The sequence below is a fragment of the Juglans regia genome, chromosome 14 (genome assembly GCF_001411555.2).
Source record: "Juglans regia cultivar Chandler chromosome 14, Walnut 2.0, whole genome shotgun sequence".
NCBI classification, from domain to species: Eukaryota; Viridiplantae; Streptophyta; class Magnoliopsida; order Fagales; family Juglandaceae; genus Juglans; species Juglans regia.
Genome location: NC_049914.1, coordinates 24,917,532 through 25,039,090, shown reverse-complemented (window position 1 = coordinate 25,039,090; position 121,559 = coordinate 24,917,532). Strand labels below are relative to the sequence as shown.

General features: G+C 36.4%; 7 protein-coding genes and 1 non-coding gene across 18 annotated transcripts; 4 read left to right on the top strand and 4 right to left on the bottom strand.

Moving 5' to 3' along the window:
- The first annotated feature begins 452 nt into the window (after positions 1–452).
- LOC109015196 (protein RETICULATA-RELATED 4, chloroplastic-like) lies at positions 453–15,593 on the top strand. 7 transcript variants are annotated; one of them, XR_004798300.1, is made up of 12 exons: positions 453–1,088; positions 1,186–1,680; positions 3,349–3,461; positions 3,568–3,621; positions 10,977–11,077; positions 11,208–11,223; positions 11,816–11,907; positions 12,077–12,136; positions 12,337–12,452; positions 13,472–13,556; positions 15,197–15,290; positions 15,480–15,593. XR_004798300.1 is itself a non-coding variant. In XM_035685181.1 (8 exons), the coding sequence occupies exons 4-8, from the start codon at positions 11,884–11,886 to the stop codon at positions 15,508–15,510; spliced, it is 294 nt and encodes a 97-aa protein (XP_035541074.1). In that variant the 5' UTR covers positions 10,594–10,809; positions 10,977–11,077; positions 11,208–11,223; positions 11,816–11,883; the 3' UTR covers positions 15,511–15,593. The 7 variants fall into 7 exon arrangements, 4 of the variants coding, with proteins under 4 accessions (XP_035541072.1, XP_018853221.1, XP_035541074.1 ...); XR_004798299.1 differs by lacking the exon at positions 1,186–1,680 and having other exon boundaries at positions 455–1,088; positions 12,021–12,136; XR_004798298.1 differs by lacking the exon at positions 1,186–1,680 and having other exon boundaries at positions 458–1,088.
- LOC118344491 (NAC domain-containing protein JA2-like) lies at positions 13,565–15,647 on the bottom strand. 2 transcript variants are annotated; one of them, XM_035685178.1, is made up of 2 exons: positions 15,419–15,647; positions 13,565–14,900 (listed from the first exon to the last, which is right to left on the bottom strand). In XM_035685178.1, the coding sequence occupies exons 1-2, from the start codon at positions 15,624–15,626 to the stop codon at positions 14,593–14,595; spliced, it is 516 nt and encodes a 171-aa protein (XP_035541071.1). In that variant the 5' UTR covers positions 15,627–15,647; the 3' UTR covers positions 13,565–14,592. The 2 variants fall into 2 exon arrangements, with proteins under 2 accessions (XP_035541071.1, XP_035541070.1); XM_035685177.1 differs by having other exon boundaries at positions 15,419–15,505.
- A 5,237-nt stretch (positions 15,648–20,884) lies between these two features.
- LOC108994586 (NAD(H) kinase 1-like) lies at positions 20,885–28,889 on the bottom strand. 4 transcript variants are annotated; one of them, XR_001996717.2, is made up of 5 exons: positions 27,930–28,889; positions 25,555–25,721; positions 25,077–25,190; positions 22,946–23,039; positions 20,885–22,349 (listed from the first exon to the last, which is right to left on the bottom strand). XR_001996717.2 is itself a non-coding variant. In XM_018969856.2 (4 exons), exons 1-4 carry the CDS (start codon positions 27,969–27,971, stop codon positions 22,305–22,307), a joined length of 348 nt encoding a protein of 115 aa, XP_018825401.1. In that variant the 5' UTR covers positions 27,972–28,889; the 3' UTR covers positions 20,885–22,304. The 4 variants fall into 4 exon arrangements, 3 of the variants coding, with proteins under 3 accessions (XP_018825401.1, XP_018825402.1, XP_035541271.1); XM_018969856.2 differs by lacking the exon at positions 25,077–25,190; XM_018969857.2 differs by lacking the exon at positions 25,077–25,190 and having other exon boundaries at positions 28,813–28,889.
- Positions 28,890–32,643: 3,754 nt separating this feature from the next.
- On the top strand, positions 32,644–41,150 carry LOC108994585 (protein TRAUCO-like). Its single transcript, XM_018969853.2, is given in 4 exon segments — positions 32,644–32,990; positions 32,992–33,087; positions 33,089–33,377; positions 40,531–41,150. Coding segments are annotated over 4 exon segments (936 nt in total). The 5' UTR covers positions 32,644–32,705; the 3' UTR covers positions 40,797–41,150.
- A 2,845-nt stretch (positions 41,151–43,995) lies between these two features.
- LOC108994568 (NAC domain-containing protein JA2-like) lies at positions 43,996–45,029 on the bottom strand. The gene is made up of 2 exons (XM_035685620.1): positions 44,822–45,029; positions 43,996–44,303 (listed from the first exon to the last, which is right to left on the bottom strand). The coding sequence occupies exons 1-2, from the start codon at positions 45,027–45,029 to the stop codon at positions 43,996–43,998; spliced, it is 516 nt and encodes a 171-aa protein (XP_035541513.1).
- A 12,024-nt stretch (positions 45,030–57,053) lies between these two features.
- LOC108994566 lies at positions 57,054–57,605 on the top strand. Its single transcript, XM_018969817.1, has one exon. It carries the CDS (start codon positions 57,054–57,056, stop codon positions 57,603–57,605), a length of 552 nt encoding a protein of 183 aa, XP_018825362.1.
- Positions 57,606–83,315: 25,710 nt separating this feature from the next.
- Positions 83,316–83,422, bottom strand: LOC118344638. The gene has a single exon (XR_004798417.1). It is a non-coding gene; the product is annotated as a small nucleolar RNA Z152/R70/R12 (small nucleolar RNA).
- A 31,971-nt stretch (positions 83,423–115,393) lies between these two features.
- On the top strand, positions 115,394–116,571 carry LOC118344584 (disease resistance protein RGA2-like). The gene is made up of 2 exons (XM_035685619.1): positions 115,394–115,696; positions 115,957–116,571. The coding sequence occupies exons 1-2, from the start codon at positions 115,394–115,396 to the stop codon at positions 116,569–116,571; spliced, it is 918 nt and encodes a 305-aa protein (XP_035541512.1).
- Positions 116,572–121,559: the final 4,988 nt, after the last annotated feature.

Genomic DNA, 121,559 nt, shown 5'->3' with positions numbered 1-121,559 from the left:
GTAAGGATGAGATAATATTTTCCATTTTCACGAATTGATAAACCCAATACCAAGGAAAGACTGGTTCTGGATACCACTTGTAACACACCTGATTGGTAGAATTTGGATGACAAGAAAATATGAGAAAAAATGTAAGAAAATAGGTCAAATTTGAGGTTGACCTGCATCCAAGAAAAATAGAGAAAAGAGAAGAAGAAAATATTTTTATTAATGATTTTGAATGTCTATACAATTTCATAATTCTACTACATATACTAATTTTCTAACCAAAGTCCCGCACATAAAGCAACAATTATAACTAAGACCAAAATACCAAACAGACAACAAGTAAATGGGTCATGACCCTTCTTCAACAGAATTCCTATAAATAAAAGAGATGATGACTTTGGGTTTTAGGCTCAGCCAACTACTAAACATCTATTATCCAACTCAAACCCATTATGAATTTGGGCCCTATCATCGCGGCCAGAGACGGGTGACAGACAGATAGAGCCAGAGTGCAACGCGAAGAAGCTGAGCTGAGCAGAGCAGAGCTGAGCAATGGCAATCGCCTTCTGCTTCAACCCTTCCTTCTCTCTTTCTCCACTCTCCGAACTCGATCCCTACCGTCCACTCGCTTCCTCCTCGTTGTCGCCGCCTCCCTTCCTCTCCAGCTCCGCCTCAATATATCACCTGCTCCCGCCCTTCGAATTCTCACACCCTTGTACGTCCCTAAAGACGCCATTTTGGTTGGCGGAAACGATGGAGACGACGAAAATAGCAACAACAACAAGTACGGGAACAACCGAGGAAACAGCAGCGGAGAAGGAGGGGGAAGAGCGGGGAACGCGGGGGACAAGAACAGGGAGGAGGCGATGGTGGTGCTGGCGGAGGCGGGGTGACTCTTGGAGAGCATGTCAAATGATCTGAGGGCGGCGGTCGAGGCCGGGAGTATCCCGGGATCGGTGATCGACCGGTTCTTAGAGCTCGAGAAGTCGGGGCTGTTTTGCTGGTTGATGCAATTCGGCGGCTTCAAGGAGCGCCTTTTAGCCGACGACCCATTCCACGCCGTGGTCGGAATCGAGTACTGCGTCGGAATGTTCACCATGGTACGGATTTTTGTATATAAACTGTGATTCATTTTACGAGAACTTGTATATATGCTTTTCATGATAGGAGAAATTCGTACCTACGTGTGTAATGTAGGTGATCCTTGAGTAATCATCAATGAAAGATATAAAGTACGATGCACCTCCGCATGATTTAGTGCGAGACAAGCCCCATAAATCCGAGTGAATGCAGTCAAGTATGCCTTTACCCGTGTGACTCCCGGCCTTGAAGCTTTGCTTATGATGCTTCCCATAGACACAATACTCACAAAATCCCTTGTCACTAAGCACATCTTGGGAATAAGTTCCCTTTTCATCAAGATCTCCATACCTTATTCACTGATGTGACACAATCTTCTATATCTTCTATGCTATAACGCACTGGAAATTCATCACGTTCTATCACCATTTGTGCACCAACAACCGTGCTTCCAAGCAATTTATACAAGTTTCCAACCCCTTTCATGACAACCAAAATACCTTTTCAGACTGTAATAACTTCAGCTTGCCCAGTGTATATGTAGCCACGAGAATCGAGCTCTGAAATTAAAACCATGGATATTTGGGAAAAAGAATGATGGAAGGGTTTTAGGTAATTAATTTTATTTGATGATATATGAACAAACTTTTTTCTAATTCATCGGAAGTTGATTCAAAATTTCAGCTAAATGAGGAAGGATTTAGTATTTACATGTGGTTTTTATTACATTGAAAGAATATGTAATGCAGTGTGCGGACATAGAATTTAATTTTTAGGTATTCTGGAAATATCAAGTTGGCTGATGATTAACATTGAAAAATATATATATGGACTGGGGCAAAACTTGGCCTGTTGAATCAATGGGGAACATGAGTGAACCATAATCTCATCTTATCATCATGGCAAACCAGGAAGAGTTCTTTTGCTGGACACCTAGTTATGCTCTTCTGTTGGAAAACAGGTCTAGAGAATTTTTTCAAAGAGCTTGAAATTGTTTTTGCAGATCGATGTGGTATGGATCATTCCATCAAATATATGCTCCATTAATTTGCGTCTACCCCAATTGTTATTTACGCCAAGTCTTTTGCCTATGTTGTCGACGCTTGTGATTTATCTCATAGTGGCTTCTTGTAATTTAATATCACCGTAGGTTTGGCCTTACATCATTAAATGCAACTGGGTATGATCTAGAAGAGGTGCCCTGGTGTATGTTCCTTTGTGTACAAGAAATTATATGTTATCTTCATGCAATATGTTCGTTCAGATTCCTCTCTTTTGTCATAAATGTACTTAGATCCATAAAAATGGTTTAGTTTAATATATAGTTGCACCATTTGGTATAAAACATACGATTCCCTACTGAGGTGCGTCATTTGCTTAGATTGTCTTTTATAAGAGTTTTTTGGCCATCGTTTCAATTGATTGGTACTGCATGTGTAAGGGGAGTGGTGAGCCCATTGATCATCTTTTACTCTTTTGTGAGATTGCTTGTGTGGAGTGACTTCTTTAGATAGGTTGGTTTGGCTCAAGTCCTATCCATAGAATTGTAGGCTATTTTATTCTTGAGAGGGTTAAGTGGCAGTACGCAAGTTGCATCAGTGTGAAAATGGTTTCAATTTGTCTCATATGATTTATTTTCAAATAAAGGAATGATAGAATGTTTGAAGACTGAAGAGGAGCTCAAACCATTATTTTTCAGCATTCTCCTCCTTTAGACTGCTTCAAAAGACTTTAATGGGCTTAACTTTCATAGTTTTCTTGTATCTGTTTTATCCTTCTAGTGGAGTTCTCTCTTGTATACATCCAGTGTATTCGTGTTCACCTTTTACGCTTTTTAATAAAGGTTTCTTGCTTATAAAAGTTTCTTTTGGCCTTTCACAACCTAGATTGGTTGAGTGGTTTCATTTGTTTCAGATTGTTTCGTTTTCAAGAACTAAACTATTAAAGAGTGAATTGAAACGAATAGTTTGGTAAAATCATCCATGCCATGGGAATTGAGGGCTCTTTTGGTCAAACCCGCATCCTTTATACCTTGCTGCATGGATGATAAAATCTGAACTGTTTAATTAAGAATAACTGCTATGATTTTTACTACACCATCTAAGTAATCAAAAGCGCTTACGTATAACTATTCAGAGGAATATTTCTTATAAAAAAAAAAAAAAAAAACTATGTTGAAGAATATTGCATCCTACAGATTATCTTTTGCAGTAATCCTTGTCTTATTTTGAATATGTACTTTCTGTCATTACCTTTCATGGGTAATGGCAATAATTGCAGATTCCGTGCTCGTTTCTTTTCCTGCCCCTACTGTTTCTCTCCGACCACCACTTGCAACTAGTGCTGGAACAATTGCCAAGTTCTTCCATAACTGCCCTGATAATGCATTCCAGGTTATATTTTTTGCCCTCTAGACTAATGCAGCAACTTGCATGTTGCCAAGCTTATTTGAATTGAAGATACACATTTTATTACATTGTCCTCAAAATCTGTCCACAGGTTGCTCTTGCCGGAACCTCAAATTCTTTTCTACAGAGATTAGGGGCTGTGGTGGTGAGCAAACGGCTTCCATATTTGCCTGCTTAAATGGATCCCAAAATTTGGGTTTGAAGTTAACAATGAAATCGCATGTTTTACATTTGCTGGTTTTGTTTGTGTAACGTAATGGGACAAAGCTTTTTGCAGTTGGCACAGCTTCATCACTTGTTAGTAGTTTGCAATCAATGTATATTTTTTTTCCTGGTTTGTTCTTGAGATCAAGATGTTGAGGATTTTTGCATATAGTGGCATATGTAGTTAAGGCTTTAGACTTAGACAAGGTTGGTTGGGTTTAGGTGCAACCCATGTCCAAACTCAAGGAATGAATGATTACCCATGAAAGGATTGCCTGACCATTCCTGTCTTGATTTCTAAGTGTTGGACCTAACCTCAAGTTATGGTAAGATAATTAATTTATGCAAAAAAGATAATTTGGACGTGGGTAATCATTCATATTAATGAAACTTACTTTTACAGATAAAAAAAAAGATAATTGATTTATTATGACTCGCGGAGTGGTTATCTTCATAGTTTCAGTGTGCTTTGTCAAGTTTCCCCATTGTAGTTTTGCTCTTTATGTTATCTGTAGTCGCTAAAATGAAATGATTTTTCATCTGAGATATAACCCAAAGCTGCCCCCAATCCTCGACTGAAAACTTGACCGATTGAGGTATACTAAAAGAAAGGATTAACTCTGGTTCTAGAAATTTTCCATACGATTCTACATGATCTCAATAAAATAGCTGGGGAAATAATGTATATGGATTACTAAAGCATGCACTTCCTTTTCAGATTTGACTAATATTGATCACTCTTTCTCTAACTTTTGTTGCAAAGGTTTTTTATCATCATTTTTCTTAAGAAAATGTTATGCAAGTTGGAGCACCATTAATGCAAAATGCTGGAGTTTAATGTGTTTTGCTTAGTTAAAGTTGGGACAGCAGTTATGAATGCATTGATCAATGCAAGGAAAGCTGTTGATAAGTCTTATCCGGTTGAAGTGGAAAACGTGCCCATACTATCCACAAGCGCAGCTTATGCTGTCTAGCACTTACAATGAAACCTTTCTAGTTTATCCTGTGAAAAAAACATGTCCTGCCTGATTAGAGTGTCAACCATTCTTAGTGTCGAGGAAAATAAATAAAAAGTTCAACCTTCTCTCTCTCTCTCTCTCTCTCTCTCTCTCTCTTGCGTTCTGTTTATTTTGATGGGTAGACCTTTGAATATAAATATATCAAAAATATTATCATACCTTCTTTTCAATAGAAAACAATGTTTATAATGTGCTTTTTCAGCTTCATTTTTTTTTTTTTGATAAGTAAGATATAAACTTTATTGATGTGAATGAAATAGGCATATACCTAGTACACCGGAAGTATACATTTGAACACCTAGATACATTCTACGAGTGTTAAACTAAAGATAGGAATTCATGTATATCATCCCCATTTAATACAATAGCTGAAAACCAAAGCAATAAAGTGTGCATAAAATAATTCTTCAGCTCCAACATTGTTCGTTCCTTGTCTTCGAAGCAGCGCATATTCCGTTCCGTCCAAATACACCACATGATACACAACGGAATCATTCTCCAAACTGCTGCCACTTGATGACTGCCCTGCAATTTTCTCCAACAACCCATGAGCTCCACCACTCTCCTAGGCATTACCCAAGCCACCCCGACCCGTCGAAAAATCTCATCCCATAGCCCTCTTGCTACATCACAATGTAGTAAAAGATGATCTACCGATTCTCCATTCTTCCTACACATGTAGGACCAATCCAATACAACACATCCTCTTTTCCTCAAGTTATCCGTGGTTAAGATCTTCCCAAGGGCAGCATTCCAAACAAAAAAAGCAACTCTAGAAGGCACTCGAGACCTCCAAATGTTCCTCCATGGGAATGAGGTGTGATCCTGAGAAATCAGAATTTTATAATACGCTTTTACTGAGAATTTCTTATGATCCTGGAGCCTCCATTTCAAGCTGTCTTGTTGTGCCATAGTAGACCCAAAAGAATGTAACAAGCTGAAAAAATCTGAAACCATAGATAATTCCCAATCATGAATATCTCTATTAAACAGAATATTCCACTGATGCGAGCCATGTGCAAATAATCGCACTTCCGCCACAGACACGTCCTTGTTAACTGCAATACGATATAAAGCTGGAAACACCCTTTCCAATGCGTGCTCTCCACACCACACATCTCGCCAAAAACTGATTCGGTTACCCTCGCCTGCGACAAAACGGATATGATTTACGAAAATAATCCACCCCTTTCTTATAAACTTCCATAGCCCCACTCCATGCCCCCCTCTCACTTCTTTAGAACACCAACCACCCCAATCAACTCCATGTTTAGCATCTATTATTTCCCTCCACAAAGAACCCTCTTCCATATGATATCTCCAAAGCCATTTCCCCAACAACACTTTATTAAAAGTTCTCAAATTACACACACCCAACCCCCCATACTCAACTGGAGAACATACTGACTTCCAATTAACCAAATGAACTTTCTTCTCCTCCCCTAAGCCTCCCCATAAAAATGCCTTGAATAGTTTCTCGATTCTATTCACCACCCCAACAGGCATAGGAAAAAGGGATAAAAAATAAGTGGGAAGATTTGTAAGGGTACTCTTGATAAGAGTGAGACGACCCCCTTTCGAAAGATACACCCTTTTCCATCCAGCCAACCTTTTTTCTATCTTTTCGACCACCCCATCCCACATAGCTCTACTCTTGAAAGTAGCACCTAGCGGAAGGCCCAGGTATTTCATTGGGAGCGAGGACACCCTGCAACCCAAAAGACTAGCTAGATTGCGTATATTAGGGACCACCCCCACCGGTACCATCTCAGACTTGTCAAGATTCACCTTGAGTCCTGATACTGCTTCAAAACAAAGTAATAATGCACGCAAAGTTTGGACCTGACTCCTATCCGCTTCACAAAACAACAGAGTGTCGTCTGCGAAAAGAAGATGTGAAATGATACAAGAGCTACCAGAGCCATTTCCCACCTGAAAACCAGATAAGAAACCCCCACTAACAGTAGCCTGCAACATCTTGCTCAGCGCCTCCATAACTATGACAAAAAGAAAGGGAGATAAAGGATCACCCTGTCTCAAACCCCTCGAACTATAAAAAAAACCTGCAGGAGTGCCATTAACTAACACTGAAAACCGGGCTGTTGAAATGCAAAAACGCATCCAGGAAATCCACCTATCTCCAAAGCCACACCTCTTCAATAAATACAAAAGGAAATCCCAGTTCACATGGTCATAAGCCTTCTCCATGTCTAGCTTGCAAAGAATACCTGGACTTCCCTCCCTCAACCTAGCATCCAAACACTCATTTGCAATGAGCACCGAATCAAGTATATATCTCCCATGAATAAAAGCATTCTAGGGCTTGGAGATAATATTTTCCAGCACTAGACTGAGCCGGTTAGCAAGGACCTTTGAAATAATCTTATAGACACTGCTAATCAAACTTATTGGACGAAAATCCTCAATATTCGACGCCCCACTTTTCTTTGGAATGAGTGCGATAAAAGTCGCATTAAGTGATTTTTCAAGCTTTTGATAAGCATGAAATTCACTGAACACCCGCAAGACATCACCTTTCACCACATCCCAACAAGTTTGAAAGAAACCCATTGAAAAACCATCCGGGCCCGGCGCTTTGTCCTTAACCATACCAGATATGACCTTGAAGATCTCATCTTCCACAAAAGGTCTCTCCAATACATTAACCAGCTGTGAATCAATTGTCTCAAACGGTAAGTCATCAAGCTTCGGCCTCCAAGTTGCTGGTTCGGTAAGTAGAGTCTCATAATAATGTGCAATGTGACTTTCTAGATCAGCCGAAGAAGATAGCTCCTGTGTACCTGAATGTAACAACTCAATCGCATTATTGCGTCGATGAGAATTAGCCATTTTGTGGAAAAACTTCGTACACCTATCACCCTCTTTCAACCAGAGGGCTCTGGATTTTTGACGCCATGAAGTCTCTTCTAGCAGCAAAACCCTTTCCAATTCTGCCACAACCGTCACTTTTCTCAATAACTCCTCCTCCGAGGCCCTTCCCAATAATTCCTTACCCTCCAACTCCTCCAACTCCTCCAACAAAATAGACTTCTGATTGTCAATATGACCAAAAACTTCCAAGTTCCATTTCTTTAGGTCTTGCTTTAGAGCCTTCATCTTACCTGCAAGAATAAAACTCGGAGTGCCACTAAACTGGTATGAAGTCCACCAATTTCTCACCATCTCTACAAACCCGTTTACCTTAAGCCACATATTCTCAAACTTGAAGTACCGGCGACCCCCTTGAATACCACCACAATCTAAAAGGATGGGAAAATGGTCTGAACTGACTCTAGCTAACCTTTTCTGGCTAACTTCTGGGTAGTGTGCTTCCCATAATGGCGAGACAAGAAATCTATCCAATTTCGACCAAACACGGCCATTAGACCAAGTAAACTCACCACCCACCAAGGGGAGGTCCATAAGATCCATATCAAAGATGAACTCAGAGAATTCCGCCATGGCCAAAGTGTGTCGATGATGCCCCGATCGTTCACTGGGAAAGCGAATAATGTTAAAATCACCCCCCATACACCACGGCACATCCCATAAAGAGTGTATTCCCGCCAACTCCTCCCACAACCGTCTTCTATCACTATCTATGTTAGGACCATAAGACCCTGCAAAAGCCCAAATCCACCCATCACTCACATTTTTAAACAACACCGAAACCGAAAACTCTCCAACACATTCCTCAATCTCCTCAATCACTCTTTTATCCCACATTAATAATACTCCACCTGATGCTCCCTGAGAGGCTAAATAAGACCAACCCAAATAAGGGCATCCCCAAATACTACGCACAATACTTCTATCAATAAGACCCAACTTTGTTTCTTGCAAGCATATCACATCTCCCTTCCATAGTCTCAATAGAGCTTTGATCCGAAGGCGTTTTTCCCTATTATTGAGACCCCTTACATTCCAAGAAACGAGCTTAGGCTTCATTAAAACTTAACTTACCCCTCCCTTTTGATCTAACCCTTCCACTACTCCCCTCCTTGACATCGTAATTGATGGAGCATGTTAGGCGTTTAAGTTCCCTATCTTGCTTAGAGGCTGATTTTGAACGGCTAGCTTCAATAGCCACTAAAAGGGCCATAAATTGTTCCTCATAACCTCCAAAAGAAACCCCGAATATTTTCTGTAACTCCTCTACCTTTTTAAAAATCCAATGCGTCGAATAACTCCTATAATCACTGGGAGGGAGTGTACATAAAGGAGTAGGAGTCCCCTCTTCCCCAATACTGTTCTTGGGAATCACCGAAACCATCAGTTTATTTGTTTCACCATTTACACCCATATTATTAATAAGAGAATCAACCCCATCAACTAACTCATCAGAACTGCTCCTCACCAAAAGTGGAAGACCACTCTGAATCACGTTGCTGTCCCGCGAAAGCATCTCCCCACAACGATGCAGCTCTCTATCCCTCAACCCAGACTGCTCATGCCCTTCTTCTGGAGCTTCGTCCACCACACAAAATTCCGAGAATACATTTCCCAACAATAGCTCTGAAGACAAAGACGCAGACGCACTCTCTAACGCCAGAAACTCCCCCTCCTCTGTCTCTTCCCGTCGGACCTCCTTCGCCGCCTCACCTGAATAGTCGTCCGAGTGTGTCGGCAGCTTCTGTGCCGGCAGGGTTGCCGATAATCCATTTATCGGCTCCACAGAAGCATCCTGGCTCTGGTCCGAAATCTCGGATCCGAGGCGGATCTCGTTTCCCATCTCGCCAGAGGGGTCGACCGAGGTTGTCGGCCACTTCTGTGCCGGCATGGTTGCCGGTAATGAGGTTATCGGCGGCACTCTCTTTCCCTGGTCCGATATCACGGATCCGAGACCCTTCCCCGACCCGGCTTTCTCCACTGCCCTCCAGACCTTCACAGGGCCTGAAGTCTGACCCTTGCCCAGGCCCATTGTTCTGCTCAGCCCCATACCAGGCCCACCAATTCGGCCCATCACCTCCTTGCCTTTAACACAGCGTTTTAGATGATTTATTTCATCTAGCACAATGCCGATCTTCTCCTCCAATCCCGTTAACATCTTCAAAATACTTCCCTCATTTAGCCCCGCCAAACTGCTTTCTGCCACACCATTCCGCTGCACGTCCTCAGGTATGGTTACACCTGACACCACTACCGCATCCTGATACGGTAACTTCTTCAACACTTCACTGTACGTCCTTGCCCCACCTGCCAACGATGATGGAACACCTCCCTCACCATTGTTCTTCTTTGCAGCAACTATCTGAAAATCAGCCATCTCCATTAAAATGTCAGCAAGCTTTTTCCATCCCTCCCCCTTCCTTCCTTCCGGAATCACTAGCAAGCCTCTTCTCTTATCACGACCAAATTCTGAAATGGAAATAAAACTACCATTAAAGTTATGTCCCTTCCTCACTATTATCACAGTGTCTCCTTTTCTACGAGTTTGCAGAAACTCCTGAGAACCCACTGTTACTGTACAATCCTTCACCATAGAACCCAGCCAGCCTAGAGTTTCCCCGTCCACTGAAATGTACTTCACCCCACGATGACTACTTTCTATAATCCTCCACCACTTTGCATTCTCCTTTTTGAGCTCGAACAATTTCTGATCAATGAATACCTCCTTGCACAACCCCATCTAAAACCAACCCACAGCCAATGCAAACCTAATGATTCAGAGGAATACACTAGACTACATGCTAATCACCACTGGACTACATGATAATCACCATAAGAAAGTACCAACACAGCAGCAATGCACAAGAAAACTAAGAGAAGAAAATATTGTACGGAGAGAAAATTTTTAGGAGAGAGAAATAGTTGCATTACACACACACACACTTTTTTCAGCTTCATTTTCCATACTATGGGAAACTTTTTGTTTTTATTTTTATTTTAATTTTTTGTATAAAATTTATCAACCAATTACATATTTGAAACTGGAATCATTGAGAAAGAATGGGGAAGGCATGTTAACATATCATTCAAGAATTATGTTGTGGTCCTCATCTCATCTGAACATATATGGGCAAAGAGATTATGTTGCTGAGCTATAAAGACGCCATTACAAAAGAGGCCCCAAAAGCTTTCTTAGGAGATACAATGGAATGACTGATTCTGTGAGACATGTAAAAGTTTCCTTTGTTTTTCGTTTTTAATTAGAATATTTAAATTCTTCCTTAACTTGGTCTAAGTAATATTCTTGCCTGTTACTGTGAAATAGAGCAAAGGAGTACGCTCTTTGTTGAATGCAAAGTATTTATCACAGATGTAATTCTGTTGACAGGTATCGAGTCTTAGTTGGTGTTATTGAACAGTAGATTCTGAATACTTTGCTACACCATCGCAAACTTATGCTGAGTGCCATTTACTCTGCTGCTCAGACAGGTAACACATTCTTGGGTTCATTATTGTGGAACTTCTCTCTCCCCTCAGATGTCCTTTAAATATTCGTTTATCCTCCCTCGATGACTCACTCTTTTTATTGTTGTTGCATTTGGTGGACTTTCTTCCTCAGTTACCTGCTGGTTAAGGTACGAATGGAGGTTTTCTTCAGTTTTTGTATTTTCTTCTTCTTCTTTCTTATTCTCTCATCTTTGGGTCTAATCTGTGAGTTAGGGAGGTTGAAGTTTCTGTGAATAGATGGCTTAGATTTAGGGTTGTGTTTTGGTCAATTAAAATTGGGGGTTTATTGTATTGGGTTTAATTTGTTGACAAATCATTGAATCGAGAAATGAACCAACATCACTTTTTAAGTTCATATTAGTGCGAAAGTGTCTTGAATCTCTTGAGATGTTATCAAAGGTCGTTACCAATGATACCATGTGTTGTTTTGTTGTCGAGGAAAAAAAAAACATCACTTTCTCTTCTTCTCCATTGCTGAGATAATCTATTGAACTGTATCCTTATATGCTTTTGCGAATGTGACTGGCACAAGTATTAATACTATCAAAGGATAACTTTAATTCTAATTTTTATAATTACTATCATGACTTTGAAAGATTTGATACATCCATTAAGTTTTTGGTGGATTTTTTCTTTCTTTCTTGTACTTCCTTTTTTGTTTTTCTTGGAATATCTTGTTATAATTTTTAAATTCTCATACTATTGTAATTCTTGTTGCAGCAAAGTTCCTTCTTGGCTTACTACTTTTGCACCAGCAGATGCTCTCACCATGAAAGAGGAAGCCTGGAATGCATTCCCAGAATGCAAATCAGGTTTGCCCAGCCACTAACAGTTGACGGCTAAAGAAAAGTTCAAGAGAAATTTCATTTTTTCCCTTCTTCAATTAGATCATTATTTGCTTATCTTTGTCTATTTTTTGTTGTAGTTGAAGTTGTCCTGTCATGAAAATCTGTTGGCTGAATTAGACATTGTATTTGATAGGTTACCAGTCTAAAATTTGTTGCTCGAGGTGATTTTTTGTTAACTGTCTCAGCAGACAAGGTAAGCATTTGGTTTCCAAATTTGTAGTTATGAATCATGAATGTTGACATGCACGGGTTGTTCTTAAGAAAAGGAAACTTTTTTTTTTTCAGAAATTTATTGTTATGTTATTTTGGACAATAATGTTTCCTTGACCATTAGATTAAGTGTGTACGGGTGATTTTGTAAATCTTCTTGACCATTTGATTAAATATATGTAGCGAACCTGAATTGCAAATATTAATCTGGGTGCAACCCAGAGGAAATCATTAGGTACTGGTTTAAGCTCTGATGGCATTTTAAGCTGCAAGTGAAGATTTAAGCATTATTATCAGAGGTAAGTACTCTATGTCTAACACAGTTGTATCAAATCTTTGATCCAATCCAAAACTATTTACAATAAGAAATTACGCTAGACACACCATAAACTCCTGCAGCTAAATACGGTGAAACTCTAATAAGATGGAACTCTAATTAAAATTCATATACATAATAGAAACACTACCTGGTGATGTGATTCCATGGAAGTTGAAATCACCCACGAGTTTCCATAAGTTAACCTCCTAAACCAAGAAATACAATTATATTTAAACAAGAAGGGAGGTCATAACCATGAAAAGAGCATGAATCCTACATTACTTAGAAATGCTAAGAGATATCACCTCTCATGATGGCTTGTCATTTGTCGTTGGCATGATCACACTCAACCAGCCATAATAGTTAATTGGACTCTAATTTTTCCTTTGGGTTAGTTTCCTTTCTTTTTTTTTTTCCACGAAAGTGAAATCTCCATTTATTATTGGCTTTAAATATGTAGCAGCATGCTTTTTGGCTGAAATTTCTGACAAACAGAAAAGTTGATGCACTCAATCTAATATCTAAAAAAGAATACCTTATTTCTGTTTTGATGCCTTTGCAGGTATATGAACACATAACATTTGAAATGAGAAACATATATCCCTTGGGTGTTTTTGTTAACCAGCCTCCATCAGTAAAAAAATGTTATAATTTTTATTATTTTGCTATCCTCTATTCAGAGTGTTTTTGTTAAGAACTCGATAAACTTGGGTGGCTTTTGCAAACCATTTTAGATTGTAAAGACCCATGGCCCTTTAACTTTAACTTTAAAATTATGAACATATGTTCTCTACCTTGCTTTTTCCCGTGGATTATGTCTAGATCCCCGTTCCTAATTTCTATTTGTTGTGGAGAATTTGATATTTGCTTCTTCTTAAATCACTTGATCTAAAATACTGTATAGCTCATATTTTTCTTGGAATTTTTATAATGTGTCCTTTTTTCTTCATAGTCTCTATTTGTCAGTAGTTAACATTCATTAGCTTTTATGTGTGCTAGAGCTATATTGGCAGAGTATTCTGGTCCTGTTCTTGGAGTATTGTCTGCAATATTATATGGATGGAGAGGCCGTGTCTGGAAGAAGGTATTTCTCTCTAATATGCTTGGTTGTCATTGATTTTAGGGTGTATGATGTTTGAATAATGCTGATCATATCAGTTAAAGATCATAATCTTAGAGCATGTAAGCTTTGGTTTTGTTTCTGACATGTTTTTCTTTTTTCTGTTTTCATCCAATGCTTAACATGAATGCAAGAGTTTTGCAACACATAGGGTAAATGACAATATCAATCGAAGTTTTATTAGGAATTAATAAAAACCATCTACATGAATCCGGTAGAAAATGTCATTTAAATACATAAATTTAGCTGCCAAAACTAGCTAGATCATCATCCTATATAAAGGTCAAGTCCAGTAATAATACTAAAGTTCCCTCATCAAGTTAAAGATCAGTCGTTAGACTCTTCACTGCCATTAATATCATCAGGATTATTATTTGGGACACTATCCACATACGACTCTTGGTAAAAGCTATAACTACTAGGATCCAATTGAGATGGCAAACTCATCCACAGATCCTCTTGGAATTCACTCGGTTCATTTAGATAGTTAGACCCAAAGACTGTCTGATCCGGGGAATTATCAGCCCAGTTGGGCCATCCAATTGGTGGAACCATCGTGGCAGGAAGATCAAGAGGACTTGCATAATTGAAGTAGTCATTGAAAGTAGCCCCAGTATCATGAGCATGAGCGTTACTGCATTGAGCAGCAGATTCTGGCTGCTGGAACCCATTTTGGTAGGTACTGGCCGTGGTGATCTGCATATTATCCCGGGCACCTATTATTGGTACTTCAACATCAGCAATGGCGGCAGCTTCGAGATTTCCACAATTCATCTTATCTATATGCTCATCATCTCCCCCATGATAATCATCTAGCATAGAAGTTGAACCAACCATCGCAGGAACATTATCTTCAATTTGAATTTTGATTGATTTAACGGGTTTTTTATAAATCCTGCATAAGACCCAGTCATCCAACTGCATGGTACAAGATTTAGTGCTGATGATGGTCAGTTTTTGAGAATAGAATTAAGAGCCTTAAAACGAACATATATGTTAATTAGTAAAAGGATGAAAAACTACATACCCTCATGCCATTTGAGCCTCTTCCGCTACAGGGTGAATCCTCGACTCTAAATTCGTGCATAATCCAGTTGGTCTTTTTACCCTTTGGAGCCTTTCCTATATAAAAAACCAATGCCTTCCTATACCCAACTACGGTTCCCTTGGATTTGATTTTCCTGTCAGCTCCCGTGGCTTTCCAATATCCATCACCAGCAGCTCGATTTGGCCGTCTTCCATTTCGATACTTTCGATCTCTTGGGGTGAAAATGTATAATTGATCTTCTTGATAATCCTTGTATTTTGCTTTTAATGGAAGAAATTCAAGTGTTACTTTCTAGTTCAACTTTTGATCTTTAATATGAAATAGTCTTAATTTAAGCTCAAAGTATGGAATGTCATGACTGTATGCACCACATGCAATATGCACTCACAAGCAAGATAATTAGTTCTACTTGATTAATTGCACATGATTCAGTCAAACGAAATGAAGCACTGTCAAACGCAATGAATTAAACAAAATTTAAGCTGAACATGAGTCAGAGTTAGCAAGTTGAGTACCATGAATATTTGTTTAATTTCATATATTTATTCTCTTCTAGTTTTGCTAAGTGCATTCGACATGGAAAGAAGAAGAAGATGGTTGATATCAGGAATGTTAGTTCCAAGAAAAACAAGCACATCAAGAAAATTAAGGTATCTGCACAATATCTACCATGATTCTCACATTCAGATTATAAATAATTAGCAAGAAACAAACTTTATATCATGCAAAGTTATGTTCAAACCTCCACGATCAGTACAATAAAATCAGTACTACCTACCTGCAAGAAAATCTGGATTATGTGCATATAGGTTAACTTCCACTATGTTGTTAATTGGCAGGGGCTGGTTCCATGCTTTCTTCTCCAAGTAAAAGACGATGAGCTCTTCGTCTGTTGGGAGGAATCTGTACCCGGGAGGTTTGTTAAAAAATCCAGCTTGTTCCTTAGTCTTGTTGTTGCTATTGAAATTGCCGCTCTCAACCTCCATGGCACGAAGTAATTGCAGCAGACTCTTCACTCTGTTTTTAATAGAGTGGTGGTAGCGCCAATAGTGTATAATTCTTCTTTTTAAATATTTGAATCAATAGTCCACTTCTACCGATTTTTGAGTCTTCAGACTTATCCTTCGGTTTGGATTGTTTTTCCTTTATTTTTGGATACTTCCAGGATTTATCTCAAGAATATAACTGATCCATACTTCAAAAATTATATAATGATAAGTGACGACCTTGAGTATGTGCCCATTTATAATTTTTTAAATGGTCCCTTATTCTGTTATTAACTACAATAAAATTAGATATAGAAAAAAGAAGATAAAACAGTGAAGAGTGCAGAATATGTTCAAATTATCATCAAGATAATGTCAATGTACAACGATTAATTCAATTTAACTTAAATTATTATTATCTTTTATCTGTAGATATATAATGATTTGGATTCAAAAGTCCTCTCAACTAATTTCATCTAATCATTACAATTTTTTTAAATTTTAATATAATAATAATAATAATAAAATATAATATTTTATTTAATTTTTAATTTTTATCTCAACTAACTATCCAAATTTCCTAAATTTTGGTTGGAAAAGAAAATTAAAATAAAATTATATATCTTGCGAATCAATGATTATTAAATATATTAACATTTTTAAAATTTTTGCATTCTTATATATATATATATATACAAACATAATTATTGGTATTACTTTACATAATAAATTATAGATTATGTAAAAAAAATGAATGAATAAAATATACTTTATTAGCATAATATTAATTCGGAACGTAAGATATGTGCATATATTCTTTTGATCAGACTTTGACCAAATTATGACATTTAGTCTTATGATGCAATACTTGCGCATTTTATTATTGTAAAAAAGGCTGGTTGAAGGAAGAGCGCCATTGGCTCGAACCGTAATGCCAAAAGGTCGAGATTTGTTAAGTATTGGTGGATGAGTTTTGCTATGTACAAGCAAATTTGCGTACTAATCTGAGTACTAATGTTGTTACTATGCACTATTGTCAATAAAATTTATTTTCTGACCAATCATATTGAATGAATATGCGTATTAGTGCGCAAAATTACTTACAATTAGATTTTTCCTTGGTGGATACGACATGGCACAAACTGATAAAGCGATAACCATCGACTCATTCATTGATTAGCAAGATTGAACATCACCCAGAGCAATCTTTTTGGTTTGGTCAAATCTATTTCTAAAATTTAATCAATATCATACTTCTTTATATTTATCTCTTCTATTTAAATTCAATCTCCATATTGAATTATCCATTCACTCTTTATATAATAATAAATTATTATTAATTTAATAATTTTTTTAAATTTATTTTTATTACATTTTGTAGTTCTATCAATTAAATGTTAATAATAATTATATTATAATTAAATTAATATTAAAAAACTATATTTTCAAAAGTCATTTAATATTAATAACTAAAAATATTTGATTAAACTCATTTAAATTTCTATTTAAATTTTTTAATTACAAATCAAATAATATTTTTTATTGGAGTGAAAAATTAATATTTTAATATTTGATAAATCAACAATAGTCTTTTATCTTTAACCCAACATTATAACTGAAATCTAAATTATTTTAAATATACTCAATTTATGAGATTTTTTAATATAGATTATCTAAATTTTGATTATCATTTTCATTTGTCGAAGTCAACGAGTACTTTTAGTGGAACCCAATAAATCATGAGAGGCCGGGACAGCTGCACTTTCAAATGCGCGGGTTAAGATGCAACAAACAAACCTGATATCCTTCAAGATATCCTTTAGGTTGTCAATCTCAACCATCTAACTAACCTCTTGACTTCCTTTTTCATTTCTTGTTTTTTTTAGGGATGTGTTTTGTAATAGAGGATTGTTATAGTCGTAAAAAAATTTATATAAAAATAATTTTATAAATTGATATAATTTCATATGATCTATTAGATATATTTTACGATAAAAATAATTTTTTAATTTAATAAATTATATGAAAATACATTAATTTATAAAATTATTTTTATATAATAGTATTTTTTTTACGATAATGCATGCAAGATTATGTGCTCTTGAATATTCAAATTAGACGCCTCTGGAATGATTCTCCAATAACAAAAATTAGACGCCTCTGTAATACAGCTTTTTCTATTTACCCTTTTCGTATAAATAGGATTGAAATAGTCACTATATTCTATCAATGAAAATTTGAAATATACTCCGTAATGAAATATTACTCGATGAGGAATTTCTTTTGGGTAATGATAGATTTGCAATACGTAGTGATAGGGTTCTTACTTTTTTTACAATTCATTTATAATTTATAGTGTATTTATTTTTTTATTATTTTCTTTAAATATTTTTTAACATCCTTAATTATAAGAAAAAATTAAAATATATATATAATTTTACTAATAGTCACTTCTTTAAATATATACAGTTTGGATTGGAGCTTTGTCTAATATAAGTAATTATTGAAGGGGATTCCCTACTTGTTAGTAAAAGATATTCTTTCTAATTATGATCATATTGTAACGTAGGAGGACCACCCTCCTTGTATCCCTTTGGTTTGATTGAATGGAAATGAGTTATTAAAAAAAAAATATATCTATACATTTTGTCATATCTATAAAGAATTAAAGAGCGATATTACCTCCCTCTATATATATATAAGTCATATTTATATATTTTAAAAAAGAATAAATATAGATAGAATTCACTATTGAGAGCATCCATTTTGCATACATGATGTGGCATCTTCTAGACCACACATCTCCCCAAATGAGTGTTGGGAACAATCAATTAGAAGCAGCCACGCAGTGAGTACAAAGTGTACACTGCTATAGTGGCTTATCTCTAACATTACTCTTTAAAAAATTCTATTATTCCATAGCTCATATCCCACAATTTATAAACATCATCCCAACATCTTATAAAAAAATTATAAATTTAAAATATAAAAATAAATAATGATTGATACGATATATTTTTTCTTAAAAATGTAAACGAAGCATCTTCAAACTGTACACGGGCAACTTTACGTGCCTGTAAATCCAAGCTGATGTTCTGTAAATTGATCATTAATGTCCTTTATTACTATACAAGAGTAGTGCTCCATTTGCAGGATGGGAAAGAAATCAAAATGGCTAATTAGTGCTGGACCTATGTTCACTTCGCCATAAACATGTCGTGCAAGCAAACCTACGTCACCAAAGTAGAGTCAATAAATATTAGAGCAATATTATATATAGTCGTGGAGTGTACAAGTGTCGTGCAGTCGCTTTAAAAAAAAGTGGAGTCCACTATTAAAAAATTAATTTCTTTTTCATGTGGATCCCATATTTATTTACTTTTTTCAAAGCAACTGCACGACGTTTACATACTCACGACTGCAAGTATCATTTCTCTAAACAAATTTTGTTTCCGTTCTGTTCAGTTACGGCCCTGCCACGGGTGATAATAGTGGCATACGACCCAACCACTGGTTACAATAGTGGATACGGCCTAACCACGGTTATAATAGTGGATACGGCCCAACCACGGGTAATAATAGTGGATACGGCCCAATCACGAGTAATAATGGTGGATACGGCCCTGCCACGGGTTATAGTAGTGGTCTTTGTTTTGAGTGCACACCTTGATGACAGAGTGTTTTATGTTCTGCTTGGCTATCCGCAGATGCACAACCCTACCACGGGGGTTATACATGGCCTCTGTTCTGATATGATGTTCTGATGATGATGATGATCATTTATGCTATGCCAAAGAATATTTTGAATGAAATTATTTCTAAATCTTCGCTCTGATATTTTTGATAACATGCTTTGCTTCCGTACTCTGAAAATGAAAATATTTTGTTCTGCATTCTGATTTCTGTAAATGCTCATGTTTATACACTGGTATATGTTCTCTGCTTACTGAGTTGTTGATAACTCACCCCTTATCTCCAATTATTTTTTTCAGATGATTTTTGAATAAACCAGCTAAGGATCAAAATTATGGAGCAGCGGTGAGATGATTAGTTAAGCATAGTGGATTACTCATAGAAGATTTCTGAAAAGTAGCAGATTTTATTAAGAGACTTTGTAGTATTCTGATGACGTTATATTTTGGAGTCTATAAATATATTGATGAATCGTGAGTTTTAAGTTATAGGGAGTAACTCTTCGATCCCTGCGGGATCGGGGCGTTACAGGGCTAGGGGTACGGTGCTGAGTATGCTGACGGAAGGAGAACCACGATGTAGAAGCTGTGAGGGCTACACGATGGTGGTTTCTGTGATCAAAGTAGTGGTATATCTAGCGGATGCTGAAAACCCTAGTGGGAAGATCACGTACGTGCATGAGATATGGAAGTGAAAACTGCTTCCTGGTTGCAACGGCTTGGGCTTACTGGTCCACTCCATGTATTTGGGCTCATGGGTAAGGTACGATAAATGGGCTGGGACCCAAAAGAAACTAAAAGACACTTAAACAGGCCCAGTCCGAAAAATAGAAAAGTCCAACAAAAGAAAAAATGCACAATAAAAATAAATAAGAACCAATTAAAAAACATTGCAACTCAAAATTAATAAAATAAAATAATTAAAGTCCAATAATAAAATTATTCATTAAAGCAAAGAGCAATTTAAATGTAAGCACTAATTAATATCAAGAAAGCACATCAAAATAAATTTCACAACTTAAGAATTATAAAATAAATTCAACGAAAAATCCGATAAATTTTAAAACAAGAAAAATAATATTTAAATTAATTAAAATAATCCTTCACTAAAAAAAAAATACACTAAAAATATGAGATATTACAGTCATACTACAGATATCAACTTAGGAGATATTATATAATAATGTCATTCATAAAAATAAACGAAAACCATTACACCGTTGCTGGCTTTTTCCCCTCTCCTCGTATTAGTTAGATTCATTTTTCTTTTTGGGTTTGGCTTCATGTTGGTAGTACAATCATTTTCTTGATGAAAAATCACATTTAGAGCATTTGTGCTTGGATTGTAAAACATTTTCCCAGAGCAAGTACACATACTATCACACAATTAACATGCTTTCAATGCTAATTAAACAGCTGCCAGATATTTGTATGTTTCAAGCATCTCGAACATCACACTTATTACAGTGAAAGCATAATAACTACACACATTATGTGTGCACTACTAGCAGTCAAAATTTAAACTACTTAAACTATAAGCTCGAGACATTTCACATCCAATCACTATAGGCTTTCCACTTGCAAGATTACACAAGGCAAATTCAATGTAGCCTTCAATTATAAGATATTCTAACTCAAATATCTTTCTGGATAATAAGCATGAATTATCCTATAAAACCCAAAGAAATAAATTTCCTTGTAACATTGCATGCCTAAATTATATAACACTGATCTTATTGTAAGATATGGAGGCAACAAATGTGGATGGACCATTGATCCTCCAGCCGCCAACGAATATGCAGTACTGCTAGAGGTTGTAGATAAAATTAAACCATCCCCTTGGACAGAAGTGACAAAGGGGAGTCGTCACAATAGCATTCCAAATTTGTAAGGTATGATCATGATATTCCACGATCAATTGTAACCTCTTTCAAAACAAGTATTGGTTCTTCACTATCATACTCATTTTTAGCCACATCCCTAATAACTTGACACTGCAAACGGTGCCGTAATGTGATACTAATTGGACCCTGAAAAACAGAGTCAAGGCATTCTCTGTAATTTTCAGAGTCTGAAGAATATTAAGGACCAACTTGCAGTCAGATAGGAGAAAGCCAACAATTATGTGAAAGATGTCATAAAAAGGTGTGGGTTGTATAAAGTGGTGTCATTAAATTATCAAATTGTTAGAGAAACAAACGCCTTTAAACAAGGAGGAGGATTCGGAAAGCCAAGAGACCCTAAAGAAAATGGGACGATGGGAGGAACTGGTCCTTTGAACATGGATCCTGCCTAAAAATCAGTTGATAATAATTGCCAAGTACAGTCTGAAAGCAAAAGAATCTGAAAGAAATAGATATCATTGTGTAGCATGAAATTCAGTTGATGCAGATTCCAGGGTTTTAGACTTCATTTCCAAGAATAAACCCACTCTTACACTGAATTAGACAAGCATTATGCATATTACCTTAGAGATAATTAATGAAAAAATGATCATATTTAGAAAAGCTTACTTGCAATGATTGTAAAATCTGGAAAACCAAAAAGTAAAGAAAATCAGGAAAAACCAAAAAATGCAGTATTCTCTTCAGAGTTGACAAGTATACTTCTATGAATCTTAAGCACCCCTAGAGATTTTAAATACAAGATTATAGAAAAATCCCATGGTTCCTTAGTTTTCTATACGTGTTAACCATCCACTGATCTAGGCCATTCATTTTTTTTGGGTAAGTTACCTGGTGTTAACATTAAATACCACACATACATGGAGTGCCACCAAATGGAACAATCTAATTTCAAAGTGCATTGCAAATATTTTTGGCTAACATATTGGAAAACTAATGCTTCACGTTTATCATATACTATGTTAATACATTTTTATAAGTGCCCTAAATTAATATTTTAATTCTATAACACGTTCTAATTCATTCAATACAGCTAAAAGTAAATGCACAAACCCAAAGGACTGTTCCATCCCAACCAAGAGTTACCACAAGGTCAACTTTTGTATGCAGGAGCAAAATTTCCTTCTCTGAAAAAAATAAGAAAGTCATATATATAGGGTAAGATTATAAGCATGCAGCAAACGCAATTACAACTAGAAGGAAATAATATCATACAGGAAAACTAATTGGATACTGTATAATTTTCAAGTGACATTCATATGTTGCACAATTATCAAAACAGATTTGACTTTTATATCCATGAAAAATTTCCACTTAATTATCAGTGGTGGTCAAAACCACAAGCATAGGATAAACCATCCACTTAATTTGGGGGCTAAAACTTGTTATCAGGCCCCTTTATTGGAACATAAGCAATATTAAACATTGACTTTCACAGATATATATATATATATAAGAACATATAAACTTACACAGATATACAAACATGCGGATGGGTGCATTTATGTATGTATGATAATAATCAGTGTGTGTGTGTGTATTGTATTGCGCTTAAAGTTGGGTACACCATCAACAGATGTGACAATTATGACAATAATCAGAAGAGCTGTGCGAAAAGGTTTTAATTATCTATGGTATGCAAGGTTTTTCTATACATTGAAACAAGGAATAAACAAAGTTCCATGTTTTATAACAGCTGGTAAAGAAATGTTCCACTGCTCACCATCTTTCCATGTTTGTACAAAACTGAAGTAAGAAGTTCAACTCGCACACGTGGCTCAACATATATGTCCAATTTTTTCTGTTCCCTCAACCATCTGGGAAAGAAGAAAAATAATATAATTTGAATCGAGATGTTTTTTAGAAAGGCAGATCTAAAATTAGACACCAAAATGATACAATAAAGTCTTTTAGCTTATCGAGAGAGAGAGAGAGAGAGAGAGAGAGAGAGAGAGAGAGAGAGAGAGAGAGAGAGAGAGAGAGATAGCAATAGAAAGACCGATGACATAACCCACCGGTCGCATGTCAGTTATATGTTAAATTATTTTCAGTGTGTGCTTGATGTTGATCACGTCATTAAATTATTTTCAGTGTGTGCTTGATGTTCATCACATCATTAGCTCGTTTGACTAAGAGGTCTTTAGTTACAATCGTGAAACTCCCATTCGGTGATTTCTTCTGTTCTGCACGTACAAAGACCAATTCATAATTACTGGGCATGCTTGTGCATGGGTGTGTGTTTGATACACTTGCTGATAGCTCAAGCTTTTCGAATTTAAGGCGCCTAACACAAATTTATGCTAGTTAGATGCATTCAAATGGTCAACAAAGGATTAACAAAAGAAATTACATAACTGAAAGTTTATATGGATGGAAGCCAATCAGATTGACATTTGTTCCAAAAACACATTTAGCTTATTAACATGGAGCACATTTAGAAAAATTCTACAACATCACTGAGTTGTGATTGCTGCCAAAGAATATATGGAGTTTTTAAATAACAATGTCTAAATATGTTTCTGGAGAGAGAGTGGGGCCTGGGGGACAACATCCTCATTGCCATCTAATTTTCAGTCAGTCCCTTTAAGAGCTTATGTAATGCGTAGAATCTTATCCAGTTCTTTACTCTTCTTTTTCTTAATAAATGAATAGTACAACAAGTCTCCTCGAAGTTCATTAAATTACCTTTTTAGTAGCAATTTTAGAGATTAAAGAGAAGAACGCATACAGTAGCAGTTACAAAACAGAACTTGTAGCAGTTGTGAGATGAGGGTATCTGTTTTTTTTCTTTTTTAATGGCACCGGGTGTCCGAGAACAAAGTCCTGACTAATCCTGGAGGTGCACGGGCCCTTGGCAATGAGTTTTCCGCAAGTGCACTTCGAGTAATTCAAGGGTATCTGGTTTAATATAAACTCAATCCTAAACTAGTATAATGCCTGCAGGCATTTTACAAAGCTCAAATCTGATTGCTCTACCACTACATTTACCTATTAAAAAATATTGCAAATAAAGAAATTGCAGAAAAAATAGCCCTTAGAAAAAAATATATATGAGATCATAGTTTTGTATTCACAACTGACCATTTCTGCACATACAACTTGGACAGAAATTGAATTTGGTTTGGTCAAAATAAGCACGGTTTGTGGGTGTGATTCCCACCTCAAAGAGATCTGAAATAAAAATGAGGTTTCAATTAGAAAAAGATGAACGACCCCAAAATTCTGTTCATATTAGTATGTTCATTTATGCCAATTACTGGAAGCCAACACACCCCATGAGGCTTTGATTAGACAATAGATGACAGACTAAAAATTGTGTTACAACACCCCAAAAAAAAAAAATCAGTCTCATATATCACGCTAGGTATCCTCCATATTTTTTTATATTGGTAAGTATCCTCCATCTTTTTAAGGTAAGACAAATCAATCTATAAAATATTGTTAACTTGAGTGTACAATTTTTATAAATTTACTAATTGCTTGATACAAAAATAGGTATATAATGAAACTTATATGCTATAATAAAATGGGTGGGGTCGAGGCTTTACTTTTCCTAATGGTGGGGACAGGAACCCCTTGTTATCCCCAAGCAAAAATAAGGCAGTTATAGGCATGGTTCAACTTCACAGGGAAGGGATCTTTAGACCCGGCCCTGCCACGCATTATTCCCACTTCTATGAACTATTATAACAGTCACTCAAAGAGTGCCATGCAGAGTTGAGAAAAGAGTGTAAAGGTGAGCAAATAGATAGATCAGTGGCAAAAGCCACTGCTTTGACATGTTAAATTAGTGGTAGAACCACAGCCTCTTACATACAGAACCACAGCCTCTTACATACAGAATAGCTGTGTACCTGCTTACTGCTTCGTTCTGCAGTTGTTATATTCCCTCTTTCAAAGGAGACAATGTCATGTTTGTGCTGATCACTTTGTTGGCCTTTGCAGCACTATGAAAGTTTAAATGAAGCCTGTCTCAGAAACATAATTATATTATAGTTCAATACTGAGATTGGAGGCGTTAGTTGTGCTGCAATATTGTTGATTACAATCAAATCATTTTTACATTTATATGACCATGGAATAAGGGAGAGAAAATGAATAACTAAATTAACTCTAATAAATAAGAACAAAAACATAAATATTATTACCACCATGAAAAAGTATATTAGGTTAAACATTCTCCAGAGAGTCCACAGAGCTTAAGGCACATTGAGAAATAGTAAAAAATAATAACTGGACTAACAGATATCAGAATAAAATTATGCATTCCAAAACAAACGGTATTTTATAAAAAGCCAGGACTCATTAGCTGGGGAAGTACTGAGAAACTACCTTTCTGACCATCTTAGAATCAAAATCAGTTTCCCCATCTCGAAGAACTTCATGCGAGCAAAGTCCATTCCTGCAGCACTTTTCAAATTGCTCATTTGCTTCACTGCACCACACTGGTTGGTTGACCAAGTTCCCCATTCTTGCATCATCAACATCACTACCATGCTCTGTAGCACAAGCCAGAAAATTCCTTGAATAAGGAGAGAGGTTATAAATTTAACCAAAATGTGATGAAAAAATCAGTACATCAAAAAGTATCCAGTGAACTAGACACAGAGAAAGAGAGGGAAATTTTTACTTTTTTTATAAGTAAGAAGTAATTGTATTGATAAAGATAGGCATAGCCCAAGTACATTGGAGGTATACATAAGAGGTATACATCCAAGTTTTCACTAATTGGTTAGGTACAATAGAAGAATCAAGATGCCAAAGGCCTAAAAAATTCTCTTCAGCACAAAAGAGAATTCAACTTTCTCTAAGCAGGATAAATTCTCCAAATGAAACAGAACAAGAAAGGAGCATTTCCAGAAAATCTTAATGAAGGATAATAATGTGTGGGAAAAAGGAGAAAAAAAAAACTCTCCTCAACAACTCTGGATAAGAAAGATCTCCTACACTAATTGAGAAATTAGTTTCCATATAATTCCGAGAATAGTACAGGACTGGCAAATTTGGCAAAACAAGAAACGTTTGGAAGATATAACTCGGATATGATAAAGATACATATAGGCATATGATAGCCTAAATTACATAGGAAGAATAAATGGAAAGGCAAAACTTAATACGATACAAGGAAAGAAATTTGGAACTGGAATGATGTCTGGTGCATTAAAGATGATAGCCTGAGTCGGAGAAAGGGATGGAAAAATAAGCTATATATGGACATTATGTTTGGGATGATTTTATTGAGTCCAAGGGGCAAAGTTTTTTGTCTATAAGTGAGTCTAAATGGAATAGTCTAATTTACGGTTCTAAATCAGAAATGTATTTACTTTCTTCTGTCCCATTAAGGCTTGCAAGTACATTTATAACAATTGCATTAGTTTGGATAATTTGATTACATAAAAAGAAGGCAAAAATAAGAAAAATATATGCAGCATAAACAGACCAGAAAGCAACATTTCAGAGATGAAAAGAAAATTAACCATATTATATCAACAAATATGATGTCAAAGTTTTCATTTTCCTTCGAGTTCTCTCAAAATTTTTCTTGAACTGGAGTGGGAAGTTCTTTAATTATCTTTTATCCCATTGCAAGATTGCTAATGCTTTGTGAAGTGAAAAATTCGAGTTGGTTCCGCTTGTGCTTTGTGGAGTGCGCCATATATCCCTAAATTGATAGATATATGAATAACATATTTTGTTTGCTTGAATTATAAACATTAGTGTTATATATAAGCAGCCTATTATAATACCACTATACTAGTTCTCCCCAAGCCTTTCTATTTGACATATATTACAATGGAGTTAATTAAGCATGTTACAGGAATTAGAATGTCCAAAGTGAATCTGTCTGTTGCCAATGTGGCACTAGTTCATCGGTCTACGGTGAAGATAAATGGTAAAGCTAAAAGCATAGAGAGATGATTTTGAATTAAAAGGGAACATTAGCAGGTTAAGGCAATATGCAACCAGTGAAGATTTCATAATAATAAAATAGATAGTATAGAAATTTGAAGACCAAAGATTTCCCTTTGTCATCTTAGATCAATGATGACAACAATAAAAATAAAAACGAGTTAAATTAACAGGATGATCAAGAATTTTCTTTCATTGGATGAGTACTAAGTTAAGCAATTTTGAAACGTATCTGTTTAATACAGCGAGTGTAAGGCTTGAAAATTATATGGTGCCAAAATTTTCAAACCTGAAGACACATAATGCCCATTAAAAGGAAGATGAATACACAAAAAATAAAGGATAGGATAAGTGATAGATGTAATTCCAATAAGATAAAGGTGGCATGAATTATTAAATGGAGCCAACCATGCTGACGGTACATTGATGACTGACATCTATGATACTGTAGAGAAGTGATACAGTATTCATGAACTATCTACAAGCAAAGGAAATAGTTTATAATGAATTTTCTGTGGAACAGTAGTGGCAAGATGGAAATGTGAACAAAAAAAAAAAAAAAACTTTACTTATAGAAAAAAAGGATGGAAATTTGAACAAAAGAACGGCCTGGCCTTGAATAGCACTGAATCATGGATAAGGACTGCAGTAGCCATCTCCAGATAATTTAGGACAAAGGCTTCTTCTTTAATTTGAGTATGACTAGCAATTCCTAATTTTAAAGACCTTTTCTTTACATATTAAAAACAACACAAGAATATGTAATTAAATGCTGCTATTGCTCAACATTAGAAAACCTTTGCACTCCATTTGCAGATTTCGTGCTCTCTCCAGTTCATATTTACGCTTCCATTCAGCTGCCTCAGCTTGAGCAGAAGCCTTTCCTTCAGCAATAATCTGCCTGATTATTTTGATTGTTGCTATCTTAAACGATCGCCACACAAAATTACTCCTGTACAGGTCCAACAGGGCTGCATGCAAGCCACATTATCAACAGGCAGATTTGAACCCCCCGCACTAGCAGAGAGCTTCCGCTGTGTACAGGCATAAATATTAATTACCCTAGCGCTTCTGGATAAGGACGTGATCCGGCCGCCTTTCAACAAATTTTGCATGAAGTCGTCACTGTTAAGACTGAACAGTGCTTCTGATGTAAGTCAATCCAATCCTTCTCTTTGTATTTTTAGAATTCTCATCGGATAAATTATATATCAAGATACAAATTAAGATAACGCGATTTTTCAAAATATTTGTGCGAAAAAAAAAAAACCAACAACCACCAAAATTGTGTGAACTATCGATCCTAAAGTATATTTCACCCTCAACCCGGAATTCAACACATGAAATCCGTACTTCCACAAACTGAATCCATCCCACATTCAAAAACTAGGCAACACAAAATCTTAAAAATTACAGCTTGCACAAACTGAACGCACTTTTGACCATCAAACTTTTTTCCCACTGCTTCATTATCACAAAGAGGCAAGGAATATACTACCAACCCAGCAACCCACAGTCAGAGGAGCTCCATGTTCAACAAGTACTGAAAAAATCTAAATGCCAAGAACGCAATCAATCCAAGCTTTAGTGGACACCATAGAAGAATAGACACAATCAACATCTGAGAATCCAAAAGAAGAAGCACAGATAATATACAGAAAAGGAGAGAGTTTTGGTTACAGTGGAGTCGAACTTGCTGGGAGACATGGCTGGCGAATCTGTCCAACACCGAAAGAGTAAATTAGATTCCCTTTCTTTCAAACCTCACGAGAACTGTGTGATCTCGAGCAAATTAGGCATTTAAAGGGGGAAACGGGGTTGGAGAAAGACAAAAGATTTGAATTCAAAACCTACGGTAAATTCATCTCAATTTATTTCATCTTATTATTATATTTTTTTAAATTTTTATATAAAATATAATAAATAATTCAATTTTTTTAAATTCTAAAATAATTTTTTTAAATTTCTACATAAAATATAATAAATAATTCAATTTTTATTCTATAATTTATAAATTATTTCAATTCATTTCAACTCATCTCTAAATCGAAACATCGAAGGTTCGGACCCACAAACAACCGCGTGGCGTAGTCATGGTTAATTAAGGCAACTACAGCAAGCTTTTATCACATGGTGCGTACAGGTCAAACCATCCAACCGCCCAAAGCAAAACGCAAGGCGTCAGTCAGATTTGTTGGACTTTGGCCCCCTCCGGCTTGGGTGTAACGGTCTTCTCAGGTTCTTCTTTTGGACTAGAAGCATGGAAGTTCGGATTCAGCCGTTACTAATTTACTGATCGTCAGGTATTACTGCAGTACAATGTAATACGTCTACCTCTGCCCGGTGATTGAAGATCCCCTTACCTTGCCAATGTTCTGATGATATACTGGGCGTGTCGAATGCTTAACCAGCGTACTAGCATTGAATTATGAATAATGATAGATTACTATCTTACTATTACTTATTTATTATTTTTTTTATATTTAATTTTTTTTATTTTACTTAACGATTAAGAAAATAAGTATTAATAAAATTATATATTTTTTTAATTTTTTCTTAGTGATTAAAGATATTAAAAATATACTTAAAATAAAATGATAAAAAAAAAAAACTTATAATACACTTGAGTAGTTGATGGATAGTAATAAAATAGTAAACCTATCACAACCCTTGAATTATTTATTTGCATGTACATGTATATATTTGTATAATATGATTTTAAATTGGGTTGCATTGAATTTTATTCATATTTAAAAATTTACATAGTTATGAATATTATTTCTACAAATTTAAAAATGCAATGCTTACTTTTCAAATTTTATTTTATTACTTTTTTTCTCTCTCCTCTCCCTCGCTCTCCACCAACAAATAGAATTTTAGAAAAAAAATTCTAATGAGTATTAAATGATAGAATTTGCAATGTGCTAATTACAAAATATATAAAAAAAATAGGAAAAATATAAATAATAATATTTTTTTATTATTTGGCTCAAAAATATATAATCAAATGTGAGAGTTTTTCTTGATATATAAAATTAATCTTCAAAAAATATGATTTTGCATATGTATATAAAGAAACCAATGTCAAATGCTCCAATGTGACCTATTCGTAAAGATTACACTTCCTTCTTTGTCATTGGGTACTGTTGATATAAAAATAAAAAATTATATTCTTAAATCCAATCATTTTAAATCTTATAAATTAAATTTTATCACATTAATAATATGCATTAGCATTATATACTTTCCACACGACTTGTAAATAAAAATTTTGTCATTTTACAATTTAAATAATATTAAAAATTATTTATTTAAACAATTGCTTTAGGACAACTACATGTGTTATATTAGGAAAGAATAAACTCACAATTATAATTTATAAACAACCTCTAAAATAGTTCAACAATTATAAGGGAAAAGGATTGTGTAACAACTCAATAAAAGCTGTTAAGTCTATAATACTATAAACAAACAAATAAATGTTATAACTGAAGTTGTTAAAATTATTATAAAGGCTATTAACTTCTTCCTTCCAAATGATATAAATTCTCATTCATTAAGTTCATATTTATTACCCTCCAAATTAATTGCAATATCATTCATAATTATTTGAGGAAAAGATTGGTCATGATTATTAATGAAATTATTTATTAGAATTTCTCTCTACTTAGACAATATATGATCTCGCATGCATGCATGCCAAGTCCTAGTTCTTTTTTTTTTTTTTTGATGAAGAGCCGAGAATCACCTGTCCACGAGTGATCCCGTCCCGATTATATTAATAAATCCTCACTTATGGTAGAAGAAAATCGTGGTTACATACCAATACCTGGCGTTACATCAAGTCCTAGTTCATATTTCATCATCCTTTCATATATCACAAGAGCATTCTTGTTCTATTCCTGCCATGCTATATTACTGTATGCTATATTACTTTTCAACTTTATCTATCAATTTTTACAAATTATATTATAATACTTATTTTTAAAAAGTATGTCTATACAATTTTTTCTCTTTTATTTTTCAAATTACCAAAATTCTTAATTATTTTCAAAACCCTAAGGGGTTCGGCTAAGTGTCGAGGTCTTAGTTTTGGGATATCACTCTCTTTGAAGTTTAAAGTTCAACATCTCATAGATTCAAACAATTATTTACAGTCACATTTCCTAATAAAAAATCAACGATTTAACCATATTCGTGTAGAAAATCCTAACTTACATCTCAACTATCACAATTTATAGCATCAATTTATATTTGACCATTATAATGGATAAATAATATTTTTACTAGCGGCACAATCACTATAAATTGTCAAAAGTGGTAATTTGAGGGATCCAAAATATGAAAAGAACGTAAAAGAGAGAAGTAAATTTATAAATTATTATAATTTAATATAATATATTAAATTTATTTTATAATAAAAATAATTTTATAATTTAATTTATTACATCAAATTATATTAGTTTATAAATTTACTTTTTATAAAATTTGTTTGTGAATAAAAATAAAGAAACTTGCATTAATTTAGTCCCACGAGTGAAACATAAGTCACAATTTACTTCAGCCTTTTAGATTTATTAATTAAAATAGATTTAAAAAATAAGTGAAATGACATAATTTTATATATCTCAAATGAAGAGACAGTTTATAAAAGAAGGGATCGTACTACAGCCCCCCGCTGGGGGCTGTAGTATATATTGTATGTTTTTTTTTTTTAAGTTATTTTTTATATAATTTTTTTTAATATTTTTTAATATTTTTTTAAAAATAAAATAAATTTAGAACATCATTAAAAACACTTTCTTAATCAAGAAGTAAAAAAAAAGTTATTAAAAAATACTTCTTTAATCACGAAGTAAAATAAAAAATTATAAAAAATATTTTATATTTTACTTCGTAATTAAGCAAGTATTATTAATAATATTATAAATTTTTTTATTTTTTAAAAATATTTAAAATTATTAAAAACATATATATAAAAAAAGAATTAAAAAATACACATAAAAAAATACACTAAAACTCCAGCGGGAGCCCCAACGGGAGCTCCAGCATTTTCCTAAAAGAAGTGGTAGTTTGAGGCGTAAAGGAATAATTTAACAGCTTAAAGGTCATATTATTGAATGAGTACTACTTTAGGAGAGTAGTGTAATTATTTTTGGGATTTCCGCTAGTGAAATATCAACTAATTTTTTTAATGAAGAGGGTTACGGTCATAAAAATTTTTTATAAAATATCATATTAAATCACTTCAATTTATGAGTTCATTTTGTGAAATCTTTTTATAAATAGAGCATTTCTCTTTTTCAATTTGCAACATAGATATCTATATTTCTCAATTTATTTCAATTATGAAAATTACAAAAATATATGAGAAATAATTGAAAATTTTAATATCTTATTATGGAAAGTAAAGAAAAGACGGCAGATTATGAATTTACTTGGTAAAGGAAAAAAGCTTGGAACAATCTCTATAAGAAATAACTAAAAAAAGAAACTAATAGAGAGCTGAAAACGCCCAATAGGCCTGAACCCACCCGCCATGGACTCCTTTCAAGCCACCTACAGAGAGGAAGATGACGAAGTGGACGAGTCCGTACATCCCACCACCAACAACTGGGACGACCGTGAAGAAATCTAAGAAGAAGAACTATAACGTGTGGGTTACAAAGTCGACTCGCAAAAGCAAGAAGAAGAATAAGTCGAATAACCACCACAACACCCCGGCTGAGGAAACCGTCCTCATTACCCCGATCCAGAAGTTCCCGGACAAGTCAGACGACACCCAGGACATGAAAATCTGCCTCTGGAAGCTTTACAAGGCCGAGAAAGTCGAACTGAGCGACGACAGATTGAGCGCCCGGGAGCACCAAAGGGTACAGGATGGTTAGAGCGACTAGAGGGGTCGTGGAGGGCGCGTGGTACTTCGAGATTAAAGTTGTGAGATTGGGAGAGGCGGGGCCACACGCGCCTCGGGTGGTCCACTGAGAAAGGGGACCTCCAGGCGCCTGTTGGGTATGACGGGAACAGTTTCGGGTACAGAGACATTGATGGGAGCAAGGTGCACAAGACGTTGAGGGAGAAGTATGGGGAAGAGGGGTATAAGGAAGGTGATGTTATTGGGTTCTACATTAGTTTGCCGGAGGAAGGTTTGTGCGCGCCGAAGCCCCCACATTTGGTTTTGTATAAGGGGCAGAGGTATGCATGCGCGCCGGATGCCAAGGAGGAGGCCCCAAAAGTGGTGCCTGGTAAGCGGTTCTTCGCCTTGTAACGTGTACTATATAAATTTCTGGAAAAACTATACTTGTAAGCCGCTGCGGAGGCCACGCTCTCCACAGCTGACATGATAATATTTGATTCGCAAGAAATCCCTGTTTCTAGCTATTGTTGGTGAGTATATATGTGCATTCAGAAAGATTTCTACTTCATTTTGATAATATTTGTTGGCTGTTTCTTGGTTATGCTGTTGTCAAGTCGTGTTGATTGGCCATATCTGGGAGATCAAGGCTATAGCTTTGCCATTGATTGCCAAAATCTTCAATTCGAATGTATTGCATCATGCTAAGAGCTGAATCGAGCTCGAGATCAAGCAAATAGAACATGGCATAGTTTTAATCATGTTAAAGTTGGGCAAGAGGAGCCTGTTGATGCGGCATGGGAAAAGGGTGGTCATTAGGCGTATATTGTAGTTTTGGCACTTGATTGTTTGATGTCGGTATTTCATTGAGTACTCTATTAAATGAAGCCTCAAACGCCAATCAATTGGAATTGGCTACATCAGTGTATATCTTCTGGTTCTTTCTAGGCATGCACTCGGGCTGTATATATTCCGAGCTATCAAATATTGCCTTCATCTAAAGCATTCTGCACTAATGTTAAGGAATATCTTACTGGAAGCCAAGTCGCAGCTCGTAGACCTGCAAAACAAGATAGAGTGGTTAATTAGGAAGGAGATGGGGACTTATAATATGGGTTTAAATGGAGTGATACATTCGGGAGCTGAGATGGGTCTAAAGCCCGGGTTTCAACCAAGTGGGCAAGAGCCCAGTCCTCCAATGGTTTACGGGCAAGAAATGGGCCCTAGAGGAAGTGGGCCTTGTAAGCCCGCTCCAGGAGCAAACAAGAGTTGGAGGATCCGGATGGAGAAGGACCCGAGACCAAGTTCCATCGGTAACTCGACTCGCGCACCGATACCACCATCGGAAGCCGAGACCACCACGGCGGGACCTTCGCCAGTGGACCAGACAGCGCCGACGAAGGTGGTGGAGCAGTTTCCCCCTTTGAGCGAAACGGAAAAAGTGACTCAGAAGATGGGTTTGGAAAATCGAGAGTCGAGACCAATATCGGATGATGCGAGGTTCACGGTGGGTCCTTCCTCAGTGGCTCAGACAGCGCCGATGATGGTGGTGGAGCAAATTCTTCCCTCGCGTGATCCGGAAAAAGTAACGCAACCAGTTGGTTTTTTCCCAGATGTACCTATCGATACACAGAACCTGCCGATAGAGTCTTTGGACATTTTGGCTAATGGGAAGGACCTTCACAGTGCCGAAATACTCTCACAGCGCTCTACAGAGCCCAGTGAGAAGACTCTGGAAGGAGGGGCTGAGAGGATTGTAGAACTTGGGGATGACAGTGTAGAACTCACGGAGACTAATGTGGACATAATAATGGTTCCTGAAACTCAGGTGAGCTCTTTCCCTACAGTAAATGAGGTGGTCAGTTTGGTGAATGAGGGCGAATGGGAAGGTCAGAATTTGTTGGGAGGGGAGGGAGAATCAGGGGTTAGAGAGCCATTTCCGTTAACTTGCTTGTTTCCTAATGAGTTTGAAATCTCGGAATGGGTATTCAAAATGGTCAAGGATATTCAACATGTGGTGGGAATGGAGAGCGTGGGGTATGAAGAACAGTTTATGGCCCTTCTCACTGCCATTGAGGTAGGCCATTCTCATTCCAAGAAATCTGGTTCCAAGAAGCAGAGGGAACTTAACAGACTAAAATGGTCATTGAATGAGGGGAGCTCAAGTCGCGATAGGAGCAAAGGGAAGGGTACACATGTTTCCTTATGAAGCCAAAAATTGTGTCTTGGAATGTACGCGGGTTGAATGAGATTAATAAACGCCATCTTATAAAGAATTTGCTTAGGGATTGGAAAGCGGATATCGTGTGTCTACAAGAAACCAAGCTGAAATTGGTGTCTAGGAAGATAGTGAGAAGTTTGTGGTGCTGTCCATATGCGGATTGGGTATATTTGGCTTCAAATGGGGCATCGGGTGGGATACTAGTGATGTGGGATAAAAGGGTGGTGGAAAAAATGGAGGAGTTTGTCGGAGAATACACAGTGGCTTGTTCGTTTAAAATGGTGGAGGATAATTTTTTATGGGCATTTGCAGGTATATATGGACCAAATGATGACACTACCAGACAATGTTTGTGGGAAGAACTTGCGGGAGTGTACAGTTGGTGGGACCTCCCCTGGTGCATAGGTGGTGATTTTAATGTGGTAAGATTTCCTAGTGAGAGGTCTGGTAATAGTCGGATTTGTCCTGCCATGACAGAATTCTCAGAGTGCATCTTTGATTTGAATTTGGTGGATATCCCACTGATAGGTGGGCCTTTTACTTGGTCGAATAGTCAGACGTGGTCTCGTCTAGATAGATTCTTATTATCGCCGGATTGGGAAATTCATTATCCGGAGGTATGTCAGAAGAGACTATCGCGACTATTTTCGGATCATTTTCCCATTTTATTGGATGGAGGTGGTATCCAAGGAGGCCGTAGATATTTCAAGTTTGAAAACATGTGGCTCAATAGTGAAGGTTTTGTGGAAATGGTTAGACAGTGGTGGTCATCTTATCAGTTCTTTGGTACACCCTCTCATATTTTTGCAGGCAAATTAAAAGCTCTAAAAAATGATTTAAAGCTTTGGAACCTTCAATCTTTTGGAGATATAAGGGTACAAAAGAGAGCCAAGATGGAGGAATTACAGAACATTGAGAAGATCACTGAAGATAGAACGCTCACAGTAGAGGAAGTCTCACGTAAGGCAGAACTTGTCTCAGAGTTGGAAAGAGTATTATCCTTGGAGGAAATCTCATGGCGTCAGAAGTCTAGGGCACTTTGGTTGAAAGAAGGGGACAGAAGTACAAAATTTTTCCATAGAGTGGCTAACTCTCATAGGAGAAATAATACCATTGAAATGCTTAAAATCAATGGTATTGAAAGCACGGAGGCTTCAGAGATCCGGGAACATGTGGTGACTTTTTATGAAACTTTATTTAGAGAAGGTGAGGGGTGGAGGCCAAAATTAGATGGACTTGATTTTGATTCAATTGAGTCACAGACATCGTCATGGTTGGAAAGACCCTTTGAGGAAGAGGAGGTGTATAAAGTGGTCAGAGGATTGGCGAAGGATAAAGCACCAGGTCCAGACGGTTTCTCACTCGGTTTCTACCAAACCTGTTGGGAGGTTGTGAAAGATGATATTATGAATATATTCCAGGAATTCTTTATGGCGGGGAAATTCAAGAAAAGCCTGAATGCTACATTTCTCGTTCTGATTCCAAAGAAGACTGGAACATCGGAAGTGAAGGACTTTAGACCAATTAGCCTTATTAATGGGGTATACAAAATAATCTCCAAGGTGCTTGCAAACAGGCTAGGGATGGCCATTGGCAAGATAATCTCAAAGCCACAGAACGCTTTTGTAAGGGGTCGCCAAATTTTAGATTCTGTCTTAATCGCCAATGAATGTCTGGATAGTAGGTTAAAGTCTGGTGTTGCAGGGATTATCTGTAAACTAGATATGGAGAAGGCATATGATCATGTGAACTGGGACTTCCTCTTGTATTTATTGGAGAGATGCGGCTTTGGGGAGAAGTGGTGTAGGTGGATCAGATGGTGTATTTCAACAGCAAGATTTTCAGTTTTAATCAATGGCAATCCAGAGGGCTTCTTCAACAGCTCACGAGGCTTAAGACAGGGAGATCCCCTATCCCCTCTATTATTTGTTATCATCATGGAGGCTCTGAGTAGGATGTTAGAGGCGGTAGCCAGTCATGGGTTTTTGTCAGGATTTCTAGTGGGTGATTCGAACAGGGGTTTGATCTCGGTATCTCATCTATTATTTGCAGATGACACACTAATCTTTTGTGAAGCAGAGCAAGACCAACTTCGGGCTTTGAAGGCGCTTCTTTTTTGTTTTGAAGCAGCGTCAGGGCTGAGAGTAAATTTTGATAAGTCAGAATTAGTGGCTGTTGGGAATGTCAGTAATTCTCGGCATCTGGCTAACATTCTAGGGTGCAAGGTCGCTTCTTTACCTATGACATATTTGGGGTTACCGTTGGGGGCTGTATCACGGGCATTAGGTATATGGGATACCGTGATTGAGAAAATAGAACGAAGATTAGCAGGGTGGAAGAGAATGTATCTATCGAAAGGAGGCCGGGTGACCCTTATCAAGAGCACTCTTTCTAACTTACCAACATATTTTCTGTTTTTATTTCCAATTCTAGCTTGTGTGGCGGCGAGAATTGAAAAACTATATCATGACTTTCTATGGAGTGGATTGGGAGAGGAACTCAAGTTCCACCTGGTCAGTTGGGATAAGGTGTGCAAACCAATTTCCACAGGTGGGTTGGGGATAAAGAATTTGCGAATATTTAACCGGGCACTTCTTGGGAAATGGCTTTGGAGGTACACTATGGAATCGGAAGCTCTCTGGAAAATTATGGTGGATTGCAAATATGGCAGGGTATGGGGGGGCTGGTGCTCTAGTGAAGGGAATGGGTCTCAGGGTGTGGGGATATGGAAACACATAAGACGAGGGTGGGGGGTCTTTTCTCGATATACTAAATTTAGGGTGGGGGAAGGTACTCGTATAAAATTTTGGAGGGATATTTGGTGTGGGGAAGAGGCACTCATGGACTCTTTTCCTATGGTTTTCCGAGTGGCAAGTGACCAAGAAGCTTCGGTGGCGAACCTCATGGATAGTTCAGGGGATCAAATTCATTGGAATATACTCTTTAATAGAGCAGCTCAAGACTGGGAAATAGACAGTTTTGAAGTTTTTTTCAGAGTAATGTATAATATGAAGCCGAATGGAAGATGTGGTGATAAGCTGTGGTGGACACCAGCAGGTAAGGGAATATTCTCGGTGCATTCCTTTTATAAAGCCCTTACCGCACTTCCGAACACCCATTTCCCTTGGAAAAAACTGTGGAGGAATAAGGCACCCCCTAAGGCACTTTTCTTCACTTGGACAGCGGCTCTGGGTAAGATTTTGACTACTGACAATTTAAGAAAGCGTAGGGTCATTATTCAGGATTGGTGTTGTATGTGCAAGAAAGCGGGGGAGACAGTGGATCATCTTTTGTTACATTGTGAGACAGCTAGTGCCGTGTGGAGTGAAGTGTTCAGTCGTATAGGTTTAAATTGGGTGATGCCGGCTACTGTGGTGGAATTATTGGCTAGTTGGGTAATACCAGATGGACCCCCACAAATCAAAGCTGTATGGAAGATGGTTCCTAGCTGCATAATGTGGAGTATATGGCGAGAGCATAATGAACGGACATTCGAAGATAAGGAGCGGTCCCTAGAGGAGCTTCGAGTCTTATTTTTTCGTACTTTACTGCTTTGGGCTATAGCTGTAGACTTTAATGGTCTAAATGTACATGATTTTCTTGTTTCTTTTACAGCAACTTAGATAGGCCTGTACTCTAGTATAACTCCTTGTGTACTTGGGCTATGCCTATTCTTATTTATACTATCGTTTACTTATCAAAAAAAAAATGTTAAGGAATTTTGACAGTAAATATAAACTAAGAGGAAAAGGTAGGACATAACCTTGGAATTTTTTAGACTGAACTAATCTAATGGTTTTGGAATAACATAATTTTTTTTAATTGGCACCGTGTGTCCAAGAACAAAGTCTATGAATCCCAAGACTGCATTGGCCCTCGGCGAGGAGTTTTCCGCAAGTGCACCTCGGGTAATTCTAAGTTCGATGGCCCCTAGAAATTATTTGCACTCAAGAGGATTTGAACTTTAAACCTGGAGGGATCATACCACCAAGACTAAGGCCTTTACCACTTGAGCCAATCCCTAGGAGTTGGAATAACATAATTCAGAACCGAATTGACCTTTTATCAGATATGAAATCAAAGAAAATACAGAAAAGTATTTCTGCTGCAAATTTGAAGTCTGAGGATGGAATGTATACTTTGTTTGACAACAAATGTAAAAATCATTATAGCGATGGATTGCATCTAACCACGATTTAGCTATGTGGACAACGCCATGCATATTCTTTGTAGAGAGAGTTTATTTTTGGCTGTTTCTGTCCTTAAGTGCTGCTTGTTTCATACATATTTTACGTACTGCCTTCCACTTCCTTTCCTTGTCCCTCTTAGTTTTGTATGTGTACCTTCTACATGTTCTCAAAATGAGTGCTTGAATATATGGTCTTTATTATGGAGCTTTATTTATTTTACTTTTACATGGTGAAGATTTGCTAGAGTCTTGTAATATAGTTTTCTCCCGATTGATTTAAATATTTAGTTGTGTGATTAATTTTTGAGAGAGAAGATGTCAGCTTGATTCATAGATGGTTTTCACATATCATGGAACACATATGTTCCGCTTATACTGGAAACACAGGGTCAGGTAAGCGGTTGACTGGAAATTGCTTTAATGGCTGCTTTTGTGGTGGACTGATTGTGGCTGGAAATAATCCACAGGTTGACTGCCCCTACTTGTTGGTTTGCACTTGTTATTTTGCTATACTGAACAAAATCTACATGTTGATTGCCCATATGGTTCATTCAATCCTAGGCAAATTTCCTGTTCCCTTTTTCTTGCAAACCTGGAACCATAAGGCTTGCAGTAAGAATGAGTGGAGAAAAGAACTATGGTTTTCAACATGAGCCTCTCTCAGTAACTGAGAGAGCCCTCTATGCGCTACAAGAGTCCAAACATGCTGCAAACTTTCGAAATTCAATTTTGGTTTTAATCTAATTAGGTTGTTAGAAATAAATAGTACTTAAACTTTCGGCATCAGTGGAAACTAGAGCTTTGCATTACTGTTGAGAATCTGGTGGCAAAGATGCTCAAATCTAATCCAAGTAACTGGCTTTGGTCAGTGGCAATTGAAAAAACCCAACTTTAGTTGAGTGTGAGCACCTCTGGCTAAGAGACTTTTTCATAAGCAAAATTGCTGCCTTCTTGACTGACTATTACATTAAATATTATTTCAAATTTGTTCAGCATTGTTTTAACTTTGTGACACAATAAGCATGTTTGATTTTTTTTTCTTTGTTAAACTGAGGATGTTAATATCTTAACTATATTTAATCATCGGAACAGTCTGTATTCACTTTGCATGAAAACATTGTCTCTTCTCTGCAGGAAGTGAGATATCTTTCTTCAAGAATGGGATCTGTCAAGGAGTTGCTTTCAAGGATCTATGTGGTGGTCGCTACTACCCTGCTGCTTCAATGTACACTCTTCCAAATCAGCCAAATTGTGTAGTCAACTTCAACTTTGGCCCTGATTTTGAATTCTTTCCGGCAGATTTTAACGAACGTCCTGTGCCTAGGCCCATGGTTGAAGTTCCTTATCGTGGGTTTGAGAACCGAGTTGAAAATGGAGTGTCAACTGAGAAGAAACATTAGCCAGCAAGCGGCACGTTTCAACCGTAACACTTGCAGAGCTGGGAGTTGGATCTGAGTTTAACATTCTGTTGTAAATTATTTTCTGTTAAATTACGACTGAAAAAATTATTCAATGACATTGTAAACTCGACCTTTCAATGGAAGAGAGAAAACCCGCATGTGAAATATAGTAATGATATTGCTTGAGCCCAATGACATTTTGATAGTTTTATCGTAGTTCTAGTGGGAGATTCTGGTTTTTCATTGTTGTGATGCCGCACTGTAAAAGCATGTTATAATTAATATTATTGTTGTAGTTCCTTATGGACAGATTGGGTTGATTGCTCAGAGTTCTAAGTGGTGGAAATCCTTCTGTTTCACACATTAAGGTACGAATGGAGGTTTTCTTCAGTTTTTGTATTTTCTTCTTCTTCTTTCTTATTCTCTCATCTTTGGGTCTAATCTGTGAGTTAAGGTGGTTGAAGTTTCTGTGAATAGATGGCTTAGATTTAGGGTTGTGTTTTGGTCAATTAAAATTGGGGGTTTATTGTATTGGTTTTAATTTGTTGACAAATCATTGAATCGAGAAATGAACCAACATCACTTTTTAAGTTCATATTAATGCGAAAGTGTCTTGAATCTCTTGAGATGTTATCAAAGGTCGTTACCAATGATACCATGTGTTGTTTTGTTGTCGAGGAAAAAAAAAATCACTTTCTCTTCTTCTCCATTGTTGAGATAATCTATTGAACTGTATCCTTATATGCTTTTGTGAATGTGACTGGCACAAGTATTAATACTATCAAAGGATAACTCTTTTTTTTTCCAGAAATTTATTGTTATGTTTTTTTGGACAATAATGTTTCCTTGACCATTAGATTAAGTGTGTACGGGTGATTTTGTAAATCTTCTTGACCATTTGATTAAATATATGTAGAGAACCTGAATTGCAAATATTAATCTTGGTGCAACCCAGAGGAAATCATTAGGTATTGGTTTAAGTGCTGATGGCATTTTAAGCTGCAAGTGAAGATTTAAGCATTATTATCAGAGGTAAGTACTCTATTTCTAACACAGTTGTATCAAATCTTTGATCCAATCTAAAATTATTTACAATAAGAAATTACGCTAGACACACCATAAACTCCTGCAGCTAAATACAGTGAAACTCTAATAAGATGGAATTGTAATTAAAATTCGTATACATAATAGAAACACCTAGTGCTGTGATTCCATGGAAGTTGAAATCACCCACGAGTTTCCATAAGTTAACCTCCTAAACCAAGAAATACAATTGTTTTTAAACAAGAAGGGAGGTCATAACCATGAAAAGAGCATGAATCCTACGTTACTTAGAAATGTGAGGAGATATCACCTCTCATGGTGGCTTGTCATTTTTGTCTATGGCATGATCACACTCAACCAGCCATAATAGTTAATTGGACTCTAATTTTTCCTTTGGGTTAGTTTCCTTTTTTTTTTCATGCAAAGTGAAATCTCCATTTATTATTGGCTTTAAATATGTGTAGTAGCATGCTTTTTGGCTGAAATTTCTGACAAACAGAAAAGTTGATGCACTTAATCTAATATCTAAAAAAGAATACCTTATTTCTGTTTTGATGCCTTTGCTGGTATATGAACACATAACATTTGAAATGAGAAACATATATCCCTTTGGTGTTTTTGTTAACCAGCCTCCATCAGTAAAAAAATGTTATAATAATTTTTATTATTTTGCTATTCTCTATTCCGAGTGTTTTTGTTAAGAACTCGAGAAACTTGAGTGGCTTTTGCAAACCATTTTGCATGGTAAAGACCCAAGGAGTTTTAACTTTAAAATTATGAACATATGTTCTCTACCTTGCTTTTTCCCGTGGATTATGTCTAGATCCCCTTTCCTAATTTCTATTTGTTGTGGAGAATTTGATATTTGCTTCTTCTTAAATCACTTGATCTAAAATACTGTATAACTCATATTTTCCTTGGAATTTTTATAATGTGTCCTTTTTTCTTCATAGTCTCTATTTGTCAGTAGTTAACATTCATTAGCTTTTTATGTGTGCTAGAGCTATATTGGCAGAGTATTCTGGTCCTGTTCTTGGAGTATTGTCTGCAGTGTTATATGGATGGAGAGGCTGTGTCTGGAAGAAGGTAGCTCTCTCTAATATGCTTGGTTGTAATTGATTTTAGGGTGTATGATGTTTGAATAATGCTCATCATATCAGTCAAAGATCATAATCTTAGAGCATGTAAGCTTTGGTTTTATTTCTGACATGTTTTTCTTTTTTTTGTTTTCATCCAATGCTTAACATGAATGCAAGAGTTTTGCAACACATAGGGTTAATGACAATATCAATCGAAGTTTTATTAGGAATTAATAAAAACCATCTACATGAATCCGGTAGAAAATGTCAAGCAAATACATAAATTAAGCTGCCAAAACTAGCTAGATCATCATCCTATATAAACATCAGTCCAGTAATAATACTTAAGTTCCCTCATCAAGTTAAAGATCAGTCGTCAGACTCTTCATTGCCATCATTATCATCAGGATTATTATTTGGGACACTTATCAGGATTATTATTTGGGACACTATCGGGAAGATGCACATACGACTCTTGGTAAAAGCTATAACTACTAGGATCCAATTGAGATGGACAACTCATCCACAGATCCTCTTGGAATTCACTCGGTTCATTTAGATAGTTAGACCCAAAGACTGTCTGATCTGTGGAATTATCCGCCCAGTTGGGCCATCCAATTGGTGGAACCATCGTGGCAGGAAGATCAAGAGGACTTGCATAATTGAAGTAGTCATTGAAAGTAGCCCCAGTATCAAGAGCATGAGCGTTACTGCATTGAGCAGCAGATTCTGGCTGCTGGAACCCATTTTGGAAGGTACTGGCCGTGGTGATCTGCATATTATCCCAGGCACCTATTATTGGTACTTCAACATCAGCAATGGCGGCAGCTTCGAGATTTCCACAATTGATCTTATCTATATGCTCATCATCTCCCCTATCATAATCATCTAGCATAGAAGTTGAACCAACCATCGCAGGAACATTATCTTCAATTTGAATTTTGATTGATTTAACGGGTTTTTTATAAATCCTGCATAAGACCCAGTCATCCAACTGCATGGTACAAGATTTAGTGCTGATGATGGTCAGTTTTTGAGAATAGAATTAAGAGCCTTAAAATGAACATATATATTAATTAGTAAAAGGATGAAAAACTACATACCCTCATGCCATTTGAGCCTCTTTCGCTACAGGGTGAATCCTCGACTCTAAATTCGTGCATAATCCAGTTGGTTTTTTTACCCTTTGGAGCCTTTCCTATATAAAAAACCAATGCCTTCCTATACCCAACTACGGTTCCCTTGGATTTGATTTTCCTATCAGCTCCGGTGGCTTTCCAATATCCATCACCAGCAGCTCGATTTGGCCGTCTTCCATTTCGATACTTTCGATCTCTTGGGGTGAAAATGTATAATTGATCTTCTTGATAATCCTTGTATTTTGCTTTTAATGGAAGAAATTCAAGTGTTACTTTCTAGTTCAACTTTTGATCTTTAATATGAAATAGTCTTAATTTAAGCTCAAAGTATGGAATGTCATGACTGTATGCACCACATGCAATATGCACTCACAAGCAAGATAATTAGTTCTACTTGATTAATTGCACATGATTCAGTCAAACAAAATGAAGCACTGTCAAACGCAATGAATTAAACAAAATTGAAGCGGAACATGAGTCAGAGTTAGCAAGTTGAGTACCATGAATATTTGTTTAATTTCATATATTTATTCTCTTCTAGTTTTGCTAAGTGCATTCGACATGGAAAGAAGAAGAAGATGGTTGATATCAGGAATGTTAGTTCCAAGAAAAACAAGCACATCAAGAAAATTAAGGTATCTGCACGATATCTACCATGATTCTCACATTCAGATTATAAATAATTAGCAAGAAACAAACTTTATATCATGCAAAGATATGTTCAAACCTCCACGATCAGTACAATAAAATCAGTACTACCTACCTGCAAGAAAATCTGGATTATGTGCATATAGATTAACCTCCACTATTTTGTTAATTGGAAGGGGCTGGTTCCATACTTTTTTCTCCAAGTAAAAGACGATGAGCTCTTCGTCTGTTGGGAAGAATCTGTACCCGGGAGGTTTGTTAAAAAATCCAGCTTGTTCCTTAGTCTTGTTGTTGCTATTGAAATTGCCGTTCTCAACCTCCATGGCACGAAGTAATTGCAGCAGACTCTTCTCTCTGTTTTTAATAGAGTGGTGGTAGCGCCAATAGTGTATAATTCTTCTTTTTAAATATTTGAATCAATAGTCCACTTCTACCGATTTTTGAGTCTTCAGACTTATCCTTCGGTTTGGATTGTTTTTCCTTTTTTTTTGGATACTTCCAGGATTTATCTCAAGAATATAACTGATCCATACTTCAAAAATTATATAATGATCAGTGACGACCTTGAGTATGTGCCCATATATAATTTTTTAAATGGTGCCTTATTCAGTTATTTTTTTTTTTTTTTGATAAACACCTTATTCAGTTATTAACTACAATAAAATTAGATGCAGATAAAACAGTAGAGAGTGCAGAATATGCTCAAATTATCATCGAGATAATGTCAACGTACAACGATTAATTCAATTTAACTTAAATTATTATTATCTTTCGTCTGTAGATATATGTTACATTATTTCTATCTGTAGATATAACATAAAACTTTTTGTATCAAGTTAATAATGTGTATAAGTATGATAAGAATTTATCCCTTGATTTAGCAGTACTCTTCCTTCGTGATAACAATCAATCCCTTAATTTAATTACTTAATAATCATGAAGTTAATCATGATTTTGTTCATAATTCGACAAATCCAAATCAAAGGCAATCTTAGCAATGTTAATCAATCTTATATGTATTTTTAAACTAGAAAAAAGAACTTATAGAAAAATAAATAAATATACACTACTAATTCAAATATTTAAAATTATTAAAAAATAATTATAAACATTATAGAATTATAGTCTATATAGAGTGCATTTTTATGTTGTCATATACTAGTATAACAGTGTTTCACTTCAAAATAGTAACCCGTAAATGGTTATGCAAAAGATGTGATTTCGTATATGTATATGCATAGATCAATACTAATGCTCTAAGTGGTTAATGTACCATGTTCTTATAGCTATATTATATTGATTTTTACGTCGCCATTATAAGTGATTTGTTAACACACCTATTTATGTGTAACAAAACTCTTTACATACATATGGAAAATGATTAACGTACTATCTTCTTATAGCTATATTAATTGAAGTGTAATTTTATAAAATTAAAATTTATTTTTAATAAAATTTTATAATATAATAAAAAATTTAATTTTTTTAAATCTCAAAAAAATAATAATATTAAAAAATAATATTTTATTCAAATTTTAACTTTTATCTCTACTCACATCATCTTAACTCACTATCCAAACCTTAAGTTGTGGTTGAAAAAGAAAAAAATTAAAATTATATATCTTGCGAATCAATAATTGTTAAATAGATAAACATTTTTAAAAATAATATTATACTTTATTAGCATAATATTAATTCGGAATGTAATATATGTGCATATATATTCTTTTGATCAGACTTTGACCAAATTATGATATTTAGTCATAGGAAGCAATACTTGCGCATTTTATTATTGCAAAAAGGTTGGTTGAAGTAAGCGCGCCGATGGCTCGAACCGAAAGGCAAAAAGGCCGGGATTTCTTATGTATTGAACATCTCCCGGAGCATCTTTATTAGTTTGGTCAAATTTATTTTTAAAATTTAACTAATATCATGCTTCTTTATATTTATCTCTTTCATTTAAATTTAATCTCCACATCTAACTAACCTCTTGACTTCCCTTTTCATTTTTTTTTTTAGGGATGTGTTTTGTAAAAGACTATTATACTCACAAAAAAAATTATATAAAAAGAATTTTATAAATTGATATAGTTTCATATAATCTATTAAATCTATTTTACTATAAAAATAATTTTTTAATTTGACAAATTATATAAAAATACGTTAATTTATGAGATTATTTTTATATAATCTTGTTCATAAATCTGCATCGATATTCCTTATTTGGAATAGAGTAGTAGATCGTCCTTATCGAGAGGAAATTTTTAGAACTTGGATCAGGACTGAGCACACCTCATAAAGGCTGAGCTCAATTGTCATATCCAACACTCAACGAGGGTTGGGTGACCTATGTGTTTGCTGTTTTTTTTTTTTTTAGGAAAAATAAATTTATAAACTAAAATGAATTTATAACATATTTATAATGTAGCTACCGTGAACTTTTAAATTAACTTTTTTATCGTACCGTTACTCTGCAAAATAATGCTACCTATAGTAGTAAGAATATGCAAATGATATACAATCGTTTTAAAAAATAAAATAAAATTTATTATTAAAAAATTAATTTAATTTTATATAAATATCGTATTTTTCTGCACAACACTACTCACTCCCTGATAAGGGAATGGATGTTGCTGGACATGATCAACATCATGCCGAACAAACTATGAAGGAAAAAACCACACAGCTACAGCAAGAAGCCTCTGGAATGATTCTCCAATAACAAAAATATTCGTGTGCTTCCCAAGTCTTAGCATTAATATTGGATTCATATTTTTATCTTTAAAATTTGATGAAAAATACATATTTTTCATAAATCTAAAACTTCTTTATCCATAATCTTATATTGGATTAGCTATTGGATTAATCAAAATAATAATATAATATTATTTTATTAATAATAATATTTTAATTTATTTTTTTTTATATTTTATAATCATATTAATTATATATTAATTAATAATTTAATTTGATACTTAAATTATTATTCGTGTGCTTCCCAAGTCTGTAATACAACTTTTTTTCTTTACCCTTTTCATATAAATAGGACTGAAATAGTCACTGTATTCTAACAATGAAAATTTGAAATATACTCCGTAATGAAATATTACTCGATGAGGAATTTCTTTTGGGTAATGATAGATTTGCAATATGTAGTGATAGGGTTCAGAGCATTAGCATTGTATTGACTATTATATTTTTCAAATTTTGATTAATACGTAACTTTTTTATTTTTTTACTAATCATTCAAAATTTAAAGTCTACATTAGATTATTCATTACTCTCTATAATAATAAAATTTTATTATTTTTTATTATTTATATTTTTTTAATTAATTTATATTTTATTTTCATAATCTTCAATGACTCAACAATTATATTTGTTTTCATTTTCATAATCTAACAATCTATAATATAATAATCTCATATGTATATAGATGGTAAAATTTCATATGAATAAAAATACCAAATTTATAATATAATAATCTCAAAAAATACTTTTAGACTTTCTATAGTTCTTTTCATATTTGAAAAGAAGAATAGATTTACTGTAACTTATATTTTGGATGAAAACAATTTAACTAATTCAATGTGGAGCAAATATATATGATATTTACTAAATTTGAAGATGAAAAGGCATTTGGCTAATCCAATGACAATTTATAGTGTATTTATTTTTTAAAATATTTTTTTAACATCCTTAATTATAAAAAAAATTAAAAAAATCTATATAATTTTATTAATAGTTACTTCTTTAACCATTAAATAAAATTAAAAATTAAAAAAATCAAATATCTCCAATTTTCCATTTACAATTCTTTTATTACTATTTTATTACTCTTAATGTATTTTTTTTTTCGTTTCAGTATTTTTTTTAAAATTTTTAATTATTTAAAAATTTTAAAAAATATATAATTTTATTAATGATCACTTTCTTGTCCATTCAATAAAATTTCTTAACTATTTAATAAAAAAAATTAATAAAAGAGCAGTAGAAAAATTGACTTCAAACATCTCGTCTGCATCACTGCACCTTTCCCTTTCAACGACTGCATCACTGCATTTCACTTTGGGTAGTGATAGACTTCCTATCCATTTATTATTTATGATGTTTTTATTTTTTTATTATTTTATTTTTAATATTTTTAATTATTAAAAAAAATTAAAAAAAATATATAAACTTATTACTAGTCACTTTTTTAACCATTAAATAAAATAAAAAATTAAAAAAATCAAATACAAAAAAATAATAAAAAAATAATAAGAAGATAATAACCTATTATTTTTTTTTCTTATAGGTTGGTAACGAATGAGTGTGCCGTTTCTTGAAAAAAAAACATTAATCTTTTCATTAAATTTGTCCTTTTAATTCATCATTCGTTGCACTATTACCGAGTCTATCTTTTTTCATGAATGAATGTGCCGGCTCTTAGTGTATTTCGAATCGTTTAAATTTGGATCACTACAAGAAAATTACTTATTTGCGATCAGTTAATTCCAGCGAAATGACTATTTACAATTAAAATTAGTTGCAAAAAATCTTTTAATCGCAATAAATTGATCGCAAAAGCCCCTTTTTCTTGTAGTCAATGGAGGTCGGCGTCTGTCTATAGTCTATTATTATTATTTTTAGTGTGGTGTTGTTTTATCTGTACAATATAGAAAAAATCTCTAGAGAGATTAAAAAGAGGATTCTGCCTAGATAATTTTGAGACTATTTTTAGATAAAATAGAGGTGTTTTTTTTATTGGAGTTTTGAGCTCAACCACTTGTGCAGAGTTGGTTCAGATTATAAGACGATCAGTTGAACTGTTGTATCTTAGAGGAATCAAGTTAAGATAAGTTCTGCTGCACCGATTAATTTGAGAATTTATACACCGCAGATAACTTGAATCTCCTTAAAGATAGCGATATTTTCGTGCCTCAGTCCAAACTGGATTCGTTTTAATTTTAATTTAATTGTAATTTTTATTATATTATTGTGTATTTAACCAACAAATTTCATTAAAATTTATTTGAATATAAAATATAAGTTGAGATATTTGTTTAAATATATATAATAGGTTGATATGAATTTTAAACTTTTATTAGGAGTTGAAAAAATAATCAATCTCATCAAAAATTTAGTATTAATATACGTTGGGATAAGATCAAAATAACTATTTCCATAAAAAAAAAAACCAAAATAACAAAAGTAGGCGAAGATAGATATTGTCATTAGGGCTGCAACCCAATACCATCTGTAACACTCCGCTCATTCCTTCTAACGTACATTCTTTTTTTCTGATGTAAGATTCCTTCCTTCTTACATAAGCAAGTGTTGAGGACGGAAATTATGTAAACCGCCCGCCCCTTCTCTCTAATGCCCAGTGTTTTAAATGTACTGGAAATATTCATAAAGAGTATTTCCAGTGTTATTGAACTTAACTTGATTTTAAATACGACAATCATAATATTCTTGAAGAGCTCCAAAAATATTATAATTGTCAGAAATCATTTTAATATCATTATTAAAATGATTTCAACTATTTAAGATATTCTGAGATTTAAATTATGTTGAAAGTTTTTATTAATTAAATAGTTTTATTCTCTTTAATATGTTAAGTGAGACTTCATTTTATTAATGATGAAGGAATATTATTTTATAAACTAAAGTTAGTTTAAAATAATATTCTACCTTACTTCCTCTAAACACTTTTAATTAAGTTAATAGTTAATGCATTTTAAATCAGTGTTTGAGATCCATTGTTAGATCATTATGTGGATCCCCAGACGAAGGGACTGGGTTAAATACCCAGACCCCCTCTCTTTCTCCTCACTTTTCTCAGCTCTCTCTCTCTCCTCCCTCAGCTCACGCGTACAACGTACGCCTCCCCTCTCTCTCGCCGATTGCTCCACCCCTCAGCCCGACTCCGCCGTGCGTCGGTAGACCTCACTGCCGCCACCACTGGCACCACCTCCCTCCGGTGAGTCCTCCCATGCCGATATCTCTCTCTCTGCTAGCCGTGCACAGCCCGAACGGGCTTAGTGCTTATCGCGCCACCGTGCGCCGTCTTCCGACGCCACCACCTCCACTACAGCTTCCCCTCCCACCGACCATCCTTCTCCACCGAAGTTGGCCTCCACCGTGCAGCCCACCCTCTCCCCTCACGGTAAGTAGCCGAAATGGGTCTTTAACCCATTTCCCCACCGTGTGCTGTCGTACACGGCCACCCACGGCCACCAAGCACCGCCATGGATCTCCCCTCCCCTCCCCTCCCCCTTCCTCCTCCACGTGACCCATGGCCAGAAGCCTCTCTCCACCGCACGGGCTCTATCCCTCCTTCACGCACGGATTTCCCCTTTTCCACTGCCGTGCACCACCCACGGTGAGTGACCACCCTCTCTAGCATCCTCAGGCCACCACCGACCCATCCCGACCACCCTTGGCACCAATCTGCCACCCATGCACGCACACTCTCTCTCACTCTCCCACGACTTCTCCTCCGTCGTGCGGCCAGATCCACAGCCGTGAGTCACCATGGCGCCACCTCGACGCTACCACGAGTTCCACCGCACCTCCCTTAGCTGAACCCTAGGTCCAAACCACCACTTTGAGTGATGGGTAGTCACTACACGTGATGGATAGCCACTGTGCGTGGCTGATCGCCACTGTACACGGATAGATCCGTCGTGTTACGCTCCTTGCCACCATCACAATGCCACCACGAGCCATTCGAAGACCACACCTAGCTATCCAAAAGCCTAAACAGTCATCGTACGCGGTTTAGCCACCATGTACGACCCTTCCGACGTCTTCGACCGTGATGGTCAACGAGCAACGCACGGGTTATCCCGTCGATGGTATAACTCTCTATCCCTCGTCTTTATGTTAGATATTGATTAGTTGATTGGTTGTAGACCGTACTGTTAGTATTTGTGGAGTTGTGGTATTGTGATGTGCTATGTAATGAAGTGTTGGGCAATCTATGTAGTGTGCTGTGAAGTGTTGGGCGTAATTGAGAAGTGTGTTGTGTAGTGTTGTAGACTGTATTGTAATTGTGGCATGGTGTATGTGGAATGGAAAGAGTACACACTAAGTGTACTTCGCGTGGCGTGATGTGTATGAAGGGAATACATTTGGAATGTACTCCGTATGGCGGAGTAATGCACCATGTGGCGGATATGCCATAATAGTGATGTGGCATGTGGAACGGGAAGAGTACACGCTAAGTGTACTCTGTGTGGCGTATGATATATGAAGGGAGTACATATGGAATGTACTCCATGTGGCGGAGTGATGCATCATATGGCATGTATGTCATAATGGTGATGTGGCGTGATATGTATGAGGGAGTACGCATGGAGTGTACTCCATGAGGTGTAGCAATAAGCCGTGTGGCGTGTCGCAGTGATAGGGATGGTTGTGTGATTGATGGGAGTAGAACATAGTGAATAGTGTCAGGAACTATGGAATAGTGTCCCGGAGTAATTGTGAAGTGATCTGTAGTCTAAGATGACGGGTGTCATCGTGTTGGAATTATGGCTAAGAATATGGATGAAGTAACGGAATAAGTGTGAGAGTACGCAGCGGAAGCATGATTGGGCAACGTTACTTCGTGATGTGGTTACTGATAGTCGTGCTTGCGATGGTTGAAGTGATAGGGTATGAATGGCGTAACGGAAACGTGACGAGATGTCACGATGTGTCGGGAGTACGTGAGGAACCGTACTCATGATGAGTTAGGAATTGACGTGGCAGGATATTGGGTGACGCAACATGGTCACGGTGTAGTTTCGGAATAGTCTCGAGCTGTATGACGTGACATAAGACGTGGTTATGAATGAAGTCTTGTCGTGTTAAGTGTTGGGATGAACTATCGAAAGGGACGGGTAGTATGAAGAGTCATGCTAGCAGGGTTAAGAGAAGGTTGGTATCGGAGTATGGCCCTTGTCCCTCCAAGCTGGTAATCAACGTGTTATATATGTTGATCTTAGGCGATAAGGGGTAAAATACATGTGTAATATGGTGAGACACATGTGCCAGACGGATTTACCATATGTAATGGGTAATCCGCCCTGAGTATAATTGCACGTTGCTTAAGCCTCAGAGTTGGCTTAGAGATGTGTGATTTGTATGAATGAGAATGAGGATTAGTATGGGCTAAGATACATGAAGATAGTGACGGGTGGACTGTCTAAGGAAGGGATGCGTGACTTAGTCGGTCCGAGTCATGTATCGAGATGAGTTCAATAAGGAGAGTAAGACAAAGGTCTTAGTGTCTTAATCCTAAGGTGAATCATGGGTTCAATTTAGTGGATGAGCACGCGAGGCAAGACTTGAGTTGGAAGATGTGGTGACCGTAATGGGTCCCCAAAGGTTTTAACATATTAAGGAACACGTAAGAACATGAGATAGAAGGAGAGTATTCTAAGTGAAGTGTAGCTTATGTTTCCTAAGTTTAAGTTGCTTATGCATTAGATAGAGAATGACGTTAAGGTTATGTGTATGCATGTAGGTTGCCATCTGACAAACACATGAATGGACTGCATGATATGCAAGTAGCATGGAGTCCAGGTAAGCGTTACGTTCATACTCTTCTAGAGTTTTCCAATATACAAGAAACGCCTTTCCTTTAAAATGTTTTAAGAAAAGAACGAAAGACATTTTAAGAAAGAAAATGCTAAGTGTTCAAATGTATAAGTATGTACGGCCCCTCCTTGGCAGCCCCTCTTTACGCACCCAAAGTATTAATTGCACGCATGTGAATGAATGACTATACGGTGTATCTATTGTATGCATTTTCTAAGAAAATAAACGAACCGATGTTTTATGATCATAAAACGATTTTTCTTATGAAACGATGTTTTCCTACGAAAAAGAATGTTTTATCACGAAAGGCAAAGAAAGGCATGAAAATAGATGCTTTCATGGATCCTACGAACTGACGCTCTCATGGACGCCATGAGGTAATGCTTGTGGACACCATGAGAGACGATATTGAAGGTGATGCTTGTGGATGCCATGAAGGCCGACATTTTAAATGTTCTACGATGCCACGAACGGACGTTTTACGAATGCCATGAAAAGATGACTTTATGCACCTGCTTTTAAAAGAACGATACTTTCTCACGAAAATGAATGTTTTCTCATGAAAGGACATGTTACATGAAAGATAAGAAAAGAATGAAAACTCTAGCTCTTTAGAGCTAGTATGAATGAAAGAAATGAAAGGATTGAATAAACTGAATGTTTAATGTATGAAAATATGTAACGGCCACATGAATGTATGAAAAATGGGTACCCAATGAATGAATGGGCAGATTGGAATGCCGGGCAGTAGTGCTGGTAGTGCAGCCAGTGCTGCAACCTAACGGATGAGATTCCAACCCGCGGCCACGGGCGAATCCATTGGCCATAGGGCCTCTAACCCTAACACACGGGGCGTAACAGTGTGCACCGGCCTATGAAAGTCATAAGAAAGAATGTATGCATGCATGAATGTATGAATGCAAGAATGCACGAGAGCACGACTCTTTAAGAAATGAAGGTACTGAAGGGAGAAACGTTTTATGAAAAGAAAGACTATTAAAGAAAAACCCCGTCCAGTGACGTTTTCAAAAGAACGCACGTATGACATGTATGCATGCATGTAATAGTATGTACGAATGATGAATACATGAATGAAAACCTATGTTATGATATTTTAACTATATGAAGTAATGCTTACGAGTTTTCGACTTATTTTAGTTTTATGTATGCCCCTCCCCCCACTGTAATTGAAAGGCCAGGACGGACATGGCCCATGGGGAAGAGCACGGAAGTCTAGGCATGCGTTTTAAATGTATGAGAGGCTTTTTTATTATTAAGATTGATGTTTTCTGCTGTAATCCTCTTTCATTGTTAAAGCACTTTTTATTTTATAAACCTGAAGTCTTGCACCCTAGGTATGTAAGTGAAAAGTTTTAAATGGAACGGTAATTTCCATCGTCCTTTCAAAAATATTTTACAAAAAGTCCCACCACAAGGACAGACATTACACCATCCAACCGGGTCTGGACCCAGCCCGATCCAAACCGATGCTGTTTGCGCACCAAACCGGTTCGACCCGACCCGTACTGTACGGGTTTGGTCAGGTTTTCAGTTTTTCCCTTTTTATTTTAAAAACGTTGTGACCTGTCTTCATTTGATTTTTCTCTGCAACCTGTTTTTTTATTTTGAGAATGAAGAAGGAAGGACGCTGATAATAACCCAAGAAATCCCAACGATGTATATAAAGAATCAAAGAACAACATAAGAGAAGATGAAGGAAGTGAAGGGCTGCGCTTCATTTCTCAAACCCCATCGTTAATCAAGGATTATGGTTCATCGTCAGTGAGTTGTCATTAATTTTTGTTGTGTGATTGTGTGTTCTCTATTTTTGCTTAAATTTTTAGGATAAGATCGATCTACAATTTGACAAGCCATGGAAAGCCACAGTCGAGCGTTACCCAGATTGATCCCTCCACCCCTTTTGAAAATCCTCTCAAAGGATTCAGCAGTAGATGATAGGAAAATATCACTGTTTATCCAAGTGATTTTGGTCGCATTTTGTCAGACCCAAGCAGAAAACTTAAATCTTACTGTGAGAGTGAGAGAGAGAGAGAGAGAGAGAGAGAGAGAGAACGCACCTCTGCGACCGGAGATGGATAACGGCGACAATGACTAGGGTTTCTGCAGTGGAGAGAAGAGTGTTTTCGTCTTCAGTTCTGTGTGTTTTCGTCTTCAGCGTCATTAGTTCAGTGTGTTTTCGTCCATCTTCAGCGTCTTCAGTTCATAATCGGTTTCGACGGGTTGTTTTATCTAAAACCTGTTATCATACATTTGACTCGATGAACCCGTCTTTCATGGGTTGGGGAAGTCGGTTTTTTCGGACGGATTGGGCTTACAGGCCATTCTGCATAGCCCTAATTGTCATGATCAATGCAACATCAATGCATATTTTGCTAGCCAACACGTTTCCCATGCATAATTTATATATAAACTAATAGATGAAAAAAACAAAAAAGGTTGTTATCTGTAAGTGGCTTACAATTTCTTATACGCCAGTCATCTGATTCACGTTTTGTCTTTTGGTTGACAACAAGACTTTGCATGTGATGTTTTTCTTCAATTTTTTAGTGATTTTTGTATCGCATGCACTATGCAACTCTGCACGAGCCCTTTTGAGCGCTTTTCTAAGAAGAATATTATTACTTGTGCAACACGATTTGTTTTTATCTTCTCATTATTTTATAAAATGATATATTAATAAGAGCACTCCATTTGACCGCTAGGTCATTTTTATCTTCTTCTTTTTTCTTTTTCTTCTTTTTTTTTTATCTTTTCATATTTTTTTATTTAAATATTTTTAAAAAATATAAAAAAATACATCAATACATTAAAAATTACTTTTTTAATCATTAAGAAAAAAAAATTAAATACACAAGTGGTCAAAATGAGTAGGCAAAGTGAGAGCAAACTAGCATTTTCTTATTAATAATGGATACTGTAAAGATCAGCACAATTAATAAGAAAAATAAAATATTAATTTCTTGTTTGGATTCAGAAAATGTTTCATCTCATCTCATCATTATAAATTTCTTAAATTACTGCACAAAATATAATAAACAATTCAACTTTTTCAAATCTCAATTCAACTTTTTCAAATCCCAAAACATTAATAATATTAAAAAAAACTATTTTAAAAATATTTTGTTAAATTTTTATTTTTCATCTAAAGTCATCTTATCTCATATCTGAATCCAAACCAACCCTAAATGTAGTGAAGAAAAATTTACAAAAAAAATTATTTCTCTACCTGTTAGTTATTGATAGGCTAAAAATATCAAATTTAAAATTCAAAATTTGAATTTCAAAAGAAAGCTAACAAAATGAGTTTTGTAAGTAAAAATATAAGTACATGTATCTCTACTCAACTTATAATTAGAACAATATTAATTTTTCCTTATATTGTACTTTGGTTTGGATTTATACACATTTCTTCCTAATAATTTATGCTTTTCGATCGGATTGAGAGGGAGTGAGGTTGCGTTGTTAGGTTGCTTTGTGTTTATCAGTATACTGTATATCCCATTTTAATGACACTTTGAAAAAGTATAGGAGTGATTGCTATTTAGCATTTGATTTTGAATAAAATTTTGTTGTAAAATATGGAAAAAATAAATTTAGGGTTTCAAGAAAGAAACACATAAAATAAATCTTAAATATTTATTAATGTATGTGAAATTTTTAAAAAATATCAAATGCACAATAAATTATATAGGATTTACTTCTTATATTTATTTTCTTTCCTCTAAATTTTTTAGTGTAGATAATTGGATAAAAGTATGAATGTGCATGCGATCTGGGTATGTACTGCTGCTGCAGACGTGTGGGGAGGGGAAAATAGCATTTTCAGCAAATGGAGGAGACATTTTTCTGATTTTCAGCTTTTATGGACAGAGTTGGTTACTATTCTTAATAAGGAGAGTATTGAATTGACCTCATTCGTAATGTATCACCTGTGGGCCAGGAGGAATGCTTTCATCTTCCAAAATCAATTTTCGCAGCCAGTCACAGTCACAACAAGGGCTCAGTCGGAGCTCTCTTTGTTTAGAGAGTTCAATACAGCCAACAGGAGTCGAGCTGAAGGCAGTACGACTAGCAGTTTGCTTGGAACCTGGAAGCCTCCTAATCAGCCTTTTGTTAAAGTTAATTTTGATGCAGCATTTATTGAGGGCAATGACAGAATGGGGATGGGGATAATTATTAGAGACCATGCAAGAAGTTTAAAAGCCTGTTTGCATGCCTCAAGGGACCACATTCACTCAGTATTCCAAGCTGAAGGAGTTGCTCTTCATAGAGCTATGGTTTTAGGCCTCGAAAAGTTCGACCGATAAGGTGTAAATATATATATATATATATATATATATTATTTTTTCTTCTTTTTCTGTAATCATATTTTATAGATCTTTAAACATTTTTAAAAAATTAAAAAAAAATACCAATTTACAATATTCACTTTCTTAACTATTAAATAAAAAAAAGTTAAAAATTAAAAATTCAATTGATCACTTTTATCGATTCAACTATTATTTTACTTGAAAAAAAAAAAAAAAAGTACCGGAAGCCACTTGAGACTCCCACCTTTTTATAATGAGTGCTGCATTTTCTTTAAATAAAAAACTTGAAAAGACCTGTATGTAGTAGTATTATTCAGTACTCAAAATATATTTGATAATTATTATTATGTAATGTCTCTTTTTCTATTTTTGAAGGTGCGTGAGTATGACATGCATGCCACCTCACGTGCAAGTGAGTCTCGCATAACCATCTATTTTTAATGGATACTTGAGTAATGAATACTTGCATATTGTTAAGGAAAAAGAATTACTTAATAGATCACTTGAATGCGACACCAAATTAAGAAACCAATATTAGACTTGATTGTACTTGCTATTGAAGAAAGAAGTGTCTAATGATTACAACTTTTTGTTTTTATAGTTCATCTTATCTAATCATTACAATTTTTTTAAATTTTCACACAAAATAAAATAAACAATTCAATTTTTTCAAATATCAAAATAAACATAATAGTAAAAATATATTCTAATAATATTTTATTTAACTTTCAACTTTTACCTCATCTCATCTCATCTCAAAGTGTAAGCAATCTCCCATATATTCCATTTCTAATTGGATATTACGTTCATATAATGCAGGCCTGCACCACTATATATGCACTAAAATAAATCATATATAGATTCCATTCTCTCTCCCTCTCTCTCTCTACCTCTCAAACAAGGTTTAAAAGCAATGCAACTTGTTAAGAGTTTAGCTCCACCTCTGACCATGTGGATTTATTCCTACAAATTTAGAGGGATTTTAAACCTAAAGAATGTTAGAAAATTGAATTACTAAGAACAAGCAAACCAAAACGTACGTATTCTTATTGTTAAGTAGCTCTTGTTGGATTGGTGGGTTCGTAGTTGTTGCTAACTCATAATAAAAGGGTAGAGGGTTGTGGGTTGGCTGTGACGAAAACTGTTTTGTCAATAAAGAGATTTTACAAAAGAAAATCTTATAAACTTATAGTGTTTGATATGGAATGTTAGATTATAAAATATTTTTTGTTGTAAAATAGATCCAAAATATCATATCAAAATACATCATTTTATAAACTTATTTTTATAAGATTTCTTCGTAAATATAGCACTTCTTATTATGAAAACACGAGTGGGAAACTCAACTTTATGTGAATATGTTGATATTGAAAATTACTTTTCGCTGACAAAGGATCGGTAAGGGGTTAGAGGGTATCCAACTTATCCTTAATTTCCTCCGGTTGAGACTTATAGCTGTTGACTAAAATCTTTAAAATATCATGGAATATCCAAAAAGGAAAATAATAGTATGATGGTCAAATATGTCTACCAAATGTGTCCACTCATATATATATATATATATATATATATTTTAACTGTTAAAGAAGTTACTATTAGTGAATTTAGATTTTTTTTTAATCTTTTTCTTAATGGTTATGGATGTTTAAAGAAAAATAAAAGAAAAATAAAAAAACTCATTTGCACTAGTGTGTGAAGAAATTTATGGGCCTAACTCATCTCTTAAAACTGGTTCAATAAGAAATGATTGTTCATTCCTTATAAACAAGCCCAAGACCTTGTCTACTAGCAATGTGAGATTATTACTCAACACCTTTGCAGGCCAGTATTTCTCTTGGTCCTTGTCATGGGGTAAGTAGTGTGGACCCCTATTCGTCCTGTGGCAGGCTCTGATACCATGAAGAAATTCATAAGTCTAACTCATCTCATAAAATCAGCTCAACAAGAGATGATTGTTCATTCCTTATAAATATGCCCAAGACCTTGTCCACAGGTAATTTATGATTATTCCTCAACAATGTACACATTTAGTGGGTACATTTGGTAGGCACCCTAGAATTGTTCATTAAAAAAATGTTTGAACTTCAACAACATTCATGTTTGAAGCCAAATGTTTACCCATTTGGCTTCAAACATGAAGATTCTCCTCCTTTTATTGTGTTGAAGATTCTTCCTATTCATTGTTGGCAGAATAGGTCTATGATATGATCTTATTGCTTCCAAGATTTCCACTTGGTACTCATAAAACATATTAGTCTACTGAGTGTTGGTCACTGCTCGATCTAACCTTTATTTGGTAAAGTTAGAGCCTTCATGCTTATTACTCCATGTGAATTTGTCATCTTTCCATCCTTAGTCATACAAGTTATTACACTCCATCACTTGTCTAAACTTCTTCATTTGTTTTTCAGGCCTTGGTCTTCCTCCTTGCTTTTCCATTTCAGATAATATCATTAAAATCTCCAATAACACACCAAGTCTTATCAAAACTAGGTTTTAGTAAGGATGACAAGGCTCATGTTTCACTTCTTCTACTTGTTTTAGGATGCCCATAAAAACAAGTGAGAAACCACTAGACTTTATCTTCCTAATCAGTAATTTGAGCATGAATATGATGTTGGGAATAATTCACATTCTCCACAGCAAATTCATTATTCCATAGCATAGCCAGACCCCTTTTTCTCCTCCATAGAATCAACTACAAAACAAGAGTCAAATCCCAATATTCTTTTAATAGGCTCAAATCTTATGTTTCTTAGTTTTGCGTCCATGAAAAAAACTAAGGTGTGTTTCTTTTCTTTGACTAAAAGATAGAGATCATGAATTGTTATCCAGATGACTAACACAAGAGGAGGTAAATTGAGTTGTATTTAAAAAATTCGCAATTATAAACCAAATATACAATATAAAATATGAATAATATACGATGCTACAGTAAAAAAAAAGAGTAAGGGTAAGAGGAAGCAAACTTAGTATTTTAATGAGATTCAACCCCACTGCCTACGTCTTCACCTCAAGCTACCCCTTGAGGATTCCCAAATTCACTATCCAATCTCTTTCAGGTGGAGATAGAAACCTATTACATCTTTGAGCTATATTGCTACAAAGAATCCATGTAGAACACCCTCTACACTTGCAATCACCTTACACTTGTTGATTTTCAAAGACAACATCATTCACTTTTGAGAAGTTTCAAACAAAACATGCACATATGAAATATGACAATCAATCATATTTCAAAATTTCAAAGTTCAAACTTTTAATCATCAAATATTTCATGCACATGTGAAAAATGCAATTTGATGTTTTATGAGAAAATATAAATTTTGAGTCTTACTCCAATTTTGAATTTTATCAAGAGATGTACAAAATTATTCTAAGAGTTTTATTTGTAAGCTTGTTCCCTTTCTTGCTCATGCTTGATTTGTTGATATGTTTGACTCCATTGTGTAGACAACTTGAGCTAGAGATTCCTTTATACTTGAATTAATTTGTTATCATCAAAATCTATACGTAGATATATAATTATATGAAGGTTGAAACCTTGGGTTCAACATGAACTGTCAAGGAGTTTCCAAGCTCCTGGCAATTCCAACTTAAGTGTTTCATAGTAATTGGCAGGGCTGACTAGTGGCCTCGGCCACTAACTTATCCAAATTACACCCATTAACTTCTTCATACCTTCTATCTATTTTCAAAGTTCCTTGGTTTACACTGTCACCATTGTCCTCATCCATATTACATTTTTTTCCCAACAAAATATTGAAACAGACAGATTGTGTACCTTGAATTCTTGCTCGCCTTTTCCAGCTTCTCTGATTCTTCCTCTTGGTGCCACTCCCAGTCTGAGTGTCATTTTCAATGTGATCACCAATGTTGTGCATTGACATGGGCCTTTCTACTTGCATTTCTGAACTCACCATCTTGTGCTCATTGTTCTTAGAGCAATTTTACATACAACTGTAAAATACGTAAACGCTGCGTAATCGTTTTGAAAAAGAGTGTGGTCCACTATTAAAAAATTAATTTTTTTCATGTGGGTCCCATGTTTTATTCATTTTTTTCAAAACAATTACGCGACGGTTACACAACTCATGGTTGCAAATATCTTTTCTCTTGTTCTTAAACCCATCATCCTGATCCAATAACTGTTTCAATCCAGGATTAGAACCACTACCACTGCCTTCATGCTCAATATTTATTGGTTTGCACTACGTACAATCCACAAATTGGCCTCCTTTGCAGTCCTAATAAAGGAATAGACAAAATTGTCCCCATTTTTATCATAAAATTAACCAAAACACCCTTATTTCTAAATAAAGAGCAAGCCAAAAATTTGAAACATTTGGATTTCCCTCTCCCTCTCTGTACCGTGCATCTAGCCATCTAGGTCCACTGCCAATCACCCCACTGCCATGCATCTGTAAACTACCCCACTGTCGCGGCAATCTTCTCCTCCACAAAAAGGTCTAATTTTATCAACACATAGGAGAGCGCCAGATATATAAGCTAAAGCTCATGACTAATTTAGCTCTACTGATAGAATGCCGAGATCATTTCAGAGCAAGCCTCAATATTCAATATAACTTGTAGTAAGCAGATAGTCAGACTTATGCGTATCATGCATAAGTAGAGTAGACAATAGCCATTTATTTGGCCAAAAGAATAAATCCATGATCTGTGCAAGATAATTTTTGACGATATATTTATCGCCGCAATAAGCTTATATGAGGAAAAAATTATTTCGGGCAAACTGTACTCGTTGGAAATGACGTTTTAGAAAATAACAAAAAACTGCACAAAACAGAATAATGCAAAAGACCAATTTTATATTTGCGGTGAATATGTTCGTCGCAAAAAGTGGAAAAATCGTCTCAAAAGACAAGTTTCAAAATTTTAATTAAAAAGATCAAGGCGATGTAAAAATTCCTGCAATTAAGGATTTTTGCAGCAATTTTATTTCCAACGGACATTAAATTCCCGCAAAAAAAATTATTTCTTGTTGTGAGTAAGTGAAATGTAATTATAAAATAATGAATAGTAATAGAGTAGAATACTCTACAACCCAAACAAGTCCTTATTGTCATTAGAAATGATTATTCATTTGAGTCGATATGAAAGAACTACATTGCATCTCAAAAATAACTCGTAGAACATGGTAGGTGATAATATCGAAATTATGCGGAAGCAAGACCTAAATAAAAAACTAATGCAACCACACACAATGACCAAAATAATCGAAGTAGTATATAACTCAACACAAAATTTTTGGTGAGAAGGTGAAACCCTCTAAAGAACTTATCAATGGAACTTATACGTAAAACCATCTATCTTTAGCAAATCAAGAGACTCAATCCACTAGAAGAATTCGGTTATAAAAATTCCGCTTCCAACCTCCTATAAAGAACTCTCTTCACCTCCTATAAAGAAGTCTCTTCTATATAAGACAATCAGCATGCTAATTGCCACTTGTTATAGGGGCTCCAAAACCTCTGAACATTTCATCTATCTTGACTTCCTCTTCCGAAACTATTGTGGATTTTGCATAGAACTTGAGTGTAGCCTAAGAAAATGATGGCCTTATGCTCTATTTAGTTTTGTGCATATTTTGGCAATTAGTGATCTCTTGATATTGAAGATGGGTAAATAAATTAAAATAATAAAATGGTAAAAGAATTAAAAAAAAATTAAAAAATTTTGGCATTATCTTTAATTTTGGAATCAGAAAGAAGTCTATCTATGATTGATCTTCTTCTTGTCATCCTCTCTACTAATAACATTTGCCTCAGGTACCAAAAAAAAAAAAAAAAAAAGAATCATCTCTCTTCCTACTCTGACTCCTTTCTCTACACGGTGTTCCTTTTCAATTTCCATCCCTTTTCAATTTCCAATTCAAGAGATCTTATGCATGTCGTTGAAAAATTAAAAAAAAAAAAGGCTATTTTCTTTCTTATAGGAACACATAAGATTTATCACTATATAAGAAGAATAATGGTAACCACACTAGTAACTACTTCAATTGTGAATTTTATAGTAATATAAATATATCTCCAACTATGTTAATATTTCTGAAGTAAACTTATCTGCTCTTTGATTTGGTGAAAAATACAAGCTGACCTTCCAACTATGTTGCATACAAAAAAAGACAACAAAACTAAACCATACTACAAGGAGGACAAAAGGTGATAGCTCAATCAAATCAGAGACTAAGAAGCAATGTTAATAAAAACAAAAAGTAAACTGATACAACCACGCAAACACTCCATGTAAGTAATCTCTAACTAACCTCTTATTTATTGGTGGGCAAAAGGCTGGTTAGCCTATTAAATGATAAAATTACAAGAAGGAATTGCGGTATTGAACATATGATTTCCTCTAAAAACAAGGAAATGGCTATAAGATATTTGAAGCAAACAGAACTGAAAAAATAATATGTAAAGCAAGAAAGGAAATGGATGGAAAATGGAGACAGATGTATGGCTAAAAACTTACGTTGTTCCAAACAGAGCAATCTTCTGTACTTTTGTGATATCAAAGCCAGAATGGTTATCCTCAATAAATATTGTCAAGCTGATCCAAAATTTAGAATACATCAATGCTAATTTTTAATATAATGCAAATAAAAGAAGATAAAAACAGGGCTCACCAAAACATCATTGGCATTGCTGCCATTATCATCATGAAGTACAGTCATAAGTTAATTGGAGCGCATGAAAGACTCTGCCTGGGTCTTGTGATTGCATCGTTCGGGTTCGCGGGGCTGCATGGCTGCTGATGTAGAGGTAGGTCGACGTCCTTACATTGATCTGGTTTCTACAGTACCTCAACCAATTCCAGAGATTTCTGTGACTTATCAGGGACCAAAATATGTAGATGGAGAACTATGTTTTCAATTCTCTAAGGAGGAGATTGTCCGATTCTCTGAGCCTTTTTGTTTCTCCATTGTTCCAAAGTTCTTACGGCAGAGGCCGTCTTTGGATGCCATCAGGCTTTACATTCACAACCGTTGGGGTTTTTCTTCTCTACCAGTGGTTTCAACTATGAGGCGTCCAAGAAACGTGTTTGTACGTATGTCAAATGAAGCAGATTTTCAGAAAGCACTTTCACGTGAAGTCTGTGAAGTGAATGGAATACATTACAGAGTGTTTCATTGGAAGCCCGATTTTAACGAAGATGAAGAACCATCTTTGTTTCCTGTTTGGATCTCTTTCCCTGGGCTCCCGCCCAATTTTTATCAAGAATCATTCTTGAAAATATTCACGGCGCCGATAGGCCGGTATATTCGTAGAGATAATCCAACGGTCTGTGTAACTCGCACAGATGGGGCTCGTCTATGCCTGGAGATGGACGTTTCGAAGGAGCCAATCGCGTATTTTTGGATAGGGCTACCGGGTAGTGGTCGCAAACAGGATGTGATCTATGAGACATTGCCAACTTTCTATTCTCGGTGTAAAATTCAAGGTCATAATGTACGTACCTGTAAAATGAAGATTCTACAGCATGGAGAAAAAGTCTGGGAAAGGAAGAAGGAAGCAGAAACGGAAATTGCAAAAACAGTCCAAGATGAGAAGGTGTTGGATGATATTGATAAAGGCAAGGGTGCGATGGTTAATTCTGAATATGATGGGGGTAATACGAGTAATACTTTGCAACTCTAGGTTGGGGATGTGGTTACAAATCAATCGGTGAATGAATCTATCGGTGTGGAGGATAATAATGTGGCTAACGAATCAGTAGAGGGTGAGGGTTTGGTAGAGAGGGTGGTAAATATGCAGGAGGATGTGGGAGAGGTTAGGTTGCCACTAGATGATGATGATGCTATGCCTGGGGTTGATGATGATGCCATGCCTGGGGATGATGATGATGCCGTGCCTGGGGATGATTTTTTTATATTGGAGGACTGTTTCTGAACCTGATCCGGAACTTGAGACTGAAATATTTGATACTCGTAAAGACTGCCATAGAGAATGAAGAGGAGGAACCAAAAAACAAGAAATTGTTTGCGGAAAACTTTTGGTAAGGTTCGGAGATCATCTCGGGTTTTAGCCAAACCCAATAAATTTTCTTTATGATTGGCCCAATTTTGACATGGAATATCTGAGGTCTACGTACCTCGAAAGGGCGTTTAAAGAAGTTTGTTGGTAAGATGAAACCTCAAATTATTGTTTTGATGGAACCTTTTGCGTCATTTGATAAAGCTCAGGGTATGATGAATATTTTACATATGGATATTTTATTTCAAATGAAAAAGAGGCTGGGAAAATTTGGGTGTTGTGGCAGGATAATATTTCAGTTCAATTGGTTTTATAGAGTGAGCAATTCTTATTACTGCGGGTTGATGATGGGAGTAGCATTTTACTTTTTGGATTTGTCTATGCCAAATGCACTATGATTGAGAGAAGAGATTTATGGGCACAATTAAATAGCCATGTTCTAGGCAATGAATCATGTCTTATTGCTGGTAATTTTAATATTATAAGGGAGGATTCTGAATGGAGGGGTGGGAGGCCTTGCTCAAGAGTAGTAATGGAAGAATTTAAATCTTGGATTCATGAGTGTGGTCTTATTGAAATGAAGGTTGTGGGAAGAAGGTTTTCTTGGTGTAATGGATAGAGTGGTTTATCGAGGAGTTTGGCGAAATTGGATAGAGTGTTCTTGAATGCTAATTGTCTAACCAAAGTGCCTAATGCTACTACTAATTATTTATCGAGATCAACATCTGATTACTCTCCGATGTTTGTGGAATTTCATGCAGATCTTTTTTCTTATGGCCCTACTCCTTTCCGCTTTTAGGAAATGTGGGCAGAGCATACAGATTTTCATTCATTTGTGGCTTCAATTTGGCAGGAGTATGTCGGGCGTACAGGGTTGTTGAAATTGGCCCTTAAACTTAAAAAGCTTAGAGGGGTAATGAGAAATTGGAATAAGCAAATTTATAGTAGAACTGAAGTGCATATACGGAATCTGGAAAAACAAGTTGATGAGTTGGAGGCAGTTTTGATAAATGAATGGGATCCTGGTATTGAATATTAGAGGGTGCAGAAACAACTGGAGTTGGATGAATGGAGACATAGGGAATAGATTAGATTGGCTCAAATGTCGAAAATTAAATGGCGCCTTGAAAGGGATCAAAACTCTAAATTTTTCCAGGCTTACTTATCATATAAATGGAAGAAGCGAGTAGTGAATATGAGTCTTCAAGATGGGACAAATATAAATTCTTCAGAGGATATTCACGTTGCTATTGTTTAGTATTTTTTAGAATTTTTGCAAGAAGAGGCTCCTAGGGGATTGCCGAATTTATCTAATCTTATTTCGCCGATTATGTCAGTGGATGATAGTGATGCTATTTGCATGATTCCGTCTAAGGAAGAAGTTCACCACGCACTAGTTGCTATTCCATCTAATAGTGCACTGGGTCCAGATGGTTTCGGTTCAGGATTATATAAGAAATGTTGGGATATTGTTAAAATGGATGTTATGGATGCTATATCGGAATTTTTTCAAGGAGGTAAGTTGTCCAGATTTCACTCATCTTCTTACTTGGTTTTAATCCCGAAAATTGATAATCCTACATAGTTTGATAAATTTATGGTTTTAATCCCGAAAATTGATAATCCTACAGAGTTTGATAAATTTAGACCTATTAGTCTTTGTAAGGTGTTTTACAAAATTTGTTCGAAGGTGATAGTGAACCGGTTAACTCCTATGCTTTCTAAAATGATATCTCCGGAACAAGGCACTTTTATCCCTAGTAGAAGTATTTTTGAAAACATAAGTCTTACTCAAGAAATGGTTCAGGCTATTCATAAGAAGATCCATGGGGGGAATGTAATGCTTAAATTGGATATGGTAAAAGCATATGATCGTGTGAATTGGGCATTCATGTTGGATGTTCTTCGCTCATTTGGTTTCTCTTCACAAGTATGTGCATTGTTTTGTGAATGTATTTCTACTCCATGGTTTTCTATCATGTTGAATGGCACTACTAAAGGTTTTTTCAAAAGTGGGCGCGGCTTGAGGCAAGGGGATCCTTTGTCTCTTTTTTTGTTTATTATTTTGCAGGAAGTGTTATCTCGATTAATTAAGCAAAAGGTGGTTGAGTAGAACTTTGGACAATTTACACATTCTCGAGGCACTTGTTTATTATCTCACCTCATGTATGCGGATGATGTCGTTATATTCACTAATGGTGGTTGAAATTCTATCCGTTGTCTTTTGAAAATTTTGGCGACATATGAGGAGTGGTCTAGTTAAGAAATTAGCAGAGAAAAGACGACTATGTTTTTTTCGAATAAAATATCCATCGCTCGTAAACGACATATGAAAAGAATTACTGGTTTTTCAGAGGGGAGTTTTCCTTTCAAATATTTGGGAGTTCCCATCGTATCGGGAAGACTTAAAATGACGGATTTGGAAGATCTTGTTAACAAAGTGAGTAAGAAAATCAACGGTTGGAAAATGAGGTTATTGTCCGTGGGTGGTAGATTAATTTTACTACGACATGTTCTTGCCAGTATGGTATTGCATTCTTTTGCGGTGTTATAGATTCCAAAAGCCATAATTTCTTCTTTAAATAGATTGATGAGTTCTTTCTTTTGGGGAGAAAGTGAACGAAGAGGTAAGCAAAAATGGGTTGCTTGGAGTCAAATATGTTGTCCTACTGCAGAAGGGGGTTTAGGAATTAGAAATTTAAATGATATGCATAGAGCATTACATTTAAAAATTGCATGGAAACTGATGCATGAGGATTCTCTCTGGGCTAATTTTTTTCGATTCAAATATATTGGGAATAGGCCTTTGATATTGTCAACTCATCTAAAGGGGTCTCGATTTTGGCGGATGATAGCAAATTGTATTCCTTTTTTTTTGAATAATTCAAAATGGAAAATAAATGAGGGGCATGTATTCTTTTGGTATGATAAGTGGTTGGATCAGGGGATCTTTGCTGAGAATGTTTGGTGGTGGAGCAACCATTATTAAAAGTGAAGGATTGTCGTATCAATAATGAATGGAATATGAATTTAATAGATAGAATGGTGGGAATAGAAACTGCGGATAATATCATAAATGTGCTTAGCAAAAGTAAGGAAGGAACATGTGTTTTAATATGGACTAAATCTGAGAGTGGTAAGTTTACAACTAAATCAGCTTGGGAGTGTATTTGGATTCAAGGTGCAATTTTGGAGGGACATAAATGGGTTCGGAACAAATTACTGCCAAAAGAAGTCTCTGTATTAATGTGGAAGGTCTTCCATGGAGCGTTGGTTGTGGATGACAGAGTTAGAAGAGTGGGGATTTTGTTAACTTCAAAATGTGATTGCTGTGAACAAGGTCAATACGAAGATCAGAACCATGTGTTATTCACTGGGGAGGTTGTTGCTGCAATATGGAAAAGATTTAGTTCATTATTGGGTCTGCCGATTGGTAGATCATGGTGTGAAACAACTCTTAGCTGGTTTCGACGTGTGTCAAATTCATCTCAGGTGGGGATTATACTTGGATTGCTGCCTTCAATTATAATATGGAAACGTTGGGAACACAGGTGCATAGCACGAATGGAAGGTAGATTGGTTTCAGTACAAGCTTTGTGGCATTCTATCATTCACTGGATTGGCGTAATTTCTCATGATGTTTCTCGGGTGTAGAGGATTTCGCAAGCCAACAGATACATTTTACACAGTCTTATGATTCCTCCCATCCCAATTCAAACAAACAAAATTCAACTTGTTTCATGGAAAAAGCCTACAGGTGATCAGTTTAAACTAAATACAGACGCAAGTAGCCTCGGAAACCCAGGGCTTTTGGGTGCAGGAGGGGTGGTTCGGGATATGTATGGTGCTCTGATTTTTGCTTTCTCTATGAATATAGGACATGGTTCTAGTTCACATGCTGAGTTGAGGGCTTTGTTGGAAGGTGTTAAACACTGTATACAAAGAAATATCCGTGCGATAGATATAGAGGTTGATTCCAAGGTGCTTCTTTATTGGTTGCAACATAATCGATGTGGCATTTGGTATTTAGAAGACTATTGGGTGGAGCTACAAACTTTGCTTCTTGATTTAAACTTCACAGTATCTCACATATTTACGGAAGGGAATGCGCTTGCGGACTGGTTAGCGAGGAGGGGAGCAAGGGGAGGTTATTTCGCATGGGATCATATGACAGAAGTGCCATCTCAGCTACAGGGCCTACTGAGAATCGATAAATGGGGTCTCCCCATGTTCAAATGCAGAGGATCAAGTAGAAATGGCAGGTGTTAGCGTGTCATTTATGAGAGGAGCTACAAATGTTGCTTCCTGAGTTAAACTTCACAGTATGTATTAGTGTAGTTTATATTTTTAGTAATTTATGTGTAATAATTTTTTGCAAGTGCTCTACCGAAATATTGTACTTGGTTGGTTATTGTCTTGGGTTTTTAGATTTTTGTTTTTTTGGGCTTTATTTTGACTCTGAATTCTTTGGTCTTCGGAGTCCATGATTGTACCACGGTTTTCCTCAACTACAAGTGAGGGCAATTAATAAAATTGGAGAGGGATCCCTCGTATACAGGGGGCTCTAACTCTTTAAAAAAAAAATAATAATAACAGTGCTAGTCACTAAATATAATATCAACATAAGTAATTATCATCAAACTATATCCAAAGCCCATGTTCTCCTTATTTGAATACAATTTCACTGTTTTAGGACCTTGAAAACAATGTTAATGTTAGGATACTGGATAATTACCAACCCCCATATTAACAGACGAATCAGCATATAATTAACAATAAAAAATCCCAAACCAACATTTGGAGATATTCATACAAAACTATGAATAATAACAGCCAAGATATATCTAAGTTGGCACATTTTCCACCATTAACTTTCCATAGTTCCTCTATCCATGGTACAACCAATAAATTCATTATATGGCGCCAGTTTTAAGACCCACAAAGCAACTTTTTAAACTGTTATGGGTGTAAATCAGGCACAAATAGAAATTTAGGCCAAGGTTTAGCAATATTACTTGTGACAACATGATGCGAGGAGAAAATAAGAGGGAAATGCAAAAACTTCTTAGAAACAAATTACAGAAAGTTAGAAACTGAGAAATAAAGACAACTTGCAACAAGTAGAATAAGCAGAGAAGTCTTAGCAATCTATTGCAAGCCAAAAAGACCAAAAATTAATATACTCTCGCAATAAAACTGAATAAGTTCGAAAGATAGATTCTTTTATCTTATTGATCCCGCAGCCACTTGAGCGCCTCTTCATATCTCTACAAGGGAGACTACCAAGTGTTTACCAAATGCACCCAATTTCAACTGTGGTACTTCAACAGCTTGTGTAGACCAGAAACCGAAAATCATCATCAACTAAACTTGGTAAAAACAAAAGAATCTATAAAGAACATGTCAGTCAAATAAAAGAAGAAAAGAGCAAAGTTGTGGACCCCCTTGGTTTATGTTATTTTGTAATAATGACTTGCGGAGATTGTATTATAGTTATTTGGAAAATATGAGATTGTGTACTATTTATGAAATCTTTGGAGTTTTTAGATGCTTTGGGAGACATGTTTGTAAGTGACAGATAGTAATTCTCCTACTCTTTCGGGTACGGGGCTTTACACAGTTGCTTTTCTCTTTCGGTGACATAATTTGGTAACCGACTGTTGAAGACTTTCTACTTTAATCTAAAGCATTCACTTGAATGCTTTGTACAAATTATTAGAGCTTACGGCTTTGTTCTACTCTGTGCACCTTTGTAGTGATCGACCCACGTTGCACCTGCGACCATCATGCATCATCCATAGACTCGGTTTCGTCCAATAGCCCTGCCACCCCAAAGCCCATCCCCACCATGCACCACCGACCGTTCCATGAACCCAGCTCGAAATGTACGACGGAACTGCACCCTCACGATCTCCCCACAACCCACAGCAACAGCCCAATGTTTAGCCCCACCATGCACTGCTACCACTTGTATCCCAGCTTTGGTATCTCTCAAGGTTTGGGGTGTAAAAAAAAAAAAACTGGGAAACTAGAAAACCGGACCAGACCAGACTGATTCGATATATATATATATTTTAAATTAATATTTTTAATATTATACATAATATTTTAATATTATATATAATGTTTATATATAATATATGTTAATATAAATTATAATTATGTATAAGATAATGTTATTATAATTTATAACATAATTTAGACTTTTGGACTTGTAATTTAGACTTTCGGAATTGGACTTGAAATTTAGACATTTAGACTTATTTTATTTCATAGCAGATTTTCTTTTTATTGCATATTTTTTGTTTTCCGTTTTTGTAGCAATTATATTTATAGACTTATAGTAGATTTTTTTTAAAGCAGATTTTTGTTTTCAATTTTTGTTTTATAGCAATTTTTTTATAGTAGATTTTTTTAATAGTAACAGAATTTTAATAAAACATATTTTTTAACGCATTTTTTTAATAAATAGATTTTTTATGACAAATTTGCAATTTATTAAAACCGAAAAACCGAACTGGAACTGGTAAAACCGAAAGTACCAGTTTAGGAGGGTAGCCGGTACCTAATCGGGTTTTGAAAATACAAATTAAATAGGTACATATCGGTTCGGTCCTAAATTTTGTCCAGAGCCGGACCCGTTACACCCCTACTCAAGGTAAATTTCTTTTCATTAGCTTTTGCTTCAAATATTTGTTCTTTTTTGGAAAAGATAATGTCTTTTCTTTAAGCTCTCTTTCAATGGCTTCCACTGTGTTTGTAATGGTCCTCAATGGGTAAAGCTAAGATCTTTCATGTCTTATTTGGGATTCAGCTGCGTTTGCAAGTCATTATGAAAACTAGGGCTTCTTTATGTTTCTAAAAATTAAAATTTTAAGTTTATTACATATCAAATCTTAGTTACGAGTGTTGATGTTGTATGTGTGACGAGGTGTTATTTTGGAACATTAGGATTGCTAGATGTTCTTTTAGGGTGGGATGAAAACGTGAATTAAATGGAAGGAGTGGAATGGGTGGAATGAACTATGTTGAGTGTAGCTAATCTCAATGAACTGTGTTGAGTACTTCAACCAAGTCATTAACAATCTGGTAGAATAATTTGTGTTTTTTCAATGTTTTGAATACCGTACCGGAAGCCGTACTAGTCAAGGCACTGGAACGAAATATTTAGGTATCAGTACCGTTTCGTGTACCGTTTCAGGATAGTCGATATATGAATAAATTATATATATAAATATATATAAAAATTATATTCTAAAATAATAGTTTATATATGAATAAATTATATATAAATACACATATATATAAATTATAAATAGCCTAGTCTGAATTGTGGGTCAAAAAATAAGCTTGTAATTTGAAAAAATGAAAAAAGAAAAAATTGAAGGCCTGTACAGGCCGAAATTGAGTTACCGGCCGGTATTTGGGCCTGTACGAAACATAGATGGTACCTGTACCAGCCTAATGGCCGGTACGGAAAATGTTTTTAACTTTTTGCACTTATTTATATTATTCTTCCAACATTTGGATTAACCCATTCTATACAAATGCCAACAATGATAAATTTTTTATATATCTAGAACTCAGAAAAAAAAAAAAACAAATTTATTGTTTTTCATCTTAGATTTTGTCATCCCTAATAATATTTGTTGATGTGGTACATTGGTCTCCAGCTTACACCCAATAGCACAAGGCTTTCAACTTTAGTGGTTATTGCTAAAATAGCTTCTTTTTGTTTTTTTTTTTCAAATGAGTGGTCTTTTTGTCATCCCTCGATGCCGCCATTTGGACCTACTATGCCATACCCTCCATTGAGTAATCCGAAGGAGTTGAGAAGATTTCAATAGATTGGCCAGGTACATGTCCTTCTTATTTTTTATTTTTTCATATGTGCATTTGAGGCTTTCTAACACAAGGTCTAATTGCAGCATCCTTCGATGCCACCTATTGGACCAACTATGTCATATCATCCGTCGAGTAATTCAGAGGAATTGAGAAGATTTTAAGAGACTAGCCAGGTACATGTCCTTTTATTTTGTTGTATTTTTTTGTATATGTATTTAAGACGTTCTAACATTGTCAATCATCCCAGCATCCATATATGCCACCTGCTAGACCGACTATGCCATATCCTCTAGTCAATTATCTGGAGGAGTTTAGAAGATTTCAAGAGACTTGCCAGGTACATGTCATTTTTATTTATTTTTTATATTTTTCATATTTAGTTTTATAAATATTCCTTTCAGTGTTTCTAACACCTTGCCTAATTACAACATTTGACTGAAAAGACCTCCCAACATGCAAGTGACTCATCAACTATGCCTAATAGTCTTGACTTTGAAATGACCAATGGTATGAAATTTTTATTAGTGTGCGTTAACATCCTGTGTATTATATAAAGGCTAAGCCAAACCATACTTTTTCAATTTCAGAACCATCATTTGAGTTAATTAAAGAGACAGAGGCCGAGAGGACTAAGGAAGTGTCGGATGATGATGAAAAAGTTGAAATACCGAGATCTGGTATGGAGTTTGCCACTGAGAAAGAGCTTATTGCATATTATAAATGATATGTCAGGCAAGCGGGTTTTGGTGTGAAGACATTTAGGATGAAGAGAGAGGTAGATGAGAGTGCAGTGTATTAACAATTGGGTGTGCGCGTGCTGAAAAATACGTGGCTAGCCACATTAACATCTCAGGGACGCAACCCACAATTAAAACTAGTTGTAATGCTAAGGTCAATGCTAAACTGGCAAATGGGGTATGGGTTTTGACAACTATTGAGAATGCTCACAATCATAATACAGTTAGCCCGGAGAAGTCTAGATCTTTTAGATCTCCCAAGTGTTTGGATGAATATAGCCAAATGATGCTCGATTTGAATGACAGGACGGGTATTCAAATGAACAAGAACTTCGAGGCACTAGTTGTGGACACCAGGGGGGTTTGAGAATCTTGACTTTCAAGAGAAAGATTGTCACAATTTTATTGATAAAGCCAGACACTTACTATTGGGTAAACGGGGTATCGAAGCACTTAGTGAATACTTTGAGAGAATGAGGGACATGAATGATGGTTTTTTTTTTTTTTTTTGTCATGGATGTCGATGATGAGGGAAGACTACGAAATGTGTTCTAGGTTGACGCACAAAGTTGAGCGGCATATGAGTATTTCGAGGATGTTATCATATTCGATACGACGTACCTAACAAATAGGTATGGTATGCCTTTTGGTCCCTTTGTTTGTGTTAACCATTATGGGCAGTCAATCATGTTAGGTGTTGGCTTGATTTCCAGCGAGGACAGAAGTGCATTTGAATGGTTCAAAGCAAGGCTAATGTGCATGAATGTTGGGCGCCCAGAGAAATTGGGATCCCACTCCCAATTCAACACAAGGTTGAAGCCTAGCATTTAGAATGCATTATATGATTCACAGGCATGCTCTGAATTTGAGAACAAGTGGGGGCAACTACTTCAGAAGTACAATCTTGGTTCTAATGCATGGTTGCATGGGTTATATGAGGAAAGGCCTTTCTGGGTACCAATTTATTTGAAGAGTGTATTTTGGACTGGTATGAGCACGACACAGCATTTTGAAAGCATGAATGCTTTTTTCGATGGGTTTGTACATTCTTGTACGACTTTGAAAGAATTCGCAATTTGACAATGCTCTCAAAAAGAAGGTGGAGGTCAAGGCAACAACTGATTTCCGATCTCTTAACCAAACGATCCCACGTGTATCCACATCCAATATTGAGAAGTAGTTTCAATCAGTATATACAAATGCTAAGTTTAAGGAGGTCCAAAAAGAGGGGTTGTGGATGATTATGTGTAATTGCACCCACATCAGCATGCAGGATTGTATATCCACATTCGTTGCTTTAGATCAAGTTTCCATTGATGACCATAGTCAAAACATTTAAATACTCAGTTTACTATAATGAAGAGGAGTGTGACATTAAATGCACGTGTCAGTTGTTTGAGATGAGGGGCATTCTCTGTATGCATGCATTTAGGATATGTAATATGAAGAACATTACAGTGAGGCCAAAAAAATATGTATTGGATCGATGGAGGATAGACATGAAGATGAGATATACGCTGATAAAAAGTAGGTATGATGACTTGCGGGGCAATGCAGACATATAGAGGTATGAGGTCGTGGTGAAGAGATGTTTGAAATTAGCAACCCGTGTATCCCCAAGTGATGACCATGTCAATGCTTTCATGTGCATTTTAGATGAGTTTGAGAAAAAATGTGAAAGTTTAACACTTGAATCCGGTTCAACCAAAGTAAAAAAAAATCTCCTCGCGGGCAAGGGTAAAAAAATATTAAGCCCCAATATTGTCCGGGGGAAAGGGAGACCACCGACGAATAGAAATGTTTCGGCTATAGAGGAGGGAGCAATAAAAAGAAAGAAGAAACATGTAGCTAATTTTATTGGTTTTTATTGTATATATTCCTTTCTAATGTATGTCGATTTTTTTGTGGGATTTTAGACTTGTAGAAAAATATCTGATGATGAATCACAATTGTGCGACCTCTCGGAATGAGGGGGTGTTAGGGTTTGCTTATTGGTTTAATTGTTTCTACTTTCATTTTCATAAGGTGTGTGACCATATGAAAGCGATGTGTTGAATATTATTTGTGTTGTTTCAGGTGTGTGACCATATTGATGCGATGTAATTTCATGGGGATAGTTGCCTAATTCAGACAATGTATGAAGATTTTACGTTTTAGTATTTTGGTCAATTTTATTAGTGTGCGATGCTATTGACTCAATTTGCCAATATTTCTTCGCAACATTTGTGACTAGACAGAGGCTTGAAAAGATTTTTTGGCAACATCTTGTAATTGGACATGAGAATTATTTTTTGGGAGCTTTTGTACATGCTGCTTTTCAAACATGTTGTGCAGAATTTTTTGTGGACATAAATATTGGTAGCTTGGGTGGAATGATATGGCTAGATTGTGTATATGTTGTTTGTGTCCAGGTGTATGTGTGTGGATGGTTTTGTGTCCAATTGTGTATGAATTTTGTGTATTTTGGGTTGTGGAGACAAAAAAATTGGAGATGTATAGATTTTGATTCAAAATCAGGAATTGGGAGTACTTGTTGTAATGCTTACCGTGTGTATTTGTATATGAAATCAATCATAGTTCAATGTAAATTCAACTAATTATTGTCTGTGTATGCTTGAGTGAGTTTGGGAAAAAATCTACATAGCTTGTATAGATTTTTGTTAACGTATCGTCCTATGTGTAGTATAGATTGGGAAAATATCTATATATAATGGGTATAGATTGCTATATATAGCTTTTTGTTCCAATTTTCATCCCGTGTATATAATAGATTGATCCAAAATATTATGAGGAAGTCTTAGATAAGCTCAAAGGGAACTTTAAAAGTGGAGTCAAAATGTATATAGCCCAGTAGATTAAAAAAAGTGACCAAAAACAATAGACTTTTCATAGCCTCCATAGTACCATTACACTTTATTCATACAAAATAAAGAAAATATCCACCTATTTATATGTGCCCTATAGTTTATCTGAATAGGGTAGAAACTATTACAATTGATACAACTCAATACAAATACAATAATATTCACACATTTCTATTCTCTACACAATACAAACACAATAATCTTCCATTCTCCGCAATACGTCATCTTTCCTCTTTCAAACTACATTTTCTCTTCTAGCTTCGAATGTTCTCCTTTCTTCAACTGTTCTTCTCTATCAAATTAAGTATATCCGCCCAGCCCAAAAAAGTAGCTTTACCATGCTATATAGAAATTGAAAAGCAATAAGAAATTCGAAATGTGGAATGCTACTCATTATCTCACACACACTTTATATATTTTAATATTATTTTTTATTTTATTTTTTCATGTTAAACTAATTGAATTGTTATACTTATCATCCATACATCAATATTTGTTATAGAAAAAAAAAAATAGATATAGTGTATGGTGTGTGGAGATGATAAGTAAAATTATTCAGAAAGAAGAGGATAGCAGTTGCCCTATCGTGTTATAATTCGGGCAGGAAAAAAATTTCCTCTCTAGATTTTTGTTTTTTTTTTTAAAATCAAAGATCAATTATATTCCTCAAGCAAACTGTTTACAGAGAATCCTTACAAACAACATGCTTAATACAATTAGGAACACATTCAAAAGAATATGAATCTTCTACACAATTAAGGGCATCCTTGGCTAGCAAGTGAGCAGCATTAGCATCCCTCCTTATGTGTGCAATGCTCCAACCAGGAAAAGAATTTAGAATAGATTTAACATCTTCAAGAATTAGACCACCTTGGCTTCAGTCCATTATCGAGTTGTGCATCTGTTGAACCACCTACAGCGAGTCCCATACCATGGCAGTCTCTAAGAATGGTTCCTATGCCCATCACTCCCCATTGCACATTTAAAGCAGCATCCCAGTTAAGTTTGTACTTCCTTTCTGGAGGTTTTTTCCATGTATGCACACCTTTAGAACAAATTGAAGCAGTAGGAGCACTAACTTGGAGCTTGTAACTTTGAACAACCTTATATCCTCTTTGGCCTTATGGACGACAAAGTTAGGATGTCTTAGTTCCTTTCCATGCACGACTTCATTTCTTCTATTCCATATGAGCCTTGCTATTTACCTTGCCAATTCTAGTTTAGCATTTGGTAATCTTGCAGTCAACTGGTCCCAAATGTCTCGAAACAGATCATACTGCAAGGACATCTTCATAATCTTGATACTAGCTTGGATCCATACATCTTGAGAAGCACTGCATCCCCATAACACATGGCTTGTAGATTCCCCTTCAAGTTGATAGATTGGGCATAAGTTGTTCTCTTTCAATTTTCTCTACTACAGGTTTGAAAAGGTAGGGATAGCCTCATTACAAGCCCTCCATTCTAACTGCATTAGGAACCGACAATTTCCACAAGGCTTTCCAGGTGTCACTTTGTGCATGGTCTTTCGAAGGCCCTGCCTCTTGGCATGCTAGTATCTCCCTGTGCAGATAGTAGGCACTTTTGACTGAAAATATTCCATTGTTGGTTCCTCCCCAAGTTAATCCTTCTTCTCTGTTGCCAAAACTGATAGGGATGGTTTTGATGAGCTCCACCTCCTTCAAGGAGAACATGTTGTTGAGTAAGGTATCATTCTATCTCTTTTGGACAGGATCCATTAGGTCTGCCACCCATTCCACATCAGTAACATTAGTGCTTCTGCTAACTGGTGTCAATGAGTATGGCTTAGGTAACCATCTATCCCCCTATATCTTCACTTTATGCCCATTCCCAATTCTCCATAATAGGCCCTCTTTAAGCAATTTCAATCCTGCCAACATGCTCCTCCAGACCAGGGATGGTCTACTCCCCACTTTAGCATCCACAAAATTCTTAGAAGGGAAATACTTCTGTTTAAGAACATGAGCAGAGAGGGAGTTTGGATTATTTAGGATATGCCACCCATGCTTAGCCAAGAGAGCAAGGTTGAAGCTACTAAAATTTTGAAAACCCAGTCCACCTTGGTCTTTCCCTTTATTCAAATTACTCCACTTAACCCACTGAATTTTGGAGTGACCCTCATTGAAGCGCCACCAAAACGTCTTCAACAATTGGTCCAACCTCTTTGTTATGGATTGAGGGAGTAAAACGAGGCCCATTGTATAAGTAGGGATGGCCTGCAAAACAGATTTGACCAAAACCTATTTGCCTGCTGCTGAAAGGCATATTGTCTTCCAGTCTGTGATCTTTGCCCAAGTCCTATCAATAAGATTGTGAAAGGCTCCAGTCTTGGCTCTACCAACTATGGCAAGGAGCCCCAAATATTTTTCAAAGGAGCCTGTAGACTTGACCCCAGCAATTCTCAGGATTGTTCTCTAGTTTTCCAGTGGTGTGTTTTTGTTGAAGAAGATAGAGGATTTTTTCCTTGGTTAGTACTTGTCCAGATGCACTTTCATAGATGCCAAGAATCCTCATCAAGTTGCACCATTCGAGTGAGTTTGATTAACCATGCTGTTATCATCAAAGAAGAGATGGCTAACTCTTTGGGGGCCTTTACCCATGGGGACACTAGAAATACTGCCAATGGATTCTGCCTTCTTCAACATATAGGATAAGGCCTCTCCACATAGGATAAAAAGGTAGGGGATAGGGGATCCCCTTGCCTTAAACCCCTAGTTAGTTTGAAAGGGACTTGAGGCTCACCATTAAGCAAAATGGAATAGGAAACTGAGGAGATACAATTCAGTACAAGGGAGATCCAAGTTTGATCAAAACCCAACCTGTTCATTACAGAAGTAAGGAAGCTCCACTCCACACGATCATAGGCCTTACTCATGTCTAACTTGAGAGCCATGAAACCTGTCTTGGCATGCATTCTTGTTGTCATGGAGTGAAATGTCTTATAGGCCACCAATATGTTATCAGTAATTTCTCTACCTGGTACACAAGCACTTTGGTTTAATGAACTAATGTCAGGTAAAACAAGCTTTAACCTATTCGAGGCCACTTTAGCTACAATCTTGTAAATTATATTACATAAGCTTATGGGTCTAAAATCATGGACCCTCTTTGGCTCTTTAACCTCAGGGATGGGGTAATGAAGCTTTCATTAACCCCCTCCAGAGAACCACCACAATTCAATACATTAAGAGCAAACCTGCACACTTCCTTGCCAAGAATGTCCCGATGAGATTGATAGAACAAGGTTGGGAAGCCATCAGCCCTGGTGAACCCATGCCTTTCATCTAAAACACAGTAGCTGTAACCTCCTCCTATGTAAATTTTTGTAGTAGCAGCTCATTCATCATAGGGGTAACCTTGGAAGGCAGACTCTTAAGGCATACTTCAATGTCAGATGGGTTAGAGCAGGTAAATAGATTAGAGAAGCAACTAGTAAGTAAAAACTTCACCAATCTGTTATTTCTCAGTGACTAGACTATTGTGATCCAACACCTGGGAAATTTTGTTAGTCTTCCTTCTGTGAGTGGCATGCAGGTGATAAAATTTAGTGTTTTTGTCCCCAATTTGTAGCCAGTGCTGCTTGGCCCTTCATTTCCATTTGAGATCATCCTCCACAAGAGCTATTTATATCTCTTTGTTAAACTGTTGGACTACCTCTACTTGGTCACCCTGGTCTGAGTCCTGCAGTTCACCAAATCTTTTCAATTTTTTCCTAATGTCATATGGAGCCCTCTTGTTCTTAGTCACATTCCACTTCTTTTGAGCAAGGCAACAGTTTTGTAGCCTCTTGTTCATACCAGCGGCACCTTCATACCCCATTCCCATAACATCCCAAGCCTCCTTAATAGTGGATGAGCATTCTTCCTTCAAGTTCCAAGCAACTTCAAATTTGAAAAGATGAGACTTTCCATGACTTTATTTGCCCTTATTGCCAGCTCAAATGAAGAGTGGAGAATGGTCAGATTTCATAGCAGGAAGCACTTGACCTTAACTAATAGTTTAAGAATGCTAACTGTCTGAGGGTTCACAAGTTCTCGACACTATCAACTAAGGCAAATCATGGTTGTTGGTGGTGCTACGTAGTAGCCACCACCAACTTTTCAGGTTGTATCTCATCACTAGTCACATTAGCTTTGAGTTTTTTTATTAGAATTCCCACTGGATTTTGATAACAGACCAGTTTGTACTTGTCTTTTGTTGCCACCATGGACCATAACTCCTGAGGGAGGATGAGAGACAATAGAAAGAGACCTGTCACGTGCCTTACTTTTTCATGAAGCTTTATGTCTAGTTTAAGCTAATTCCTTGATTTGCTGGTTGAAGAAGCTGTCTAGGGAATTGATTTGACCAGCAAGAGAGTTGCCAGAGGTAAGGGGTTCCACATTACTGTTTCTTTCCTGTTTGGAAGCTAACATAGTTGCCTTTTTGGTCTCAGGCCTTTTCTGATCCTCAGCTTTATGAATGAAGCCTTCCTGTTTTGGCAAAGGGGATGTTTGCTTTTGCTCATCTAAGGCCATTGCTATAGAGCTTTCTACTTGCGCCTCTGCCCTACCGTGCTACTCCAAGACACTTTGTAGTTTTTTGGCAAAAACTCCATAGGGTCACCTTCTCTGGAAGCATGTCTGGCATTTTGAGTTTCCATATTTGACTTCATCCCTAAGTTGCTTGCCTACTGGCCGTGTTGAGGTTGTTGGTTCATGTCACCACCGTATCTTTGAGTATCATGGCCGCTAACCTAGCGACCTTCGCTAGGTTAGCCCTAAGCCGAGGGTCATACTAGTTGACAACTTCCTTCATGTTATAGCGGTAATGTTTGTAATGTTTAATGGAACCACAGTCAAGACAGAAAGAAGTCTTTCATACTTGAATGGGATCCACCGTTGGGCTTTATTAACTGTTAAAAATCTTCCTCGGATCAAAGGTTTGGTGATGTCCACCTCCACTTTGGCTCTCAAGATACTCCCCCATCCATATCCCCCTTCATATGTCTCCACCTCAAGCACCTTCTCCATCCCCGAGAACAGCTTGACACCAACTTCCTAGGTCATGCACGCCATTGGCATATTATGAGCTTGAACCCATAAAATCTCCTTGGTAAAACTTATATCCTTCAATGGAACTTGCCCATTGACCTCCTTTAAGCATACCAACACCCTGTCAAAGGACCATGGCCTCCCATTCAAGACCTTTGCTTTATCACGTTCATGTTAAAACTCCACCAGCACCTTGTTATCTCCCACATCCTTGTACTAGATCCATCCTTCATGTCTCCAAATCTTAGACATGATTGTTCTGAAGGCCTGTCTATTTACCACCTTATCAGCATTGATTAGTAGTAGGAGGCATCATTTTCCTTTTTCAACTAGTTGTTCTAATACATCCTTCTCCACCTTCACTGAGTCAGCCTCCTAGTCTGTTAGAGAGAAGGCTTCCCAATGCTTGGGTAGTTCTTCCTCAATAAGTGCAGCTCTCTTCGGATCACGTCCAAGAGACTTCCCTTTGCAGTGCAAAGACTCACCTCACCTCATGCGAGAGAGGACCCCCATTTCAACAAAATTTGGATTTTTGTTAATCCGTAGAATCTACATCTTTGGCCTGTCAAATTCATGAAATGATGGGTCCCATGCCAAACTTTCTATTTGGATGAATTTTCTTACAACTTAAATGGTGAGACAAAAATTAAAATATAATTCTAATCTGCTGCTCCCACCTTATTCATAAAAGTTGGCTGCTTCAAGAGATTAGTTGCGTGCTTGAAGTGATGGATAAGAATCTAGGCATATATGATGGGCATTCTTACTAAGAGAATATACCACTCACAAACTTGATGATAGGGAAGTACCATAATCTGTAGACACAATTTAGGCATTTATTTACTATTTTCTCAAGGGAAGTCTATATATATACCTCAGAAAGTATTAGTGTTAGTTTTTTTTTTTTTTTTTTGGGTGGGGGAGAGAGATTTGATGCATCACAATCTGATAGATTTGATACTTTGTAGGATCTATTTCTGACACAAACAATTAGTTCTTATGAAAACTTAGAGAGAAGTACTGGTCAAGAAAGAGAATCTTCCAACTAAAAACAAGTATAAAATTAATTGCTATCCATCCCACCTACATATCATATCCAAAACCCCACCAAAAAAGAAAAATACAAAATCAATCTCCCATTCATGTTAAAAAACCACGCAGTATAAAAGGACATTCACTATCAAAGAACAATGGAGTATTTTTCTAGAACCAGTGTGATCAATGGAAGGAGAAGTTGTTTAATAAAATGGGCTCATAGCGAGAAATCAATCTCGTCCTCTGCCCCAAAACACATCCAATGTTTAATCTCATCATAGCATGCACATCCCAAAAAATATATTTGAAATGTACAGAAATAATATAGAGATCATTCCGAAAACAACAAAAGCAAATGGGAAGAAAATATTGAATATTCAAAACGAGGGCTTCAGTGTGTGTAACAAACAGTTGATGGGCACAAAAAAATACTCAAAATTCAAGCAAAAGTTAGCACAAAACAACCTCCATACGAAAAATCTGACAAACCACTAGTTAAGTGACTTAAGTCATGCCTAACCAACCAAAATCAGTGTATCGGGGAATCATAAAGTTTCCATAATTGTCATGCATTCTGTTCTGCTGGGTTGGGTATGTGTGATATTCAGCAGCCCATATCCTCCTACTTAAGGCTGGTGCATTATTCCCTAGCCAAGACATTTGTCCTTAATACTGCATACACTTTAGATGATGCACGCCATTCAATTGCCATTTCTTGCGTTCAGTACTCTTCCTATACTAATCTATCAAATCTAGTAAATTTTGAAGCATTAGCACTCCCAGAAAAATCCAAGGGTCTACTTGGACAAATAGAAGCCCAATGCAAGGCTTAAGAATATGTTATAACAGGCTTGAGAATAGCACATTGATCCTGAAGAAAGCAAACACTCGAGTTCACTAACATTTGATGCTGTCCTCTATCATTTCCATTAATAAAATTAGTAACGTCATGGATTCCAAATTACAATGCCGAAAATGAATCAGGCTAATAATCAGTATTCTGCAAAGACGTTGGATGGAATTGTCTTGTGGTTATGTACGTTGGGCCCTATTGATTATTGAATATGCTAATGGTGGATGGCATCTTGAAAGTAACAAAAACAAGAACTAACACAACCTATGACGACATTCAATGGCCATATAGCAAATATTAATAATAAAGAAATAGAAAACAATTATGAAAGCTGACAACATGCAGAGCATCAAGCTAGAGGACACTTCAGACAAATTGCTGGTTGAATTGGTCTCAGCCAACACCCTTTCTATCATACTTCGCATTAAACTAATTTCTTGAACGCGTCCTTCAACAGTAGTGTATGTCCATCACTAATTTCTTTAACGCGTCACTCTCCATTAGGAACTTTTCTTGCAGGTCCATCCCATGCAAGGCCTTCTCAATTAATGTTGCTCCAGGCTTGTATTCAAAGCAAACATATCTTCCTTCTATCCCTTTAAGTGATTCATCAAGAGCCGTTTTTATCCTTCACCAACCATCAACAAATGGCGGAAGGCAGTCTCTTCGTGTCGAGGATCACACTAACTACAACACTTGCATGTAGAAGAATGAGGCGAATAATCAGGAGAAGCTGTCAATCCTGGAGCCCAAAGTTTAGCTGTTTTTAAATTTGAAATTTGTAACTCATGGGCATAACTCACGGCATCTATTAAGCACAATTCAAGGCATCTGTTATGCATAAGTTTTCCTTTAAATAGTTTGTACATAATGAAAGTAAATACACAGAAGAAATACCTGTCAAACATTTTTCATTATTCTGTTCTGTTACATGGTATCAGACTAAACCAGTCGACTAACGTCTACGATGGCTTCTTCCAATTCTTCCTCTTCTTCTACTCTTCCCACCTTTATTACCCCGCCTGCTATCAATATGCACAAATTAACCAAAGATAACTACACTACATGGAAAGCTCAAATTGTCCCTTATCTTCTTGGCTTTGATTTATTTGGTTACGTTGATGGAACCATTCCCAAACCCTCTGCAACTCTTCCTAGCACCTCCTCCACCGATAACTTTGTTTCCTCTTCTCCAAATCCTGCGCATGCTCAGTGGATTCGTCAGGATGCTCTCATCCTAAGTGCTCTTATGTCCACACTCACCGAGCCCATTGTGGCTCAGATTTCATCTTAGCATACCTCCTATAATGTCTGGCATGCTCTTGCACAAACCTTTGCTTCTCAATCCAAAGCTCGTGCTGTCCATCTTCGATCTCAACTTTCCACTATACGCAAAGGTTCTCAAACAGCCACTGATTATTTCTTCACTGTAAAGAAGATCACTGATGAATTGGCAATTGCAGGCCAAACTTTGTCATGTGATGATGTGATCACATATATTCTTGCTGGCCTTGGCCACGACTATGACTCGTTGGTCACTACTGTCATTGCTAGAAAGGACTCTGTCACATTAGAGGAACTCTATTCCTTATTGTTAACAACTGAGTCTCGGCTTGCTGCAAATAACTCTGCATCTCTTATTTTCAATGGTTCTGCTAATCTATCTACTCGCGCAAACGTCTTATACACCTCGCGGTCGTGGAGGCTTTCGAGGGCGGGGGCGTAGTACCTATCGTGGTGGATCTCCTAACTCCACCTCTTCTCACGTCAATAAAGGGCAGTTTAATCGGGAGACCACTCATTGTCAATTGTGTGACAAACCAGGACACTGCCAAGAAGTGTTATCATAGGTTCGATATTACCTATACTGATCAACCTGCTAATAGACAAATGCAGGCTATGGTTGCAGCCAACAATCAATCTGCGGTTCATGATTGGCATCCAGATACGGGTGCCACACATCATCTCACAAATGAGATGACCAACCTGACCCTACGCAATGATGATTATGATGGCACAGAACAAATACAAGTTGGTAATGGTGCAGGTTTGAGAATTACTAAAACTGGTTCTTCTACTCTCTCCACTAATTCTAAATCTTTTCTACTACAACAAATTCTTCTTGTTCCTGAAATTCAAAAAAACCTACTATCTGTCCATCAATTCTGTAATGATAACAATGTTTATTTTGAGTTTCACGAGAATTTTTTTCTTATCAAGGATTACTCGGGGAACATCCTTCACCACTGCCTGCTTAAAAATGGTCTCTACTCCTTCTCTGCTTGCACAAATCCTGAACCATATCATGCTTTCTCTGCTGTCCACCTACCACTCAGTCTATGGCATAAATGGTTGGGTCATGCTTCGATCCCTGTAGTTCTACGAGCTGTTTCTAAGTCTTCAATTCCTGTTGAAGCAAATAAAAAACACTCTGTATGTTCTGATTGTCAATCAGCAAAAAGTTGTAACTTGCCATTTATGACAAGTCATTTAAAATCTAACTTTCCTTTGGATTTAATCTATTCAGATGTATGGGGACCAGCTTCTACTGTCTCTACTACTGGTGCCTGCTACTACGTCAGTTTTCTTGATGATTGTACTCAGTTCTTGTGGCTTTTTCCAATAAAACTAAAATCAGATGTTGAAAACATTTTTTTACAATTCAAAGCTTATGTTGAGCGACACTTTGCCACTAAAATTAAGTCCATTCAATCATATTGGGGAGGGGAATATCGAAGAATTTCAAACTTTTTCAAACAAGTTGGTATTCACCATCGAATTGCATGCCCACATACACACCAACAAATGGGTGCCATAGAACGCATGCATAGACAAATAGTTGAAGTTGGTTTAACTCTTCTATCCCACTCTAAACTACCTCAAATTTTCTGGGAAGACGCCTTTATTACTGCTACTTATTTAATAAATAGGCTTCCCACACCGATTTTACAAAACAAATCCCCCTATGAGGTTGTCTACAAACGAAAACCAGATTATCATTTTCTCAAAACATTTGGTTGTGCTTGCTGGCCTCACTTACACCCATTTAACAAGCATAAACTGGATTTTCGATCGAAAACATGCATTTTTCTCGGTTATAGTTTAAACCATCATGGATACAGGTGTTTAGATGCTTCAACAGGAAAAGTCTATGTTTCTCGCCATGTCATTTTTGATGAAAACAGCTTTCCATATCAATCACCACAACCACCTTCTCCTCCACCAAATATGTCATCTACCACCTCTCTTCAAATTCTGCAAATCTGTCCAAATGAAGAACCTGTTCAAGTATCTCATCCTGTTACTAATGTTAACTCACCTGTTTCTTTGTCTCAAGCTCATCATTATGTAGGAACAGGAAGTGAACTTCCCACTTTGGCAGCCATATATGATTTGCACATTGATAGTTCAGCTGAACTACCTGCTCAACAAGAACCTCCTGTTTCAACAAATTGCCACAGCATGGTCACTCGATCTAAAAATGGCATTCAGCGTCCTAAGAGGCCTCTTGATGGTTCCATTCGATACCCCCTTCCGCGTGCTCTCCTTGCTGCAGCTAAAGCTCTTCAAAATGAACCAACTTGCTACACTGAAGCTTCTAAACATAGTGAATGGAGGACTGCTATGGATGCTGAATTTGATGCTCTTCTGCGAAATGGGACTTGGACTCTAGTTCCACCAACATCCAATATCAATGTTATTGGCTGTAAGTGGGTCTACTGCATCAAGAGACGAGCTGACGGCACTGTTGAATGCTATAAAGCAAGGCTGGTAGCCAAGGGCTTTCACCAGCAGCAAGGGCTTGATTTTATGGAAACTTATAGCCCGGTTATTAAACCAGCAACAGTTCGAATGGTACTCACCATCACTGTCTTTTATAACTGGCCAATGCATCAAATTGATGTGCAAAATGCGTTTCTTCATGGACATTTGCAGGAGGATGTCTTTATGCTTCAGCCCCCTGGATATTAGCATCCTCAATTTCCACACCATGTCTATCACCTTCGTCGCTCATTATATGGTCTTCGTCAAGCTCCTCGTGCTTGGTTTTCTCGACTTACAGACAAGTTGATTACTTATGGCTTTACTGGTAGCAAATCAGATGTATCCTTGTTCATTTACTGTAAAGAGCCTATCATTATCTTCATACTCATTTATGTTGATGATCTCATCATCACGGGCTCATCTACTAAAGCTATCACTGAAGTCATTAAAAGTCTTCATTCAGACTTTGCCATCAAGGATCTTGGCCAATTGAATTTTTTTGTTGGTGTGGAAGCATTACATTGTAATAATGGACTTTACCTCTCACAACGCCAATATGTCACTGATATTTTGATACGATCTGGTATGGACAAGGCCAAACCATGTACAACTCCAATGGCGACATCCACTAAAATGTCTCAGCAAGATAGCCCCGACTGTGCTGATCCGACTCTCTTTAGAAGCATTGTAGGAAGTCTTCATTATCTCTCATTCACTGGTCCGAATATAGCCTTTGCAGTCCATCGTGTTAGCAAATTTATGCATAATCCCAAAGATCCTCATTGGCAAGCTATAAAGCGCATCTTGCGCTACTTAAAAAATACAATCTCATTTGGATTATTCTTCCCAAATTCATCTTCCTTAAATTTTTAGGCATTTGCTGATAGTGACTGGGCAGGAGATCTAGACGATCGTCGATCAGTTGGTGCCTACTGCATTTATCTTGGATCAAGCCTAATTTCATGGAGTTTTAAGCAACAAGCTACAGTCGCTCGAAGCAGCACGGAGGCTGAGTATAAAGCACTTGCTAATGCTGCAGCCGAACTACAGTGGCTGCAAAAACTCTCAGCAAAACTTGGTCTTCAAACTACACAGCAACCCATTATTTGGTGTGACAATATCGGCCTACCTTTCTGCAAATCCTATTTTTCATGCTCGGACGAAACACATTGAGATAGACTCACTTTGTTCGTGATCTTGTCAAAACTGGAAAGCTACAAGTCAAGTTTCTGTCCACTAAAGATCAGATTGCAGACTTACTTACCAAGCCTTTGTCTACTAGTCGGTTTACAAGTATTCAATCCAATCTCAATGTTTGCGAACTTCCCTTGAGATTGTGGGGGCGTGTCGAGGATCACGCTAACTACAACACTTGCATGCAGAAGAATGAGGCGAATAATCAGGAGAAGCTGTCAATCCTGGAGCCCAAAGTTTAGCTGTTTTTAAATTTGAAATTTGTAACTCATGGGCATAACTCACGGCATCTGTTAAGCACAATTCAAGGCATCTGTTATGCATAAGTTTTCCTTTAAATAGTCTGTACATAATGAAAGTAAATACACAGAAGAAATACCATTCAAACATTTTTCATTATTTTGTTCTGTTACACATTGCTGCACGAATCATTGAAATATTGCTCTGTTAGCTTGACAGTCTGTATTGTTCTGCATTCTAGTGGTTAGGTACGTTGGACCCTATTGCATATGCTAATGGTAGATGGCAGCTTGAAAGTCATAGTTTCAAAGAAATTAACAAAAATCAACACGGTTAGGTTACACAACCTATGACCACATTCAATGGCCATATAGCAAATACTAATAACAAAGAAATATAAAACAATTAAGAAAGCTGACAACATGCAGAGCATCAAGAGGACACTTCAAACAAATTGCTGGCAGAATTGGTCTCTGCCGACAGCCTCTCTATCATACTTTGTATTAAATTAATTTCTTTAACGCATCAAGAAAGCTTACAACATGCAAAGCATCAGCCATCAGGAGAACACTTCAACGAAAATGCTGCTTGAATTGGTCTCAGCCAACTCACTCTCTATCATTGTTTGTATTAAACTAATTTCTTTACCGCCTCAATAGTCTCCGATAGGAACTTTCCAGCTTGCAGTTCAAGGCCTTATAAAATGTTAGTCCCGGCTTGTACCCTGTACATATTCAAAGCAAACATATCTTTCTTCTATGTTCTATGCCTTTATAGTGGGTTTGGATACATAAACCTATCTCATCTCATCTATCTCATCATTATAATTTTTTCAAATTCTCATACAAAATTATAATAAACAATTTAACTTTTTCAAATCTCAAAATAAAAATAATACTAAAAAATTATACTTAACAACATTTTATTCAACTTTCAACAAAACATTGCATCTCATCTCATCTGAACTCCCTATCCAAACCCACCTTAATGACTCATCAGGAGCCCCTTTTACCATTCCTTCACCAACCATCAACAAATGGCTGAAGGCATTCTCTACGACATTGTTGCACGAATCATTGAGAGCTTGAGATCCCAGGCTCTCAAAGAGATTGGCCCGCTCTATGGTGTCACAGATGAGCTTCAAAATCTCAAGAACACTGTTTCAACAATTAAAGCCGTGCTTTTTGTAAACTTGTTCCTTTTCTTTCTCATGCTTGATTTGTTGATGTGCTTGGCTCCATTGTGTAGACAACTTGAGCTTGAGATTCCTTTATACTTGAATTCATTTGTTATCATCAAAATCTATATATAGATATATAATTATATGAAGTTTGAAACTTTGGGTTCAACAGTTTTTAACTCATATGGATTGAATCGGACCGAATTGGATTGATTGGATCGACTGGACCATTAGCTAATGGTCTAGTCTGGTCCTTAAGGGTAATCAACCTGGTTTGGTCTAGAAAAAGGGTTGACCAAAATTTTCAGTCAGTGATCCTAGACAGGACCAGGCTAATTACACCCCTAGTGACCAGAGGGGGAACATCTCTCCTAAGTGTCCAGTCCCTCTTAAGAAAACGTGCCCATACTATATATCCCACAAGCACTGCTTATGGTATCTATATGGCAGTATGTAACACCTTGCCCTCCAATAAAGACATTTTTAGAATATTTTTTTGGAAGCTAGTGTGCTACTAAACTTGACTAAAAACTTTTATTTTAATGACGCGCCAGATGCGAAAGATTCCATAAATGAAACAAATTTTATTAAATACTTAAAATCCAAAATAGAGTCTGCAGAAGCATTTAAGGAAATACTAAAATATCATGTGCTTATTAAAATAATTTATTTAAACCTTAAATCATAAACTGAACATGACATAAACTATCTAGACCTCTGTCTCGCCTTCCTGGGTTAAATCCTATCCTGCAGTCTCGTTCTCATAAATGTCATCACCTAGGGTGGTTTAAAAATATAAAAATATACAAAAATGAGTCGAATACTCAATAAGCAACACATCATACAATAAACATAATAAACATAAGATTTCTTGAAAAACATGCATACTCATAAATACATACGTAAATAACATGAACATGACCTTATCTTTCACTTATCATAGGCTGATACCCATTGTTGACCCCCGTGAGTTAGGGTTAGCAAATCTAAGTAGATTCTAATTCCACTTGTTGTCACGGGTTGTGGAATCCATACATAAGGAAGACATACTAGGTGCACTACCAGCATGTATGACCTGGCAATGCAATATGCCCATAACATAGGTACCGTCTTCATATCATAACATAAGCCGTTACATATCTTTTCATTCATACTCCACCATAATCATACTTGCATACTTGTCATATCATAGATTTCAAATAAAATCGTGTGCATTCTTGTCATATCATATCATAGATTTCAAATGAAATCGTATTATTTCATAAATTTCCGTGATTAATGTTTCCTCACATAAAATCATGACTTTTCTTTCATAAATATTTTGATGCACAAATCTTCACATAAAATCATGCATGGATTTTCATAAATATTTTAATGCATAACTCTCACACACAATCGTGTCTTTTCAATTCCTTTCATAAAATCATGAATTTTATAAATAACTTAATGCATAATTCTTTACGAAAAATCATGGATTTTCATAACTTTATAATGACTTGGGTATGTAAAATTGAGCTTCCAATGGAAGCATACATGCATAATATTTTTATAAAAGACATGTCGCTTACTGTACATACATGTAAGATTATGATCATGCTACTTATTTTGCAGCGCTAATCCATTATTTTCGACACGTAATCGGTCGCCTATAAAAATATACACGTAATTTGCTTAAATTTCTAATTAAACATGTGATTTTATTTAAAATCTAAGCTACTAAAATAACCTATATTTCCTAAACCTAAAATCTTCTTAACACTAAATTATTCTCAACTGTTAATCCTAAAAAGGCAGGGGCATTTTTGTAATTTTACTAACCCACCTAAAATTCGGGCTATTGGTTTCATGCATTCGAGAATGAATTTATGCAAGAGGCACTTACCATGAGCTAGGCAATGAGTGGCAGCTTGGGTGAATTTCGACGGTGGTGTGGTTGAGAGCAGCAGCAACACACTGTGGGAGTGAGAGAGAGAAAGTGATGAGAGAGAGAGGGAGAGAGAGGGATGAACGAGAGGGAAAGAGAGTAAGTCGTGAGAGTCAGAGAGATCGCATGGGATACTCACCGAGAAGGCAGCAATGAGGCAAGAATAAGGTGGTTTGGCAGCGGTAGTTGGTGGAGGCTTGTCCTCTGGCGTTTTCTGCTTTCAGTAGTGTTGTTTGTGGTTGCGGCAACTAGTGGGGTGGTGGCTAACAGGCGGTGGCTAACAGGTGGTGGGTTGGTTGAGTAAAATGCTCTATTTTGGGTGTATAGAAACATAGGTACGATGGTTGTTGGTTGTTTTTTATTTTCCGTTTGCTTGAGGATGACCTGGTGACTCTCTTAAAAGGTGGCTGCAATGGCTGAGTAGTGGGCTATCACGGTGGTGGTGCAAGGACGACAACGGAGATAGCTGAAAGGTGCTGTCTTTGGTTGTTTGGATGGCTTGAATGTATGAGGTTGGCATGAATTGGGGCTGGCTGTGGCTTTCTGGGGTCGTCATGGATGAGGTCTTGGGTGGTGGAAGGTTGCACATGGGATACGATCTGGACTTACAGTCGCACAAATGCTGTGGCGTTGCAGTGAAGGGAAAGGCTTCGTGCAGGAGGTTGGGCATGTGCATGGCAGCATGATGCATGGCAGTTTACACTTTGAGGAGGGAAAGTGTAACACATTGGCCTAGCGCCAAGCCTGTTTTTATATTTTTGAGTTAAATATATGAAAAGCGCAGTTGAATTTTTTTTTTCAAATACTATTTTATCGGCCCAAATTGGTTTTTGTTGGTTATCAAATTTTTTCCAATAGACTTGTCTTTATAATTAAAATTTTGAAATGAACTCTACCTAATCACGTTATTATTAAACCAGAGACCCAATAGCAGTTTGCTTTTAAAAAATTCCCCACCTTTACAGGTCTCTAATGTATTTATCTACTCCATGCACACGCACGTCTCCCTCATTTCTCTAGGATTTTCGTACTGCCCTTTTATATATATATATGCACTTATCATCTCATGCACGGAGAAACTATCAAAACACAGTTGTTCCCCTCTTCAACCTACTCCTCATCACTACCTCCTAATACCTACTAGCACAGCCACACACGGTTGCTTCGGAGTCATCTTTGCACCCTCGCATGACCGTCCACCACCCCATGCACCACCGAAGGGTAGCCATTACCAGGGCCATGTGAACGTAAGCCCCTACACAAGAACAATTGTAGACTCCATCCATGTACGTTTGCAGCAAGCTCCTTCGCGTTGCCACGACAAATCTCCATTGGAAGCAACGCTGCCGTAGGAACCGCCCACAGCCATGGCAAACGTGAAAACCACCATGATAGCTTGTTGTTCTGCCCTGCACCTCCGTACCTAGGCGTCGATAAGCTTTGGACATGGAGGGCTCTGTTTTTGCACGCACAAAGTAGGGGAAGCATCCCCACCGTGAGCCACATCATTAGCCCCCTCCACTTCGACGCCACTGCCATCAAAAGATGCTGGAGGACAAGCCTCCACCTTTGGACGCTCCCCTAGTCGACGCCCAGCCCCCAGACCGTCGCACGCCTCGCTGCCTCAAGGCGAGTTTCCATTCTCTCTCAAGTTGAGCTCTCTCTCTGTCCCTCTCTCTTTCTACGTGAGGTCTCTCTCACTCTCTCACTCTCCCATGCCTAGCCATCTAGCTCGACGACATCTTCGCCGCACCACCCAGTCTGCCGTCATGAGTAGCTCTCTCTTGTGGAGTGCAATGCCTCTGTCGCACGGTTTCCCTTATGGTAAGATTCAAAATTTCTTTAGAAAGGCACTTTTGCATGTTACATACAGCTTGGATAGGGAAGGTTAGGTCATGAAATTACAACTTTGCCCTCAGATTTGGTTTATTTAAAGTTATATTTCATTGGGTACGTTGAGCCTAATCTTTTTGTAGAAAAATATTTGATTTTTTTTAGTGGGCTTCGACCTACATTAAAATAGTCCAAAAAGTTTGTTTGACATAGAATATTAAGGTTTTTAAATTGCAGTGGTATTAAATTCTTAAGAATTTAGAGTTTAAGTCTTGGTCGGAAAAATTGAGTGAAAATTGATGTATTTCAGATTTGATGATGTACTAGGATTACGAGAAAGTTAGACCTTTCGAAAATAGGTTAATTAGCATTTAAGGTTTGAGTATTGAAAAATGTGTTAATTTCGGATGTTTATGGAAATTACATGACAATCTTATAGGTGACGATTGATTTTCATTCGACACTATTGTGGAGAAATTTAGAAAGTTAAGAAGTCCAGGTAAGCGGGGTTCCTATACTAGACTTTGCATAAAATAAAATAAAACGAGGTTGCTTTTGAAAATATGCATGTTTGTTTGAAAAGAAATCAGAAAACAACCTCAGATATGTGTTCTGCATATGCATGAAAGCTGTATAAGAGAAAGTATTTTCTGTCATGACTGGTGTAAACATGAGCTAATTTTGTGCATTCTATTTCTGATAATGCAAAAAGAGTGAATATGAAAATCTAAAAGTTTTTGTTGTGAATAAATGAAGATGTTTTGATTCTATTTATTTCGAACATGTGAAATTATATGAAGCTATTCAGTATTTGGTTTTTGATATGATGTGGCATCTGAAAACCTTGGCATGAGATTCTGATTCTGTATTCTGATTAAAGTCTGATTTTGATGGTTTTGTTATGTTCTGATAAGGCCCAACCACGGGTGATAATAGTGGACACGGCCCAGCCATGAGTAACAATAGTGGCATACGGCCCAACGACGGGTAATAATAGTGGATACGGACCAACCACGGGTTATAATAGTGGATACGGCCCTTCCACGGGTTATAATGGTGATTTATAACCCTACCACGAGGGTTAAACATGGTATACGGCCCAACCACGAGTTATAATAGTGGATACAACCCTTCCACGGGTTATAATGGTGGTTTATAACCCTACCACGGGGTTAAACATGATATTTGTCCCGATGTGATGCTCTAATTGATGAAGAAGAGGTTTCAGATTTTGATATGCTAAAGGAATTTTTGAATAAGAATGTTTTTCTAAAAGTTTTGCTCTGATATTTTTGTAACATGTTTTGATATTTGCATTTTGAAATTAAATGCTTTGTTTTTGCATTCTGAACTCTGTGAAAATGCTCATGTTTACATTCTAGCATATGTTCTCTGCTTATTGAGTTGTTGATAACTCACCCCTTATCTCCATAATATTTTTCAGATATTTTTATGGTTCAAGTGGGGAACAAGAGTAGGAAGTATTGGAAAAGTCTTATGACCATAGATGAATGAGTGCTAAGGGTACAAGTCTTTTGGAGGATCATATTTAGTAGTTTTATCTCTAGCGATTATTTTGGTACGTCAAGTTATGAATAATTTGAGTCTTTGGGGAGATGTTATTTATTTTATTGTGGTTTTTGTTTAGTATTTCTATGGAGGGACACAGATTTTTGGATCGAATAAATAAGTTAAGCATTTTGTGGAGTTTCTGTTTATTTATTATTGATTATTGGAGGTGTTCTTGAGTAATAGGAGCTAACTATCCGGACCTCTGAGACCGAGGGCTGTTGGCATAGAGGAATGACTGCTTTACCTAGCTTACGGTGAAAGTACCTGGAGGTGGTGCTTTAAGAGGAGGGCCGTGTGCATGAAAGGGAAGGCTTCAAAGGAGTGCGGGTTGGAGTTTTCTTTTAATCCTGGGGATGAGCGTACTATATATAGGTGTTTGAGAACCCAAAAGAAAACCCTAGATAAAAAGAGACGTGCATGTGCATGGGAGTGGAGCCGTGGGTATAGACTTATAGTAGTTGGTATGGGTTAGGAATCTTAATGGAGATAGAACTCTAAAATAATAATCCGCAAAGTGGGAGATGTGTGTGGCATAGGGTTTTTGTTTGAGTTTTTGGCATTCGACTCAACCTCTAAAATAATCCAATTTGTTCCACAAAAATTTCTCGGTACATAAAAATTTCCACCTAGTCTAAAAATATTATAACATGGCAAGCCCAATAACAAAATCGATATCTGCCAAAATAAAAATCTTAGGCCCGTAGTCTATTCAAAAAGATACTCGAACACTCAATTGGGCTTCTATAATAATTGTCCCATTAACCTAATTTTAGGCCCAAAGAAATTATCCATAATTTATCCCTAATAATATTGAATCGGGTCGTTACACAGTATCTAGCTGTATGGAGGTTTCAATTAACTAGTACCAATGTTTAAGTGAGTTGGCTCCTGTAACTACTTCAATTGTGAATTTTGTAGTAATAGAAACACATGTTTTACCTGAAATTATCCAAGTACCCCTGAAGTTAGATCACACTCTTCACCACACAAATAATTAAATTGATTAGTCTCTTTGTTATATGATAATTTGATAAATACTCAAATACATAAAGTAATAAAAGTGCTTAAGATCACTTTTGGTTTCGAAGGGAAACCCTTTGAAGAACTCTTCAAAGGTAAAACCTTACTGGACAGCCAAATACAGGAAAATCAATCTTATTATTTGAAAATCATTTACAAGTAACTATCAATTACAAAACCTTTGTAACTTGACTCTCTTAGTTGACCAGACAAACGACCCGTTTGTCTTTTACCGTATTAGCAGCCAGAACCTCTAGCGATCTTCAAACTATTGACTTCCCTCCTAGAACTCCAGTGGCTAAACTTGATCACCTCAATTCCGACACAGAGTATGCACGCATTTCAAAGAGACAAAACACTAGAAAATTCTCAAGAGAATTTTTCTCACACTCAAACTCTGGGATATCATGTGGAACACCAAGCACTCTCAAAATTCACTACCCAAGGGATGCCATCCTCAGCCGAAAATAATCAATTAAATAAACTGCCAAGTATTTGATCTGTAGTAGAACTCTGTTGACGGGCTGAGTCTTTTAGGAATTTTAGGTGCAGTAGGAATCTGTTGGCAGAATAACTGTGCTAACAGTTTGCTAACAGCCAGCGCTGAAACTTCATTTGATAAATGGTTTAGATAACTTTTAGATAGTTTGGAATTCTTCCTTGCTCGTTATCTTCTTTCTGAGTCTTCTATCCAGATCACTTGATGTCTCTTATCTTTTCGAACCTTCAATCTTGATCAAATAGTCTTTTGAACGTTTATCTATTCAACCACTTATCTTCTAATTCAATTATTCATAGATAAAGATAAAGACAAACCTTTATCTATTAATCTACTTCTCTTTGAATTTAAATATTCATAGATAAAGATAAACGCAAATTACATTCATCCAATAAATCAAATAGATCATAGTCATCTAATCCTAACGAACAAAGTTTTACATCAACAATCTCCTCCTTTGGCGGATTGATGACAAAACTCTGTGTGATGAATGAAGTATGTACCTGAAACATACACAACCAGTAGACCAAGATCTTGTGAAGCATCATAAATTAAAATTAATCGTTCAATTCACACCATTCATTTTAACCTTTATATCGTTTGATTACAGGTTACTCCAAATATAAGAAAAACAACTAAACTAGTCTTGTCTCTGAGTTAACCACATTTAACAAAACAAGAAAAACATTTAGCCAAAAACTTTTCAGTTGCACTTTGTAACAGCCCGCTAGAAATTCATTGGTAGAATTTCTATTGACTTTAGGAATCTCGTAAAAACTCCATAAGTTTTTACGAATCGACCAATCGCATAGGTTTTAGTCTATCAACATAGTCAGTGTTATCACTCACTATGGTACTAGAAATATGAGTTTTATTTATTTGAGGTGGTTAGAAGTGTCAGAATGCATTATGGTCTACGCCATTAGACTCAGTTGATTATTTAGGATTTTATGGCGCAATAGCCTATTTTCATAATTCCGGACGAAACGTCTGTTAGAAATTGTGAAATTATTTTTAGGGGTACTTCGAGGTTGAATTTCGGTAAAATATTTTCACTGTAGGTTAATATGAATATTTAAGAATTTTTAGTGTTAAGTTTATGATTCACTTTTTCGAAGTGAATAGTAACCTCGGTAAGCGCACCAATTGTAGTGTTTCAAAATCAAAGTGTGGAATGTCCAAATTAGGTCAAAGAAGTTTTATTTGGACACTTGGCAAGATCTGAGCCACACATAGTAAATGGTATTAGACACTTGACACAAAGAAGAACCATCAGATAGATTAGTGAAGGAGTCAATGTGTGAGATCATGTCACCTAAGCAAAGCTTTGTTTCATCTGATCAACTAAATTGTGCCAGACCAAAGAGGATTTCAACCCTAGCAAAACCCTAAATGGTTGGAATCGAATTGAAACCCCAAAAGCTTGGTTGAAACCAAAACCCTAAATGGTTTTCCCAAACCCTAAAGTTGGCCTCCAAACCCTTTTTAATCCGATTTCTAGCATTGTATTTAATCACTTGATTAAATTACTTCCACATGCTATTAATTAATCAAATCCTTGTTATGACATCATTATTCAACCTTTTAAATCTTGGGAATTTGATTGGGTCAAGAAAAATTGATTTTGGGCTTGATAGCATCTCAAACCCTAACCAAACCCTCTTTAAACCCCAAATTGTAGCCCACTTGGTGGGGCCCACCAAGGCCCACGAAATTGGCCACCTTGGCAAACCTTCTTGGAGAAGTTTCCTCCCCCACATGGCAGATCATCCACTGCCATTGGCTGCACCCAATAGTGCCTTGATGTGAAGGAGAAATCCACTCCATCAACCTCCATCTTTCACAGCTGCTGCAGGCAGTCTCTGCCCCTCTCTATTCTCCACTTTATGTCATATAGCCACCTCCAATCAAGGGTCATTCAAGCCCATAACTTGCCCTTCCAGAATTCTAAAGTCGTGCAAGACACACTTCTGTCCATTTTATCACTTCTTTCCCCCGTTCTTAGAGAGAAACCCAAAAGAGCTCTCTCGAGCAGATTTCAGGGTCTTTTTACGTGGCTATTTTTGATCCTTTGTAAGTATTATCTCACGATGACTCCTTCACATAAGTTGTTTGTATTTGAGTCTAGTTTCCGTGGATATCTTATTAGTCTCATTAAATGCTCATTTGATTGGTCAAAAGTATTTTTAACCATGGAAAAGTCATTCTGGGCGTGAAACTGGAGAGTATGTCATGTTTTGGAAGTTTTGACCAAGCTAATGGACATATCTTGGTCCGAAATTTTTATGGAGTGTTGTTAACATGTGTTTATGAATGTTCATTGAGGTTTTGTTGCTTGGATAAATAAAGCTTTTGATGATAGATTTTCTTAGAGTTAGAAACTTGAAAACTGGAAGTGGAAAAACAGTTTTTGTTTGGTGAAAGTTTGAATATTTCGTGGTTTAATCTTATTCCAAAGGCTTTGATATTTTTATATGATGATCCTAAGCCTCTTATATACATGTTAGTATGTTATTTCAAAGATATTTAGTATTAGTTTTAAAGATATGATTTTCTATGCAAGAGGATTTCGGTTAGGCCTAAATTTTGATGTTTTTGAGTTAGATCCATGTTTTATTAAATTTTAGCCATGTGATTTTAAGTTTGATGGTTGGATCTTCTTTAGGAAACATTTTTAAACCATGTGATGTGTTAGTTTGAAGATCACATCTCTTTAAGCCATGGATCAAGAGATTGATCATAGTTAGTTGGGAAAGTCGGTTTCTGTTTTGGACTAAGTTTAAAACCAAAAACTCCAAGTGTTGTTTTGTGATTTTTGGTGAGTTTTGTTTGATGATTTAAAGCATGTTTGATCTTAGGATGATATTATGAATATGTTAGAAGTAAGATTTGATTTTTTTGGAATTCTTGGAGATGTTTTTATTAAGGTCAAAACTTGTGATTTAAGGTTTACTTTTTGTTAAAAAGTTTGGGTCTTTTTACAAAAAGTTTGGTGTTGATAATTAGCTTTTTCTTAATGGATATTTTTTAAGGGTGTTTTTAAACTTAGGATAGGAAGATCTTTGTTACAAGATTTTGGTTTATTCATGAGTTTTGAAACTTGAAAGAATTGCAACCAAAATCAAGACAAATGGCCTATGTAGGTTTCGGCCATAGTGAGTTTTTCATAGTTGTGATTGGTCTTAAATTTTTCTGAGTTAATATTTGAGTTTGGGACAAAATTTACATGAGGAATGTAAATTTTGATAATTTTTGGAATTAGGATATCAAATCCTTAAGTTAGAGGTAAAATGGTCATTTGCCCACATGTAGAGGGTAAAATGGTAATTTTACTCTAAGTTGTCTCTGTTCATATTCCTAATTGTTAGTAATTAATTTCTAACTTTTAGAATACCCTTTTCAAAGTTCTTTGTGTTTCGCGCTTTATTCTAGTAGAACGCGACGATCGAGGTAAGTTAGCTTTTAACTTACTATTAGTTTAATGTGTATGAGTGATAAGTAAGGGAACTAAATTGTATGTATGCATGTTATCATATGTGCCATGCCAAGTCATTACATATTTATCTGTTACACAGAATTTATTCTGTCATGAATTATTCATCTGTTACACAAGATATTCTGTCACGTATTCCTATACATTGCAAGTATGTCATGTTAAGTTAAGTATGCCATCTATTACATGTATTTCATGTCACGTAATATTCACTGTCACATGTTACACCATGTTAAGAAATGTTGTCTGTTATATGGTATGCCATGTTACGAAATGTTGCATGTTACATGTATGCCAGGTTATGAAATGTACTCTGTTACATTTATGTCTTAAAGTATGTCATGTCTGTCATCTTACGTTCATGTCACGTTATGCTACGTCAGGACTTTTGTCTTTTATGTCACGTTCATGTTACGTCACGTTACGAAATGTCATGTATGCCAGTTAAGTTATTCATGTCAATCACGACCCTAAGCGCTAGGATGGGGTAATATCCTAGTGGAACTCCTTTGTTCACGCTGGAGTGTCTAAATAGGTGTGAAATTCCCTGGGTTGACAAAGTACAGTCAACAGGTTGCGAATGGGGCCTAATTAGCTGGTCACCGGAGCGCGCCAGGCACTAACGCCGATGGTGCCACACATTATGTTACGTGTGTCCACAGCAAGTGTGGCACAAACAAATAAGTCATGGGGCCACAACAACTGTGGAGCATACACTACGTGAGACACAGCAATTGTGACACGTAGAATACGTGGGGCCACAACAACTGTGGAGTACGTATTAACGCACTCACAGCTGGTATAGAAACCTGTGATGTGATGCGGTAATCGGCAGGGACACACGGCTCAAGGGGACCTGTGTAGCACCCATATGGTCACTTTAATGATTAAGTCTATTGAATAAGATTTCAAGTTCATGTATTTCACGTTCAAGTCATGTTTCAAGTTCACGTTATGTTATGTTCAAGTTTACGTTCACGCAATCATGGTAATCCCATGAGACAAGAATATGTTTTAAGTTCATGTTATGTTATGTTCACATTTACGTTATGTTCCAAGTTCACATTTATGTTATGTCATGCTCAAGTTCATGTTCAAATTATGCATGTTCACGTTCATGTTATGTTTCAAGTCCATGTTATATTTCAAGTTCACGTTCATGCTACGTTTCAAGTCCATGTTATGTTTCAAGTCACGTTCATGCTAAGCTTCGTCTTCAGTTTAAGTTATGCCAGTTATGTTATGTTATATGTCAAGTTATGCTATGATTACTTATGATTTGATTATGCATTTATGCTTTTACTGCCATGCATGCATCATTAACTTATGTGGAAGTTTTCTGTTAACTTGCTGAGATTTGTAATCAAATCTCACTGTGGTAGTCCCAACTATCATTCCCCCCGAATGATAGATTTTGTTATAGGATCTGAAGGAGAACCGGGAATCGACCAACTGGAAACGGCCGACTAAGCGACGGTGCGACGTAGATGGTATTACAATAGTTACCTCAGATTACTACTTGTATTGGTGGAGTTCAATCTCCAGCACTCTTTTGATCACAACCTTATGGACTATTATTGTGATCTTAGTTGTTTAGTATGTCGTTAAGTATGGAGTATGTTTTAAGTATTTGGGATATTTTAGTTTGGTGCATAGTATTGCTAAAGAAAAAAATTATCCGCTGCGAATATTGCATAATGCTAGATGCATGTTAGGAATATTGCATCTTATATGTCATGAACGGGGGCAGGTAACCTTGTGTTGCATGTCTCGACACTTCAAATGTCCGTCCGATCCCAAGCGGAATTTGGGGGCGTCACACACTTCTTTACTGGTGCTGCTCCCCCTTAGTCTTCTACTGCTGTTGTGCTGCTCTCCCCTTACTTTCTCCCCCTTTTTGTCAGCAATGTGTCAAAGAGTTGTTATTCAGTATCAGAATCCAAAAAGCACCCCATGACTTGTTGTACATCCAAGGATAGTTGTACTAATATGTCTCTATAAATTTATATATTTATAAATAGAACTCATAACACCAACCAAAACAAAGAAAACAAAGAAAACAAAGAAAAGATTTTGATAATGAGTATTGTTTTACTCATAGACATTGCTTCCTTCACATAGCCAAATTTTGAGCCTCTAGTGTAGCCTATGACCAAACATCATTCTCCTCACCTTACCCCCCCATGTAGGAGATTCACTTTCACAACTATAGCCATGATCACCATGGTGTCTTGTACCTCATCAGTTGATCATTCAAAGATCATGTGAGTGAGTGTTTATTTATTTATTTATTTGCTCTTTGAGATACTCCTTGGGGATGCTCTTTTTTCTTAAAACTCAAACTTCATGCTAGGGCCTAGATACGTGACAAAAATATCTTCTCCAAGCATAAGGTGTTTGGAATTCTAGTTATCCATGATGGAATTACTCATTTTTTTCTACAATGATTAGGGTAATGATTTTTTCTATAAGGACTTCATAGATCAGATCCGTTTTAAGTGTTTGTCTTTTTCCACAATGATGAAACACTTGACTTTTTCTAGATGGATCCACCATTATGCTTGGCAAGAGAAGATCTTTTTCCTTTTAGTACTAGGTTCAACTAGTATTAGTCAATTTAAGGAAAAGACTTCTCCCTTTCTATTGAGTATCATATCCAATTAGGAGATAGGTTTAGGTTGCTCACAGTGAATGGACAAAGGCCTTTGAATGATCAACCATATGATTTTCACCCCCACGATAGAATGCTTAACCAAGTCATAGTGCTTCTATCCAAAACAGAGCTGATATGGTGAGGGTTGGAATGCTCAATCACTTGGCAAATACCTTAAGCTCAGATCTTCATCAATGTTGGTTCCATTAAATCTGTAAGAAAAACATGCTCAAAATTAAATTTAATCAAAATCAAGCTGAACAAAAAAAATAATAATGCAGAAATTAAATGCAAGAAGGTGGTGAACCTTTTAATGCATATCACACACACCAATGACTTTTCTTAAAAATTCAAATCTTAACCCATCTAAGGGTTTTGTAAATAAATCAGCCAATTGATGTTCAATAGCCACAAGCTCCAAGGACACTAATTTTGACTCAACCAAGTCTCAAATAAAATGATGCCTAATGTCTATATGCTTGGTTCTTGAGTACTGAATAGGATTTTTTGAGATACTAATGGCACTAGAATTATCACAATAGACTGTTATAGTATTTTGAGAGAAACCATAGTCCTCAAGCATCTTTTTCATCCAAAGAAGTTGTGTACAACAACTTCCTGCTACAATGTACTCGGCTTCAACAGTAGATAAGGAGATGGAATTTTGCTTTTTACTCATCCATGCAACTAGATTTCCACCTAAGTAAAAGCACCCTCTAAATGTGCTTTTTCTGTCATCAGCATTCCCAGCCCAATCAGTATCTGAATATCCAACTAAAATCAAGTTAGAATCTTTAGAATACGAAATCTCATAATCGACAGTAGCACTTAGATATTTAAGAATTCTTTTTACTATAGTGAGGTGTGATTCCTTAGGATTAGCTTGAAATCTGGCACATACACCAACACTAAAAGCAATATTAGGTCTACTTGTTGTAATATACAACAAACTCCCTATCATACTTCTATAAAGTGTAGGATCAATGTTCTTACCTGTGGGATCTGTACTGATTTTTACTGAAGTGCTCATAGGAGTACGAGCATGAGTCTTTCCTTCCATTCCAAACTTCTTAACAAGATCTTTAGTATACTTAGATTGAGAAATGAAAATTTATTCTTTTGTTTGTTTAACTTGAATGCCCAAGAAAAAATTCAGTTCACCAATCATACTGATTTCAAATTCAAATTTCATTTCATTTGCAAACTCATAAGATAGTGAGTTGAGAGTTGCTTCAAACATAATGCCATCTACATAAATTTGAGTAATAAGAAGTTTTTTACCAGTTTTTCTTAAGAAAAGAGTTCGATCAACTTGTTTTCTAATGAACCCATGCTTGAGTAGGTAAGTTGTCAACCTTTCATACCAAGCCGTGGTGCTTGCTTTAATCCATAGAGTGCATTCTTCAACCTATATACATGATCAAGGTACAAATGATTAATGAATCCTTTAGGTTGCTCAACATATACTCTTCTTGTAATACTCCATTTAAAAACACTCTTAACGTCCATTTGATATAGTTTAAAATTTAAATGACAAGCTATAACAAGCAATATGCGGATAGATTCTAAACGTGCAACCGGGGCAAAAGTTTCATCAATATCAATCCCTTCTACTTGTGTGTATCTTTGTGCAACAAGTCTTGCTTTATTTCTAACTTTGGTGCCATGCTCATTGGACTTATTCTTGAAGATCCACTTGGTTCTAATGACATTGTAATTTTCAGGTCTCGACACCAACTCCCATACTTCATTTCTTGTGAATTGATGAAGTTCCTCATGCATGACATTCACCCAACTTTCATCTCTTAAGGCTCGTTAAACTTCTTGGGTTCTACCTGCGACAAATAACAACAAAAGAAACTTGATTTAATACTTTTTTTCTAAGTCTCATTCATTCATCTAGCTTACCAAGAATGTTTTCTTTTGGATGATTTTGACTAATTCTCGAAGATGACTCTTTGTCCCGTGAGGAAGGAGAATTTGGAGGAGTTTCCTCTTCATGGTTTGCATCACTTTCTTGTTCAGATTTTTCTTCTATTCCTTGAGTTGACTCACTCATGCTTTCAAGTTCTCTTTTTGTAGTCTTGGCTAAGTCATCATCTATAACCACATTGATTGATTCCATCACAGTTTTTGTACAAAGATTATAGACTCAATATGCTTTGCTATTTGAAGAGTAGCCAATAAATATCCCTTCATCACTCTTGCTGTCAAATTTATGTGGGTTTTCTCGATCACGCAAGATGTAACATCGACTCCCAAAGACTCTAAAATGCTTGACAATGGCTTTTTATCTTTCCACAACTCATAAGGGGTATGTCTAGTACCTGGTCTAAGTACAACTAGATTTAGAATATAACCTGCTGTCTTGACAACTTCCCCCCCAAAATATAAAGCCATATGTTTGCTACTCAGCATAGTCCGAGCCATCTAATGGATTGCCCTATTTTTTCTTTCAACTACTCCATTTTGTTGAGGTGTGATTGAAGTAGAAAACTCTTGATGTATGCCTTGTTCATCACAAAAAGAAGAGAAATTAGAATTGTAACACCTCGGTCCCGCACAGGTCGAAGAGTTACTTCCTAACACTTAAACTCACCTATCAAGAATATAAAAAAATAAACACCAAATTCCCAATATCATATAGAAAATTCGATTCAAACCACTATACTTAAATCATCTCACCCAATGCCTCAAAATCTTGATCCTCGGCTGAACCATCAAAATATCTTAAAAATATTTGGAGATAAGGGGTGAGTTATCAACAATTCAGTAAGCAGAGAGCATATACTAGCATGTAAACATGAGCATTTATAAAGTTCAGTATGGAGAACAAAACATTTACTTTAAGAATGCAGAAACAACATAATTATTTTCAGAACGCATAAACCAAACTTGGTACAAAATATCAGAGTGAAATTTTTAGAAAAACCAACTTGTTCCCAAAAAGAAAATCCTCTGGCATTTCCAACCTGAAACATTATATTCATATCTCATAGCATCACATTGGGACAAATACCATGTTTAACCCCCGTGGCTGGGTCGTATACCATGTTTCACCCCCGTGGTAGGGTTATAAACCACCATTATACTCCTGGCTGAGCCGTATTCCATGTTTTACCCCCGTGGTAGGGTTATAAACCACCATTATACCTGTGGCTGGGCCTTAATAGAAACAGAACAGAACATTATCGGAACATATCACATTCAGATACAGAATCAGAACTTCATGCCAAGGTTTTCAGATGACCCATCATATCAAAACAAAATACTGAATTGCCTCAGATCATTTCACATGTTCAAAATAAACAGAATCCAAAACATCTTCATTTATTCATAGCAAAAACTTTTAGATATTCATATTCGCTCTTTTTGCATAGTTTAGAAACATAATGCACAAAATTAGCTCATGTCTACACCAGCCATGACAGAAAGTACTTTCTTTTATATGGAATTTATACATATGCAGAATAAACATCTGAGGTCGTTTTTAGATTTCTTCTAAAAAACAAACATGCTTATTTTGAAAGTCAACCTCATTTCATTTCTTTTATGCAAAACTAGTATATGAAACCCGCTTACCTGGACTTCTTAGTCTTTTGAATATTTCCTCAACACTACTGAACAAATATTAATCGTCACCTATAAAATAATCATGTAATGCTCGTAAATTTCCAATCGAACACGTATTTCAATATTTTAACCTAAGCTTCTAAAATAACCTATTTTAATTCCTCAAAAACCTAAAATTTCTCTTAATTCCAAAATACCATCACTTCCCTAAGTCCAAAATATCCACATACCTATTAAACTCAGAATATTTCTAAAATTGCATAATAATATTAATAATATATAAAATTATGCCATAAAATACATTTCAAATTTAAAGACTCATTAAAAACAAAACTGATTAAAGTAGGAGAGCAAATATTTCATTTAATAAAAGGAGACTAATTAGTTTTAAAGTATTTAAATAAAATTAAAATCTTATTATTCTCATCTGAAATTGGTTGTAAAAATATTTAAACTTGCCTCTTGAAAAACATAAATATTATCTATATATATTCTTATACCTTAAATAAAACTATGCAAGTGAGTTTTTAGAAAAGCAGACTTACGCCCACTGAACTATCCTGAAATGGGGGCATTTTGGGGAAATAAAATCATATTTATGTTGTTTAGAAAACAAACACAAAATGGAAAGAAAAACTGAGACTAAACACATGCAATGGAGACATACTCACCGAGAGTGGAGGAGCAGCGCGAGGACTGGGAGGTGGCAGAGATTACGTCGACGAGGTGGCGGCTAAACACTGATTAGAGAGAGAGAGAGACCAACTAATGAGAGAGAGAGAGAAATACGAAGTGAGAGAGAGCAAAAAGTAAGGGGAGAGAGTTGAAACTCAATGTGAGACGCAACAGATAGAGGGTACCATGAGAGGAAACGAGATTGTTGGCTTATCGAGAAGGTCAACGAATGACGGACCCAGGGTGGCAACGACGGCGTTTTCTGGGCAGGTAAAGACGACGCGGAGAGTGTTGGCACTGTGGATGGCTGGGTTGTGGCTTGACGTGCTCTATTTTGGTTGCTAAAAACAGGGGCTACCATGGGTTGAGAGTGTGGAGCACAAGTGGACTGCGGAGGTGCAATTGGGTGGCTGATGGCCGTGCCACTTGGTGGTTTCCGTGGTGGTCAGGTGTGGGGTAGTGGTGTCGGTTTTACGTGCAGATGGATGCTGGGCAGCTTTCACTCGGTGGCTAACGGGGTGTTGCCATGCATGGGTTGAGGCCGTGGGTTGAGGGGAGCTCTTGAGAGTGCACTTTACGGTGCTTTCTGGGCGTGCACGTTGGGCAGAGTGGTTCCGTATGGTGGTTGTTCCATGCGACAGGGGCGGAGGGAAGTCCGTGAAGGTGAGACGCCGTAAGACGTGGGGGCTTCCTTGGTCGTGATGGGAAACTTCGTGGTGGGTGGATTACATTTCACTCAAACTGACTAGGTGCCGCGATGGAGGAGTATGGTTTAATGGATGTGGGGCTGGCGGCTTGTTGCAGTGTGTTTTGGTGGCTGCAGTTTGAGGGAGTGACAGTGGTGCTGCTTCACGCGGTGCACTATGGAGGAAGGCAGTGAGTGGCGTACGTGGGGCTGTGAGAACTTATGGAAGAATTATAGAGGAGCAAAGGAAGAGTTTGTGGGGTAGTGTGGCACGGCAAATTCAGATGCAGAGGAAATAGAAAGAAAACTGAAAAGAAGTGGCGTGAATGTGGATGAGTTGGTGAGAATAAAAATTGACGGGAAGGAGACAAACAAGGGGAGGTATAACTGAGAAAACGTAGGAGGTAAATAGAGGGGAAAAAAAGAAAAGAAAAACAAAATTTGTACATCAAAACCTTGCCGTTTTATAGGTGGTTTGGCTCATCAACGGACTGGGTGTTACAAGAATTTTCAAATTCCTTACCGTGATCACTATGAATTCTAGAGATAGAAAAGTCCTTCTCTATTATTAGTCTCTTGAGCAAATTCTTGGCAAAATCAAAAGTTTCAGATTTTTCTCTTAGTAGTATGGTCCAGGTAAATCTTGAAAAATCATCGACAATGATCATAATATATTTCTTCCAACCAAGGCTCTCGGTTTGTGTTGGACCCATTAAGTTCATGTAAAGTAGATCAAGAGGTAGAGATGTGAGTATGTCAGAAATTTTTTTATGGTGGCATCTTGTTTGCTTTCCTTCTTGGCATGCTCCGCACACCATTTTTTTTCACTTTTAGAGACTTTGGCAACTGAGTTATAGCTTCCTTTTTGGATAGTTTTGATAGGTCTCTTAGATTGATGTGACCAAGACATTGATGCCAAAGCTCGGCTTCATCCGATTGTACTCTATGACAGCATATATTTGGAGAGATTCCATAGCAATTATCCGACGTTCTAGTGCCCTTCAAAATCCATTTCCCAACTTGATTATATACATTGCATTTATCTTTTGAAAACTGTACAGAAAGATTTTCATCACAAAATTGACTAATGCTAAGTAAATTTGCCTTGAGGCCATTAACAAATAAAACATTATGAAGAGTAGGTATTCTAGGAATTTCTATACTTCCCTTTCCTTCAACTATGGCCTTGCTTCCATCACCAAAAGTCATGGTTCCTCCACTAGTGGATTCAATTTTCTTGATCACTTGTTATATGTCTTGTGCATGCACTATCCAAGTACCATAAGCAATTTTCCATTGTCCTAAGTGCTGTATGTGCAACTAGGCACACGGCATCTTTCTTAATCATCCACTTGGTTTTGAGTTTTGTCTTGTTCTCATCTCTTAATAGTTGTTTATTTGGAAGAAAAAATCTGATATCTCACCAAGTTTACGACTTATGGTAATGATTTGATGACTCAAATTATCAACCTTGGTTTCTAAGTTTCTTTCTTTTCTTGAAATTTTTATTTTTCCCTCTTTTTCCTGCATTTTTATTAAATTAAAGTAGTGTGGTCTTATATGACCAAGCATACCACAAAAATGACAAGTAGGAGTATAGTTACCTTCGGGCTTACCTTGATTAGGCCATTTTCTCTTTGATCTATCGTGTGAGACATGAGTATTAGGCACGGCCTTCTTTGGAGCTTCCTCATCTTGGCTTCCTTTAACAAAAATTATACCTTTTGATAAGGTGGCAATGGATGGTGAGGCCTTAAATTCCATACCTTGGGAAGTCATGTACCCCAAGCCCGTGCGATCACAACTAGATTTTTGAAAACTCAACATCTCGTCAAGTTTCTGAGTTGCAATTTTTTCTTTGAATTCTTGAATTTTTTTTTAGCTCCTTCTCAAGAAAACATTGTTGAGCTTGTAGCCTTGATACTTCAATTTCAGATATTTTTAGTGCCTCTCATAGATTACTCTTCTCATCCTCAACAGCTGTGAGTTAACAGCTTTTTATTTAATTTCTTCAGCTTGACCACTTCTTCACATAGATCATTGTAGGCTTCTTGAAAACTTAGCTCATGATTAGCCACAACTAGGGCAACTTCTGAATCACTATCATCATCATCACTTTCAGATTTGGTTAGACTAACTTCAGGAAATTCACTAACAACAGCAAAAAAAGCTATAAATGAAGTTTCATCCTCAGATGATGAACTAGAATATTCAGATTCGTCACTAAGAGTGACATTAATAGCTTTACCTTTGTTCCTTTTGAAGTTTGGACACTCAATTCTTATGTGATCATACACTGAACACTCATGACGCTTAACTTTATCTTTTTGCTCAGATTTGTCTTTGTTCCATTTTTCAGAATCACTATTTTTAGAAGGAAATTCCTTACCTTTCTTTTGTCTTCCATCTCTTCTCTTGTTAAACATGAATTTCCTAAATTTTCTAGCAATAAGTGCTATGTCTTCATCATTTAAATTTTCTTCATCAAAAAAATCTTTGCGTTCTTCTTTTATAGTTTTTAATGCAATAGACTTACCCTTTTTCAATTGAGGAAGTGAAGATTCATAAGTTTCTAGAGAACCTACTAGTTCTTCGACTTTGATTGCATCCAAGCCCTTGCTTTCTCTATAGCAATTAATTTTGGAAATCTTTCAAGTAGAGATTTTAGAATCTTTCTCACAACTCTTGAATCTTCCACCTTTTCCCCTAGATTGAACCTGGAATTCACAATATCATTTAGTTTTGCATAAAAATCATTAAATTTTTCATCTTCTAGCATTCTAATTTCCTCAAACTTTGAAGTTAGCAATTGTAATTTGGAATTTCTTACGATCTTGGTTCTCTCATGTGTGACTTACAAGATCTCCCAAGCTTCTTTGGCCACTTCACACATGGAAATTCTCTTAAATTCTTCAGGAGAGACTGCCATGAAGATAGCATTAAGTCCCTTACTATTCCAATTATAGTTGTTAACCTCATCTCCTGTCCATGCATCAATAGTAGTCACGGGTCTAGTCCATCCCTTTTCTACAGTATGCCAAACCCGCTCATCTAATGATTTGAGAAACGTCCTCATCCGAACTTTCCAGTATGCATAGTTTCCACCATCAAAGTGTGGTCGTGCTGATAATGACAACATGATTAATAGGAGAACGGATCACACTCGGATGAGTGAACCACACTCTGATGCCAATTGAAATTACCCAAGTGCCCCTGTAGTTAGATCACACGCTTCACCACACAAATAATTAAATTGATTAGTCTCTTTGTTATATGATAATCTGATAAATACTCAAATACATAAAGTAATAAAAGTGCTTAAGATCAATTTTGGTTTCAAAGGAAAACCCTTTAAAGAACTCTTTAAAGGTAAAACCCTACGGGGCAGCCAAATCTAGGAAAGTCAATCTTATTATTTGAAAATCATTTACAAGTAATTCTTAATTATAAAACCTTTGTAACTTGACACTCTTACTTGACTAGTCAAACGACCCGTTTGTCTTCTATCGCAGTAGTAGTCAGAACCTCTAGCGATCTTCAAACTATTGACTTCCCTCCTAGAACTCTTGTGACTGAACTGATCACCTCAACTCCGACACGGAGTATGCACGTACTTCAAAGAAACAAAACACTAGAAAAATCTCAAGAGAATTTTTCTCACACTCAAACTCTTGGATATCATGTGGATCACCAAGCACTCCCGAAATTCACTGCCCAAGCAATGCCATCCCCAGCAGAAAATAATCAATTAAATAAATTGCCCAGTATTTGATCTGCAGTAGAACTCTGCTGACAGGCTGAGTCTGTTAGGAATTTCAGGTGCAGTAGGAATCTGCTGGCAGGATAACTGTGCTGATAGTTTGCTAATAGTAAGTGTTGAAACTTCATCAGATAACTGCTTTAAATAACTTTTAGATAGTTCGGAATTCTTCCTTGCTCGATATCTTCTTTTTGAGTCTTCGATCCAAATCACTTGATATCACCTATCTTGTCGAACCTTTACTCTTGATCAAAAAGTCTTTTGAACATTTATCTATTCAACCACTTATCTTGGAATTCAATTATTCATAGATAAAGATAAAGACAAACCTTTATCTATTAATCTACTTATCTTTGAATTTAAATATTCATAGATAAAGATAAACGCCAATTACATTCATCCAATAAATCAAATAGATCATAGTCATCTAATCCTAGCCAACAAACTTTTACATTAACACTACCGATTCAAGATTTGTAATTGTCTATACTCTTGTTTAGAAGGCTGCAAAAGATTTAAGTTGTTAGAAAAGATGATTCATTTGAATTGATATGAGAAAACTACGTAGCATCTCAAAAATAACACGTAGAACATGGTAGGTGATAATATTGGAACTATACGGAGTATATAGCTGAAGACAAGATTTTGGTGACGAGTTGAAAGCCCTCTAAAGAACTTATTGACGGTAAAACCATCCGTCTTTAGCCAATCAAGAGACTCAATCAGCTGGAAGAATCCAGTTATACAAATTCCACTTCCAACCTCCTATAAATTAACGAACTCTCTCCTATCAGACAATCAACATGCTCGCCTCTTGTTATAGGGCTCCAAAACCTCTGAACGCCTCATCTATCTTGGTTTCCTCTTCCGAAACTATTGTGGGTTTTGCATAGAAGTTGAATGCTAAGAACTTGTGTGAAGCCTAAGAAAAAACCTAGGAGAGAAACTTGATCTTCCAACTCACCAATACAAAAGTCACTTCATCCTAGCTAGCTAGCACAACTAAAATGACGGCGTTATGGCGTTCTATTTACAATTATTCACAAATATTTCTTACAATTGTTTTGTGCATACAATTAGAGTTTCCCTTTTAAATAAAGTACGTATAGTGGGAAACAATTGAAAACCTTTGAGAAGAAGAAACCCATATTTTGGCCTAATTTTATATTCTCCTGATGCCAATTGTCATCACTAACACGTACAAACAGCCAGCGCCCGAGGTTGGATCAAATTGTGCCTCAGGTGTTGTCAAAGGAATTAAATTGAATTCTAGTACTCAGTTTTAATTACTGTATGATCATAGAACTCATTTCTTTTTTATATGTAGGGGCAAAAGAAAGAAATTAAGCATAAGATCTGATTTAGCTCCATTGAGGTTGCTGGCCTGCTTGTCTGTCCCTTGTAATTTTTTCAAGAAATTTGGCATGCAATATCTTGCGAAGTCGTTGAATTCTTTTCATCGTGATATGGACTCTTAAAAAAATAAAACCAATGCTAGCATTTTTGTCTCATGTGAATGTGTTGCTTGAAGATGCTTGGGGAAAGTCACCTTCAATTAACACCACTACTGGCATTTTAATTAAGACAACCCAAGTTAATTCGGCAAGAGAAAGATATACTAAATAATGAGTAGATTTAGTCTTTCGATTTTATGGAATATATTCCACCCTGAGCATTCTAAGCAAAATTCATTTCTCCATATTCTTATAGGAAGTCTCTATTTGGCTCCTTTTTTTTAGAAAAAAGAAACGAAGAAGAACCCATTCTAAGTAATTGTTTAACTTTCGAAATTAAGTTATTGCCCTGTGTTGACTTCTTACCAATATTGTTTCCTCATCTGGAAGTGTATGTTTAGGATTTGTAAAGTTGGGCCATTGTGTAGTTGATGCTTTAGTACTAGTTGTTTGATAAGGTTCAAAAATGGTAAATGGAGTTGTATCAGTGGTTGTGGTTTGTTTTTCTGGAGGTGGTGTTTAGTGAATTTATGGACAGGGAGAATGAGTTACGATTGGACATCATTTGTCATGAGTTAGAATTGATATCAACATCTCTGTTTCTAAGTGCACCCACTTTGAAGATAAAATGATTTTTTACATGGTCTTTCTTGTATGTCACTTAGTGCACTGAGTTTAAAATGGAGAAATTTCACATTCTGTTTTTATTCGGTTGGTTATTGGAATTTGCATAACCTTTTTAATGGAATAAACATGGTTAGTTATTATTGTTCCAAAGGTCTTTTCTATATATTATTATAGTAAATAAATATTTTGAAAATATCGCTCTATTATCTTGATAGTCTATTTTGTTTTGCATTATGTAACTTACTCATGTTTATAAGATGGATGGCTTTGCATAAGTGATACGATCATCAAAACATAAATAAAAGAGAAAAAGTGTGAATGTTTATGTAAATTTGAAGGGGTACTATATCCATCGATTTGTTAGATGAAAAACTAAATTAAATTATAGTCGCACATCCAATCATAAAATTAGGAACCTCAAGGATTGCAAATTACAATGCCGAAAATAAATCAGGCTAATAATTAGTATTATGCAAAGACGTATGGAAGGAATTGTCTACTGGTTAGGTGCGTTGGACCCCTTCCCAAGGCAGCTAGATTAATGTAAATGTAATCAGCGGGCCCCTTCCTCGTTGAATATTCTAATGATCAGAGATGAAAAAGAACGTATACCAAACACTTTATATTAAATGACAAGACCAATAAGGGGCAATGACTACGTAGTGGAAAGGTACCTAGTTTTTATTTTATTGTCACTAATGGTAGATGGCACCTTGAAAGTCATAGTTTCAACGGAAATTAACAAAAATTAACACGGTTCGGTTACACAACCTATGCCGACATTCAATGGCCATATAGCAAATATTAATAATAAAGAAATATAAAACAATTAAGAAAGCTCTATCATACTTTGTATTAAACTAATTTCTTTTAACGCATCCTTCAGCAGTAGTACTGTAGGTCCATCACTAATTTCTTTAACGCGATAAGAAAGCTTACAACATGCAGACCATCAAGGATTCAAGAGGACACTTCAAAAAAATTGCTGGTTGAATTGGTCTCAGCCAACACCCTCTCTATCATACTTTTTATTAAACTAATTTCTTCAACAGTAGTGTTGGTCCATCACTAATTTCTTTAACGCGTCAGGCTCTCCAATTAATTGGAACTTTCCTTGCAGGTCCATCCCATGCAAGGCCTTATAAAATGTTGGTACCGCCTTGTCCTCTGTACGTATTCAAAGGAAACATATCTTCCTTCTATCCCTTTGATACCTCGAGAGCCCTTTTTACCATTCCTTCACCAACCATCAACAAATGGTAGAAGCCATTCTCTTCAACATTGTTGCACAAATCACTGAGAGCTTGGGATCTTTGGCTCTCAAAGAGATCGGACTGCTTTGGGGTGTCATAGATGAGCTTGAGAATTACAAGAACACCGTTTCGACAATCCAAGCCGTACTTCTTGATGTCGAGGAGCAATGGGCAGTGAACCGTCAAGTTAGAGATTGGCTTGAAAAGCTTAAGGATGTCTTTTATGATGCAGACGACTTGCTGGATGGTTTATCCGCTGAATATATGTTGCGAGAGATGATGACTCGGGATAAGATGGCAAAAAAGGTACAAATCTTCTTCTCCAAATCAAACCCGCTTGTTTATGATCTGAAAATGGGCCATAAGATTAAGGCGATTAGATAGAAGTTAGATGCCATCGCAAATGATAGGAAATTCCACTTGGAGGAACGCCATGTGGAGGTAAGAGTCAGTGCTAGGAAGAGGGATGATACTCATTCTATGTACCTGATGCAAAAATTACTGGTTGAGAAGATGACAAGAAGGAGATCATAAAAAGACTTCTTTATGATTCCGACATTAAATAGAATGTAGGAATCCTTTCTATTACTGGCATCGGAGGATTTGGAAAGACCACACTAGCTCAATTCATATTTAATGATCTAAAGGTAGATAAACATTTTCAACTAAAAATGTTGGCTTGTGTCTTTGAGATTTTTGATGTTCAGAAAGTTGTTGAAAAAATCCTAGAATCGGCAACAAAAAAGAAACCAGAGATTGTGGGAATGGATACATTGGTGCATAATCTTCGAAAAGAAATTAGTGGAAAGAAATACTTACTTGTGTTGGATGATGTTTGGAATGAGGATGTTAAAAAATGGGATGATTTGAAAGTACTGTTGGAGGTTGGTGCATGTGGCAGTAGAATATTAATAACTACACAAAGTAAAAAAGTTGCACAAATTACCCAAACATTTGCAGAATATTCCTTACAGCATTTAGACGAAAGGGAGTCATGGTGTTTATTCAATCAAGTGGCATTTGAGAACGGACAAGAGCCAGTGAATTCTAGAAAAGTGGATGTTGGAAAGGAGATTGTAGAAAAGTGTTCTGGTATCCCCTTGTCATCAAAACAATTGGAAGGTTACTGTCCTTGGAAAATTCTGAAGCAGGGTGGCTTTCTTTTAAAAATAAACTCCTAGAAATAAAAGAAGATGTCATCTTTTTTTTTTTTTTTTCTATAAGAGCCGGTAGCCCCACAGTAGTGGTCCCGTCTCAAGTTTATTTATAAGCCATCACTTATGGCGGAGGAAAACCGTGGTAACATCCATACACTTGGGAGTTTACCAGATATAACATTATAAACTAACCGAAACCAAGTGTCTAAACAAACCAAAATAAAACCAAACTTCTAAGAAGTCTAGAACAAATAACCATCAAAACTAGAAGCCCTACCAACAAATGACAAAGAGACACACCCCTTTAATCAAATCTTATATATGGAAGGCCTAGTTTATCCGTTCTAATCAAACCCCTTTGTAAAGAAGGTACCATATTCAAAGACTCCCAAATAGTAGCACAATCCTCAGACGCCATCTTTGCCAAGAAATCTGCAAGGTTGTTTCCTTACCTATAAACATGTCGAATGGTGAAATTTATGTTCCTAAGTCCATGAGCTCATTCCAATTGTCTTCAAGATACCAAATGGGACAATTGGCAGCTAAAATCCAGTTTACAACAACCATAGAATTCATCTTTATTTCCACATTTCTAAAACTCAATCTACTCAGGTGTCTAACTCCATGCAATAGGGACATGAATTCTGGATAGTTGTTAGTTCCAAAATCAAGAGGAATAGAGAAAGCCAGTACCAGATTTCCTGATGAGTTACATATAATACCACCAGCACCAGCTTTCGTCAAGGTCTCTTGACTGCTCCCATCAATATTTAGCTTTAGCCACCTTCCCTTTGGGCAGTTCCAACACACGACTTGAAATGATTTGCTCCTCTTCCACTTGTAAGGAATATTTAAATTTGCCAACAAAGTTTCATCACATCGAGATAAAGGCTTTGATACCTTTAATTTTCCACTTAGTTTAGTTAGCCAAAATTTATTGCTCCTCCAAATATCCTCCACCGACTCCCACTTTCCTTCCATATGAGTGTGACACCTGTGGATCCAGAGCCTCCAAGTTACAATAGAGGGAATAAGACCCATAAGTTGACCCCTAAAAGATGACATGGAGGCTTTGGTTAACCAAGCAAAGACAGTTTCCATCCATGTGCTATGTTGATGTCAAAGTAACCCCATTTGCATGGCAGATCTCTTCCAAATAGCCCTCGCCACTTCACCCCTTACCGAAACATGATTCATATCCTCATATTCCCCTTGTGAATAGCAATTGCATTTGGAAACAATACGAATACCCACAGTCCGAATTTTGTCATCCACAGTAAGAGCATTATTACTACTTTTCCACATAGCAGTAGCCATATGTTTTGGAAGACACGGATGTCAAATCCAATTGGCCCATCTAACCTTTGGAGCTTTTACCCGAGTAACCTCCCATGCACTCTTAGAAGAGAAATTATTGTCATCCTTAGCCCTCCATATTAGTCGGTCTGCCATTCTCTCGGTCTATGGAAGGTAGAGGAAATTTCCTGTGCCTTTTGACAACCCACCAACCGAACAAGAATGTCCATATCCCAACCACTTGTCATGCAATAGTCTTTCAATTTTATGTCTGGTGAATTAATAGGAAATGAAGCCGCAAGAGGCTCTTCCCCAATCCATTTATCCAGCCAAAAGGAGATGTCGCCTCTCCTTGGTTTCCATCTGGAATGATCAATGACCTCCAGTAGACTCCTCATCACCATCTTCCAAAATCTAGATCCTTTGTTGGGGTTAACAGAAGAGATGTGATTCTGCTTTACATATTTGGCCTTGAAAAATCTGGGCCAGAGAGACTCTTTCGTTAATAATCTCCAAGCAAATTTCATATGAAGGGCTTTTTGTACCTCATGTAAGCTTCGAATGCCTATACCACCCTCTTTTACTGGTTTGCACATCAACTCCCATGATTTCCAATGTTTATTTGGCCTTCCATCCTTGTAGCCCCAAAAGAAATTACTAAAACTTTTGGAAATAGAGGAGAAAACAGATTTAGGAACCTGCAAGATTGAAAGAAGATGAATGGGGAAGCTTCCAAGCACATGTTTAAAACCAAAAGACGAGCACCGCTAGACAAAAGCCAAGATTGCCATCCCCCAATTTTATCTTTGATCTTACCAAATAAGCCATCAAAATGAACTGCTTTAAGCCGACCGAACACAATAGGAACCCCCAAATATTTAAAAGGAAGAGACCCTTCAGAGAAGCCAGAAATATGCAATATGTTTCTACGCCTGGACTAAGGAATAAGACTCGAGAAAATTATCGAGGACTTCTCTTTGTTGACCCGCTGACCAGACTAGATTTCATAGAGTACAAGAACCTCAGAAATAGCCCGAATAGACTTTTTATCACAACCAGCAAAAATCTTAATATCATCCGCATATAGCATATGTGATATTATTGGTGCCCTTCTAGGATGCTAAAACGGAATGATCTTCCTATCCTGAAATTTTTTTTTTCAATAATCTGGAGAAGATTTCTTCACCCAAGATAAAAGGATACAGTGTCAAAGGATCTCCTTGTCATAGTCCTCCCCCTCCCTAAAAGAAACCCTTCGGAATACTGTTCATGACAACTGAGAACCAAGGTGAAGAGATACTTTGGCGCATCAAATTACAAACGCCCTCAAAGAACCCAAAACTAGCCAAAGAATGAAGAAGGAAATCCCAATTAAAACTATCATTGGCCTTAGCCATATCTATCTTCAAAACCCCATTACCACCACGAGCTAGTTTGTAAATATTCTGAATCATCTCCTGTGTCAAACTCACATTCTCAAAAATGTGTCTCCCAGGAATAAAGGCTCCCTGTTCCTTGGAGATTAATCGGGGAAGCAAAGAAGATAGCCGGCTCACAAGAATTTTGGTACATATCTTATAGAATACTGAACACAGACTAATAGGGCAGAATTTTTAAAAGCTCTTCGGATTTTCAACCTTGGGTATCAAAACCAGAAAAGAGGCTATAAATTCTCTTAGAATTTTACCCCCTTTAAAAAAATCATGAACACCATCCACCACATCCGTACTAACCATATCCCAATAGGCTTTATAAAAACCCGACCCGAACCCATCAGGACTCGGAATACTATTCGTAGGAATCGAAAACAAATCTTGTTTTACCTCTTGGATTGAAGGAAGTTCTAGAAGAGCCATATTATCATCCACATGAATAACTTGATCAACAAGAGTTGATAAATCCAGCAATGGCAAACGATGATTAAGGGCCAAGAAATTCTGAAAATAAGTCACAACGCTTGAATGAACCTCCTCTGGAGTTTTCAGCCATTCATTCTCACTGATTTTCATCTGCCCCACCACTCTTTGATTTTTTAAAGCCATGGCCTTAAAGAATTTTGAGCTTGCTTCTCCCGATTTAAGCCATTCTTACTTTGCCTGTTGTGCTAGACGAATTTCTTCTCTGCTATTCCATGTATCCAGTTCAACCTTGGTAGGTAAGAGGTCCAACTCTGCATCCTCAGAAACACCCATCTGCAATTGTTCATCTAATGCATGCACCCTTTCCTCCAATTGCTGTATATGCAACCTAGTCCAACCAAACACATTTCGGTTCCAGCCACGAAGAGCCCCTTTCAATTTTTTCAATTTTCTAGCCAAGCAAACCATCCCACCACCACCTTGTTCCTCCTTCCATACATTAGTAACAAAATCTGGAAACGTTTCATGTGTTGTCCCCATTTGCTGGTTGAAAGGAACATGATAGTATCTCCTATCTTCTGAACTCAAATCAACCTATAAAAGAGCATGGTCAGAAGATAGTTTTGGCAAATAGATTCCTCCCATCGAGGGGAACCCCAATACATGAGCTGAATTAACCAGAGCTCGGTCCAATCTTGCCCAACTCCGATACCGCCCTTCATGATCATTACACCAAGTCATATTATTCCCTTGGAAACCCAATTCAGATAACCCCTCCACATCAATGAAAGAATTAAATTCTTCCATGGCAATACGAGGACGAGGGCGCCCCCCAATCCGTTCCTCATCCAATCTAATTATATTAAAATCGCCAATAACCATGCATGAAACATTCGAGGATTGTAAATTGCATAAATCATCCCATAGCTGTTGACGCTCCCCATAGATACATTTTGCATAAACAAACAAAATCCACAAACACTTACCATTCAACTCTATTTCCATAGTAATGCTTTGAGAAGAAGAACTCAGCACAGAAGTTTTCACCTCTTTAGACCATAGAACCCAAAGTTTTCCCCTTATCTCTTGTTTCAAAACACTGCCTTCAAAAGAGACATCCCTCTACAAACGACTAAGATGTTGTCCATCAACAAAAGGCTCAGCAACAACAAAGATGCAAGGTTTACTAGATCTCACCATCTTCAACAGTCTTTTCCTAGAGGACCCAAGGCCTCGAACATTCCAATAAGTAATTCTATGCATCAAAATTAAACTGTGAGGGCTTGCTTCTAGCCCTATTAGAACTTCTCACCTTATTTCCCATCGTGCCATCAACAATTTGGGTTACTTCTTCAAGATCCAATATCACTTCCTTTATCACTTGAATATGAGCATCATGCTTTGCACTCTACGAATCAGAGTGTGAGATCACCGGTATTTGTGCTTCATCTTGTACCCCTAGTTGGACATCCTCAATGTCCACCAGGGTTGGTATTTCTGGATCAATTTCAACATTCACTTGAGGCATGAGAACCTCAACCTGAACTACCTTTCCTACATCCTCATTCAAAACAACAGCCTCTGTCTGGCAAATGGCAGCCTCATTATCAACAATCAGTGACACTGTAAGGTCATCATTCAGTAACACTTCTTCTTCTTCCACCTCCTTAATAAAGATTATTTCATTAGTCACCAATGCAGAATGACTTGAGGACCCACCTGCACGGCAATGACGGCCATAGACTAGCCAGAGGCCTTATTCGTCACAGGCAGCGTCTCTGGAGGTTCTTGTTTCGATAACACTTCCTCTTCTTCCATCTCCTCAATAAGAATTACTGCATCATTCACCAACACTGT

Coding starts and splice junctions, on each gene's coding strand:
- LOC109015196 (XM_035685179.1), top strand. CDS start 894: ATGTCAAATGATCTGAGGGCGGCGGTCGAGGCCGGGAGTATCCCGGGA. Junction 1,089..3,348: donor GCGTCGGAATGTTCACCATG/GTACGGATTTTT, acceptor CAATAATTGCAG/ATTCCGTGCTCGTTTCTTTT. Junction 3,462..3,567: donor GCCCTGATAATGCATTCCAG/GTTATATTTTTT, acceptor ATCTGTCCACAG/GTTGCTCTTGCCGGAACCTC.
- LOC118344491 (XM_035685177.1), bottom strand. CDS start 14,516: ATGCAGTTGGATGACTGGGTCTTATGCAGGATTTATAAAAAACCCGTT.
- LOC108994586 (XM_035685378.1), bottom strand. Junction 25,170..25,554: donor ATTCTAAGATGGTCAGAAAG/GTAGTTTCTCAG, acceptor AAACTTTCATAG/TGCTGCAAAGGCCAACAAAG. Junction 24,394..25,076: donor CAGAACGAAGCAGTAAGCAG/GTACACAGCTAT, acceptor TTTTTATTTCAG/ATCTCTTTGAGGTGGGAATC.
- LOC108994568 (XM_035685620.1), bottom strand. CDS start 45,029: ATGGAGGTTGAGAACGGCAATTTCAATAGCAACAACAAGACTAAGGAA. Junction 44,304..44,821: donor TAATCCAGATTTTCTTGCAG/GTAGGTAGTACT, acceptor TTCCATTAAAAG/CAAAATACAAGGATTATCAA.
- LOC108994566 (XM_018969817.1), top strand. CDS start 57,054: ATGAATGTGCATGCGATCTGGGTATGTACTGCTGCTGCAGACGTGTGG.
- LOC118344584 (XM_035685619.1), top strand. CDS start 115,394: ATGGTAGAAGCCATTCTCTTCAACATTGTTGCACAAATCACTGAGAGC. Junction 115,697..115,956: donor GGGATAAGATGGCAAAAAAG/GTACAAATCTTC, acceptor GACATTAAATAG/AATGTAGGAATCCTTTCTAT.